Source organism: Melospiza melodia, chromosome 24 (genome assembly GCF_035770615.1).
Source record: "Melospiza melodia melodia isolate bMelMel2 chromosome 24, bMelMel2.pri, whole genome shotgun sequence".
NCBI lineage: Eukaryota > Metazoa > Chordata > Aves > Passeriformes > Passerellidae > Melospiza > Melospiza melodia.
The window spans coordinates 3,738,181-3,873,237 of record NC_086217.1 but is presented as its reverse complement, the minus strand read 5'-3'; the positions used below and the strand labels follow the sequence as shown (position 1 = coordinate 3,873,237).

General features: G+C 54.3%; 7 protein-coding genes and 3 long non-coding RNA genes across 19 annotated transcripts; 6 read left to right on the top strand and 4 right to left on the bottom strand.

The window, feature by feature from the left end:
• The first annotated feature begins 8,153 nt into the window (after positions 1-8,153).
• Positions 8,154-9,166, top strand: LOC134428798 (uncharacterized). The gene is made up of 2 exons (XM_063175782.1): positions 8,154-8,813; positions 8,999-9,166. Exons 1-2 carry the CDS (start codon positions 8,154-8,156, stop codon positions 9,164-9,166), a joined length of 828 nt encoding a protein of 275 aa, XP_063031852.1.
• A 4,268-nt stretch (positions 9,167-13,434) lies between these two features.
• Positions 13,435-18,508, bottom strand: UBALD2 (UBA like domain containing 2). Its single transcript, XM_063175728.1, has 3 exons — positions 18,343-18,508; positions 17,646-17,708; positions 13,435-14,151 (listed from the first exon to the last, which is right to left on the bottom strand). Exons 1-3 carry the CDS (start codon positions 18,460-18,462, stop codon positions 13,831-13,833), a joined length of 504 nt encoding a protein of 167 aa, XP_063031798.1. The 5' UTR covers positions 18,463-18,508; the 3' UTR covers positions 13,435-13,830.
• A 4,363-nt stretch (positions 18,509-22,871) lies between these two features.
• RNF157 (ring finger protein 157) lies at positions 22,872-55,402 on the top strand. Of its 3 annotated transcripts, XM_063176022.1 has the most exons (21): positions 22,872-23,030; positions 28,227-28,345; positions 34,449-34,537; positions 35,721-35,867; positions 37,528-37,645; positions 37,739-37,805; positions 37,942-37,985; positions 38,333-38,380; positions 38,656-38,727; positions 39,964-40,123; positions 42,018-42,130; positions 43,259-43,497; positions 43,593-43,701; positions 44,305-44,416; positions 44,833-45,041; positions 45,173-45,241; positions 46,355-46,403; positions 47,823-47,933; positions 48,514-48,609; positions 52,645-52,685; positions 53,115-53,163. In XM_063176022.1, exons 1-20 carry the CDS (start codon positions 22,943-22,945, stop codon positions 52,683-52,685), a joined length of 2,100 nt encoding a protein of 699 aa, XP_063032092.1. In that variant the 5' UTR covers positions 22,872-22,942; the 3' UTR covers positions 53,115-53,163. The 3 variants fall into 3 exon arrangements, with proteins under 3 accessions (XP_063032092.1, XP_063032091.1, XP_063032090.1); XM_063176021.1 differs by lacking the exon at positions 48,514-48,609 and having other exon boundaries at positions 22,876-23,030; positions 53,115-53,200; XM_063176020.1 differs by lacking the exons at positions 48,514-48,609; positions 52,645-52,685 and having other exon boundaries at positions 22,876-23,030; positions 53,115-55,402.
• A 2,815-nt stretch (positions 55,403-58,217) lies between these two features.
• FOXJ1 (forkhead box J1) lies at positions 58,218-64,717 on the top strand. Its single transcript, XM_063175893.1, has 3 exons — positions 58,218-58,337; positions 59,130-59,685; positions 62,327-64,717. The coding sequence occupies exons 2-3, from the start codon at positions 59,188-59,190 to the stop codon at positions 63,125-63,127; spliced, it is 1,299 nt and encodes a 432-aa protein (XP_063031963.1). The 5' UTR covers positions 58,218-58,337; positions 59,130-59,187; the 3' UTR covers positions 63,128-64,717.
• Positions 64,718-72,662: 7,945 nt separating this feature from the next.
• On the bottom strand, positions 72,663-74,474 carry LOC134428886 (uncharacterized). Its single transcript, XR_010030495.1, has 2 exons — positions 74,357-74,474; positions 72,663-73,119 (listed from the first exon to the last, which is right to left on the bottom strand). It is a non-coding gene; the product is annotated as an uncharacterized LOC134428886 (long non-coding RNA).
• Positions 74,475-77,565: 3,091 nt separating this feature from the next.
• Positions 77,566-98,870, top strand: EXOC7 (exocyst complex component 7). 8 transcript variants are annotated; one of them, XM_063176038.1, is made up of 22 exons: positions 77,566-77,690; positions 78,512-78,577; positions 79,550-79,734; positions 80,407-80,512; positions 80,988-81,210; positions 82,873-83,040; positions 83,987-83,998; positions 88,497-88,589; positions 89,568-89,636; positions 90,781-90,926; positions 91,095-91,247; positions 91,646-91,744; positions 92,330-92,392; positions 92,709-92,775; positions 94,160-94,198; positions 95,184-95,249; positions 96,307-96,427; positions 96,831-96,926; positions 97,337-97,400; positions 97,920-97,961; positions 98,106-98,239; positions 98,615-98,870. In XM_063176038.1, the coding sequence occupies exons 1-22, from the start codon at positions 77,631-77,633 to the stop codon at positions 98,715-98,717; spliced, it is 2,175 nt and encodes a 724-aa protein (XP_063032108.1). In that variant the 5' UTR covers positions 77,566-77,630; the 3' UTR covers positions 98,718-98,870. The 8 variants fall into 8 exon arrangements, with proteins under 8 accessions (XP_063032108.1, XP_063032110.1, XP_063032102.1 ...); XM_063176040.1 differs by lacking the exon at positions 83,987-83,998; XM_063176032.1 differs by lacking the exon at positions 89,568-89,636.
• A 4,894-nt stretch (positions 98,871-103,764) lies between these two features.
• On the bottom strand, positions 103,765-107,116 carry GALR2 (galanin receptor 2). The gene is made up of 2 exons (XM_063175896.1): positions 106,770-107,116; positions 103,765-105,461 (listed from the first exon to the last, which is right to left on the bottom strand). Exons 1-2 carry the CDS (start codon positions 107,108-107,110, stop codon positions 104,681-104,683), a joined length of 1,122 nt encoding a protein of 373 aa, XP_063031966.1. The 5' UTR covers positions 107,111-107,116; the 3' UTR covers positions 103,765-104,680.
• Positions 107,117-108,077: 961 nt separating this feature from the next.
• On the top strand, positions 108,078-109,555 carry LOC134428751 (uncharacterized). The gene is made up of 2 exons (XR_010030450.1): positions 108,078-108,415; positions 108,519-109,555. It is a non-coding gene; the product is annotated as an uncharacterized LOC134428751 (long non-coding RNA).
• Positions 109,556-110,490: 935 nt separating this feature from the next.
• Positions 110,491-111,293, bottom strand: LOC134428853 (uncharacterized). Its single transcript, XR_010030481.1, has 2 exons — positions 110,833-111,293; positions 110,491-110,688 (listed from the first exon to the last, which is right to left on the bottom strand). It is a non-coding gene; the product is annotated as an uncharacterized LOC134428853 (long non-coding RNA).
• An 864-nt stretch (positions 111,294-112,157) lies between these two features.
• Positions 112,158-128,012, top strand: SRP68 (signal recognition particle 68). The gene is made up of 16 exons (XM_063175494.1): positions 112,158-112,323; positions 114,208-114,274; positions 114,786-114,899; positions 115,793-115,988; positions 117,607-117,689; positions 117,917-118,026; positions 118,356-118,438; positions 118,685-118,825; positions 122,124-122,222; positions 122,498-122,562; positions 122,846-123,005; positions 124,391-124,485; positions 124,702-124,831; positions 125,254-125,329; positions 126,155-126,207; positions 126,548-128,012. Exons 1-16 carry the CDS (start codon positions 112,176-112,178, stop codon positions 126,773-126,775), a joined length of 1,848 nt encoding a protein of 615 aa, XP_063031564.1. The 5' UTR covers positions 112,158-112,175; the 3' UTR covers positions 126,776-128,012.
• The last annotated feature ends 7,045 nt before the right edge of the window (positions 128,013-135,057 follow it).

Here is a 135,057-nt window from a genome sequence, read left to right as displayed (position 1 = left end):
TCTGTGTTGTGTTGGAAATAATTCCATGATGATTGAACCCCAGTGCAGTGGTTGGGTGTATGGGGTTTTCCAAGGCACTGTGTTCTGTTAAAGCAAAAGCTGTGGCTTTACTGTTGGTAGGGTTGTGGTGGTGTTAGCAGGGGAGGGAAGAGATGAAATCCTTGACTCCATGTTTCAGAAGGCTGATTTATTATTTTATGATATATATTATATTAAAAGAAAATTGTATGTTAAAACCATACTAAAGAATAGAAGAAAGGATTTCATCAGAAGGCTAGTGAGGAATAGAAAGGAAAAATGATAATAAAATCCTGTGACTGACCAGAGAGTCCAAGCCAGCTGACTGTGATTGGCCATTAATTAGAAACAACCACATGAGACCAATCACAGATGCACCTGTTGCATTCCACAGCTGCAGAAAATCATTGTTTGCATTTCATTTCTGAGGCCTCTCAGCTTCTCTGGAGAAAAGATCCTAGCAAAAGGATTTTTCATAAAATATGTCCATGACATACGGTCAGAAGTGAAGTGAACTAGATGCCACCAAGGTTGAAATTCTCATTAAAATTTGTTTGCATTATCCTTGATCAATTCAGTGATCAATACCTTTTACATTTCAGTGGTCAGGGTACCTCCTTAGCTTTCCCTTACAGTTGCTGCTGCAGTGAAAGGGAGAAGGCAGGCTGCAGGATGAGGAGGAGAGTGAAGAGGAAGGAGCCTGCTGGCTGTGCCCACCTTGCTCTATCTCTTGTCACCACCTCCCTGGTGGGATGCTTTGCTTGGACACCTGGGCCTGTGGAATCTGCCTGCCCAGGAGAGCAGGGAACCACTGAGGGAAGTGTGAGAGGCCCCTGTGGTTCCCAGCCCCTCAGATATGGAGAAGATAAGGAAGAAAGTGGAAGCCAGTGAAGGAGACATCACCAGGGCAGCCCCTCTGGGTGCTCCCCCTGAGCCACCCCCTCCTTTGGGCTCTGCATCCCTCGTGCTTTTGGGGAGCTTCTGCCCCTTCTTGGCTGCTGAGGATGTGCCAAGCCCTGCCCCAGTGCCCTGTGCCAGCCTGGCTGGGCCCTGCACTGCCCCTGGCTCTGTGCACACCATGCTGGGGACAAAGGAGCCAGGCCCAGGGACCCTGCCCTGGGCTCACCCTGCCCTGGGGCTCACCCTGGGGTTTATCCTGCCCTGGGCTCACCCTGCCCTGGGCTCACCCTGGGGTTTATCCTGCCCTGGGGCTCACCCTGGGGCTCATCCTACCCTGGGCTCACTCTGCCTTGAGGCTCTCCCTCCCCTGGGGTTCATCCTACCCTGGGGTTCTCCCTCCCCTGGGGTTCATCCTGCCCTGGGGTTCATCCTACCCTGGGCTCACCCTGCCCTGGGGCTCATCCTGCCCTGGGGTTTATCCTGCCCTGGAGTTCTCCCTGCCCCGGGCTCACCCTGCCATCCCCCTGTCCCAGGTCAGGGCTCTGTGCCAGGAGATGCACAAGCAGATCAAGGGCTGGAAGGCAGAGCACATGGCAGAGAACATCTGGAGCATGCAGGAGTCCCTTCCCTGGGTGAGCTGCCACTCTGGAGCTGCCCCTCACTGCTCTGCTCTGCTGCCCTGCAGCCCCTGGAGGCTCCCAGTGTGAAGGGCACCAGGCAGGAAGGGTGTGGGATTCCAGGAGTGGAATGTGGGAGCTCATCCCAACCCACCTGGAGCTCCCTGCCCTCCTGCCAGCCTCTCTCCAGCCCAGAGGAGGTGGCACATGGTGTGCTGGGACATGCTGCAGGATTTCCTGGTGGGCAGCAAAGCAGAAGGAGGAAGAGGAGGCTGAGATCTGCCCGTGGAGTGGGATTGCAGCCCCCAGTACCTCCTGTGTGCCCCAAGGTCTCTGCTCCTGTTGCCTGCACAGCCTGGCACAGGCAGAGCCAGGGCAGCTCCAGTGAGCTCTGTTTGCTGCTCAGAAAAGGGCTGAGCTCAGGGGGGTGGGAGAAACAGCAGGAGCTGGAGACTGCCTGGGCCAGGCTGCCCTGGATGCCACCCACCACAGCCCCTCCATCACACCCCAGCCCCTCCATCCCACCCCAGCCCCTCCTTGGTGCCCTGGATCCCACCCCAGCCCCTCCATCCCACCCCAGCCCCTCCTTGGTGCTCTGGATCCCACCCCAGCCCCTCCATCCCACCCCAGCCCCTCCTTGGTGCCCTGGATCCCACCCCAGCCCCTCCTTGGTGCCCTGGATCCCACCCCAGCCCCTCCATCCCACCCCAGCCCCTCCTTGGTGCACTGGATCCCACCCACCACAGCCCCTCCATCCCACCCCAGCCCCTCCTTGGTGCACGTGGGCACCCAAACCCCTTGGTTTGGGAAGAACCTTTAGAAATTCAGCAAAGGCAAGTGCAGGGTCCTGCAGTGCCCTGGGGTGTTAATCCAGGATCCCCCGGCACCCACAGCTCCATCCCATGGGTGCCCCAGCACGAGGCCACCCAGCAGCACAGACCCTGTGTCCAACAGTGTGGCTGGGACTCAGCTGAGTGCCATGGGGACAGTGCTGGCTTTGGGGACAGCTCTGGCCCTGTTCCCTCTGGCTGTCACAGCCAGGAGCTCTGTGATGCTCTGGCATCAGAGCCATTTAGGCAGTGATGGAGCTGTGGGGGTGCTGGTGATGTCCTCCCAATGGTTTGTGTCATTCAGGGAGGCACCAGGAGTGACAGTGACAGTGACAGTGACAGTGACAGTGACAGTGACAGTGACAGTGACAGTGACAGTGACAGCTCCAGGATGGAGCCCCTCTGAAGGAGCAGCTGCTTGTCCTGCCCAGGACACACAGGGATGGGAGGTGGGGCTCAGGCTCCCACAGCTGCCATCCCAACCTGCCCTCACACCTCAGTCCTGGCTTGGTCAGCACCCAGGAGCCCCCTGTGCCCTGCCAGGAGCGTGTGCCATGAGATCCTGGACCTTCAGGATGCCCTGGGGCTGTATTTAAGGCAAAACAGCACCAAACAGTCCATTAGAAAGTTGGAGCTTTTTGGCAGGTTGTACAGACTGTGGTAGCAACAATTTAAACACTCCTGAGCAGCCTGTGGATTAAATTTCCCTGGACAACCTGTGGATTAAACCGAGGAACAGCCCACGGATTATTTCAACAGTGTGTGGATTAAAATTCTCTGAACAGCATGTGGCAACTTTTTTGAGCAGCCCACAAATTAAACTTCCCTGATGAAAAGCCCATGGATTACACAACTACCCCAGTGAACAGCTCATGAGTTACATTTCCCTGAACTACAAACAGCAATTTCTTAACAGCCCATGGCAGGCACAATTTAAACTTCTAAGGAGAAGGAGCAAGGAAGAAGGAAAGGAAGGAAAACAGAGTCAGAGGAATAACTTGTGTCCCCAGCCTGGGTTCCAGCACTGTCCCTGGTCTGGTCCCTCAGGATGGTGAGTGCCCCCCCAGCCCTTGTTCATTGTGGAATTTATAGCCTGGCCCTTGCACAGCCTCGTTTTGTTATTCTTGAACTTTTCAGAACAGGATTGGGGGTTTGTGTGGTTTTTCTCTCCCCCATCAGATGGAAGTGAAATGCTGTCTCAAACTTGTTCTTTCAGAGAGTTTCCCAAGACAGGAACTTGGTCCCAGAAAAGCCCTATCCTGCCTCCTTTTCCACCTGAACCTTCTCTCATTACTGTGGTAACATTCCTTTTCCCTTCTGCCCAGTCTTTGAGCATTAGCTCTTCCAGGTTTACACCAACTCTTTCAGGTTTTCAGTCTCTCACGTTTACCCCTTTGCCATACTGGCATTCCATTAGCTTCCCACTGGTTCTGTTTCCAGAAGGGAAGTTGTTCTTGTGACTGACCAGAGAGTCTGAGCCAGCTGACTGTGATTGGCCATAAATTAAAAACAACCCCATGAGACCAATCCCAGATGCACCTGTTGCATTTCACAGCAGCAGATATCAATGTTTACATTTTGTTTCTGAGGCCTCTCAGCTTCTCAGGAGGAAAAACCCTGTCAAAAAGATTTTTCATAAAACATGTCTGTGACACCACCTGCCAGATGTGAGCTGTCCCTGGAGTCATTTTGGGGCTGAAGGGGTAAAGGCTGGAGGTGTTGTGGGACATGGTCCCTGCAGGTCCTGTTGGTTGCTGGAACCAGGACATCAACAGCAGCAGGGGACAATGGGGACATTCCACACAGGGCTGAGCCATTGCTGTGTAACAATGGGCACTCTTTGCCAGGGCAGGGGGACGCTGCAAAGGGGGACTCAAGTGGCACAGGCCCTGGAGCAAGGAGGAGACCGAAGAGGAAAGAACCCATTGGCTGTGCACCTCTTCCTCTTCCTTCTCCTCCTTCTAACACCTGCTACCACCTCCCACCCTGCCTGTTCCTCTCTGGGGCAACAGCACAAGAGGCTCCTCCTGTTCCTGGCAGTTCAGTGCTTTTGGACAGACAGCAGCAATGGAGACCATCACTCTGGGCCAGATGCTGCAGATTGCCCTCGGGTCAGCGAGAGCTGGAGCCGTTGACTTTGAGCAGCTGCACAACCTCCTGAATGCATTGCTTCTGCACCTGGGCCTGCACGATCTGCTGGTCCAGGAGAACGGGGAACCCCTGGAGGGGGCTGAGGAAAGCCCTTTTGCTTTCCTTAAGGAGTTAAAGGAGAGAGTGGAAGCCAATGAAAAAGATATTGCCGAGGTAGAGGCTCTTCCCAGCCCCAAGTGCTCCCCCCAAGCCGGGGTCTGAACCCCTCATGCTGCTGGGCAGCTGCTGCCAAGGATGTGCTGGAGGCCCAGCAGTGCCCAGGGCAGGCCCTGTGCTGCCCCTGGCTCTGTGCAGACCATGGTGGGTGCAAAGGCCCCGGGGACCCTGCCCTGGGCTCACCCCACCATCTCCTGTCCCAGCTCAAGACAATGTGCCTGGAGCTCCGTGAGGAGGTCAGTGCGGTGAAGCTGGAGCAGTCCCAGATGGCAGAGAACATGCAGTACCTGATGCAGAACTTTAACATGGTGAGCTGCTGCTGGTGCCCCTTGAGCTGCCCCTCACAGCCCCTGCAGGCTGCCAGGATGAAGGGCACCAGGAGGGATGAGAGGGAAGGGTGTCCTGAGAGTGGAACGTAGGTGCTCACCCCAACCCACCTGGAGCCCATCCCAACCCACCTGGAGCTCACCCCAACCCACCTGGAGCCCATCCCAACCCACCTGGAGCTCACCCCAACCCACCTGGAGCCCATCCCAGCCCACCTGGAGCCCACCCCAACCTACCTGGAGCTCACCCCAACCTACCTGGAGCCCACCCCAGCCCACCTGGAGCTCATCCCAGCCCACCTGGAGCTCATCCCAGCCCACCTGGAGCCCACCCCAGCCCACCTGGAGCTCATCCCAGCCCACCTGGAGCTCATCCCAGCCCACCTGGAACCCATCCCAACCCCCCCGGAGCTCACCCCGACCCACCTGGAGCTCATCCCAGCCCACCTGGAGCCCACCCCGACCCACCTGGAGCTCACCCCAACCCCCTAGAGCCCATCCCAACCCACCTGGAGCTCATCCCAGCCCACCTGGAGCCCATCCCAGCCCACCTGGAGCCCACCCCAGCCCACCTGGAGCTCACCCCAACCCCCTGGAGCCCATCCCAACCCACCTGGAACTCACCCCAACCCCCTGGAGCCCACCCCAGCCCACCTGGAGCCCACCCCAGCCCACCTGGAGCTCATCCCAGCCCACCTGGAGCTCATCCCAGCCCACCTGGAGCTCATCCCAGCCCACCTGGAGCTCACCCCAACCCACCTGGAGCTCACCCCAACCCACCTGGAGCTCATCCCAGCCCACCTGGAGCCCACCCCAACCCACCTGGAGCTCACCCCAGCCCACCTGGAGCTCACCCCAACCCACCTGGAGCTCACCCCAGCCCACCTGGAGCCCACCCCAACCCACCTGGAGCTCACCCCAACCCCCTGGAGCCCATCCCAACCCACCTGGAGCCCACCCCAGCCCACCTGGAGCTCATCTCAGCCCCCCTGGAGCTCACCCCAACCCACCTGGAGCTCACCCCAACCCACCTGGAGCTCACCCCAGCCCACCTGGAGCTCACCCCAACCCACTTGGAGCTCACCCCAGCCCACCTGGAGCTCACCCCAACCCACCTGGAGCCCACCCCAGCCCACCTGGAGCCCACCCCAGCCCACCTGGAGCTCATCCCAACCCACCTGGAGCTCATCCCAACCCACCTGGAGCTCATCCCAACCCCTGGAGCTCATCCCAACCCCCTGGAGCTCACCCCAACCCACCTAGAGCTCACCCCAACCCACCTGGAGCCCACCCCAACCCACCTGGAGCTCATCCCAGCCCACCTGGAGCCCCCCACTTTCCATCTGCCAGCACAGCTCCAGGGAGGGCAGAAGGGCACCGCTGTCCACAGGTCAGGCTGGTGGTTGAGGTCACTGCCTCCCTCAGACAGGGCTGCTGAGGCATTTGTGAACTAAACAGCCATCAAAAAAAGCAACCTGGGTCTAGGGAGGGTGAGGAGATAAAGGTCCACCTGGGAAATGCAGCCACAGCCACTTGGCATGGCCCTGTCCAGGATCCCTCTATTGGTGTCCAAGTTAATTTGCAAATGTCCCTTTTGGATCCTGCTCCTGTGTTCTGACTCCTGTCCCTGTCCTCGCCCTCCTCCAGGAACAATTCCAGAACATGATGGATGAGTTCCGGAACCAGCTGTGGGAGTCTCTCATGGTATGTCCTTGGGCACACCCAGGCCAGGGTCCCCTCACTTCAGGACATGGTCCCCAGGTGTTCTGGGGGACAGGGAGGGCCAACACTCCTCTGGATCCATCCTGCCCCCAGTTACACAGATGGCTGTGATGCCTTTCTTCCCAAAATACAATCTGGAGAAGAGGCTGATGCTCTCCCCAGCCCCAGAGGAGGTGAGAAACGTGTGCTGGGACATGCTGGAGGACATCCTGGTGGGCAGGAGAGCAGAAGGAGGAGGAAGAGGAGGTCAAGGTCTGGCAGGTGGAGTGGGATCGCAGCCCTCTGCACCTCCAGCCACTCTGCCCCCCAGCACCTCTGCTGAGGGTGCTCTGGGCTCCTCTGCCCTGTGCATCCCACCAGGAGAAGGACCAGGCAGAGGCTGAGCCAGGGCAGCTCCTCAGCCGGCCCCACATGTGCTCCCAGCTTGTTTTCTGCTCAGAAAAGGGCCATGTTCAGGGTGGTGGGAGAAACAGCAGGAGCTGGTACCTCCCTGGCTATGGCCAGGCTGAGTTGGCATCCACCACAGCCCCTCCTTGCCCAGCATCAGGCAGGACCATGGCTCCCAACCTACAGATCTCTCTGCAGTGGTGGCTGTGAGAGGGGGACAGCAGAGGGATGTCACAGGGCAGGGCTGGCATGCTGAGTCCCCTTGCTGGAGGCCAGAATGCCTTTCTGTTGTGTTAGATGGCATCACTCGGGTGTTTGCTGATGCCCCGGGTTGGCTGTGAAATCCACGGTCATGGAGGTGCCCAAAGGGCTGGGCAGAAACATTTTGGAGTTCAGCACAGGCAAGTGCAAGGTCCTTCACCTGCAGAGGAACAGCCCCAGCAGCAGCCCAGGCCGGGACTGAGTGCCTGGAGCAGCAGCTCTGTGGGGAAGGGGCTGGGGCTCCTGGTGGCCAAGGAGCTGTCCATGAGCAGCACTGGGCACGAGCAGGGCACTGGTGTCCCGGGGTGGGTTAGGAGAGCAGTTCCAGCAGGTCAGGGGTGATGCTGCCCCTCTGCCCAGCCCTGGCCAGGCCTCCCCTGGAGCAGTGTCCAGCTCTGGGCTCCTCGGGATGGGACACACAGAGCTCCTGGAGCAGGTCCTGTGGAGGGGCACAAAGATGCTCTGGGGGCTGGGGCAGCTCTGTCCTGGGGAAAGGCTGAAGGTGCTGGGGCTGTTCAGCCTCAAGAGGAGACACTGAAAGGGAACCAAGGCTGGGAGGCTGGTGCTGAACATCCAGGGGGATCTGTGCCTCAGTTTCCCCAGGAAGAGCTGGGTTGGGAGACCGGCTTGGGGATCCTGAATGCAGCCCAGTGTGGCAGCCAGCCCATCCTCTCCTTCCCAGTCTGCCATGAAGGAAATGCTGGCCGGACCCAGCGCCAAAGACAAGAAGGCTGGCCAGCCCCTGGAGGCGGAGGAAGACCTCGGAGGGCTGATTGTCATCGGCAATGAAAGTACCTCTGGGCACAGCTGGGGGGGAGCCCCAGGGCGGGAGGGCACAGGGGGGCTGCAGAGCGCTGGCCTGTCCCCCAGGCAGGCTCCCCCTGCCTCCCCTGAGCCTGGGCAGCTCCCTCTGCTTTCTCCCTGCAGTTCCCCTCGTGGAAAGGCCCAAGACAGCGAAGCGTGGGGAGAGCCGGCCTGACAGCCCCAAGGCAGAGGGCAAAGAGAAGGACGAGGCTGCCAGCAGCGACGTTGGGGACAGTGACACGGCACAGAGTGACACGGCACAGAGCAGGGCACAGGCTGCCACGGCACAGAGGGGCGTGGGACAGAAGGACACGAGGCAGCGGGGTGACACAGGACGGACTGACACGGAGCAGAAGGACGCGGGAAGGGGTCCGCGATCGAGCGGCAGAGGACGGATGGACGTGGGACAGGATGAGACGGGACAGAGTGACATGGGCCAGAAGGATGTGGGGAAGAGTGTGAAATGGAGGGACAGAGGAGGGACTGACATGGGACAGGAGGACATGGAACAGATCAAGAAGGAAGAGATGGAGATGGACATTGCTGAGGTAGAGGCTCTTCCCAGCTCCCTGGACAGTCCCCCTGCGATGACCAGCACGGGACAGATCAAGGAAGAAGAGACCAAGATGGGCATCTCCAAGGTAAAGGCTCTTCCCAGCCCCGTGGGTGCTCCCCCTCCTTTGGGGTCTGCACCCCCATCTTGCTGCCCTTGCACCAAGGGCTGGTTTAACACCAAGCTCACAGTGGCACAGGAGGCTTCCTTGAGGGAAAGGGGCGCAGTTCTGGGAGCAAGAGCTGGGGCTGAAACACTGCTCTGTTTGCTCAGGCTCCTCCCCATGCTCAGACAAAGATTGCAGATGGCACCACCTCAGAAATGCACCCAGGAGCCCCTGGCAGCAGTGCCCCAGTCCAGAGGGTGCAGTCAGTCCGAGGCGTCCCAGGATCCCAGGACCTGTGGGTGCCATCTGAGAGCGTGGCTGGGCCCAGCAGGTGAGTGCCACGGGAACAGCGATGGCTTTGGGGACAGCACTGGCCCTGTTCCCTCTGGCTGGGCCCATGTGGTGCCCTGGTGTGGGACCCATTTATCCACTGGTGGAACCATGGGGATGCTGATGAGGGTTTCCTCCCACTGGCAGCAGGCTCCCAGCACCCAGAGAACCTCGAGAAGGCGGCCTCAGGATGGAGGCGTACCCAGCTGAACCTGGCATGTAGGTGCAAAGGCTTTTGTGACAAGCGTGGGGGACGGTGGCTTGTCCCCTGGCAGGGCTGGGACACGCAGTGCCAGAGCCAGGTTGTGATCTGCCCTCCTGGCAGGGCACAGGGGGGTCCTGGGTGCTGAGCAAGAGAGAACACAGGTGTGAGGGTGGTTGGGATGGTGTGGGAGTCACAGCTGTGGGAGTCTGAGCCCTCCACCTCCCATCCATCCCTGTGGGTCCTGGGCAGCCATGAGCAGCCACCCAAAATTATTTTGGAGGCACCGGTGGGACCGAGGTGAGCGTGTCCCAGGCTGGGAGCATCCCACCCCAACAAGGGGTACAGGAGCCCCCTCCTTGTCCCCTTGCCATGGGACTGGGTTGCCCCTGGGAGCCATTCCCATAGCAGTGGGTTTTGGGAGCTTCAGCATTGTCCAATATGAGCTGGAGCTTTGTCCCAGCTGGGACTCCACAAATTGCCCATTTCCCCCATAACAGCCCCTTTATTTTGTAACCAGCCAGTGGGTTGGACTGTGCTGTGGTGGTGGTGGAGAATTCAGGCTCGGCACCCCACGATTCCCCTGAAAAGGCTGGAACTCCCTGCAGTGCCTGCCCAGCCCTTCTCTCCCTGCCCTAGGATGTTCCTGAGAGTGCCCTCTGCCGAGTACGCACCTTGCGACCCGCTGGTGAAGATGTCTGCACAGTGAGTGCAAGGGGCTGCCACAGGGGCACATGGGTGCTGGCAGTGCCCTGCAGTGTCAGGGCTGCCTCGTGTGGCCCCTGTCACCCACCTGTGTCCCCTGTCACCCTCTCAGACGCCCTGGGATCGTCCCGTCCACGCCGCCGGCAGCCGCCGGGCTCTCCATGCGCCTGCCCCGCCTGCGCAGGCCGGACCAGAGGTAGGGGGACATGGGGACATGGGGACCCTCCCCTGGCCCTGGGGACCCTGGCCCAGCAGGCAGAGCTCTTCCCTGGGCGGGTGGAAGGGGCTGGAGTGCCCAGGCAAGGAGGAGCTGCAGAGGCCCAGCTGGGTTCGGAGGGGTTTCGCAGCCCCCTGTGCTGCCCTGCCAGGCCCTGAAGCCACACGGGATGAGCTGTGCCTGGTGTCAGCCTCAGCTCAGGCTTGGGGGGGACTTGGTGCTTGCTGTCCCCAAATCAGCCCTGCTCCTGCCGGCTGGTGTCCCCTGTCACACCGTGGGGCTGCGGGGAAAGGGCAGACCCTGCAGGGCTGGGGGGGCACGGCTGAACTGCCTGCGGAGGAACATTTCCAAGTTCAACAAAGGCAAGTGCAAGGTCCTTCTGCTGTGGAGGAACAGCCCCGGGCACCAGCTGGAGCAGCGGGATGAGGGGGAGCACCCCCTGCACCCCTCCCTGGCACGGCAGGCTGAAGCACAGGGTGCCAGGGCACCCAGCAGCCTGTGCCCTGTCCCACAGGGACGAGGCAGCCGACGGCTACACCCGGCGCTCCCCGATGTACTCCGGCGGCAAACACACCAGCGTCAGCCCCGTGCAGCGCATGGAGCCCCTGCTGCCGGACCCCAACCTGGTAGGGACGGGTGAGGAGGGGACACACCGAGGCTGGGACAGCGGTGCTGAGCGCCTGGGGGAGCGTCTGTGCCTCAGTGTCCCCAGGAGGAGCTGGGCGGGGGGTGCTGAGCGCAGCCCAGCGCGGCAGAGCCAGCCCATGCCCTCCTTCCCAGCCCGGCACGTACGAACTGATGGGCAAGGACGGAGTCGTGTACCGGGGCCGGATGGTCCCGGAATGAGCGAGCAACGCCGGCCTGCGGAAATAAAGGGTAACCAACCAACCAACACAACAGCCTGTGTGCCTCCTGAGCGGAGCAGATCTGCCCTTCGTGCACAAGGAGGGGCTGGCAGCGTCCCCTGTCCTGCAAACAGCCCCGGTGAAACCCAGGCTCTGTGTCAGCAACCTGGGGTCGAGCAAACCCTGGCCTGACTTGGGCCCCACTTGTGCCCTGCCAGGGGACCCCCAAAAGGGGAACAGGAGGAGGAGGAGGAGGAGGAGGAGGAGGGGCTCATTTGCTGCTGGAAAAGGGGGAAATGGGGACCTCAGCGGGAAGGGCAGCAGCAGAGCACGGTTTGATGCCAAAAGCAAATCCCAGCCCGAGCCGCTGGGATGAGCATGGCTGAGCTGCCTTCCTCCCCTCCGAGTGAAGAAACCCCCTCTGGCACGCCCTCATTCCTCTCACAGCGCTGCCACTGACCGTGGGCACAAACCCCTCTGCTGCCACCTCCAACCAACAGCACAGGGACACCTGAGGTCCCCTCCTTGCCCTGGTGCCACCCCAAGGCTTGGGGCTGCTTCTCCCAGCCCCCTGTGCCACCCTGTCCTGTGTGCTGAAATACCGGGCAGGGACATCCCTGGAGCCCAGGGGGTGTCACAGCTGGGGACACACGGCTGGTGCACAGGGGGCTGGGGATGTCCCCTCCACACACAGGCAGTGACACTTCCTGGGGACACGGAGGCGGTGGCACCTCTGGGGTGAGTGGGAGGGCGAGAAACCCTGAGGGGAACCCCACGGAACACGGGGGGGACCCAGAGCTTGTGGGGGACATCCCCTGGGGCTGCCCTGCCCTCCTGGTGGATGTCCCCAAACCTTCTTCCCACAGGGACACCCTCCATCCCTGTCAGCTCCCTGTTGTCTGTTTGTTCTCCCTGCTGGGTTTGGTTTTTCAGGGAAAAACCAGGTGCTCCAAAGCTGCTCTGGGGGTACTGGGGTGGACACAGCTGGATGTGGGATCTCCCCAGTGCCACCTCCTGCAGGATAACTGGGAACACTCTGAGCAAACCAGAGCAGAGCCAACAAAAACCATCCTGCCCTCCTGGCTAGGGTTGAGGGGCCTAAAAACACCTTTGGGACTGACTGCACTTCCAGGACATGGCCCAGCTGGGGTCTCCTCTGTGGTGCTCACCATCCTCCTGCCCTTTTGCTGCCCCAGCATCCAGGTGCACCCTGTAAACACCCCCTGAACACACCCCCAGCCCTGGGTGATCTTTGGAGCAGGGAAATAACCCCAGATGGATTTTTCTGCCTTTTCCCCTTGGAGTTTGTGCCATGCTGGGCACCTCCCCATCCCTGCAGACAGCTTTGGGCTGTGCCTTGAGCCTCCCTGTCATCCCTGACACTTGCAGAGCTGCTGTGCTCCCACTTTTGAGGTTTTGCCCCAGCTGTTTGGTGTGTGAATGCAGTGACCACAGGCCTGGTGAGCTCCCATGTCCTCAGGCTGGTGACCCTTCTGCAGAGGGGGACACTCAGAGGCCACCATGCCCTCCCAAGCGTCCCCACAGTGCTGAGGCCTGGGGGGGCTCACCCCTGGCTGGGTGATGGGGCTGGGGGGGCTTTTTCAAGCTGTGAGATTTTGTGAGAGGACAGACAGGGGTGCCAGCTGCACATGGGGGCTCCTCACTGTGCTGGCCCTGGGTCTCCCCTTGCCCCTGATGCCTCCTCTTTGGGGACAGCAGTGGTGGCTTGTGCACACACTCAGTCCCCACTGAGGGGTCAGAGGAGTCACCCCCATTCTCAGTGCCCTGCCAGGGACACCCTCCCAGCACAGAGAAAAGGCAGGGACAGCTGGTGTTAAAAAAGTGATTTTTTTTTTTTTTTTTTTTAGTTTTTATTATTTTTTAAATTAATAAAAAACCTTCAACCTGTTTTTGTTTTTGTTTTTTTTTTGGTTTTTTTTTGTTTTTTTTGTTTTTCTGGGTCTTTTTTATCTTTTTTTTTTTTTTTGGTTCGTTTTTCTCTCTGTTTTTTTTTTTTAAGCAACATTGATTTGAAAACTAAAAAAAACCCCAGCTCCCCCCTGCCTGGGGAAGCACCACGTAGGGCGGTCACAGGGACAGGGGAACATCACTCTGATAAACCCCCAGGCCCTGGGGGTGCTGAGGGAGGGAGGACGGGGTTGGGGGCACGTCCAGGGGGGGTCTGTGCAAGAAGCTGAGCTGAATTTGGGGAGCCAGAGAGCTGCTGTTGCTCTGGGCACTGCAACAAGTGCCCAGGGAAGCCAGAGCTGGGGAGGGTGTCCAGTGGCTCCATGTCTGTGTGGCTGATCTGGGGGGCCAACAGCCACCTCCATCCATTTATTTTTGTTATTTCTGTCCTGATGTAGAGATGCTGGGTGGGGACAGAGCCACAGGGAAAAACCCCCAGACACCCAACAGAGCTGCCTCCACACTGCTGCTCCTTCTCTCTGATCTATATACATTAGATATATTTATATATTATAGTTATATATTTTTTTTTTTAAAAAAAGGGGAGGGGAGTAGAGAGCAGCCAGAGGCTCTCCCAGCTCAGCGCCCTCCCTGGCAGCATGTGCTCCCCCCCCCTCTAAAAATAATAATAAAACCTAGAAAACGATTCCAGTGCGTTTCTCGGCCAGCCCCTGCCCCCCAACGCCCCGGCCCGGCCCCCCCTGCCCTCCCAGCCCTTGGGCAGCCCCAGCCTTATCTCTGCCCATCCATGGTGGCCACGGCTTTCTGTGGGGGGGCGGGGGCCGGGGGGGTGGGCGGCCAGGAGGGCTGCCCGTGGTGCAGGTGGTGGTGCAGGCCGTGGGCCGTGGGCGACGACGGGGGCAGCCACGAGGGCTGGTGGCTGGGGGGAGAGGAGGCCCAGAAGGGGCTGAAGCTGCCCGGGGGGGAGCAGGCCATGGAGGTGATGGGGCTGTTGCTGCTCTGCAGGCTCTCCGAGGTGCGCAGCTTGGAGAACATGGCCAGCGCGTCCGGGAAGTTGGGCGGCGTGGCCGGCGTGTTGCTGGGGGTGCACATCTGCAGGGCACACGAGAACGGGGCTGTCAGCTCGCCCACGGGGGGGTTTGGGGGTCCCAACCCACCCAGGGGGGGGGTTTTTGGGGTTCCAACCCACCCATGGATGAGGATCCCACACCTGGCAGCCCCCACATCCACACCCAGGGGTCTGTGTGGCACCCAAAAGATGGGGGAGAGGCTCCTTTGGGCCACCCCAGGTGAGGTGGGTTTGGGGAGCAGCACAAACAGGGCTGGCACAGTATGCAGGGTAGGGAGGGTGCTGGAGTCCCACCCGGCCCCACAGGACCCCCTTTCACACCCAGGGGTCTGTGTGGCACCCAAAAGATGGGGGAGAGGCTCCTTTGGGCCACCCCAGATGAGGGGGGTTTGGGGAGCAGCACAAACAGGGCTGGCACAGTATGCTAGGGTCCCACCTGGCCCCCCTTCCACACCCACACCCAGGGCTCTGTGTTGTGCCTCTCCCAAAGGTGTGGGGTGCCCGGGGAGAGGCTCCAGCCAGTCTGGGAAGCACATTTGGATCCCAGAGGCTCAAAGCCCACAGATGAGGTGGGTTTGGGGAGCAGCACAAACAGGGCTGGCACAAAGGGGTCCAGTACAGAGGGTAGGGAGGGTGCTGGGGTCCTACCCGGATCCCCTTTCCCCCAGGTTCCTCACCCTGCTCCCCTTCACACCCCATGAAGGCAGAGAGAGCAAAAGGCAAGCAGGCCCCCCCCAGTTCCTGGTACAGGCTCTGCTTTCTTGGTATCCAGCTAAATTTAGCACCCCGACAGTGATGGATCCGTCCCTTTTTCCAGCAGAGGAAAAATCCACCAGGGAGGACCCAGCCCTGCTCAGGGGCTGGCACAGGGACCCCAAACCAGCAGAGAGCTGGCTGCACTGAGGATGGGGAGGGGTTAAAGGGGGACAGGGGGGTGTATCCAACTCCCATGGGGCTGCACACACAGGGAAGGGGCTCTGGGCAGGGGGATGCCTGGACATGGGGGGTCCATGCACAGGGAGACTTCATCCCCCTGCTTAAATCCATCCCAAATCCCCGCTGCCCTCCTGCAGCCACAACTCCTGACAGGTGTTTGTGGGGACTTTGAGCAGAGTTAAGGGGCTTGGTCAGTGTCTGCTGCATTAGCAATGGAGGACTGAAATGTTTCTGGTGGGGAATGGCTCCTTCATCTCCCCCTTGCTGGGGTTTATCCCAGGATCTGCCCCTGGCTGGTGCTCACAGTCCCTGCTGCCCCCCAGCACACACCTAAATCCCTCTTAGAGGTTCCTCCTCATCCCCATCCTGGCCACCCTGAGTGATGCTGGGATCAGAGGAGCAAACCCTTGCTGGGGGGCCCAGAGCCCTGAAGTTGGGGTGCACTCCAGCCTGAGGGAAGCAGCAGCTGGCTCTCATCAGCCTGTGGAGCTGGGGCACCCCAAAAATGCAATCAGGCCTGGCTGGCACTGAACAGGTTCATCCTTAACCAGGGATATTCCTCCACAGAATTCATTTCAGAGCTCAGCTTCAAGTGGTGCTACCCCAGCCTTTGCTTTTTAAATTAACCTATACATGTGGCAGTATTTGAAAAGATACTTGTTGGAAAAAAAAAGCCCCAGCAAATCAACAAACCCCCAAAACCTTAAATTTGCTCTGTTTTGGAAAAAACCCACCACCACCACAGCCAGGCCGGGAATGATGCTGGACACAGCTCTGAGCTTCTGGGGTGATGTTTGCCAGATTCATTTGAAATATTAATTAAAAAATAAGAATTTCCATGTAATTATTGCCCTCCTCCTCCAACACATCTTGAGGAGAGCTGTCAGAGGGTCGGTCACTGACACCCCAAACAGCTCTGGCAACTCCTGGCCCCACAGAATCTGTGGGGGCTTGGGGAGTGTGGGGAGCTCCCCTTGGGGTGGGGGTAATGGGGATCACCCATCAAACCACAGCCACACTCACAGCTTTGTTCCCTGACGCTTGAAAGAGAAATAGAAACTGCCAGCACCAAAGTCCTCATCTCACGTGTGGGGCATTTCAAACTGCACCAGTCAGGGTGCTGGGGAGGGGGAGGGAAACACCAAATCAACTCCCCAAAACAGGAGTGTCTGGAGAGAAGGTAAAAGGTATTTTGACACCACGTGGAGCACACGGTGTTATGAAAACACCGCTGGGGAGGGGGAGAACTGAGTGGCTTGGGTCTGGGGGGAAATGGGTGCCTGTTTTTGGGTGGGGGGAATGGGGCTGGAATGGGGCTCCCAGCCCTGGTTTGCATCCTGCCCCAATGGGGCTTTGGGGTGACAGCAGCAGGGCCTGGATGTGCTCCCCTGGGTTTGGGGTGAGAGCAGCAGGGCCTGGATCTGCTCCCCTGGCTTTGGGGTGGGAACAGCAGGGCCTGGATCTGCTCCTCTGGCTTTGGGGTGAGAACAGCAGGGCCTGGATCTGCTCTGATGGGGCTTTGGGGTGGGAGCAGCAGGGCCTGGATCTGCTCCCCGGGTTTGGGGTGGGAACAGCAGGGCCTGGATCTGCTCCCCGGGTTTGGGGTGAGAGCAGCAGGGCCTGGATGTGCTCCCCGGGTTTGGGGTGGGAACAGCAGGGCCTGGATCTGCTCTGATGGGGCTTTGGGGTGGGAGCAGCAGGGCCTGGATCTGCTCCCTGTGTTTGGGGTGAGAGCAGCAGGGCCTGGATCTGCTCCCCGGCTTTGGGGTGAGAACAGCAGGGCCTGGAACTGCTCCCCCAGCCCCTCTCCCGCCGGGACCGCGGCTTTTCCACCGGGAGACCCCGCAAGGTGCCCGGGGCAGCACGGAAACGCGCGGGCTGGGGAGGAACTGCAATAAAAGGGCTTTTACTGCGAGCTGGCTGACAAAGCGACTTTCTCCGAGGGAAACCGAGCGCTGGCTGCCGGCAATGCCGGGCCGGCTGGCATGGAACGAGATGGGGGAATGATGGAACGAGAAAAGGGGGAAAATTCACCCTAACCCCGACCCGCGGCACCGCTCAGTTCCCCAACACTGGAGGATGGCGGCGGGGGGAAGGGGGGGGGGAAGAGGGAAAACAAGAAAGAAAACCCCTGAGAAACACAAAACAAAACACCCGGAGGGGAACAACTTCCTCCCTCCGGCCGAGGGGATGTGCCCTCGGCCAAGGTCAAGCGGCGCGGGGGGAATGGGGGCTCCAGCCGCGGCCCCCCGGCCCGGGGAGCCCAAGTCGCAGCGCGATGCTCGCCGAGACAAACTATTTCCTGGCAGACATTTTAGCTCGTGTTTACATTCCCCGGCTGCGTGTTCCTGCGGGCGCCCGGCAATATGGCTGGCAGGAGCTGACAGCTCCGGGGCTGGGGCTGCACCGCTCGGGGGGCTCGGCACGGGGGGCTCCTCTGGGGGGCGTGGGGAGGGGGCTGCTGTAGGGTGGGGGGGTATGGGGGGCTGGTGGTGCTGGCAAGGGTCTAAAGGTGTTTTTGGGGCTGGGGGAGATGGGGAGGGGATGGGGGGTGCAGGGGTGAGGGAGGGGTCCCACTTACCATCTGGGGGGGGTGGTGGCTGCTGGGAATGTTGGTCTCCTGGAAGAAGGCGCTGAGGGCTGTCTGTGGGGACAAGCTGTCAGCTGCAGCCCACCCGAGACAAAGGGGGAGGGACCACAGGGGCCCCCCAAAGCTCGCCCCGCAGCCCCCCGCCCGCTCCCACCCCCCGGGACCGCCCCGGGGTGCCCAGCCCTGCCAGGCCGAGGGGCTGCCCTTCACCCGCCCCACCGGAGACCGTGTGCCCTGCTCGCTCTGGGGCTCCCCAGGCCAGGGGACACCCCCGAGCCCGTGTTTACACCCCCGAGCCCGTATTTACACCCCGGACCCGGTGTTTACACCCCGGACCCTGTGTTTACACCGCCGCCTCCGTCCCCGCGGCGCCCCCATCCCCAGCCCGGAGCGGGAGGGAGGGGCCGGCCCGCTGGGCCGCAGCTCGGGTTTCGGCCCGGGTATAAATAGACCCGGCGGAGCCCGGGCCCGAGGCGCCCCCCGCCCCGCCGTGGGTGCCGGGGGCCGGGCAGGGCCCCCCAAACCCGGCCACGCGTGTCGGTGAGCCGGGGCCGCACGGGCCTGCCGCCACCCCCATCGCCTTCCGCCCCGCGGCTCTGCGGCCAGGCGGGCGGCGGATCGGGACCTGGGGCGCCCCGGTTCTCGCGCGGCTTATCCCGATCCGTGCCGCCGGCGGCCCGGCCCGTACCTCGAACTGCCAGTGTGCCGCCTGCAGCAGCTGCTTGGCCTGGTCGGCGGCGCAGCCCGCCGCCAGCACGAACTGGTTGATCATCACCTGGTGCCGCAGCTCCTCCATGTTGACGGACATGGCGGGGCGGCCCCGGCCCGGCCCGCACCGCCCGGAGCGCCCCGCGCCCGCCGCGCCCGCCGCGCTCCACCGGGGGGACCGGGGGGCGCCGCCGGCCCCGCCCCCGCGCCCCGATTGGCCGCCGCCGCGCCCCGCGCCCCGCCCACCGCCGGCTTCGAACCTTCCAGCTGCCCCGGCGCCTCCCCATTGGCCAACGCCTGTGTTTTGGCTGAAGGCGGCCCCGCGATTGGCTGGGGGTGGCGGAGGCGGGGCCAGGCGGGAGGGAGAACGGGCGCTGATTGGCTGTGCGGGAGTTTTATCGTGAGGCGTTGGTGACGTCACGTTCATTGAGGAGGTTCATTGAGAGGGGCTCGGTTTGGGGGCGCTCATTGAGGAGAGATGTTGGGGGGTTATTGAGGGGAGGCTCATTGGGAGGAGCTCTAGGGGTTATTGAGAGGGGTCAGTTTGGGGGGCATTCATTTGGGGGGCATTCATTGAGGGGAGCTGTTTAGGGGTTATTGGGGGGGTCAGTTTGGGGGGCATTCATTGGGTGGAGCTGTCTAGGGGTTATTGAGAGGGGTCAGTTTGGGGGGCATTCATTTGGGGGGCATTCATTGAGGGGAGCTGTTTAGGGGGTTCAGTTTGGGGGGTGTTCATTGAGGGGAGCTGTTTAGGGGTTATTGAGGGAGTCAGTTTGGGGGGCATTCATTGGGTGGAGCTGTTTAGGGGGTTCAGTTTGGGGGGTGTTCATTGAGGGGAGCTGTTTAGGGGTTATTGGGGGGTCAGTTTGAGGGGCATTCATTGAGGGGAGCTGTTTAGAGGGTTCAGTTTGGGGGGCATTCATTGAGGGGAGCTGTTTAGGGGTTATTGGGGGGGTCAGTTTGGGGGGCATTCATTGGGTGGAGCTGTTTAGGGGTTATTGAGGGGGGTTCGGTTTGAGAGGTTCTTGGAGATGGGGGTTCACTGTTGGGGGGTCACAGAGAGGGAGGCTCCGCCCATCCCTGGGTACCCCTGTTGGGAGGGCCACTCCTGTGGGGGCTGCACCTTAACCCCCAGTCAGGCTCACCCCTTGTTCCCTTATCAAGGCTCCTCTCTTCCTTCAGCAAAGCTCCCCCAGCACTCATCTCCTCCTTTTTTGGGACCCTGCTGCCCCCTCCGGGGATCCCCCCTTAACCCCCTGCCTGTCTCTCCCATCTGGGAACAGCTTCCCCTGGGGATGGGACCCTGACCAGATGCCAGGGGCAGGAGCAGGGACCCATCCTCTTCATCCCCACACCCCTGCCATGTAAAGGCTGTGGGGTTCAGGGCAGCTCCCAATTTGGGGGAAGGGGTTAAAATGGTTAAAATCCTGATTCCTCGGAGCTCCAGTCTCAGCCTGCAAGGATGTGCTCTCCCCTTGTGTGCTCTCCCCACAGCAGGTTGGTGAATCCAAGTGGGACTTGTGCAATTCGTGCCTGGAAGTGTTTTGATTAAAAAGGGAAAATTAGCATTTAAACGCCAAACAAATAAAGAAGGGACTTTGCCAATGCATGGTGTGAAAATAGGTTGATCTGGGATGAGCCACGGGAGGTTTTGATGTGGTGGTGGTGACCAGGGGGAATGAGGAGGCAGAGCAGTGGAAACTCCAAGCTGCATCTGCAGCTGGTTGCCCCCAGCACTGAGGCCTCTGTGGGGCTTCTGCAGAGCCCTGCTGGTCCCACGAAGGTGCAGTCCAGCAATGCCAGGCTGTGTTTGCCAGGCTGGGATCCTCCTGGGATATTCAGGGGGTTCCCTCCACTGGGGTTCAGTGATGGCTGTGCAGGGTCCTGCTTGCCCAGTAAGATGTTGGTGGCTTTGTCTTCTTGGAGCAAAAACCAGCCTGGAGGCAGGGGAGGTGTGAGAGGAGCAATTGCAGATGCAGGGATCCCAGACCCACCTGGCTCTGCAGGCAGCCCTGGCGAGCTCTCAGAACCTCCTGCTTGCCAAGGCCACCCATGGGCTCAGCACAGCTTCGAGCTGGGAGCAGCTGGCCTGGGAAAGCCAGGGGAGTGCAGCTCATGGGCCCTTGGCACCCAAAGCTGTGACAGAGCAGTGCTGGTGACACTTGGAGAAGCCAGCAGGACTGAGTTCTTCAAAATGATCCCTTTTTGGGGTAGGATTCGCTGTCACCTCTCCATGCTGAGATGTGCTACTCTGGGGGTCACTCCTGCAGGCCAGGGGACCCCCAGCACGTCCCCAGGCAGGAGCTGTGGAGGCCTGGGCAGGCACCAAGGAAGGGTCACCCCCTCCCCACTGCACAGAGCACAGCCAGCCCAGGGGCTGCTCTGCTGCTTCCCCAGTTTGGGCCAGTTCATGCTGGGTGAACTGGGAATGGAGGGGCTGTACAGACAAACCTTTTCTGCAGTGGGTGGGCTGCACGCCCTCCTGTGCTCTACCGTGACTCAGTTTCCCTCTCAGCACAAGGAGGGACCCTCTCTGTGTCACACACACATCCCACATCCCCCAGCCCAGCAGCACGTGCGTTTTGGGCTCAAACATTGCATTTTCTCTGGATTGCCCCTCCAGGTCGGCCCTGCTGGGGTTTCTCCTGGCTGTGTGAGTGCTGGGAGGTGCAGGCGGGCAGAGCAGGGAGGGACCCTGCCCTCGAAGCCGCCGTCTCCAGCGCTCCACTGCGGCACTGCCCTACAAAACCCTCTGCTGCAGCAATCCGGGAAAAAAAACCACGAGCCGTGCGTGCAGGCAGCAGCTCTGCGTGTAATGACTGCCGGGTTATGGATCTGCACGGGGAGAACTTTGAATTATTGTCTGCACCGAGGCCCTGCAGTCTGCTCGGTGCCGCTAATGAAATGTGCTGGCTCCCTCTCCCAGCTTCCCGCTGTATCTGGCTGGAGCAGGGCAGTGGGGCTGGCAGCTCAGCAACGCTGGGCTGTGCTGGAGCTTTAAATTATCCATGTGTACAACGGGATCCCCAAAAATGTTTGGGATCTGTTCCTGCGGTCTTGGGACTCCCAGCTGGGCACCAGCACCCAGAGCTGGATCAGGCTCCCAGTGTGGATGCTGCCCTCAGCTCCTCTGAGAGCCATTGGGGTTGGAAAAGACCTTTGAGATCATGGAGTCTTAAATCCCGCTCTCCAGCGGTGCTCCTGCTGGCAGCCAGCCCAGGTGTGACATCCAGCAGCACGGACAGGGTGTCACTGCTGGCAGTGTGGGTCCCGGTGTGACAGTGCCAGGCTGCAAACAGGGCACAAAAAAGCCTCTGTGATTTGGCCTTTCTCAGCAGCCTCTGGGGCTGTGTGGGTGGGAGGCAATGGGAGGGGGGTCCGTGTGTCCATCTGCAGGGAGGGGACAAAGGGGAGAGCCCCAGGGACGGCCTTTGCTCGTCAGCACTGAGCAGCCGAGGCCATCAGGGCAGCTGATCCGCCTCCCTGCACATCTCCCGCTTGATATTTATAGCGCTCGTGTTATCAACTCAAATCAAAATCATGTGATGCTCCACTAACCGGCGCTGCCGGACTAATTAATCACCGGCGGGGTTAAGTGAGCGCTCAGAGGCTCCTTCCTCCCTCTCCGGCTCCAAGAGGGAAACGAGGAGGTGACCAGCGCTTCCCAGTGATTTAACTCTGGGGCAGCTGGGGGAATCTCTCGGGGTGCTCTGCAGCGGACAGGCGGCTCTGTGCCTCCAGAAGTGCTCCGGGTAGGATGGGGATGATGATGATGATGATGGAGATGTGCACTGGGGGGGCTCTAACCCGGCCCCCCCACCGCTGTGTGCCCCTGAAGCGCTGCTGGAGGAGATCAGTCCTGTGCCAACAGCTGCACTAAATCCTTCCTCTATAACCTGTGGGGAAAAGCGGGGGCTTGTCCTCCTCGCAGGGGACACGCCGGCGGCAGGAGGTGTCCTGAACTAGCAGGGCACTGACGGCCCGTCGGAATTAAACCCCTAAATCCTACACAAGTCCCACTCTCAAACACTGCCATCCCACTGGCCTCAGGGGTTACCTTCACGGGGACAGGGGGCCACGGCCAGCCTGCCGCGGGGGTCCCTGAGCCGGGGGTGCTGCTCGGTGCCCCCCAGCTGCGGGGCTGGGGGCGAGCTGGACACAAGTCACTGCGGGGAGCCCGATGATGGCGAGGAGGCCCCTGAGCGCTGCTGGGTGGCACGGGGGATGGCAGGCGGCTGGCACTGTGGTCACGCGTGGGGCACGGGTAAGCGGCACCTGACGGGGACGCCGCTGGCGGGGCGGTGGGCACCGGGGCACGGTGAGCCGGCGGCACCGCGTCCCCGCCGCTCCGAGCCGGGCCGAGCCGGGGCGGGCCGGGGCGTGCCGGCCGGTGCGGCCCCGCCCCGAGTGTCGCAGCCCCGCGGTGCCGCGGAGGCGGCGCCGGGCGCGGCGCAGAGCGGAGCGCGGCGAGCGGAGGATGCTGCGGGCGGGGGCCGCCGCCAGCCCCGCTCCCGGCCCCCGTCCCGGTCCCGGGCGGGAGGAGTCCCCGCCGCCCCCCGCCCGCTGAGCCCGGCCCGGCCATGGGGGCTCTGACCAGCCGGCAGAACGCAGGCGTGGAGGAAGTGGATATCCCCGCTAATTCCGTCTACAGATACCCCCCGAAATCCGGTGAGCCCCCGGGGTGTCTCGGGTCCCGGTGCCGCCGGTGCGGAGGGACAGAGGGGAGCGAGCAGGGCGGGCACCGGGCACGACCTTGCTGCGGGCGGGGTGACCCTGCGCGCCCCAAAACAAACCCTGACGCACGGGGGGGCACCCTGAAAATCTGGGTCTGCTGCGGGGCTCCCTGCGTGAGTTCGGCACGGGAAGGATGGGGGTCCCCCCTCTCCGGGAGCCCCTCTGCCCGCACACCCCGCTTCCCAAACTTGGCTGAGTTGACGCGACTTTAATGACATTATTGCCATCACGATTTCTGTAGCCGTGGTCTGCGGCACCGAGCTCCGGAGTTGCTTTTTATAGCCGGTGACTCCGGTGCTGGCTGCTCGGGAAAATCCTGGGTTTAAATTCCCGGGAGGATGAGGGAGGCTGGGGTGGGAGGGATCGGAGGGGATCCCTCCTTCGCAGGGCTCTGCCCCATCGCAGCACCCCAGCCCCTGCCCTGGGCATCCCTCCCCTTCCCGGCTCCGGGGCTCGCTGCGATTCATCTCCCGCTCCCCAAGCCGGCCCTGGCTCAAACCTTGTGCGTGACCTTGGAAAATCCGTCCCTCCCCTCCGTGCCTCGCTTTTCCCTGCAAGGGCCGGGCCGAGCGGTGGCCGAGGGGGAGGGAGGGGTGCAGGGGTCCAGCCCTCGCCTTCAGAGCCGCAGAAATCCCGGCCCCGCTGGGTGATGCCCCGCAGCACCGTGTGTGCCGTGCGAGGAGACTGCACAGGATCCTTGCAGCGCTAAGTATTATTAATAGGTAACTATTTTGGTAGTTAATAGGATAAGGTAAACGCTCAGATCGTTAGTGCTGTGGCAAGTTATTCACTAATTACAACTAAAGAGCTCCTTAGCAAAAATTACAGCCCGACACAAACCCTGTGCTTGTCCTGAAAAGCTGTGCTTGCCTTTTTTTTTTTTTTTTTTTTTTTTTTTTAATTTTAATCTAAAATAGGTTGCACAGCTGGCTGGAGATGGCTGATCCTTGACAGCCTGGCCTCCTGCAGGGCTCCCCAGCTCCCTTTTTTACGTGGTTTCAAGGCCTCTGTCACTTTGATGCCAGGTGAGGCTGCACCAGCCCACCCATGGCATTGCTCTTTGTAGGGACAGTGTCTCCGTGCACGACAAGTTTTCCCCTTGGGACCCTGTTTTATTTAGGGGCTCTTGAAATATCTGGGTACAAAGGGGTGGAGGGTGCAAGTGCACCCAGCTGAGCACTTCCAAGCCCATCTCAGCTGCAGAGGTCACCAGGCTGATGCTCAGCTCCAGCTTGCAGGGGGAGCCTGGGGCTCCTGGCTGTGCTCAGCTGGCCTGGCCCCACTGCTGGCTCTGGGCACAGCTGGGGAATGGTCCTGCTGCTGCCCAGGGTGCTCAGGAGAAGGGCAGGAGGTGCCCAGGTGACACAGCCATCTGCACAGGGACAAGGGCAGGCTGGTGGCCTGGGGGGATTATGGCTGGTTTGCCTTTAATCCCATGGGATTTGCCGGCAGCCGAGGGAGGACGTGCTGGGCAGAGGAGCTGATTCTGCTGTGCCAGCAGCACCTCCCTCACCTCAAAAGCCACCTGGAAACAGCCACTGCCTTGGAAATGTGCTTCTGGAGGGGAATCTCATGGGACCTTGGGGCATTCTCCTCTCTCTGGGCTGTGGCTTTGGCTGTGGGCTCTCTCGGGATGGCCAGTGCAGCCTGTGGGAATGGGGCAGCTGTGTCTGGTCCCAGTTTAGCATCTCCCTATCCTGGGGGTCCCATCCCCTACAGACAGTGTCAATGGGATTAGTTAAGCCATAATTTTTAAACAAAGGCTGAGATTTACTTCCATGGCTGGCGCTGGGAGGAAGAGCCAGCGGGGGCTGTAGATGGAGCCTACTGGGATGGCTTTTGGGGCAAATCTCCAGCTTTCAGCCCCTGTCCCCATCTGAGACTGGCACCAAGCTCCCCTGGGGCACATGGGGCTGTGAGCAGGGGCAGGAGCACAGGGATCAATGCAGCAGTGCCCCCCAGGTGTGGGGCACAAGCCCAGGTGGTGGCAGGGCCGAGGGCTGACACAGCAGTGCTGGGGCAGGGTTTGGCCTCAGCTCTGGCTGCCTGCTTTGAGCACAGGATTAAATAATGGGCTGCCCAGGGGCAGAAGCACCCAGAGCCTTTACCCAGCCCATCCCAGCACCCTGTGCTGGCACCCGTGGCCGCAGGGTGTCCCTGTGCCAGCACAGTGCCGTGCCACTGTCTGGGCTGACTGCAGGCTGTGCAAACCTGGGCTTCCCTCACCAGGGATGAGCTGGGAATGAGCTTTTCTGGTTTAGCAGCTTTGGAGAGCCAGAGGCTGCAGTGCCAGAGCCCAGCAGGGCGGTGGTGGCTGGGGCACAGTGCAGGACATGTCACACACGAGGGTCCTCACCCTTCTCTGTCAGCTGGACAAGGTGGCATCGCTGCCACCCATGGGGAAAAGCAGCTGCCAGATGTGAGCCAGCAGATGTGCAGGACACACAGACATTTTTTTTTTTTTTGCCAGGAACCTGAGGCAATTGGGGTTTATTCCTCCTTTCCAGCAGCTGCTCTGTGCAGCCCTTCCTGAGATGTGGCTGTCCTTGACAGGCTCTCCTTCCCTGGGAGGAGGCCTTGGATTTACAGCAGCCCACGATAAGGAGCCTGTGACTGGGAAGGTGCTTCCCTGCCCCCAGCCGTGCCCAGGGGGTCACTGACACGCTCCTGCTGATTCCCCGGGCTTTCCTCTGCTGGTGCTTCCCTGGAAATCCTGGCACGGCTCAACCTCTTGTTTAACAGCAAGGAGGGAGCACGGAGCTGCTTCTGCCTGCTGTCAAGAGGGAGTTGTAACCTCAGGGGGATGTGCCGGGAGCCTGCAGCACCCAGGGATGCTCCCAACCCCTGGCAGGGAGACTGGGTGATGGCAGCGTGGTCCTCACCTGCTCTGCCCATCCTGTGGGAGCCCCCAGCACGCACTGAAGCCTGGCTGGGCAAATCAGAGAGCCTGTGCTCCATTTTCCAGCTTTCCCTCGCTGCTGGGGTGGCATTCTCCATGTTTCAATGTAATTTTTTTGCCATCTCCTGCTCTTGCTCCAATCAGTGTCAGGAAGGGCTCTGGATGGCCCCGTTCTCCCCTGGCTGTGCTGTTGCAGGCAGCTCTGAAGGCACTTTGCTCTGGAGGGTTTTTTTTTTTTCCACCTGGCCGAGTCCTTCCAGGCGAGCTGCCTATAAATTATGTAGATGGAAAATGGGACCTGAAAGCAGCAGGCATCAATAATTGATGGTCGACGTTTGCTCAGGGGCTGGCTGCATGCAGGCATGGCTGTGCCAGGGGCTGGGGCAGAGCTGTGGGACCCCACTCTGTGCCATGGGGCAGAGCTGTGGGACCCCACTGTGTGCCATGGGGCAGAGCTCTGTGACCCCACTGTGTGCCATGGGGCAGAGCTGTGTGACCCCACTGTGTGCCATGGGGCAGAGCTGTGGGACCCCACTGTGTGCCATGGGGCAGAGCTCTGTGACCCCACTGTGTGCCATGGGGCAGAGCTGTGGGACCCCACTGTGTGCCATGGGGCAGAGCTGTGTGACCCCACTGTGTGCCATGGGGCAGAGCTGTGGGACCCCACTGTGTGCCATGGGGCAGAGCTCTGTGACCCCACTGTGTGCCAGGGGTCAGAGCTCTGTGACCCCACTGTGTGCCAGGGGGCAGAGCTGTGGGACCCCACCCTGTGCCATAGGGCAGAGCTGTGTGACCCCACTCCTCCCTCCCGGCCCAGAGTTACATCCCCCCTACTCCTCCCCTTGTGCTTTGGGCTCCCTTTGGGCTCTCAGTGCAGGATTAAAGCCTGATCCAGCCCCAGACAGGCCCTGCCTCTGTTGGAAGCTGATTGCAGAGCTGCAGCCCAGGGTTAAGCTCCTTTATCTGTGGTGCCCCAATGTTTGGTTTTGGGGTATCCCCCAGAGGGGTGCAGATGGATCTGTGCTGATGGGTTTGGGGTTTTTAGAAGCTAAACCCCTGGCCCTGTGGCTGTCAGGATGCAGGACACTGTGTCCATATCTGACATATCCTGGTGCTTCTGCTCACGCCTTGCTGCTCCCCCATCCCTGTCCACCTTTCCCTTTTTTTTGCCACCTCAAGTCCCAGCCCTCCTGCCTGGCCAGGTCCTGTGCCACAACATGCTTCCCCCACACAGCCCAGCTCTCACAGACCAGGAGCAGGCACCAGGACCTGGGGGCTGCTCCCAGCTCAGGGCTGGCACATTCCGGTGTTCTGGCTCTGTGAGGGAAGAAAGAACCCTGGTCATTGCCCAGCATTCATCAGGGCACTGTGGAGTGCTCTGCAGGGCAGGTGCTGACCTTCTGGAGGGTCTACAGGACCCCAAAATCCTGCCTGGCACAGGTGAGCCCTTCCTAGGGAAGGCTGCAGGCTGAGAACTGACAGAACTCGGGGCAGTTGTGCTTTGCTCACCTTCCTGGTGGCAGCTGCAGCCAGCCTGGGCAGTGTCTGGCTGGGTGGCACCCAGGGCTGTGCCATCGGGGCAGGAGCAGCCCTGGGCAGTGTCTGGCTGGGGACACGCTGCCCTGGGTGGCACTTGAGGGCTGTGCCATCAGGGCAGGAGCAGCCCTGGGCAGTGTCTGGCTGGGGACACGCTGCCCTGGGTGGCACTTGAGGGCTGTGCCATCAGGGCAGGAGCAGCCCTGGGCTGGATCTGGCTCTGTGCTGCCCTTCCCAGCAGCATCCCCGGGCTGTGGGAGCCAGCCTGGCTCCTCCAGGGCTCTCTGCCTCTCCTGCCTCCTCTGGGGGCTGTTTATGGCCGGGATTAGCGCTGCTCTGCCGCCCCAGGGGCCGCGATCCATCCGCTCCTGCCAGGGCGGGGGTGGCTGAAGGTCAGGGTGACCTTGGGTGGCTCAGGCCGTGCTGGGGCTCACAGGGCTGGCCCAGACAGGGAAAGGGGAGCGGGGATGGAGCAGCCCCGAGGGCCAGCGCTGCCGTGGGGCTGGAGCCCCGCATCTCTCCCCATCCCGGCTCGGAGCTGGTGCTGGAGGAGGGGAGGGCAGGCAGGGAGCTGGTCCTCGGCAGCCTCAGTGTGTGAGCTCAAGCAGAAAGGCTCCCAGCAAGGTGACCCTGGGGACAGAGTCACCTCCGAGCCATCGATCTGGGCTCAGGCGCTCGCTGTGCTCTCGTTTCAGGGAGTTACTTCGCCAACCACTTCATCATGGGCGGGGAGAAGTTCGACTCCACGCACCCCGAGGGGTACCTGTTCGGCGAGAACAGCGACCTCAACTTCCTGGGCAACCGGCCCGTGGTGGTGGGTACCGGGGGAAGCGGGCACCGGGGGGAAACGGGCACCGGCACCGGGGGGACACGGGCACCGGCACCGGGGGGACACGGGCACCGGCACGGCCCGAACCGGGGAGGCTGAGTGTGACAGAGGGGGCAGGACAGGGACTGTGTGTGACAGTGTGTGTGTGTGACAGTGTGTGTGTGTGACAGTGTGTGTGTGACAGTGTGTGTGTGTGACAGTGTGTGTGTGTTACAGGCTGTGTGGGACAGACTGTGTGTGACAGGGACTGTGTGTGACAGGGACTGTGTGTGACAGGGGGTGTGTGACAGGGGGTGTGTGACAGGCTGTGTGTGTGACAGTGTGTGTGTGTGACAGTGTGTGTGTGTTACAGGCTGTGTGGGACAGACTGTGTGTGACAGGGACTGTGTGTGACAGGGACTGTGTGTGACAGGGGGTGTGTGACAGGCTGAGTGTGACAGGCTGTGTGTGACAGGGACTGAGTGTGACAGGCTGTGTGTGACAGGCTGTGTGTGACAGGCGGTGTGCAGGACAGGCTGAGTGTGCCAGGGGGATGTGTGGGACAGGCTGTGTGTGACAGGGGGTGTGCAGGACAGGCTGAGTGTGATTGGGGGATGTGTGTGACAGGGGGTGTGTGATGGGGTGTGCAGGACTGGCTGAGTGTGACAGGCTGTGTGTGACAGGGGGATGTGTGGGACAGGCTGAGTGTGACAGGGACTGTGTGTGGGACAGGCTGTGTGTGACGGGCTGTGTCTGACAGGGGGATGTGTGTGACAGGCTGTGTGTGACAGGGGGTGTGCAGGACAGGCTGAGTGTGACAGGCTGAGTGTGACAGGGGGATGTGTGACAGGCTGAGTGTGACAGGGGGTGTGTGTGACGGGCTGAGTGTGACAGGCTGTGTCTGACAGGGGGTGTGCAGGACAGGCTGAGTGTGACAGGGGGATGTGTGACAGGCTGTGTGTGACAGAGACTGAGTGTGACAGGCTGTGTGTGGGACAGGCTGTGTGTGACAGGCTGTGTGTGACAGGGGGATGTGTGGGACAGGCTGTGTGTGACGGGCTGAGTGTGACAGGCTGTGTCTGACAGGGGGATGTGTGTGACAGGCTGTGTGTGACAGGGGGTGTGCAGGACAGGCTGAGTGTGACAGGGGGATGTGTGACAGGCTGTGTGTGACAGGGGATGTGTGGGACAGGCTGTGTGTGACAGGGGATGTGTGGGACACGCTGCTGCCTGTCCCCTCCACAGCCTGCTGGCTGTCCCCTCCACGGGCTTCCAAGTGTCCCTTCCCCGGGCAGAGCCTGCCAAGCCCGCCTGGACAGGATTTTCTGATGGCTCGTACGAGGGCTGATTTCCTGCCTGTGAAAAACGCCAATCACTTGTTTTTAAAATTCTAAAAGTTTAATAGTAATAAAATGGCTATTAAAAAATAGTGATACAATTAGAGTAATAATAATTTGGACACTTTGAATTTAGAACAATATGAGATAATAAATACAAACAGTTATGGATGTCTGGGTACCTTTTTCTGGGCAGCACGAGCCTGAAAAAGGACCCACGTTAACAAAGGATTAACCCTTAAAAGCAGCAGCCTGTTGTATATTCATACACCTCATCCATGATGCATAAATTCCATTCAAATACAGGATTCTGTCTGGGCAGTGTCAGCTTCTTCCTCTGAATCCTGACAGCACCTTTGAGGCAGGAAAAAGTTCATTTCTTCTGATAAGAGGGCAATAAATTCTTTTTCTCTGAAAGATTCAGGTGTCCTGTGGCTGCTATCTCAGTGTGAGTCCTTTCTTTAAAAAAAGTATCCTACATAGCATAGTTTCTATTTTAACATTTTTTATAACCTAAAACTATATTTAACACACTACTTAAGAGCATTAATACAGCATTACTTCCTAACACAATGCATATAATATTCATTTTAATATTTGCAAAAAGCCAATCATAAAATACATGCATTTTTCACACTGCTGCAGCCTGTCTCCTATCCAGGACTGGTGGTGAAGGGGAATTGGGCTGATTTAATCCATCTTCTTTCTCATTCCCTCTCCAAGAGCTGAGTTTTCTCTTGCCTTCCCCATCTCATCCAGGAACTATATCCCAGACAGGAGGGCACACAACACAGAGGCCCTGGTGTGGTGTTCAGGGGAGTAGAGCAGCTTGGACAGGAGCAGATGAAATTACTCTCCAAACTCTAGCAAGGGAGGGGAAGAAATAAAATAAAATAAAATAAAATAAAATAAAATAAAATAAAATAAAATAAAATAAAATAAAATAAAATAAAATAAAATAAAATAAAATAAAATAAAATAAAATAAAATAAAATAAAATAAAATATAAAATAAAATAGATGGCCAGGGGTAGGTTGGGGCTGGGTGAGGCATGGATGGATTTTGCAGTGCTGGGTGCTGCCAGCTCCAGCTCTCTCAGGGCACAAGGGAACCCAGCTGGAAGGGGTTCCCTACACTCCAGGCTCCTGCAGATGGTTTTTGTGCTTGCTGCCTTTGGAAAGGGAGGAAATGAGAGCAGGGGTTCAGCCTGGGAATGATGTCCCTCCTCATCCAGGTGCCTCTCAGCAATGGGAAAACTCACCACCACTGGCTGGAGGAGTTTGGGGGGTTAAATATTCAAAAGATTCAGGATGAGACTTAAAAGTCACCAAAGCTTTTCTGTTAAGTTGAGATAAACGTGCCTGGTGCTTTGGCCCAGCCCTCAAGCATTGCCTGCTGCCAGCAAGGTTCCTGTTTCCTCCTTGGGACTGGCTTTGGTAGTGCTTTGGCAGCAGGATGTGGTCCTTCAGCAGGGAAGTGCCCAGCCCTGGGCTGTGCCAGAGCAGGGATCCAGGCAGAGCCGAGGTCAGGAGCACCCACAAAGCCCAGGAACACTGAGGGCCAAAGGCAGAGCCTTCCCTCCCTCCCTGCTCTGAGCTTCCCTGGAAATGAGACGTCAGCACTCAGGGTCTCTTCCAGTAGAGAGTGTTGAGAAATCCTCTTGATTACACTAAAAGCCTCTAAACTGCCCAGTGAGCAGTTCCCATGTCAGCAGAGCAGCAGGGAAGGCAAAGGAACAGCTTGGAAGCAGCAGAGAGAATTAATCCAGCATCACCAGCTGAATTGTGCTGCTCCGTTTGATGAGCGATGGCTCTGGGCTGCAGAGCTGTGGCCAAGATCCAAGATCCCATCTCCCTGGGCAGCAGGGGCAGTGCTGGGGCTGGACTTTGGGTCAGGCCAGTTTTGGGGGCTCAGGGAGGAGTTGGGGGAATCTGTGTTGGTTCTGGTCCCAGCCTGTGTCCAGACAACACTTGGGTCTCTCTGATGCTGCCCCCAGGCCCTGTCCTGATGCTGCTTTGTGATATTTTTGCTTTCTGACCTTCTGGGAGAGCCCTGGTGGGGCTGGAAACATGAAAGATGGCCACTGCTTTTTGGTAGGGATTAATTTTGGGTTCCTTGGGGATCAAGGTGATCTTGGAGGAATTGTGTCCTAAGTCCTCTGTGAGCAGAGCACTTTGAGCTATGAACAGCTCAGGGATGTGCAGGGCAGCCAGAGGCTGTGCAGGCTCTCCCCTCCATGGATACATGATAATCTGGATTTTCCAGCTGGGAACAGGTTCCCAAGGGGCTGGGAAGGGCGTTGCAGGTGAAGTAGCTGCCACCATGCAGGGGCTGAGGAGCAGAGCAGCTGCTGGAGGCACTCAGGGAGCACAGGGGAAGCCAGGAGCTGTTGAAATGTGCCACTGGGTTTCCCTGCCCACGCAAAGCTGCTGGGGTTTGCTTGTAGAAAAACCCCAAGACAGACTTTTGAGGGTGGTTTTTATTTCACTTCAGCAAAAGCTGGTCTGCACCAAATGTTGCTGTAGGCACGTGGATGACATTCTTAACTTCACCACGACCATCACCCATTTTTTTTTCTGTTGTGTTTCAGCTTGATTGAAAGTGAGGAGATGCAAAATCTCCTCTGAAGAGCCCCTTTCTGACATGCAAAACCTGGCTTGTAAAATTCAATTTAAAAAGAAATCCAACCACCCCCAAAAAGTGCTTTTCACACGTGGGAGTGAAAGAGCCCAAAGTGGTTTCTGCAGAGCACAATTTGCCTGTGGCACTTCCCCATCCCTGTCACCCACCCCTGGCTGCTGCAGCAGGAGGGAGGGTGCACCCATGGGTGCTTTCCCTGCCAGGGCTGGTTTGGGTATGGTTGGACTGGTGGAAACAAGCAATTTGGGGTGACTGCATTAGTTTGAATAGCAGGGGATGTATCACGACATGGCACGGCCTGTCATGACAGGCTCAGTTCAGCCTGGAGCTTGTTCTCACTCTCTCCCCTGCAGCTGCACTGGGTGGCTCTGCAGGTGCTCAGTTCTGCAGGTGCACGTTCAGTGGCTCACACAGAAGTTCGTTAGCAGCAGTTTAATGACTCTGCTGCCCTTTACCCCTCCTGAGGAGGGTGAGAGCAGAGGGAGGCAGTTCCACAGTGCTGGCAATTTGTGCCCAAAGCCTCTGATGCCATCAGCCACGCTGTGCCCAGCCTGGGCTGTAATCTGCCTTCAGTGGCAGCAGTGGGATGGTGGAGCAGGGATGGGGCAGAGCTGTGCCTGCACTGGGGGGTTCTGCAGCTGCCTGTCCCAGCCTGGCCCCCAGTGCCACCCCTGCTCTGCCTTGGGGACAGGAAAGGTGGGGATGGCTTTGAGGACAGCTGAGGTGATGATTCTCAGCACTCCTTCTCTCAATAACAAGTGATGGCAAAGAGGAAATGGCCTTAAGCTGCACCAGGAAAGGTTTAAATTGATGTTGGAAAAAATACTTCACTCAAAGGTTTATGCAACCCTTGCACAGGTAACCAGGACAGTGGTGCAGTCACCATCCCTGTTTTTTACCATCTAGAAAACCTGGATTTAAAAGACATGTTAGAAAGGGTTTCGTTTAAAAGGTTTAAACACAAATAAAATGTGTCTTAAAAGGGTTTCAGTTTAAAAGGTTTTAAAAGGTTTAAAAGACATGTTAAAAGGGTTAGATTGGTCTTGGCAGTGGTTGGATTCAATGATCTTAGGTCATTTCCAACCTAAATAATTCTGTGTTTCTGTGATTCTGTGATGATGGTTGTCCCATCTGAGAGCACCAGGGGCACGGGAAATGGGACATGGGATGTGGGCAGGGCATGGATGCCTTGCATGCTCCCTGCAGGGCATCCCCAAGTGCCACCTGCAATTCATTCTTGTCCCCTTGGTGCTGGGGTGCAGTGGGTGCCTTGCTGAGGGACAGTGGGACACTGTTCCCTCTCCAGAGGCAGCAGCTGAGGCTCTTGGACCATCTGCCATCCCTGATGGCACCTGACACCCTCCTGGCTCTGGCTGTCCCTTGGCACATGGTGGCAGCTTGCCAACGAGCTGGGCCTTAGTCAGGGCTGATCCCTCCTGCAGCTAAACCTACCTAGGAGATGGAGATTGAGAGGGGGGAGGTGGGTCCTGTGCCCCTTCCCCAGTGCCCTCAGTGTCCTCTGGGTGGCTGCAGTGCCAAGGAGAGGGTGTCCCCAGGGTGCCACCCCTGTGTCCCCTCTCCCCAGGAGCCCTGTAGCCCATCAAGTGCACAGAAAGGACTGGGAGGGACAATGTCACCTTGGGGGAGGGATGCTGCTGCCTGCCTGCTCCTGCCCAGACACTTTGCTGGCTCTCTGCTCTGGGCACGGGGCTGGCAGGATTCCACCACCCAAATCCCATCCACCACAGGGACACTTGTGCCTGCTTTTTCTTGCCTGGTGAGCAGGGAGGGAGCCTCAGCTCTGCCCAGCCTCATCCAGCAGCATAAAAATCCATCAGCAGCTGCTGCCCTGTGCCCCCCATGCCCCTCAGCCTCCTGCCAAAGGGACAAGGAACATCCCCTCTGTGTCCCCTCCCCAGTGACACTGTCCCTGCTGTCCTGGGCTCTTTGTGGAGGGATGTCACCGTGCTGCCTGGTGCCCAAGTGCCAGCAGGAGCTGCAGGTGCTCAGCACCCATCAGGATGCCCAGGCCACCCCAATTCCCTCTGTAGGGCGTTGGGGTCATTGGGGGGCCCAGAGCCATAGCAGTGCCCCCGTGTGCTCTGCCTTCAGCGGTGTCTCTCTCGTCCTAGTTCCCTTATGCTGCTCCACCTCCTCAGGAACCCGTGAAGACCCTCAGGAGTTTAATCAACATCCGCAAGGACACCCTGCGCCTCGTCAAGTGAGTCCCGGCCCCGCGGGCAGGGAGGGTCGTGCTGGGTGCCCAGGGAGGCTGGGCACGGGGCTGCTCTCATTCCAGCGGGATGGAGGATGAGCCCCGGCCCTTCCCCTCCTGGTTCCTGGGGCTGCTCTCATTCAGGATGGAGGATGAGCCTCTGTCCTTCCCCTCCTGGCTCCCGGGGCCATTCTCATTCCCACATGATGGAGGATAAGCCCCTGTCCTTCCCCTCCTGGTTCCCTGGGGCTGCTCTCATTCAGGATGGAGGATGAGCCCCCTGTCCTTCCCCTGCTCTTATTCCTGCAGGATGGAGAATGAGCCTCTGCCCTTCCTTTCCTGGTTCCTGGGGCTGCTCTCATTCAGGATGGAGGATGAGCCCCTGTCCTTCCCCTGCTCTCATTCAGGGTGGAGGATGAGATCCTGTCCTTCCCCTGCTCTCATTCAGGATGGAGGATGAGCCCCTGTCCTTCTCCTGCTCTCATTCCTGCGGGATGGAGGATGAGCTCTTCCCCTCCTGGTTCCTGGGGCTGCTCTCATTCAGGATGGAGGATGAGCCTTTGCCTTCCCCTGCTCTCATTCAGGATGGAGGATGAGTCTTTGTCTTCCCCTGCTCTCATTCAGGATGGAGGATGAGATCCTGTCCTTCCCCTGCTCTGATTCAGGATGGAGGATGAGTCTTTGCCTTCCCCTGCTCTCATTCAGGATGGAGGATGAGATCCTGTCCTTCCCCTGCTCTGATTCAGGATGGAGAATGAACCTCTGCCTTCCCCTGCTCTCATTCAGGATGGAGGATGAGCCTTTGCCTTCCCCTGCTCTCATTCAGGATGGAGGATGAGCCCCTGTCCTTGCCCTGCTCTCATTCAGGATGGAGGACGAGCTCCTGCCCTTCCCCTCTCATTCCCGCATGCCAGCACAGGCAGTGCCGCAGGATTAAAGGATTTTAGCGCTGCCTTTGAAGTGCTTTGCTTCTTCTTCCTCCCCCACCTTCCGAAGGCTCTGCTGGAGGGAGGCTGGGGATTGCGGCGGGGCCGGGGGATGCGGGATTAGGGCTCAAATCTGCCTGCGGCACTGCCCAGCCCGCAGGCGCGACCTTGCTGTGCCTCAGTGTCCCCCGATGGAGGGCAGCAGCCCCTTTTAGTCCTGGAGCACCCCAAAGCTCATCTCCTGCACCCTCTGTGCTCCCCAGGTGCTCGGAGGAGGTGAAGACCCCGGGGGAAGAAGTGAGCAAAGCCAAGGTGCACTACAACGTGGAGTTCACCTTCGACACGGACGCCCGTGTGGCCATAACCATCTACTACCAGGCAACTGAGGAGTTCCACAACGGGGTGGCGAGGTGAGGGGCCCCAAACAGGCCTGTGTCACCCCCCAGCCAGGCTTGTGTCACCCCCCAGCCTGGCCTGTGTCACCCCCCCCCAAACAGGCCTGTGTCACCCCCCAGCCTGGCCTGTGTCACCCCCAAAACAGGCCTGTGTCACCCCCCAGCCAGGCTTGTGTCACCCCCCGCCTGGCCTGTGTCACCCCCCAGCCAGACCTGTGTCACCCCCCAAACAGGCCTGTGTCACCCCCCAGCCAGACCTGTGTCACCCCCAAAACAGGCCTGTGTCACCCCCCAGCTTGGCCTGTGTCACCCCCCAGCCTGGCCTGTGTCACCCCCCAAACAGGCCTGTGTCACCCCCCAGCCAGACCTGTGTCAGCCCCCGCCTGGCCTGTGTCACCCCCCAGCCAGACCTGTGTCACCCCCAGCCAGACCTGTGTCACCCCCCCCAAACAGGCCTGTGTCACCCCCCCAGCCTGGCCTGTGTCACCCCCCCCAAACAGGCCTGTGTCACCCCCCAGCCTGGCCTGTGTCACCCCCCAAACAGGCCTGTGTCACCCCCCAGCCAGGCCTGTGTCACCCCCCAAACAGGTCTGTGTCACCCACCAGCCAGACCTGTGTCACCCCCCCAAACAGGTCTGTGTCACCTCCCAGCTTGGCCTGTGTCACCCCCCAAACAGGTCTGTGTCACCCACCAGCCAGACCTGTGTCACACCCCCAAACAGGTCTGTGTCACCTCCCAGCTTGGCCTGTGTCACCCCGCAAACAGGCCTGTGTCACCCCCAGCCAGGCCTGTGTCACCCCCAGCCAGGCCTGTGTCACCCCCCAGCCAGACCTGTGTCACCCACCAGCCAGACCTGTGTCACCCCCCAGCCTGGCCTGTGTCACCCCCCAGCCAGGCCTGTGTCACCCCCCAAACAGGCCTGTGTCACCCCCCAAACAGGTCTGTGTCACCCACCAGCCAGACCTGTGTCACCCCCCCAAACAGGCCTGTGTCACCCCCCAGCCAGGCCTGTGTCACCCCCCAGCCTGGCCTGTGTCACCCCCCAGCCAGGCCTGTGTCACCCCCCCGCCAGGCCTGTATCATGCCCCAAACAGGCCTGTGTCACCCCCCAGCCAGACCTGTGTCACCCCCCAGCATGGCCTGTGTCACCCCCAGCATGGCCTGTGTCACCTCCGAGGCTGGCTTGTGTCACCCCGAGCCTGGTGTGTGTCCCTGCCTGATGGACATGGAGCCTCCCCCCTGAGCATCTTTCCTCTTCCGGACAGGAAAGAGCTGAGGGTGGTGCTGAGATTGGAGGGGGCTCCTTGTTTCCCCCAGGTGCCACCACCAGGTCCTTGCCATGCTCTGCCACCTCCCTCCCTGTCACATCCTGTTCCCTTTTTTTTACCTTCAGGTCAGAACAGAGACCAGGGGAAATAATTCTCCCCCCCAGACCCCTCCAGGTTGGCTGTGGAGTTGTCCCTGTCCCCTCCTGTGCTGTGTTTATTTTACCCTGTGCATTATTTTAGCCCTTTTTCGACCTTCTTACCTCAGCCCCAAGAGGCATCTGGGAGGGGACGAGTGGCACACACCCCCCATCCCATTTTCCTGGCATCTCTGTGCTCTGGGGAGAGCAGGAGGGCTGTGGGGACGCCGGTGGTGCCCTGATGACCCTGTCCTGTCTCCCTGGCACAGCTACACCCCCAGGGACAACAGCCTGCAGTCCGAGACGGTGCACTACAAGCGGGGGGTGTGCCAGCAGTTCTGTGTGCCCTCCCACACCATCGACCCCTCCGAGTGGAGCGAGGAGGAGGTGGGTCCTGACTTCATCCCTCCCGTGCAGATGGAGGCGGGAGGAAGGCTCAGCCCTGCTCCATCTCACCAAGCCTCCCCTGTCTCTCTCCAGCTGGGCTTCGACCTGGACCGCGAGGTTTATCCCATGGTGGTGCAGGCAGTGGTGGATGAAGGAGAGGGTGAGGAGGGGGCTCCTTGCTGGGATGGCCTTTCCTGGTTTGCTGGCAGAGCCTCCTGCTTTTCCTCACTGCTCCCGTGGCTCTGCCTGTCCCCCTGCATGTCCCCAAGCCCTGAGTGCTCCTTTGTGTCTTGCAGAGCACAGTGGACACTGCCACGTGCTGCTGGCCACCTTTGAGAAGGTAAGTGCCAAGCTGGGGCCATCCCCCTCCTCCTGCCTCCATCATCCACCAGGTACAAGAGCCTGGAGAATCCCTGGGAATTGGGATGGTGCTGCTGGGCTGGGGATGTTCTGGGCTGCTCCCAAATCCTGGGACTATTCCCTCATTCCTTCTAAGGCATTTGGGCTCAACTCCATCTTCCTTCCTCCAACAAGCTTTGCAGTGTGTGTGACCTCCCACAGCTACTGGTGCTGGGCTGTCAGGAAAAGCCAGAATTCCTGCAAAATGGGCTTGTAGGGAGCAGGGAGGGAGCAGTGACAGCCACAGGGTGGGTGGGTGCCCACCCGTGTGCTCTTTCCTCCCTCCAGCACAGTGATGGCACCTTCTGCGTGAAGCCCCTCAAACAGAAGCAAGTGGTGAGTGTTGAGGTGTCCCTGAGGTGCAGGTGTCCCTGCACACCCTGCAGGGGAGGCACTCAGGGGTCTTGGGGAGCCCCAAAAGCTCCAGGCCTCTCCCAGCCTTTTGCATTGATAACCTTGAAATTGCACTCCCCTGCCTCCCAGAGATTGCAATTTCCAGGTTATCAATGCAAAGAGAGCCCCTGGATGCTGGGGGGAGGAGGACTGGCCCAAGCAGGGGTTTGGGAGCCCCAGGTGTGTGTGCTGCTCACCCCTTGCCCATGGGATTGCAGGTGGATGGTGTGAGCTACCTCCTGCAGGAGATCTACGGCATCGAGAACAAGTACAACACACAGGACTCCAAGGTGTGTGCTGCACCCCTGCCTGCATCCCAGAGCCTTCCCTCATCCCTTCTTCCCTTCCCCTAGCACAGGTCTGGCCACTGAAACACTCTCAGGGCAAGAGTTTGCAGCACAGCATGGAGGTGGTGATGGCTGGGGACATTTTGTGTTGGCATCGAAGCTGCTGGAGGCAGAAAATTGAAGGATTGAGCTTTTCCCCACATCCTTTGTGGGCCCTTGGGGGAAGATGATGGCTTAGATGGGGAGCATGGGGCTCATGGCATGGGATGGATGGGGAGCATGGGGCTCAAGGCATGGGATGGATGGGGAGCATGGGGCTCAAGGCATGGGATGTGCCTTATGCTGTTATAGGACACGAAATAAAATGACACACATGCCGGAACCTCCAAGGTAAAAAGAAGGGAAGTTTATTTTCTGACTTCAACATTTATAGATTTTAAAAGTGGTAGTGGATTAGAGGATGAAAGTGCCACCTCTCCAATGGCACTGGACAAACCAACAGTCCAGGAAATTTCTCCTCTTCTAGAAAAGAATGTCAAACAATAATTGTTTATATAAAAGTGCGTGAGAAAGTTCATTACAGGAATGTAAACACCAGAAGGCTTAGAAGAACTTAAAAGTTCTAAGCCAAAAAGCCAAAACCGAACCCTCCGTGGGGCCTCAGTCAATACATTTGTGGAATGAGCTGAAACTTAGAAGTTCTAAGCTAAAAAGCCAAAACAGAACCCTCCATGGGGCCTCAGTCAATACATTTGTGGACAAGCTAAAACTTAGAAGTTCTAAGCCAAAAAGCCAAAACAGAACCCTCCGTGGGGCCTCAGTCAATACATTTGTGGACAAGCTAAAACTTAGAAGTTCTAAGCCAAAAAGCCAAAACAGAACCCTCCGTGGGGCCTCAGTCAATACATTTGTGGACAAGCTGAAACTTAGTTCTAAGCCAAAAAGCCAAAACAGAACCCTCCATGGGGCCTCAGTCAATACATTTGTGGACAAGCTGAAAGCAAGGGTGACATTATGCTGTGCTGTAATATGTAAAAATCAGGGTGAAAATGGGGGTTTCTGTTTCCTTTGGCCTCATCTCCCAGCCTCCTGGAGGAGAGGAATGAGGTCCCAGGGGGTCATTCCCAGAGCAGGCAGCCCATGGACTCAGGCAGAGCCCTCTCTGAGCACCCAGGCAGTGTTTGAGAGCACGGGCTGGGGACCCCCGAGGCCGAGCAGGTCCCTGTGTGCCCTGGGCAGGTGGCCGAGGACGAGGTGAGCGATAACAGCGCCGAGTGCGTGGTGTGCCTGTCGGACGTGCGGGACACGCTGATCCTGCCCTGCCGCCACCTCTGCCTGTGCAACACCTGCGCCGACACCCTGCGCTACCAGGCCAACAACTGCCCCATCTGCAGGCTGCGTGAGGGGGGAGAGGGCTGGGGGCGGGCTGGGGAATGGGATGGGGTCTGAGAGATGGGGTGGGATATGGGGGAATGGGGCTGGGGTCTGGGGAATGGGATGGGGTCTGGGGAATGGGATGGGGTCTGGGGAATGGGATGGGGTCTGGGGAATGGGGTGGGGTCTGGGGAATGGGGCTGGGATGTGGGGAATGGGGTGGGGTCTGGGGGAATGGGGCTGGGGTCTGGGGAATGGGGTGGGGTCTGGGGAACGGGCTGGGGGCTGGGGAATGGGATGAGGTCTGGGGAATGGACTGGGATCTGGGGAATGGGGTGGGGTCTGGGGAATGGGGTGGGATCTGGGAAAACGGCTGGGATGTGGGGAATGGGCTGGGATCCGGGGGAATGGGGCTGGGATGTGGGGAATGGGCTGGGGTCTGGAGAATGGGCTGGGGTCTAGGGAACAGGGTGGGATCTGGGGAAACGGCTGGGATCTGGGGAATGGGCTGGGATGTGGGGAATGGGCTGGGGTCTGGGGAAACAGGCTGGGATCTGGGGAATGGGCTGGGGTCTGGGGAAACGGGCTGGCAGCACTGGGAATGGGCTGGCAGCGCTGGGAATAATGGGCTGGGATCTATGGAAATGGGCTAGGGTCTCTGAGAATGGGTTGGGATCTAGGGAAACGGGCTGGGATCTCTGGGAATGGGCTGGGGTCTAGGGAAATGGGCTGGGATCTCTGGGAATGGGCTGGGATCTCTAGGAATGGGCTGGGATCTCTGGGAATGGGCTGGCAGCTCTGGGAGCAGACTGAGATCTCTGGGAACGGGGTGGGATCTTTGGGAATGGGCTGGGATCTGGGGAAATGGGCTGGCAGCTCTGGGAATGGGTTGAGATCTCTGGGAATGGGCTGGGATCTCTAGGAATGGGCTGGCATCTTTGGGAACAGGCTGGGATCTCTGGAAATGGGCTGGGATCTAAGGAAACGGGCTGGCAACGCTGGGAATAGGCTGGCAGCACTAGGAATGGGCTGGGATCTTTAGGAATGGCCTGGGATCTCTAGGAATGGGCTGGTGTCTCTGGGAATGGGCTGGGATCTCTGGAAACGGGCTGGGATCTAAGGGAACAGGCTGGCAGCACTGGGAATGGGCTGGCATCATGGGGAATGGGCTGGTGTCTCTAGGAATGGGCTGGCATCTGTGGGATTGGGCTGGCATCTCCCACCCTTGAGCTCTGCAGTCCCTCTAGTCCCACTGGGGATGCCCCTCTTGGGAAACAGGGTGTCATTTTTCACAGAATTCACAGAATCACTAGGCTGGAAGAGGTCTTCAAGATCATTGAGTCCAACCCAGCCCCAGCACCTCACCCAAACCCTGGCACCCAGTGCCACATCCAGGCTTTGTTAAACACACCCAGGGATGGGGACTCCACCACCTCCCTGGGCAGCCATTTCAGAACTTTATCACTCTTTCTGTGGAAGACTCTTTCCCAATATCCAACCTGTATTTCCCTTGGCACAGCTTGAGAATGTGTGCTCTGGTTCTGTCAGGAAAAAGAGCCCAGCCCCAGCTGAGCACAGGCACCTTTCAGGAGCTGTGAGAGTGATGGGGGCACCCCTGAGTCTCCTTTTCTCCAGGCTGAGCATCCCCAGCTCCCTCAGTGGTTCCTCACAGGGTTTGTGTTCCAAGCCCCTCTCCAGCCTCGTTGCCTCCTCTGGACATGCTCAAGCATCTCAATGTCCTTCCCAAACTGCTGGAGCTGCTGCCCAACCAGTGCTCTGGGAATGAGCTGGCATCTCCCACCCTCGAGCTCTGCAGCCCCGCTGGGGATGCCCCTCTTGGGAAACAGGGTGTCATTTTTGGACAGGTCTTCTTCCAACGCTTGGTTTTCACCCCTCCCTTTTTTTCCCTGCTGCCCCAGCTTTCCGAGCCCTGCTTCAAATCCGAGCCATGAGGAAGAAGCTGGGCCCGCTCTCGCCCACCAGCTTCAACCCCATCATCGCCGCGCAGAGCTCGGACTCCGAGGAGCACTCGGTCAGTGCCCGGCTGAAGGTGGGACCCTGGCCTCTCCCACCAGGGTGGGGAGGTTTGGGGATCCGTGTGTCTCTGAAGAATAGGGTTTGTTTATTTATTTATTGCAAATTTGTCTTGCAAGAAAATGTAGAGTTGATCTTACAAAAAAAAAAAAGAAAAGGAAAAAAGGTTTTTGGCTGGGTATCCATTCCCTAGGTTTGAGCTTCTTCCTGGGGCATTTTGATCCCACTGAGAGTGTGGTGATCAGCAAAATGGCCCAGGGAGGATCCTCACATCCTCACCCCATGATCCTCTGTGGGAATGTTCCTCACTCGGGGTCACCAAATGTGCTGGTGTTCACAGGGGTCCCAGGACGAGGGAAGAGATGAGAATCTTGACTCTATGTTTCAGAAGTCTGATTTATTTTTTTATGGTACATATTATATTAAAAGAAAATTATATATTAAAACTATACTAAAAGACTAGAAGAAAGGAATTCATCAGAAGGCTAGCAAGGAATAGAAAGGAATGGAATGAAATTTTGTGACTGACCAGAGAGTCTGAGACAGCTGGGCTGCCGTAGACATCTTTTTGTGAAAATCCTTTCTTAGGATTTTTTTCCCTTCTGAGAAGCTGAAGCCTCAGAAACAAAATGTAAACAATGGTTATCTGCTGCTATGGAATGCATCAGGTAAATTTTTGATTGACCCATCTTTGGATGTTTATAATTAATGGCCAATCAAGGCCAAGCTATCTCAGACAGAGTCTGAGCGAGCTGCCTTTTGTTATCATTCTTCTCTGTTCTATTCTTAGCTAGCCTTCTGAGAGGAAACCTTTCCTTCTATTCTTTAGTATAGTCATAATGTAATATATATATCATAAAATAATAAATCAACCTTCTGAAACATGGAGTCAACATTCTCGTCTCTTCCCTCATGCAAGAACCCCTGTGACCACTGTCACATGGGCTGTGATTGGCCATTAATTAAAAACAACCACACGAGACCAATCACAGATGCACCTGTTGCATTCCACAGCAGCAGATAATCATTGCTTACATCCCGTTTCTGAGGCTTCTCATCTTCTCGGGAGAAAAGATCCCAGCAAAAGGATTTTTCCTAACCCGTGTCCTGACCATGCTGCCCGCAGTCCTCGGAGCACATCCCGCCGGGTTACGAGGTGGTTTCCCTGCTGGAGGCCCTCAATGGGCCCCTGACGCCGTCGCCGGCCGCGCTGCCCCTGCGGGCCCTGGGGGACCCCCCCGGCGTGGGGACCCTGCCCTCCTACGGCAGCGAGGGCCCCCTGCCCGCCCTGAGGGCCCTGGCACCCCTGGAGCGCCTGCCCGACTGCGGCCCCGCGGGGCTCAAGCTCAAGAGGAGCATCTCCAAGTGAGTGTGGGGTGGGTGTGGGAGGCTGGGGGCGCTCAGTGGGGGCCGGGGGATGTGGGCAGGGGTGAAACCCTCTGCTTTGCCCCTCTGGCCAGGTCCATCTCACAGAATTCCTCCATCCTGCCCGAAGAGGAGGATGAGAAGTCGTGCACTGAGTCAGAGCTGAGGGTGGCCAGGAGGAGATCCCCAGCCCGGCATGAGGAGGTGAGCATGTTACAGTGGTGACAAGGGTCTTCAGGGTGAGAGAGAGGCGAGGATGTTGACCTCATGTTCAGAAGGCTTGATTTATTATTTTATTATATATATTACATTATGACTATACTAAAAAGAACAGAGAGAGAAAGGTTCTCAGAAAGCTAGCTAAGCTAAGAATAGAAAAGGAATGAATAACAAAGGGCTGTGTCTCAGCAAAGAGTGAGACCCAGCTCTGCTGTGAGTGGTCAGTAAATCTAAACATCTACTCCAGACCAATCACAGATGCACCTGTTGCATTCCACGGCAGCAGGTAACCATTGTTTGCATTTTGTTGCTGAGGCCACAGCTTCTCAGAAGGGAGAAAAATCCTAAAGAAAGGATTTTTCACAAAAGATGTCTGTAACATGAGCACTGTCCAAAATCAGTACACCTCCTTACTGGTAGTAAGGAGTTGAGGCACTGGAGGGGCAGCAGGTTAGGGGGAGGCTTGGGACCAGAGAAACTGGCTGGGGTTGCCCCTTCTGGCTCTTCCTCCATGAGAATGTGTGCAGGAGATGGGCCATCCATGTTGAATATCCCCCATCCCATCCTTCCCATGGGCTCCTGTTCCAGGAATGTGGTGCAACCCCAGAGAGTGAAAACCTCACCCTGTCGTCATCAGGAGCCATCGACCAGTCCTCGTGCACTGGGACACCCCTGTCCTCCACCATCTCGTCCCCAGAAGGTACAGCATGGAGGGGTGCTGGCAGGGCAGGAGAGTGCCATGGTGATCTCAGGACTGTCACACTGTGGGGGGATGCAAAGAGGGGTGGCATGGCCCTTCTTACCTTGCCATGGACATTGGATGGAGCCCCAGGGTGTCACCTCTGCTTTGTCACCTGTACACCTGGAGATGGGAATCACAGAGGCACTGATCATGCCTGGTTTGTCACCCTGTGGACACAGAAATGGGGGGCTGTGAGCCCTGGGGATCTGCTGCCGGCAGCTTTGCACCCATCACATCTCCGTGGCGTGCAGCCAGTCCTTCCTCTGCACCCCACTCCTCCTCATTAGCCCCTGTTCCATTGTTGGGTGCTGTGCCATGACTCCCACCCATGGGTGGGGGTTCCAGCAGCCCCCTCAGCCCCTGCTCTCCCCCAGAGCCCGTGAGCAGCAGCCTGGCTCAGTCCGTCATGTCCATGGCCTCCTCCCAGAGCCAGCACTCCCAGCTCAGCACCGACACCGTCTCCTCCATGTCTGGCTCCTATATCGCCCCTGGCACGGAGGAGGAAGAGGAGGAGGAGGAGGAAGAGGAGGGGGACATGCTCCCCTCGCCCGCGGCCGCGAGCGCCACAGCCTCTGATGGAGAGGTGGGGACTGGGGGTTGTTGGTGGAGCCCAGCTTGGAGAGCTCCCCCATGGGATGTAACTCCCCCTCCAAAACCACTGGCACCAGATTTTCTTTTTCTTTTCCTTCCATCTTTCCCACCTTCCTCCTACAGTCAACACCTGTGGAGTCCCCGGATGATCTGAACTTTGTCAGCATCTCTGCCGAGGAGCGCGATGCCGAGGTAACCAGAGCCATCCCCCAGGGGACTGGGAGCTGTGGTGTCACCTGGCACTGTGGGGGGATCCCAGCTGTGCCCATACTGGGAGCTGTGGGAGATCCCAGCTGTCCCCATACTGGGAGCTGTGGGTAGATCCCAGCTGTGCCCATACTGGGAGCTGTGGGTAGATCCCAGCTGTGCCCATACTGGGAGCTGTGGGAGATCCCAGCTGTGCCCATACTGGGAGCTGAGGGGAGATGCCAGCTGTGCCCATACTGGGAGCTGTGGGGAGATGCCAGCTGTGCCCATACTGGGAGCTGTGGGAGATCCCAGCTGTGCCCATACTGGGAGCTGTGGGGAGATCCCAGCTGTGCCCATACTGGGAGCTGTGGTGTCACCCTGCACCATGGGGGGATCCCAGCTGTGGTGTCACCTGGCACTATGAATGATCCCAGCTGTGCCCATACTGGGAGCTGTGGGGAGATGCCAGCTGTGCCCATACTGGGAGCTGAGGGGAGATGCCAGCTGTGCCCATACTGGGAGCTGTGGGAGATCCCAGCTGTGCCCATACTGGGAGCTGAGGGGAGATCCCAGCTGTGCCCATACTGGGAACTGTGGGTAGATCCCAGCTGTGCCCATACTGGGAGCTGTGGGGAGATGCCAGCTGTGCCCATACTGGGAGCTGTGGGGAGATGCCAGCTGTGCCCATACTGGGAGCTGAGGGGAGATGCCAGCTGTGCCCATACTGGGAGCTGTGGGAGATCCCAGCTGTGCCCATACTGGGAGCTGTGGGGAGATGCCAGCTGTGCCCATACTGGGAGCTGTGGTGTCACCCTGCACCGTGGGGGGATCCCAGCTGTGGTGTCACCTGGCACTATGAATGATCCCAGCTGTGCCCATGAAGGGGGAAGCTGGGCAGTGGCCCCCTGTTCCCCCAGGGCTGGACTGGGGAATGTGCTGCCCACACATCCATGTCCCTGTGGGCTGCCCTGGGGATGGATGGGGCAGTGGGGCTGTGCCCCACCAGTCCTGGTCCATGGAAGCCCCAGGGCCAGGGATGTTTCCCCAGAGGGACTGGGAACAGCCCCTGGCACAGCCCTGGGCTAACACTCCCTGTTGCCTCTCCCTGTGCCACAGGGCAACGATGTGCTGGAGGACGAGGACGCCTCTCCCACACAGGAAGACGGTAAAAGGCCCTGGGTCGTTGTTGTCCCCTCACTGTCACTGTCAGTGGGAGGTGCTGTGCTGTCCCCAGCTCCCCAGTGCCATCAGGGAGAGCCCTGGGGACCCTGGGCTCAGAGGAACATCTGTCACAGCAGGGACACCCACGGGGGCTGAGCACAGGGGGTGGGGGAGCCAGGCAGCCACGGGGACCAGAGAGCTCAGGGTGGGACATGGAGCAGCCATGGCTGGTTTTTCCAGGACCCAGTGGTTTTTCCAAGGAGACAAATGGGAAAGAGGCTTCTCTCTCTGTGTGTGTTTTTTCCCTTGCCGAGGTCTTTTCTCAGATCTCTCAAACTCTCCCCTGTAGAAATCAGTGTCTGGGCTGATTCCCATAGGAAGGGGCTGCAGAGCTGTTCCCTCTGGGATGCTTTCCTCACTTTGGCCTGTCCTCAATGTGCTTTTGCAAGTCAACACATGCACATTGAGGGCTCCTCTTGCCTCCTCCCTTGAGCTCAGGCAGCCAAGGAAAGAGGGAAAGAGGTGGTCACCTCCATGCCATTGGCCACCAACTGCCCTGGATTGCTTTTGGGCAACAGGGAGGCCCACAGTGTGCCCCCTCCCACATTTCCAAGTCTCCTTTTAGCAAAAATACAACAAAACTATTTCCCAATCCAACCTGGATGCTCAGCCAAGCTGGAAAGCAGGAACACCCATGGATCACCCATCCCCAGATCATGGCCTCTGACTGCAGAGAGGCTCGTGCTGATGGGGAGACTCAAGTATAACACATAGGAGCAACCAGGGGCTGTGGTGGACATCCATGGGCATCCCAGCAGCTCTGGGAGCAGGATGGCCTCTCTCTTTAGGACACAGTCCTGCAGCTGTTCTCAGCAGGGCTGCTGGCACATTTGGGAACATCCCTCCTGAGGTACAGTCACCTGCATCTGATGGATGCAGGTAAGACCCTGGAGGCTGATCTCTTGGAGAAGCGATGCTAAGAGGCAGAGTTCCCTCCCTCATCCCCAAAAGCCTCCATCCCCCCTGCAAAAGCTTGGCTACGGCTTCTTTTGCCCCACGCATCCAGCTACTGCCTGTTGCTGGCATCCCTGCAGCTCTCACGGCACTGCTGGTGCTGGAGAGGCTCCTGCAGGAGGTGATGGGTGCCACCACAGCCTGGCTGTGCCAGAGGGAAGGTCTGCCCGAGCCCTGGGCAGGTTCATGCTCATGCCCACATTGTTGCTGTCCCGCTGCGAGGGGAGGAGCAGCCGGGGCCGTGCCCAGGCCTTATTGTCCACTCTCCACCCGCTGCCACCCCGATGCATCGTTCCTGTGTCATTTCTTTGTTTTGGAAGAGGCTGGGGAGGGGAGAGGAGGAGCCCCAGCAGTCCCAGCCCCAGTGCCAAAGGCGGCCGCGGCGGTAACTGCCTTAACTCCCTTCCAGGCCCGAGGACAGGCGCTTTCCTCGGTCTGAGCTGTGACAATAACAATGACATGGGCATCGCACACGTGAGAGCGCTGGACAATAAACTGTGCTCTGAGGCCTGCTTACCTGGTGAGTGGCCGTCTGCTGAACATGAACTTGGGGTGGGGGGGGACAGTTCCGCTCTTCCCTGCATCCCCCCAGCCCTTTGCATCCATCCCTCCTCTCCCATCACCATCGTTCCCACCATTCCTGCCAGGCTGTCCTCACTGCACCCCTCCAGCCGTCCCTCTGTGGGGCTGAGCACCGGCCATGTCACCACCCAGAGGTCAGGGTGGCCTGTCCAGACTGGGATGTCCCCAGGCAGCTGCAGGCTTGCCTTGCTGGGATTCTTTGTCCCTTGGCCAGGGGGCTGCTGGCACCCCAGGAGGCACCAGTCCTCCTTAGGAAGGTGTTGTGTGGCACAGCTGCAGCCTGCTACAGGCTTGTGGTGGGCACAGCAGTGTTTTGTGCTGGGGTGTGATCCACAGGCAGTCCAGCTGTGCAGCCTCCCAAGTTCAGGGAGATGGGGTGTGTCCACCGGGTCATCTTTCTACAGAGCCCCAACATTCATCTATCTGTCCCATTTCTTCATGCTTTCTCCCCCACCCTCCTTCCACTTTTGTTTCCTGCCAGCCTCTCTCCATCCCTTTCTTTTCTTCCTTCCCCCCAGGCTCCTCCGTCTGTGTGAAAGTTCATGTTCGCTCTGTGCCAACACGGTTTCCTCCACCCACGCTTGTGCCCCTTCCCTGCCCAGAGTTGCCCAAAGGTGACAAATGTATTGAACACCCCTGGCTCCTCTGTGGAGGGGGCAGTGGGCTGGGGACCCTGCCCAGCCCTGCAGGCTCCTCTTCCTCAGCCTGTGTGTGTGGAAACGAGCCAAAAAGCCAAACCAGAACCCTCCATGGGGCCTCAGTCAATACATTTGTGGACAAGCTGAAAGCAACTCTGCCCGTGCCTTGCCCCTTCAGCTGACTTTGTGGCAGGTCCCAGACCTGCAGCAGGTGCTGGAGAGCCAAGAGGGTGGGTGAAACCCACTGGAGGGAGGGGAAAACCTTTCTTTTCCTCTGCTCCTTTGGGAAAGCCTCCTCTCCTGCTGCCTTGCCTGTTCCTGGTGGTTTCTGTGCTGGAGAAACACGGCTGAGGCTCTTGGGGAGGAACACACAAGCCCTGTGTCCTCTCCATCACCCTCTGTCAGCACTGGCTGAGTCCTGCTGGCCTGGGGGGCTGGGGAGGGAGCTGGGGGTGTCCCAGCAGCACCTCTGCTTTGCTGGAGGGCCTGGCAAAGCCACCCCTGACTGCATCCCCCTTGGTTGTGCTGGGGGGAGGATGAGGAAGGGGGAGCTTTGCAGCCCACATGGCTCCAGCACAGGGTCAATTCTTGCTCTGCTGTGAGGTGTGCACGGGGCTGGCATGCAGGAGCTGGTCCCTGGGCTGAGCCCAGCCAAGGATGCCCTCTCCATCCTTTGGCCACCACACCTGCCCATGTGTCCAGCAGCTGCAGCCCTCAGCACCAGCTGTGCTGCATGAGAGGGGTGATCCAGCCTTGGCCTTTGTGGGGAAAAGCAGAGGCTGAGGAGGTGCAGAGTGGGGCTTTGGGGCTCTCCATGGTCCCTGGGAATGGCAGACACGGTGTTCTCCATCCCTTTTCACTCCCTGTGGGATACAAGGCATTTTTTCCACATAATAATGGACAGTGATCATTGTTTTCTGAAATTTCTTTTCGAGCTGTTGTACCAGTTTGTGTAGATCACTGTCCCCAGTTTTTAACAATCCATTCCAGTAGGTGTTGTAGACAAAATGTCCTATTACACGTCTAACATACATTTTGGTGCAGTTTTTGGTAGGAGTAGCTGAAATCACATCCTGCTCTGTAGGTGAAGTTACAAATACATGGATTCAAGTGGTTACAAAGCTGTATCTTTGTGTCACCCACTGTTAAATTGTCACAAGGGGGTCTTAGACACACACCCCCTAATCCTATGGACACTGGGATGGATTCAGGGTCATTATCAGGAGACACTTCCAAATGATAGACGCAGTTCTATGTCCAAACCACAGCTTAGGCTCTCAGAATATTACTTTCACATATAAACCCCTGTTATTCTGTCTCCACACAACAATCTACATGTGTGTGACTGTTTTTAAAAGCCCATGCTCAGTGTTCCAATGGACCTAATCCCATTCCTACCACCAGGATTTAGTGCTTGGTACATACAGAAGCACTCTGTGTTGCTAAGGCAAACACTGTGACCTTACTAGTGATGGGAACATAAGAAAATTTGATTGAACACCACCAGAATTTAAATGCCTTTTCAAATTTCAACGAATAAAAGTCCCTTTTCCCATTCAGTGGTTATCCCAGAACTGCAGGAGTGTTACCACAACTGAGCTGGAATACAGCTGGGTGCTGAGGCCACTGCTTTGAGCAATTTCCAGACCATCAACCAGTTGGTCATTAGCATTTGGATATTTTTGATATTTGAAGCTGATCAGTGTGTATTTCCAAGAGCAGATAGGGAAGACCTTAAGAGTTGATCTATAGTGTTCAAATAATTAATGGTTGCACCCAATTGATCAGTCAGAGTTTCAAGATTGATACTGTTCAACACTCCTATTCCAGTTCCCAATATATCTGTTACATGTGTGAGATAACAGCCTCTGGTTTAGGCAGGAAAACCAGACAGTAGAAGAGGTATCTGTAAAAGATAAACATTTTGGTCTGATAGCAGGAACATTGGTCTGCATCTCTTTAAGGACTAGGATTAAACAATATTTGTTGTTGCTCAACCAATTTGACCTTGAAATGTTCAGAGTTGATTTTATAGGTTTTGGAGAAGTTTTTGGAGCAGTTGTGGAGGTTTTGCTGGGCACCCTTAAACTCTCTAGAGTACAGTCAGCTTCTATATCATAAGGGGTTAGGATCAGTATTGTGTCTTTAAATTTACAGTCCTTTAGGCTCATGGTGAGACAGCCTGGGGCTGTTCCGTATTTTGTGGTTTTGTTTTGGCTGTGTCATTCCTAAAATCTCTCAGGGCTTGTACCCAGTCCATGGGAGCCCCACTCAGTGATTGTAGGGAAGGCAGCTGCATCCTGGCCCTTGAGATCTGTGGGGTTCAGAGTCTACATCTCCAAGTCCATCAAGTCTCTTGGACAATCTCCAAGCTGGTGGCATTTGATAATGATGTTTTTGTCCTCTCTGTAATGGATGGAGGTGCAGGACGTGGTTCCTCAAAGCTTCTTTTGAAATCTCTGCAGATTTCAATCTGGTGGGAAAGAGCTTTGTGAGGAGGCAAAAGTCCCCATCCCAGGGATTTTAGGACATGAGGTTTTTTAACTAAAACCTCCAGAACCATGTCCTTGTGTGGATCCTGCAGAGCAGGAGCTGCAGGGGCTGTCCCCAGGGTTCAGAGCATCCCCTGGCTGCAGCCTCTGCCACAGGCAGGGTGGAAAAACAGCTTTGGGAAGAGAAACTGGGGAAAGACATCTGCTAGAGAGGCTGGCACTGAGGTGGGGGAGCTGCTGTAGAGAACCTGAAATCCCCAGAGGGCTCCTCAGATGCTCTGAGCCACAGATGCTCTGAGTTGTGAGCAGTGGGCTGGGCCAGCCAGTTGGGTTTCACCAGGATGGATTTGGGAGCTGGGTTTCACCAGGATGGATTTGGGTTTTACCAGGATGGATTTGGGAGCTGGTTTTACCAGGATGGATTTGGGTTTCACCAGGATGGATTTGGGAGCTGGGTTTTACCAGGATGGATTTGGATTTCACCAGGATGGATTTGGGTTTCACCAGGATGGATTTGGGAGCTGGTTTTACCAGGATGGATTTGGGTTTCACCAGGATGGATTTGGGTTTCACCAGGATGGATTTGAGAGCTGGTTTTCACCAGGATGGATTTGGGTTTCACCAGGATGGATTTGGATGGATTTTGGTCTGCCCAGGGCAGCTCTGGCAGCAGGGGAGACCCTTCCAGCAGCACAAGGGGCAGGGGGTGGGTGGGCACAGGGCTGGCACCCTGCTCCAGGGCCAGCCCATGTCCTGCTGCCCCAGCCCTGCTCCTGTCAGGGGTGCACAGAGCACAGCTGGGTCTCTGCACTGGAGCACTGCAGTGACTTAGGCCATATCAAGCCCTTAATGGGATTTCCGTGTGCATGTACGTGTGGTCCTGTTTAATTATCCATCCCCTCGGGGATCTGCAGATTTAACGTGCCTCGCTCTCCAGCCTGAGCTCGCCGTGAAAAGCCACTCGAAATGGCAGCTGTCACCTCCCATAAATCAGCAGGCAGCAGGATTCTGTTGCTCCCCCTCTGAGAAAGCCTCAGCCCTCGGCCTTGGCATGGCCTCACACAGTCCCTCAGCTCAGAGCTGCCCTGGGCACAGGGTTTAACCTCGCTGGAGGGTGCAGCCAAGCTGCCTTAGGGGTGCACCCCCTTCCTAAGGGCACCACGCAGCCTCTGATGGGTTTGGTGGTGGGACACAAGCCACGGGCCGAGCTCTGCCATCCCCCTGCCCTGGCAGCCTGCAGCCTGAGAGGAGGCATGGGGGGACCCAGCTGCCCCCGCGCCACAAGCATGTCACCCCTCGGTTCCCTTGGCACCAAACCCCGGGGGGCTCCAGCATGGGGACCCTCACCCCGTGCCTGTTGGCAGCTCCTGCCCCCTCCCGGAGCCGTTCACAGGGGATGAGACGCCCAGGCCCCGCTGCCACCCCGTGTGCTGCTCGTGTGCATGTCCCCGTGTCCCCTCCCCGTGTCCCCGCCGCTCCCGCCTTCACCTTGTGCCTTCTGGTCTCTCCTGCCTCGCAGCCGCCGTGCCGGACTCCTGCCCCATTAACATTGAGGAATAGGTGAGACCGTGAGACCCCAGAGCTGCATCTGCCCCGTGCCCTGTCCCCCGGGGGGTGGCACTGCGTTGTCGCCATTGCTGGTGGCCCCCTCACTGCCCAGGCCAGGGGACATCCCTTGGTGCCTGACCTGCAGCCCCACAGGGCACCTGCATGTGGCCTCTCACTGGGCATGGGTGGCCCCCTTCATTTGGGTTATTTAGACCCAGCGATGGTTGTGCTGTTCTTCCCTTTGGCCCTCAGCATTCCTGAGAAATTGGGGTTTTTAGGGGCTCCCCAGCCTGGACAGGTAAGTGCAGGCACGCCCCAGTCGGAACTCAACGGGGGCTGGGGAGGTGGGCGTCACTTTGGGACAATAAATCACACCCCCCGTGGAAAAACAAGCCCACCAGCGGGCGTTGGGAGCCCCTAACCCCCTGTTTCTCCCCCCAGGCCCAGAGGCAGCCAACAACAACGTGGGGCTGCAGCAGCCCCGGCCCCGCTGCCCCCCTGGCCCCCCGGACCCGGCAGCGCCCGCCCTGCCCGTGTGAGGGCCCAGCCTGGGGGGCACGGAGCCCCCTGCCCGCCCAGAGGGACCCCGGTGTCCGGGCACCCTGGGCACCGCCACCGCCACCCCTCGGCTGTACCAGGACTGATTTGCAAAAGAAAAGATGGTAACCTCGACTTCTCTGCGGGGGCTGAAAGCCATGTTACCTTGGAGCCCCCCGCTGGCACCTTCCCATTCTCCAGCCACAACAGGGATGGGCTGGGGTCCCCTCCTGCCCCCTTCTCCATCATCTTACACCCCCAGGCTCCTCTTCTGCAAGTGTGGAGCAGATGGGACAGGGTCACCTCACCAAGGGGTTCTGGGATGTGGGTGGGTGGGTGGGGACAATGGGAGGACGCTGTTCAGGGCCATGGGCTCTAGGATGAGTGTTGGGATTGGCATCCTTGGTGCATGAGCTGCTGACTTTCATGGGGGGCTGTCTCCCCCCAGGTTTGCTGGCCCATGGCCCTGCCCTGCCATGAGCTGTCCCCATGCCATAGGATGTCCCCATTCATGCACTGGCAGTAAGTCTGCCCCCACAGCTGCCCCTCGCTCTGCTCTCCTCCTGAGCAGCATCTGGGCTCCTGGGCCCGGCCTCAGGGGTGGGCAGGAGGCCTGGTACTGCCCCCAGCCCATCACCAGCCCCTGGGCATTGACAATTTATCCTCTGTCTTCCACCCTGCCGTGAGCTCAGGGCTCTGGGCTGCGCCCTCTCTCTGGAACAAGTGCCAAAAGTGTCACCCCATGCCCCCGTCCTGCCCTCCCCATAACACTTTGTAGCAGGGGGTGGATGAGGCTGTGGGGGCTGCCCCCATCTCCATCCCCATCCCTCTGGCCAGCACTGGGCTGGCAGCATAAGTGGATTTTGCTCCAAGGGCAGACACACAGGGATAGTAAAGCAGGAGGGACAAAGCCACAGACCTTGGGGGCTCCTGGGGCCACTGGCAAGGCCAGGCTCCGCTCCAGAGAGCATCAGGGACAGGCAGGAATCACTTGGAGCAGCATCAGACCCTGCATCCCAATCTAGCAGGCTCTGGAGCTGTTTGGGGCAGCCCAGGGTGGGAGCTGAGCCTCCCTTTCCCCCCTGGTTTTGTCACCGTGGCAGCAAAGGCCACCTCCTCCTCCTCCTGCTCTTTGCAGGACAAGCTGCATTTCAGAGCCCCCTTAGCACAGAGATGTTCCTGCACTGACAGCAGGGTCCCTGCAGGGGTGGAAGCAGGTTCCCAGTGCCATCCCCACGGCAGAGAAATTGTGCTGATGATGACTGTGGCTCCTTGAGAGGGATGAAGCCCTTTTGGGGGCTGGGGGTGTTGTCTCTGCCTTGCTCTGTGTGGGTCCTGCCAGAGGAGGGTTTGGAGCCAACCATCCTGCTGCTTTCTCCTCTGGGCTGGCTGTGTCTCCTCTGAGCTCAACAGCTCCCAGATTCCCCCTGGGAAGGCAGGGCTGGGTGTTTGATCTCCAGAACGCCATCCTGTGGCATGCCAGGTGGGAGCTGCAAACGCAGGGAGGGCTCAAGTGGTGGGGACCAGCCCTGTGCCCCGTTTGGGGACATGCTGGGTGTCCCAGCCCTAAGGAGCAGCACACAGGAGCAGCTTTGGAGGTTCACCATCATGCTGAGCTGAGAAATCCTCGGCAGCCATCTCTCCCTAAGCCTCCAGCATGGGCAGGGGAGGGAAAATCGGGCTGGTGCTCTTCATCTAGCAAAGCCCAACCTTCCCGGTGGCTCCAGAGGGGACAAGGACAGCTGGCCTGGCACCCTGGCACAGGCAGCAGAGCAAGGAGGGCTTGGGAGAGGCCGGGAGGGTTTTCTGGCTCCTCTGAGCGGTGTCCCCAGGGCGACAGCAGCCAGACAGACAAACAGACAGCCAGACAGACAGACAGCACGGGGTGGCTGCGGGAGCGATGCGGAGGAGCCGGGAGGATGCTGCGGCCGGGCTGTGAGCAGGGAATCATCCTCTGGGTGGCACAGGAGAGACGGGATTTGGGCAGGGGCGGCAGCAGCGCCGTCCGCGGCCGCCCGGGCGGGGTTTGGGCAGGCAGGAGCTGCCAGGGGTGGAGGGTGACAGCCCCTCGTTCCGGTGACACACCTGTCAGGGATTTAAGGAAGGAAACCAGACTGCTGCTTATGATTTTGCTTTGAGCATGTTTTGGATTTTAAGAGTATGTTTAATAAAGGGTATCTTATGTCGACAAAGTGTCCAGAGTGATTTTGTGGCGTCAGGGTGAGGGCAGTCGGGGTTTGGGGGATTTGGTGAGTAAAAACCCTCTTTGGCTGGGAGCACCCAGGTAATTCCTCCAAAACAGCCCAGCTGATCCAAACGTCCTAAAACACTTCCCAACTATCCTAAATCCTGCCAGGATGGAGAAAGGGCAAACGCAAACCAAACCTCTGCAGGAAGAGTCTGGCCTGGGCTAGAGGCATCTTCCTGCTGTGTGGTGTGGGTGGCTCTGTCACTGCTGCATGGGTGAGGACACCCAGAGGGAACTTTTCCTGGGGGAGAAGAGGAGCAACAAAGAGCTGGGAGCTCATGCAGGAGAAATCCTCCAGTGGTGGGGAAGAAAATGTGTGCAGGGAGCTGAAGGCTGGAAGGTGAGGAGGGCTGTAAGGGGGTTATAATTTGGGCTTAGTAGAAGGGGCTGATGATGGTGGGGGGAAGCAGCTTGGAGCTGAATCAAAGTCAAAATCAGAATCAATCAGATTGGAAAAGGCCTCTGAGATAATCGAGTCCCACCCATGACTGAAGCTGGGGGGAATGCCTTGCAGATGGTCAGATCCTTCAAAGAGATCCTTCCCTGGCCTCTGTTAAAGCTCTCAGAACAGCAGTTAGGAGGCAAGGATTTCTTAGAGAAGCCTGTGGCTGTAATTTTTAAAATTAAATGAAGGCAGAATCCATCCTTTATTTTTGGAGCCTGCCAGCCCCGCTTCTGCTTTGCCCTCACCACTGTGGGTGCATCAGGAGCAAGAAATAGGATGGGGGCACAGGTAGGAGGAAAAGGGCTGGGGGTGCCCCTGGAGGGGCAGGACACAGCTTTGCAGAGAATCACATAGAAATGGTTTGGGTTGAAACACACACCAAAGATCATCCAGCTCCAACGCCGCCACACCACAGGCAAGGACACCTTCCACCATCCCAGGCTGCTCCAAACCCCATCCAACCCTGAACTATTCCATCCACAGCTTCTCTGAGCAACCTGTTCCACCACCCTCACAAGAATTTCTCCCTACAATCCAGCCTAAACCTACTCTCTTTTGGTTTGAAGCCATTCCCCTTTTTCCTATCACCCTAAGTCCCTCTCCAGCCTCGTCACGGCTCCCTTCAGGTGCAGAAAAGCCTCCATAGGGTCATGCCAGAGCCTCCCCATCTCTCGGGGCTGGGCTCAGCCCTCTCCAGCCTTCTTAGAGCTCCCTTCAGGTGCAGAAAAGTCGAGATAAGGTCACCCCAGAGCCCCCCAGAACCTCCCCATCTCTCTGAGCTCTCTCCAGCCTTGTCACGGCTCCCTTCAGAGGGAAAAGCCGAGATAAGGTCACCCCAGAGTCACCCCAGAGCCTCCCCATCTCTTTGGGCTCTCTCCAGCCTTCTTAGAGCTCCCTTCAGGTGCAGAAAAGCCAAGATAAGGTCACCCCAGAGCCCCCCAGAACCTCCCCATCTCTCTGAGCTCTCTCCAGCCTCCTCACGGCTCCCTTCAGAGGGAGCAGCTGCGATAAGGTCACCCCAGATCCTCCCCAGAGCCTCCCCATCTCCTGGGGCTCTCCCCAAGCTTGTCAGGGCTCCCTTCAGAGGGAAAAGCTGCGATCAGGTCACCCCAGAGCCCCCCTGATCCTCCCCATCTCTTTGGGCTCTCTCCAGCCTGGTCACATCTCCCTTCAGGAGCGGAAAAGCTGCGATAAGGTCACCCCAGAGCCTCCCCACCCCTCTGGCCTGGCTCGGTGCTCTCCAGCCTTGTCACGGCTCCCTTCAGGTGCCAAAAAGCCGCGATAAGGTCACCCCAGAGTCACCCCAGAGCCTCCCCATCCCTTCGGGCTGTCCCCAGCCTTGTCAGATCTCCCTTCAGGAGCGGAAAAGCCGCGATAAGGTCACCTCAGATCCCCCCCAGAGCCTCCCCACCCCCGGGGCTCTCTCCAGCCTCCTCACGGCTCCTTTCAGAGGGAACAGCCGCGATAAGGTCACCCAGAGCCCCCCTGATCCTCCCCATCTCTTGGGGCTCTCTCCAGCTTTATCATTGCTCCTTCAGGAACGGAAAAGCGGTGATAAGGTCACCCCAGAGCCTCCCCATCTCTTGGGGCTCTCCTCAGCCTTGTCACGGCTCCCTTCAGAGGGAACAGCCGCGATAAGGTCACCCCAGAGCCCCCCCAGAGCCTCCCCACCCCTTTGGCTGGGCTCGGTGCTCTCCAGCCTTGTCAGGGCTCCCTTCAGAGCGGAAAAGCGGCGATAAGGTCACCCCAGAACCTCCCCATCTCCCGGGGCTCTCTCCAGCCTTGTCATTGCTCCTTCTGGAGCGGAAAAGCCACGATAAGGTCATCCCAGAGCCCCCCTGATCCTCCCCATCTCTTGGGGCTCTCCCCAGCCTTGTCAGGGCTCCCTTCAGAGCAGAAAGGCCGCGATAAGGTCACTCCAGAACCTCCCCATCCCTTCGGGCTCTCCCCAGCCTTGTCAGGGCTCCCTTCAGAGGGAACAGCCGCGATAAGGTCACCCCAGAGCCCCCCTGATCCTCCCCATCTCCCCGGCCCGGTCCCGCGGCATCCCCGGGCCCCGCCCCCGTCCCCATGGCAACGCGCGGGCCAATGGCGTGCCCGGAGGATGTTTACGGGGCGTGGCGTCGCCATGGCAACGCGCGAAGCCTCCCGGAGCCGCTACTTAACCCCGCACGGGGCGGCCGCGGCTCACGGCGGCTCGGCGGGCACGGCCCGGCCCGGGCACCCCGCAGCGGCCGGCACGGGCAGCCCCGGCACCCACCGGGCCTCTCTTCCCCCTTTTCTTCTCTTACTCCCCCCTCTTTTTTTTTTTTTTTTCGTGTTTTTTTGGTATTTTTTTGGTGTTTTTTTCCCCTCTCGTCTCCCGTTTTTCCAGAAGCTTCTTACAGTGTCGTGAACTTTGCCTGTCGGGAGGCGACACCGGCACCGGGACGGGGTAAGGGGGTGCGGCGGGGGTGGGAAGGGCAGCGCGGCCGCAGCCGCCGTTTGGGGCGGGGGGTGCGAGCGGGGAGGCGGCTCCGGGTGTGCGCCCTCCCGGCGCTCCCTCCTGGCCCAAGCACTCGGGATTTCGGGTTAAAATTCACGTCCCCGACACAGGATTCCCCAGGGTCTGAAGCTGCCGGCTCGCTCTGACTCAGGGTGTGCTCGGGGTGGGACCCCACCAGCTCCCCCAGCCCACCCCTGAGTTGTTCCTGGGTACCACGGGAAGTAAAAGCAGAATTAGCATCAAACCGAGAGAGGTTGGCTGCAAGGGGGGAAACTTTCAAGTATTTTGTCCTGGTGGGGAATGCTGAGAGTCAGTCCTGTGAGTGCCATGTATCTAGAGATGTGTGTTCCCAAGAAACAACCTCACTTTGTGGGATGGCAGGGCTGGATTTTGGTTGTTTGAGGGGCTTTCTGTTGGGTTTTTTTAAATTCTTTTTCAGCCAAGAGCTTGCTGGGCAGCAGGTCAGTGAGTGACACTGAGGTGGAGGAGTTTCCCTGAGGTTCAAGGGTGCTAAAGTCCCTCAGGGTCAGTGGGTGACACTGAGGTGTGGGAGTTTGAGGGAATTTTCCCAAGTTTTAAGGGTGCTAAAGCCCCTCAGGGCAGGCGTTGCAGGTCCCTGCACAGCACACCAAGCATGGGTCTCACCCAGCAGCTCCAGGAGCACCCAGGGGTGGCCCTGCCTGGCTGTCAGAAGAGACTTGCACCTTGGGGAACCTCACCCCCTCCCTCTTGTTGTTGCAGGACCTGCCCCATCCCTTCCCTCCCGCTCCCGTGCAGCCTGGGAAGCACCGAGGGAGGCATGGCGTGGCCAGGCCAGGCACTGAAAGCCAAGGGCAAATTGAAGTGCGTGGAGGAAGACCTGGATGACAGCCTGCCCGACCTCATGTGGCTGAGGGACTTCACGGTGGCGCAGACTGGCCTGCCTCAGCTGTACTCCGGCTCGGACCCGCAGGACTGTTACACCATGAGCGAGAGCCTGTTCAGCCTGGTTGATTTCGAGTCTCCGTGCTCGCCGCTGGCCGCCGACCCGGCCTGCAAGGGCACTCGGCACACCCCCTGCACTCCCGTCTCCTCCTCCACCTCCTCCAGCTCGCAGCACGACCCGGCTGTGCCCCCTCATCTGGCCGGGGACATCGACTACAAGACCAACCCTCACGTCAAGCCCCCCTACTCGTACGCCACCCTCATCTGCATGGCCATGGAAGCCAGCAATAAACCCAAAATCACCCTCTCTGCCATCTACAAGTGGATTACTGATAACTTCTGCTACTTCCGACACGCTGACCCCACCTGGCAGGTAGGGCATGAGGAGCCTCGGCCGCTCTCCCTGCAGGGCTGAGCTGGGCTTTCCACGGCTCCGCCCTGCAAGACAAGATCCTGCTGGGTCCCGCTGGGAAAAGAGTGACAGCAGCCTCCAGTGGGAAGGGCTGGAATGGGAAAGAACTTGGCTGGGCACAAATGCCACGGCCACAGGAGGGGCAGAGGGAAGGAGCCGTGGTGGGGAGAGCCCAGGACTGTTTTGGGAGCAGGGAGGTGCTGGTTGGGCTCCTGGCACCTGAGACTCCTCTTGGCTTCGTGGCAAAGGCCTCTCAGTGCCTCCGTTCCTGGAGTTCTCATGGGGCCCTGGGTCCCTCAGGGCTGAGCACACGTGGAGAAGGTGCCAGGTCCAGTGTCCCTGGGTGCTGAACACCAGGCATGGGGCAGGGATGGAGATGCCACTTGTTGGACAAGGTCCCACTGGGATGTGCTGAAATGCTGCTGCTTTCTAAGCAGGGCAGAGCACGGAGCTCCTGGCCCCAAGGAGGCTCCATCGCTGGGATGAGCTGGTGAGAGCTGCACAGGGAAGCCCAGGAGGGGTTAATTTGGGCTGCTGTCCCCAGTGGGGAGGGGACAGCCCCCAGGCTGGAAAGCTTTGGGGACAGCCTGAAGCCCAGGGGCTTTTCCCAGCCTCCTTGGCTCACTGCCCTCCTCTGTCACACGAGGAGACCTCTGGCACGAGAGGTTTTCTAGGACATGGCAGGGCTGGAGGGCCCTGGGGGGGCTCATCCCTGCTCTGGGGTTATTCCCATCCTAAATCCACAGCGTGTCACTAATCCTGATGGCAGTGCCCATCCAAGCAGAGCTGGAGAACCCCACTGCAAAGCCCAGGCATTGCCCACCTTCTCTCCAGGCAGGTGGGTCTCCAGTGGCTCTTGAAGGCCATCATGGGGAAGGGAATCCTTCCTGGTCTCCCTCCAGGGCCATTTTGGTCCCCCTCTTGCACTCCTGTGAAAGTGATTTGGAAGCAGGAGCTGGGTTGCCAACAAGTTGACTTTCTCCTGCACACTTCATGGCTGGGCATTCACAAGGTTTTTAATTAAATGTGTTCATTAAAAAAAGAAAGAAGGTTTTCAATCCCTCTCTGCAGAGATGCAGGGGGTACCCTGGACTGTTGCAGGCAGGAATGATAAATATGTTGACTGGCTGAGTAATAATTCAGCCTGGGCTGAGCGGAGTTTGGGATGGGGAGGAGAGATGGGCAGCAGAGAATTCAGCTTTCAAGTCTCTGAACCTTATAAAATTTCATTACACAGTAAAATTGGAGTTACCACAGCCTGGATTGTGTGGGGGAATATCTCTGTTCTTGCTTCTTCTTTTTTTTCTTCCCTTTTTTTTTTTAAATCTTTTGTTTCTTTTCACTTTTTTTCTCCCTTCCTTTCTTTTTTTTTTTTTTTTCCTTTTCTTTCTTGTCCAGGCTGTGTTCTCATCCCCTATCCCGATTCCCGTACGTGAAGACAGCCTGGAAAGGTCATGCCACCCATAGTCTGGGGGGGAGATGGATATATTCCTGTGGGAGCTGAGTGCTTTGGAGAGGAGCCAACAAACCCAAGGAGCTCCAGCCCAGAGGAGGGTTTTGTTGTGTGTGTGTGTGTGTGAGTGTGTGTGTGCATGTTTTTCAACAGCTCTAAGCAATTGAGCCTTGTTTTTCCTATTCGGCACTACGGATTATGGATGAATAAGCATAAAGATATCCAGGCAACATTAAAAAAAAAAAAAACACCTCCACCATATCCAATCTCTTAGTACAGTCCTGGCTTTGTGGAGTTATTTGCCCAATAACTGAGTTTCCTTTCTGATTATTCACATCACTCCAGGCACATTCAGGGTTTCAGAACAGCTCGACGGGAGCAGAAACTCCTCCTTTTCTTCCCCCCCACCACCCTTTTTTTTTTTTTTTTTCCCTCAGCTTATTTGAGCAGTGGCTGATGAAGATGCAGTGATTTCACACCGAGCTTCCCTGGGCCAGGAGGCACCTCTGGGGACACGCAGGGTGGAACAGCCCACGTGTCTCTCCGTGTTCTCCCGTCTGATTTGTGCCAGCCTGGCTGGGGGAAGGCATGGTGCCTGTGTTTTGTCCACATATTTTCCTCTCAACACTAACAATAGGCACAGTTGAACTGGGGGATGCCAGCAGGGCCCTGATTGCCATCCCCCCACAGCGCTGCCATGTGTTGTCCCTTGTCAAGGGGCCATGGCCACATGGGTGTGGAGACCCACCTCTTCCTCCGTGGCACAAAGGAGGCTCCAACCTCCTCCAGCCCAGCTCCATGCCTAGAGCAATTCAAGCCAGTTTCTCCCAGTGCTCTGCATGATTCAAGGCCCCATGGCCCCAGTTTCCAGCCAAGGAGAGCTGCCCAAAAGCTTCCCATTGGTGGCAAGTCCTAGCTTGAACCCCCTTGGCTCCTGCTGGATGAGATGGGAGACAGGAAAACTGCTGGAGGCTCAGGGGGGAAAACTCAGGGGTTTGAGGGACTTTATAGCCTTGGAGTTCTGGATGTTGCCAGTTCTCCTTTGTTTTCCCAAAGGTCCTTGCTGACAACCTCCACCAGCCTCCCCACACAGGTAGGTCCCACAGCAGACAAGCATTCAGCCTCGGTTTCTTTCTCTTTTGGCTGCAGAACTCCATCAGGCACAACCTGTCCTTGAACAAGTCTTTCATCAAGGTGCCTCGAGAGAAAGACGAGCCGGGGAAAGGCGGATTTTGGAAGCTGGACCCCTACTACGCCAACCGGCTCAAGTACGGCACCTACAAGAAGCGCAGGATGTCCCCGGTGCAGATCCACCCGGCCTTCTCTGGGAGAGCCCAGGCAGAGGCACGGCACGTTGGCAGCCCAGCCTCCTCCTCCTGCAGCTCCAACAGCCTCCTGGAGGCCAGCGTGGCATCGCAGCAGCTGCTCAAAGAGTTTGAGGAGAGCACCAGCAGCCAGAGCTGGAGCCCCGTGGGGACCAAGGCGGGGCAGAAGCGCAAGCAGCCCTCGCCCCTGCCCACGGCCAAGGCAGCGCGGCTGCCCAGCTCTGCCCTGATGACCCAGGAGGAGCAGACTGAGCTGGGCTCCCTCAAAGGTGTCTTTGACTGGGAGACTGTCTTTAACACCAACCTCAACGGAGACTTCTCCACGCTGGTGGATATGGAGCTCCCGCCTTCCGTCAACCCCGTCACGTGCGACCTGGACTGGACAGGACAAGGGCAGCACGTGGAGTGTCCCCAGGGGCAGGAACAAGTTGTCACTGAATCCAACCAGTACAGCCTGGACTTTAATGAAACCCTCATGGCCACCACTTTCTTGGAGCATCCCTGGGATGAAGGGGCAAATGATTACCTCTCCAATTGTGTCAACATCGACCAGGTGTTCGAAGACATCGATGCCTCTTTGCTGGCAGATGTCATCAACCTGAGCAGCCTGGCACGCCTCTTGTAAGGCTGTGTAGGATGCTCTCCTCAAGCTGGGACTTAAAAGGGACAAGATTTCCTAGAGATGCCCACTTAGAGGTGACTTTTACCAGCTTCATTGTAAGGTTATTCCCAGAAACACCAGGGCAAAGAACCTACCACCCCAGGAACTGCCTGCTGTGTCTCCAAAGGACACCTCAGAAGTCTCTAGTTTTCTCAAGAGAAGAAAATCAACACTACTTATTTTTTTACATTTTACTTTTAAAAAAGAAATGTGAATTACGATGGGTTCTTTTCCATCAGGGCTAAAATTACCTGCGAAATCCCATCTAAGACATGAGATTCCTGGTGGTTTAGGATTAGATAGACTAAAGTGCAATTTCCACACCTCTTTGTTTCTCTCTGTCTTTCCTTTTTCTGTCTCAGTGCAGTTGGTAAGTACAGTGTGATAATTAGCTGGTAAGAAAATACAGGTCCCTTCTGGATTCTCCAAGTTCAACATCCCAGCTGATTTGTGCCTAGGGAAGAAGAAAAGGTTTATAAACTCAGCAAGTGTGCCTCTTTAGATGTTTTTATATAATCTATTATATATTATATATGCAAAGAAATCTATATTTTTTAGCACTAGAATTTCTTAAAGGGGGGAGGGGAAGACTGGAAATGCAGTTTGAGAGTTGTTTTATATTTTCACTGTTTAAAGGTTTTGTGCTCACTGTTCTGTAAAACAAGACCACACAAGGGAGGACTCCTGCACCACCAGGTTTTGTGAAGAATCCAGGAACTGGCCCTGGCAGGAGAGGAGCAGCAGGGACGGGGATGCTCCCAAAACCAGCTTTTGTATTTTTTGTACCCAAACCCCTTGCTGCAGTTGCCAAAGGGTCTGGAGCACCATGGACCCTCTCTCTCACCCACTGACATAGCCCCCCTCTGCTTTTTTGGTCCAAGACTGTTGCTCTTCACTTCTCCAGCTCTTCCATCAGGCTCTAAGTGCAAGGAAAGCCCTATGGCTGGTCCTCAGCTGGTGGTGATGGAGCCACTGAACGCTCCCAGCTGGGGCTGAGGAAGAGAGAAATCCACATCCAGGCTCCATCCAGGAGCTCAGGCCAAAGACTCTGCATGCAACAGGGGACAGCAGTGGGAATGAAGTCCCATCCAGCCAGGACAGACCTTGGGATCCACACAAAGAGGAGCTTTGGTGTGCAGTGAGAGCGTGGTGGGGCCAGTGCAAGGCAACTTGGAAATATTTTGGGAGCAGAGCCAAACTCTGCTGAAACTTGACTTGAAGCTCTCAAGAACCAGATTCTTTGCCTCTGCTTTGCTGTAGGCTGTGAGAGGTAGAGCAGCCTTTAGGTAGGAGCAAGTAGAAGCTGGAATTTTAGTGGTGTGTCTTAGACTTGGCAAAAGAAATTGAAGATTGTATTTAGATTCTGTTTTGGTTGCAAAAGCACTTAGGAGGGGCTTTGGGGTCTGTGTAGTTGTTTGGATTGACAGTGTTTCTTTTTACTTGCTGTTTTTCTTCTGTTTTCCTGCTTTGGGGATTATGTTGGAGAACTACAGAGATACTTGTGCAATTTAACTTTTTTCATGCAAAGTTATTTACAAATTTAAAAAAAATAATAATAAAGAAAAAAAAATGAGAAGAAAAAACCCCTTTTGCCTCCTTGTTTCCTTTCCCCAGCCCAGCCCTGTTTGTAAACCCAGTCCCAGGACACGGGAGCTCTCACTTACTTGCACAATTGTGCAAATCCCCTGTGGGGAAACTGAGGCATGAACCAACCTCAGTGAGACAATGGTTACACGCCACCTGTGTGACACAAGGTTGGCTGTGCCTGGTGTCCTGAGCCCTGGGAGCTGCTCCAACCCTGGGAATAACATTCCCTGGCCCTGCAGGGAGCTCCTGGGGCTGGCAGCTCCTTCTGCTTGTGCTGTGTCTCCACCTGGCCAGGTAGATGCTCCAGGATGCCCAAGTGGCTTCAGAGCCCTTTTGGGTGCAGGGTGGGGAGAGGGAGCTGCACAGAAGCTGCTCCAGCCTTGGGGCACCCACTCCTGCATGTCCCAACCCTCTTGCCCTGAGGACACAGCCCCCTTCTCTTGGGGAGCACATGAGGAGCACCCCAATAGCTCCCCAGGGATCTGCTGGATCTCTCAGCACCAGGCACAGGACACAGCCCCCTTCTCTTGGGAAGCACATGAGGAGCACCCCATCAGCTCCCTTGCTGGATCCCTCAGCACCAGGCACAGGACACAGCCCCCTTCTCACAGGGAGCACATGAGGAGCACACTCTCAGCTCCCCAGGGATCTGCTGGATCCCTCAGCACCAGGCACAGGACACAGCCCCCTTCTCACAGGGAGCACATGAGGAGCACACTCTCAGCTCCCCAGGGATCTGCTGGATCCCTCAGCACCAGGCACAGGACACAGCCCCCTTCTCACAGGGAGCACATGAGGAGCACACTCTCAGCTCCCCAGGGATCTGCTGGATCCCTCAGCACCAGGCACAGGACACAGCCCCCTTCTCCTGGGGAGCACATGAGGAGCACACTCTCAGCTCCCCAAGGATCTGCTGGATCCCCCAGCACCAGGCACCCCAGCAGCCAGTCCCAGAGCTGCCACAGCTGCTCCCAATCCAGCCAATCTCAACCCAAAATAAGTCCTGAGCTCAGGACAGACCCTTGCCTTGGTCTGTGTGTGCTTTGTGCTGGGAAGGCAGGATGCTGACCTTGGGAAAAGGTGGGGGAACAGCTTTGATGTGTCTGAGGAGGGGAATTTAGAGGCAGATCTGGGCTTTCCTTTCAGCTTTGGGGTAGTGGGGGCCGTGAATACCAGAAGGTATTAGGGAATTCCTTGTCCTGGCTTCTCCTCTCAGCTTCTAGTTAGAAGAGCTGCTCCCTTCTTCCCTCCCCAGTACTGGTGGCACTTCAGGGCTGCAAAAAAGCTGGCACTTCCCTGCCCCTCAGACCACTTCTGCACTTTGTTTTGCCAGGCACAAACACGTAGTACTGTTTGTAGTATTGTTTGTAGTACTGTTTTCAAACCCCCTGCAAAAGAGAAGCCTCCAGTATCCCCACCCTGCCACGGGACTTAAAAAAACAACCTTGCCAGGAAAAAATATTCCAGCCTGCCCGAGCCAGCCGAGGGGTTTAAAGTGAGAAAGGGTGAATATAAAGGAGGCACCAGGCGAGGCCTGAAACAACCCCGTTTTGTTCAGCAGCTGAAAGCAACCAAACCGACTTGGACGTGAATTTTCCTTTCTTTGGGTGCGATAGCTCGGAGGGGGAGGTGTTTTTCCAGCAGGAGCCGGGGGTGCTCGGGGCGGTGGCATCGCCTGGCAGGGGCACAGGGCACAAAGCGCGGCTGTGCTCGGTGCCAGCAGCGAGGTCGGGACCCGGCACCGGGACCTGCCCGGGCTTGCCGGGGGCAGCGGGGCTGAGGCGGGGCTGGGGCCGCTCCAGCTCCGAGATTCGCCCAGCACAGGGCAGGGATGGGCTGGGGACTGTGGGGATGGATGGAGATGAGAGATCTCTGCAGCCAGGGCTGGAACTTGGGGTTCATTGCAAAGGGCCTGGGTGCAGGGCCCTGCTGGGAGCTGCCAAACACAGCTCAGGGCAGGCCCAAAGAGGAAGAGAGAGAAGGCAAGAGCATGGTAAAGAGAGAATGAGAGAGTAAAAGAGAGGATCAGAGGGCAAGGTTCCTGTTACAGTACAATAAATCTTCTTCTGGTTGTGGAATTTGGGGTTCATTGCAAAGGGCCTGGGTGCAGGGCCCTGCTGGGAGCTGCCAGCCACAGCTCAGAGCAGGCCTGAGAGGAGAGAGGGGGAGAGAGGAGGAGAGGGTGAGAGAGTAAAAGTGTAAGAGAGTAAAAGGGTAAGAGAGTGAGGTTGTCCTTACAATACAATAAATCTTCTTCTGTGTTGAATATTCTAATTCTTACAAACCAGTCTAGTACAAGATACAAATCCTACAGCATTTACATACAGCCTATAAGAATCATTACATTACCATACTGGGTTACATTTTAAACCCTAAAAACTCCTCTTTGAGCCCCTTCTGCCAAGATGTAGGGTCTGCTCTGACCTTGGACCTGCCTGCAAGAGAGGGCATTGTATCCCCCCCATCAAAAGGGGATTACCTTCAGCTGGCCACACCATTGTTTTCCAGTTGTTCAGTAACTGAGGTATCTCAAAGCTTGCTTTCATTTCAATCTTGCTTATAGTTTCTATATTCTCAAAATCTTTTGCCAAGCAATCATATTTATAAGGCTTTCCTGTTTCATCTTCCCCAACAGGGGACCCCGAGCTGGGAGTGTCCCCCTGCTGCAAGCAATGAACCAGAGCACTCCAGGGCTGGCTGCATTTTGGGGCATCCACCAGCACCCAGCAAAGGGGGTCTGAGAAGAACCCAGCTCCAAAAAGTCTCTGCAAGCTCAGTTCGCTGTCCTAGTGAGGTCCTTCCCCAGCTGGTTATTAGGCACATGGCAATGATTCCTTTATTATTTATCTCTGCTATTTCCCCAGCCGTCCCCTCATCCATCATCCCTCCCTGATGGGCAAACATTGACACCTCAAACCAATCTCCCGTTCACAGAGGGAGAAAAAAATATACACATAAGCCCTTCTTTTCTCTCCCTTTCTTGCCGTGTCTTTCTTTTCCCTCCATTGAGTGTGGGGCTGGCATGGAGCCATTCTGGCAACAGTCGGCTTTCACTTGCTAATCATCCTAAATATTGAAAATCAACCCTAGAATAAACAGCTCAAAGATTGGGGCCATCTCTGCTCTGTTTGGAAATGCTAATCTCGCTGCCTTTTGTTTTCCTTGTGTGGATTTGGTGCCTTGAATTTGGAGGAGGTCACAGCTCATGGGTTCTCTCTTCATCCCCAGATTTCTAAAAATTTTTTCCCCTCTCATCGTAAAAAAATTCAGCCCATTTTAACATCCTGGGCTGGGATGGTTGGAGTGGTGAGGGGGGAGAAGGGGGAACAGGATGGAGGAGGGTAGGGAATGGACTCGCCTTGCATAGCAATGAATGAACCTCCAAAGTTTGGGGAAAAACCAGGTTCCCAAACATGGATGTGAAACCCCTTGGGAACCACACTCGGACAGGGAGATCTGCTTGGGACAGCAGCTCCCTGGTGGGGATGGGGTTGGCATTGGGGCAGTCTGGCACTCACACAAGGCTTGGGGACAGCTCAGGGACTCCCTGCCCTGTGATGCTGATTTTTGTGGTGTTTTACGCCTGATGGGCTGGAGGTGCCCTAGCAAACTGCAGACAGGCTGTGCTGAGCCCACAGCTGGGATGGATCAGGCTGGATGTGAGCACCTCTGTGTGGGCTGCATTGGGTGAGCTGGCTTTGAGAACAGACAGGGGGGCAAAGCCCCTGCCCTGCTCTCCCAGCAGTGACCTTGCACCTGCAGCACTCACACAGCCAGGATCACTCTCAGCACCCTCATGGGGAAACTGAGGCAGGGCTGATGTGGCTCAGAACCTGATTCTCTCGGCAGGTCTGCAGCTATTTCAGCGCTGCCCTTGTGCGGTGTGTGGGGCTCTGCACCCTCCGGCATGGGGAGCACAGCCAGCAGGATCCCCTCGGGTGCCCGTGGCCCTCTGTGCCCCCAGGGAGCCCGGGACGGGTCAGTGCCCGTTGCCAGTGGCTGTTCCCGGCTGGCACAATGTCCCGGCAGGCCGGGGCTTGCCCTGCACAGGGTAGGGGGGAGTGCCCCGGCCACAATGCGTAAGAGCCGCCACATGGATGCGCTCGGCTGCCCCTTCCTCCTCCTCCTCCTCCTCATCCTCAGCCCCACCGCCCTCCTGATGCATGCCCCAGCAGGGCTCCTGCTCCTCCAGCCCAGCTCATGGGGGGCATGGGGGGCACAGCCAGCCCCCGGTGCAGGGGCTGAGCTGCCGGAGCCGTGCCAGCCTCGCCTCCTCCTTTGGGGAGCCACGTCATGCCAAGGGTGAAACTTGGCCGGTTTGCAAACAAGCGCCGGGGCCACGGGGATTTCTTTACAAAGGCTGTTTTTCCAGGTGATTTATTTCATTTATTTCCAGGTTTGGAGTGTTAGGACCGTCCCATGTCTTGAGGTTGTGGGGGTTTTTTTCACTGCCATCATGACAGTGAGAAAATGGCTTTAGAAATCCAAAGCAAACACATTCCTTTGGTGCCTGACTCCTTGGGATGGGTCTTACACCCCTCAAAACGGGTGGAAGAGGAGCAGGCTGCAGGCTGTGGACACCCTGGACACGGCTCTCCTGTGGGTGCTGCTGTGGGCAGAGCCAAGTGTTTGGGGAATGGCCCAGTTCAGAGCAATGAGGGACAAATATTGGGGGGTTACAGATGGGACCAGCCAGGATAAGCAGCAGCCGGAGTGGATCCTTTGGGATGCTCCTGTCCTGTGCACAGGGACCACTGGGCTGGAGGCTGGCACAGGCAGCAGGAGGGCTTAGGGCATTACGAGAGGCGGGTGTTGACCTAGAAATTGCAAAGAATTTGGCCTGGCACCGTGCTGGTGGGCACTGTGCCAGCCTGGCAGCCAAGGGAAGCACGGCTCTGCTCTGAAATGTTGCTCCTTTCCCCCATGCCTGGCTGGGAGAGGTGACTCTGCCTGCCCCAGGAGCTCTGGGAGCATTTGGGGCTCACTGCTGTCTTCACTCCCACCAGAGGCATCAGGTTTTGCTCCTTTGGGGAGCCCATGCTCCCTCCTAGTGTGGGGTCAGTGCCAATTCTCAGCTGGGGAATGGGAGGGAGCAGCCTGGCAAGTGCTGGGGGGAGTAATGCTCCATCCTGGCAGCTTTTGGTTACGAGACACATTAACAGGCAGGAATGTGCAAACATCCAAAGGTCGGAGCTGTGCAGGGCGGCAGTGGTGGCTGCAGTCCCTGGGAGTGCAGCAGATAGAGGCAGGACCCCCTTGTCCTGCTTCAGGCAGGCAGGGATGGCTGAGGAGAGTCCCCTCTGCACGGGGCTCATTGGACCTGCACCCCTCAGCAGACCCCAAGGCTCAGTGGCAGCTCTTTGCCATCCCTGAGTGGATTCCTGCCGAGGGGATGGGGCCAGCTGCAGCCCAGCACAGCCTCTCCATTCCTGTCATATGGGGGATGTGTGCCCAGCACCAACCCACATGGCAAACACCCCCCTTCCTTCCCCAGCAACGTGGCATAGGAAGAAAATGAGCATCATCCCCCAGGCTGGCCCCCAGCTCACAAAACTCGGTGCCCTGGAGATGCCCTGTCCCAGACCAAGGTTTCTGCTACGTGCACACACATCCCACCATCCCAAACTCCGCTGGGAATCTCCAGGGAGGCTCTGCCAGGTGCTGGGTGACACCTTGCTGGCCCCCCGTATGTGGCAGCTCCTTGGTGGCCCGAGGGGCTTGCCCAGAGCAGGGGGTCTCTGTCCTGCTCCCCTCACTCTGGCAGAGCACTGAGTAAACAGTGACGAGGGGAACCTCGTTAATCCTGGGCTTTCATTTACAAAAAGCCATTTAGAGCTGGCTCTGCAGGCAGTTATCAGAGCACAGGGGAGGTTTTCCCAGCAGGACCTTAATTCCCTCTGCAAATAAAGCCAGAGGGAAGGAGAGCACAGCTTGGGTCTGTGATAGTTGAAAGCTTGGAGGGGCTTCTGGGGCCAGCCTTGGAGGGGCTGATTGCCTTGAGCTCCCTCCTGCAAGGAGCAGGGAGGGCTCTTGAGGGATTTCCCTGCTAGGCTCTGTGTCAGGGCAGTTCCAGCCGTGCCACATCCTGCCCTGGAGCAGCAGCACTGGCATGGCCCTGCTCAGGGACACACGGAAATGGCTGGGAAGCTGCTGGAGCCCAAGGGGACGTGGTTTTCCAGGAGCAGTGCACATCCCTGTGGCACAAGGCAGAGCTCTGGACCCTGCAGGTCAGGATCAAAGCGAAGTCAGAAGGGCTCAGGCGTTACCAGGGAGGCAAAATCCTGTGCTGGATTTGGTTCTTGTCTCATCCCTTCAAGTTCATGGGCACGTAACAGCCAAGGGAACGTGCCTAGGTACATCCTGTACCCTGCCTGTGCACTCCCCATACCCTGCCTGTGCCCATGCCATACCTGTGCCCATCCCATACCCTGCCTGTGCACTCCCCATACCCTGCCTGTGCCCACCCCATACCCTGCCTGTGCCCATCCCATACCTGTGCCCACCCCATACCCTGCCTGTGCACTCCCCATACCCTGCCTGTGCCCATCCCATACCCTGCCTGTGCACACCCCACACCCTGCCTGTGCACTCCCCATACCCTGCCTGTGCCCACCCCATACCCTGCCTGTGCCCATCCCATACCCTGCCTGTGCCCATCCCATACCCTGCCTGTGCCCATCCCATACCCTGCCTGTGCCCACCCCATACCCTCCCTGTGCTCATCCCATACCCTCCCTGTGCTCATCCCATACCCTCCCTGTGCCCATCCCATACCCTCCCTGTGCACACCCCATTCCCTCCCTGTGCACACCCCATACCCTGCCTGTGCCCACCCCATACCCTGCCTGTGCCCACCCCATACCCTGCCTGTGCCCACCCCATACCCTGCCTGTGCCCATCCCATACCCTGCCTGTGCCCACCCCATACCCTGCCTGTGCCCACCCCATACCCTGCCTGTGCCCATCCCATACCCTGCCTGTGCCCACCCCATACCCTGCCTGTGCACTCCCCATACCCTGCCTGTGCCCATCCCATACCCTGCCTGTGCCCATCCCATTCCCTCCCTGTGCACACCCCATACCCTGCCTGTGCACTCCCCATACCCTGCCTGTGCCCATCCCATACCCTGCCTGTGCCCACCCCATACCCTGCCTGTGCCCATCCCATACCCTGCCTGTGCCCACCCCATACCCTGCATCCCCAGCATCCTCTCCTCACTGTCCTCTCTTGCAGGAGCAGGATTAACCCTGCCAATGGGAAGCAAGAGCAGGCACAATTCTTTGTGTTTTTTTTTCAATAAAATAGTTTATTATTTATAAAAACAGCACTATATTTTAATGCAGAACTGTTCCTGGCATGAGCAGTACCAAGGCACAAGGCAGGGGACAGAAAGTCCCTGCTTTAAGAGCTACTTTTAATCGAATTTCTGCAAATCTTGTCAAGATCACACTTTTGTGCAATGACCTTTGCCACCATAAATGAAATCAGTGGACATAGGGGAATATCTGGGTCTGTTCAGCAATTCACTGCCAAGCCCTGAGCAGGCAAAGCAAAACCCCTCTGTGCCTCAGTTTCCCCCCGGCTAATCATGCTCCCTTTTCTTTCCAGTGGCATTTTGGGAGGCCAACGCCCTGAACACCTTGTCCTCGGCCAGAGGGACTGTCACGTCCCCGCCAGCAGGTGCCACTTCCTCATGCCTGCGGTGGTGCAAGCTCGCGTTGCTGAACAACGGAGGAGCGGGGCCGTGGCTCGAACCCCGCAGCCTCCACACCCCGCGCCCGCCGGGCTCCCATCCCAGCCGGGTTCCAGGAATTCGGAGCGCTGGAACCAGTTTTGTTCAGCGAATGCACTAAAAGGGACTCATTAACTCCCTCGTTACTGTTATGAGTAAGAAGCTTGACTAGGCCAATATTCAAGCAGCAATCAATTTATTATTTAATGTGGTAAAGTATGAGCAATACAGCGCTGGGTGCAGTGGGGGAAGTTTTCCCTCCAACTGCACACCGATAATTGATGGTTACAGGTATTTATAGGGGCACTCATCAGTTTTTTTTTCAGCAGTTTCTATTTCCAATCTTTTACTCATCAGCAATTTTCATTCCAAATCATTACATCACAATTCTGTACACGATTGTGATTTTAATTTCTCAGGATGTATCTCAAAGGAGTATCCCCAGATGGTGGTGGTCCAGTTTCTGAAAGAAGAAAGACGACTCCCATCTGATGGGGTCCAGCTCCCCAGATGTGTGTCCACCTTTTAATTGCAGAGACTCTAAATCTCATTACAGTGATGTCCAGCTTCCCTTTGGTCGAAACCATAAACCCTTGAGGTGATGTTCATCTTCCTTTCTCAAGCTGTTTTTCTCTGCTTCAATAAGGCGTGAGATAAACATATTTCCTTTATATATATTCCAAAGCTATAGTTTCAAGGATACAAGTAATATTCTAACATTATACTTCAAAAGGTTATTATTGCAGAACTCTTTATGGATTAAATGCAGACAAAAAGCAACCTCTTTAACACCTTAATTCCAATGTTCCTAAATCAACCAGGGTTAATTGCAAACAAAAGATAGGTTCAAAGGCCTTTTTCCATGCTTTATTTTCCTCAGTAATTATTAGAATTCACAGCTCTCCCATTGTTGGGGTCCACACATTTCACACATTTCACATTCACAAATACACACATCACCTGTTTGTACCTGACACGAAACACAGCTTTGCATCTCACATTACCACTGCACTGAGGATGCGACCCTTAGTTAGGCACTGTATTGGTTTTGGTTTGCTAATTTGAGGTTTTCTTAATTTTGAGATTTTTTTTGCGTAATGTAGTATTGAGTGTGATGGGTTTAGTGTTGGTTAAATCACCAATGTACTCGTTTTCTGTTGTGGGATTAGGAGAAAGGTAAAGTAGGTTTAAAACTTTAAAAGGGTATAAAGAAGAATTTATTAATAGTAACTAAAAGAAAGCGTAATAAGAATTAGGACAAAACCTTTAGAATACTTCTCTCTACAATAGATATAGATAATAGATATAGATATATACAATCTATATAGAAGTATATATATATACTTCTATACAATAGAAGTGTATATATATATACTTCTATATAGAGTATATATATATAAACTCTCTATAAATACTTCTATAGTATATATATACTTCTATACTTCTACTCTATATATATATAGAGAGAATATATATACATACTCTCTATATATATACACATATATATACTTCTATAGTGTATATATATATATACTTCTACGCAATAGTATACAATATACTCTATTGTATACTTCTATACAATAGAATATATATATAGATTTAATTTTTTTTACTGATAATGCAAAGGAATAAAACTTAAAATTTTAGTCAGTTTATCACTTAAAACTTAAAATTTTAATCAGTTTATCACTTCTAAAATAGTATTTTTTAGTTCACTTAGGGAGAGATGTCCTTGTTAATGTTATGGAGATTTCTTTACAAGAAAAAAATAGTTTTTTGTTGCTCTCGATTTCTTTATGAATAGCTGTTCTTTGGGGAAATCTGTAATTGTGAAGTCTTTCGTGTTTCCTACAAAGCTGGCTGTATTTCCCACCTTGTGTGCCCGTGCTGATAATGCAAATCCCAAATCCCTTCTGCGGCGGGTAAAGCGCGGCTTTGCGGGGGAAGCCGGAGGTGACTCAGCATTCCAGCCCGGCCGGGGCCGCGTCCCGGGCACGCAGCGCTGAACCGCGGGGAGGAACCGCCGGCGGGAACCGGAGCGGGAACGGAGCGGGAGCGGGGCGGGAACCGAGCGGGATTGTCCCGGCATTGTCCCGGCATTGTCCCGGCATGGTCCCGGGATGGTCCCGGAGCCGCCGCTCCGCGCCCCGCTGGGGAACAGCCCGCCCGACCTGCGCCCACACCCCCGTGAGCTTTGCCTTCTTTAGAACACGCTCTGATGCCTTGTGAAACTGGCCTAGAGCAGAGGCTGGACAGAGCTGAAGAATAGATAGGGATTTATTAAGATCCACCTTGGTCAGCACCAGAGCCCAGCCAGGGCTGCACCCAAGATGAGCCAAAATGGTCCCAAAATGCACGACCGGGCACGGGGTCTCTCACTGTGATCAATTCTGCTCCATTTGCATCTTGGAGTTAATCTTGGGTCCTCCATACTCTGGTCTCTCTCCTCTCCCACATCAAATGCAAATCCTCCTCTGAGGCTTCTGGCTGCATTAATTTTGGTTTTTGTCCAATTCCAGCTTTAGCCCATGCAGTCCCATCCTTCTTGTTTTCCTCTCTTCAGCCCACGGTGTTTGTGCTCCTGGGCCTGAGATTTGGATCATTTGTCCTTGGTGCCCAGCTGGAGCAGGAATTGTTTTGTCTCCCTACTCTGTGAAGAGAGCTCACCATCCCCTGATATGAAACTTAGACCTACACACTAAAGCAGAATAGAATCTGGAAAATATAAAACCTAAAACCTGAGGCATCAGCTCAAACTGCTGCATTTCTACCCTTTCTTTTTCCTTTTACCTAAAATAACCCCTGTGACTCTTTCCGTTTGACCAGCCATTCTTTTGGGTTTTGTTTCTTTTTTTTCTTTTTCTGCTGCTTCCTCTTGCATGTGGTGCTGCACAGGGTCCAGCGGTTTTTACACAATGCTGTGCATTTATTTCTGTACATTCATTCTCTCCTTATCACCCCACACAGCTGGCATGTGAGGTGGGTGCATCTATCCCACTTTGCTCTGAGGGTCTGTTGCTCCACAAAGGGTGAGGGAGCCTTTTTGGTGGTTTTTCAGGAAATAACAGCATTACTGGGCAAAACACACACAACTGCTCCCCAAGGGAGGTTCCTTCTGGCTCTGGCTGCCCTTTGAATGAAGGGGTGAGTGCTGGCAGAAAGAGCATGGAATGCTGTAAAGAAAAGTGTGGATCTGCTGTTCTTGGAGAAAGATCTTTGCCAATCACACCAGCCCAGTGTGGGAAAGCACAGAAGGTGCTGGGTGCTGAGCCTGGACAGGGATTTTCTCTCTTATACCCTCAAATCCCCTTTATCAGGTATCCCCACAAAACACAGGGAAAAATCAGAGCCAGAGCTTGGGCACATCCAGGGGCAGCAGGACAGGGTGGGTTGTGAAATCCATTGTTGAATAAAAAAAGAGCTTTTCTCTGGAGCCCAGGGAGGTTTGACAAGGGGAAGATGGATGGGCACACCTCAGTCCCTGGGCATGGCAGGAGTCTTGGAGAAGAGCAGGACTGCAGGAGCTGGGGCTGGAGAACCTTCAGGGGCTGGAGAACCTTCAGGGGCTGCAGAACCACTCCCTGCTCTGGGCTTGGGGTGATTTAGGGGACACAGGGTGTGTGACACCCCTGGCCATCCCCCTGTGCTGTGGGAGGGAGCAGCTCCCCCATGGGATAACCCTTCTCCCTAGAAAGGATGCAGGACAGGGGTGGGCTGACATAATTCACGCTCACTTTTCATAATTTCACTTCCCTGGGCTCAAACTCCTGGACTCTCCCTCCACATCTGTTGTGCACAAATTCAGATTTGTTACCCCCAGTGCAGTAAGCCAATTATGACACACTCAAGAGAGACATTGATTATTTATTCCAGAGCTGCACAAGCCTGGATGCTCGCTGGGATTCCACAAATCAAGCCATGACAACTATCCAAACCTTTTACTATTTATACATTTTAGCAAACGAAGGAATTTGTGTTGATTTGCTACAAGTCACATAGTTTTCTTATTAATTATTATTCTATCTTCTATTGGGAAATTATTCTCTCACTAGCCATGCTAATTAGTCCACGTTTTTATACATTTATAAATTTTACTATTTATACATTTTAGCAAACGAAGGAATTTGTGTTGATTTGCTACAAGTCACATAGTTTTCTTATTAATTATTATTCTATCTTCTATTGGGAAATTATTCTCTCACTAGCCATGCTAATTAGTCCACGTGCTCAGTCTTTCTCTTCTTTTGGGTTGGTGGGCTTTTTAGATCTGCCCCTGCTGGAATTACAGAGCTGATTCAGCCCAGTTGCTGAGTTGATTTTATAAGTTCCTTCCTTATCTGGAGGGTTCTGCCAAATGTCCTCATGGCCTGTAAATTCTGCATTTTATGTGCCCATTATCAATGGCACATCCTTCTTCCCAAGTTTTGTTAACCTCCCCCTGAGATAATTTAAAAATGTCAAACCCTAAACCTTAACAAGGCAATTCTACCGATATGCAAGTTGTTTTTCTAACAGCTGCACATCACTCAGAACTTGTTGGCTGCTATGTCTTTCACGGATTAAATCTCCTTTATTGTTAATTAGACTTGAAAGTACACAAAGATGAAACATCAAAGAACATCCTCTCTTAAGAAAATTTTACACAACAGTGCCACGCTCAGGACGAGAGGACATAGTTTCAAGCTGTGCCAGAGGAGCTTTAGGTTGAAGGGGAATATCTTCACAAAAATTGTGATTAGTCAATGGAACAGGCTGCCCAGGGAGGTGGTGGAGTCACTACCCCTGGAGATGTTTAAGACAGGACGTGGCACTCGGTGCCATGGTCTGCTTGCCAAGGGGGTGTTGGGGCACGGGCTGGACTCGATAATTTCGGAATCCAAAATAATTGATCCTGTGGTTCTGTCACCCATCGCGCCACTCCCAAGATGGCGGCGCAGCCCTCCCGCCACTCCCAACATGGCTGCTGGCAGCGTAGTGCGCATGCGCTGTAACCCCTGCCACCCCCGGGCCCTTCTTGAACGGCGCCACTCTCAAGATGGCGGCGGCGCTCTCTGCGCATGCTCGGTGCGCCCCGCCGCGCCCATCATGGCGGCGCGGCAGTGACGGGCCGGGCGCGGTGGGAGCGAGCGGCGGAGCGGCTCGGCGCGATGATCCCGGGCGAGGAGGTGTCGGCCCGCAGGAGGGAGATCGAGGACAAGCTCAAGCAGGTGCGCTTGGGCCTGGGACGCTGTGCGGGTGCTGCCGGGGCCTGGGGCTGAGCCCGGGCCCGCAGCCCCCCGGCGTTGCCGGGCAGACGGGGCTGGGTCTGGAGCTCCTCACCGGGCCGGGGGCGTCCCGGGACCCCTCAAGGCTCTCGGCATCCCCCTCCTGGCTTGGGAACACCCCCAGATCCCCCTTCAAGGCCTGGTTTGCAGGGTCGGGGCATCTTTGCTCCCCGCTTTGGGCCTGGGTTTCCCCTCTCGGCTCTTGGGAGGGTCCGGGGGCTCTCCCGGCAGGTGCAGCCTGTGAGGGCAGCCCTGACCGGCTGCAGCTCCCCCTCTGCTGGGGCCTTTGGGGACTCAATCCAGCCCTTGCAGGCTGCTGTTCCCCCCATCTGTGGCCTTGAATGCCCTAATACCAGCCCTCGGTGTCTGCTTTGCATCGGACACTTGAGTTCCCGGTGGATTTGGGAGGTGCCAGTGTAACACTTGTGTTGTGCTGTGGCAGCGAAATGTGTGCTCTGAGTCCTTGTGCCTCAGTGGGAAAACTGTTAATTTTATTTAGTGCTGATACTCATGGCATTGAAGGGAAACAATGGATTCATAAACCCCCTGACTCATTACAGGATGTGTCCCCACCTTGGGTTACTTGCCCGGATTTCTGTTAAGAGGTGGCAATATTAAAATGTGGCCACAGAATCAGCATCAGACCCAACATGGCTTGCAGCAGAGTTTACAAGATTGGTCAAAACCTGTGTGTACTGTTTCATGACTTACACCTTAGTGTTCAGAATTTAAGAGGTTTTTTTTTTTTTTCATCTTACTCACAGGAGGAAGAAACTCTGTCCTTTATCAAAGAGAGCCTTGAGAAGAGTGACCAGCTCACCAAGAACATGGTAGGGATGTCCTAATGTTTGGCCTGGCTTTACTTTTTCTTAGGTTTTTAGGTTTATTGGTTTTCAAGGCTGTTGTTGTGCCCATCTGAGGGATGTGGAGCCATGAACCACTTTGGTTTCAGTGACTGGGCAAAGGGAAAGCCTGAGAAATGCTTCAATACTGAGCTTCTCTCTTGCTCTGCTGAGGGCTCAGCTGAGCTGTTGGCCTCGTCTCTGCTACAGTCAGTCCTCTCTCTTGGGGAAAAGGTATTAAGAGATCTCAGAACTAGTTTGTGCAACAGCATCGTGTTGTTGCTTCATAATTCAGGTTTTGTTTGGAGTTTTATTTTGTGAGTGTTCTGTGTAAAGGTAAAAAAGTAATTACTGTGTTGTAATGGCTCATAAGCCCTCAGCTTATGTACTCTGTCCAGTCTTGGTCTCAGTGATTTAAAAAAGTCATAGAGGCACCACCAGAGACGTGTGGAAAACAAGACTATCAGAAGCACTATCATGATCCTCTTTAAAACCAAAACCTCCTTAAAAACCAAATGTCTGGTAGAAAAGAAGATTCTCACTAGACTGGTCCTTGTGCAGCTCCTGTTTGGGTCTCAGTGAGGAGCAAAGGGGCTGCTGGTTGTGCTTTTGCTGCTCTTTTAACATGGGGCACCTCCAGGCAGTTCCTGTGGATATATTTTCTGTTGGTGAATAGAATTTTGCTTGTCTTTTTTACTGTCTTGGAACATTATCTTCACTCTTTGTAAGCATTTCATGTGGGATTGGCCCATGCCTCTATGACAGGTGATCTGTTTTGTGATTGCTAATAAAAACCAGGACACAGAGGGATGGAAAACAGCTGCTGAGGAGCCATGGCAAATTAGTAGCAGAGCCCAAAACCAAAAGCTAGGCCCTGAAGATCCCTGACTTCACTGCTCTAAGTCCTGCCCTCTCCATAGGAAGGAAGTCCTCAGCTGTTGGTCTCTCTCTGGTGTGTAGGTTTCAATCCTCTCCTCCTTTGAGAGCCGTTTGATGAAGCTGGAGAACTCCATCATCCCTGTCCACAAGCAGACAGAGAACCTGCAGCGCCTGCAGGAGAACGTGGAGAAGACCCTGTCCTGCTTGGATCATGTCATCAGTTACTACCACGTGGCCAAGGACACAGAGAAGATCATCAAGGAAGGGTGAGTTGAGCAGATAAATCCTGCTGGGAGCTTCATCCTGTTGGATTTTTGAGATAGAGGTGGGGGAGCTGACTCCACACACCCTTGGGATGCTTGGTACCCTTCCCACAATCTTCCCTCATCCCCAGTCCACCCTCACTTGACATTCAGCCATTTCCACAGGCAAAGACAACTCAGACTCTGCATTGGGATCTCTTCCAGATCTTGCAGAGGTGCTCTCTTTGCAATCTCCATGAGCACTGGTGGCTTCTCTGTTTTCCTCTGCCCTTTTCCCAAAGGTTTTCCCTGCTCATTGAGGTTGTCACTGCATCCAGGATGTACCAGAGCTGTTCTGGAGCCTCCTGCTCTGGGAGGGTGTTGGATGGCTCTAGTCTGAGATGGGATGTGCAGTTCCCTCTGCCTTCCCATCAGTGCCTGTCTGGGAGAGCAAAGCAAGGCTGAGAGTTGTGTGCTGCTCCATCATCAGTACTTCTGCACTTGCTGTGTGGGTTGGGTATCCTGCTGTGGCACTGAGTGCAGGCAGAAAGGAATTCTGTGATCTCCTCCTAGCTGAAGAAAAGGGAATTGAGATTTCCCTTGTTATTTTTATCCTGAGTCTGGTTTGGTGCTTTCTTGTTGTTTTGTTTGTTTGCTTCTTGGGGCACTACTTTTTATTTCTGCTTTTATTTTTAGCCCCACGGGGAGGTTGGAGGAATACTTGAATTGCATGGACAAAATCCAGAAGGCAGTGGAGTACTTCCAGGACAACAACCCTGACAGCCCAGAGCTGAACCGTGTGGTGGGTGACCTGGAAGCTGTGGGTGATGAGAGGGGACAGCCACAGCCCTGCTGCCTGTCCCCTGCTGGGAGGGGCTGTGGCTTTGCTGCCTGGGGAAGGTGGTGTTTGGCCACAGCTGAAGGAATGATTGCTTTGGCTTCTGGGCACAATTTCTGCTCCTGGCATTTTGCTCTCTCTCTCTGTTGTGCCAGCAGGACTCTGAAAGCAGCTCTTGCACCTGTGGAGGAGGAGTAGATTGAAACTCTTCCTTCAGCTGCTTGAGCAGAATGGGTGATCTCCTTAAATCCTACTTGAACAACTCCCAAGCATTTCTTAAATTTAATTCAGTTTAAAAGTCTCTCAGATGCAGGTGTGGTTGGAGTTTGAAGCCTGCAGTACATGGCAGTGGTTAGGAAGGATGTTCTTATGCAAAAATATTCTTGAGTGACTGATTACAGAATTCCTGTTCTGCTTCTGCCCTGCTGTTTTGTGCCAGAAATCCCTCTTTGAGCGGGGCAAGGAATCCCTGGAGTCGGAGTTCCGCAGCTTGATGACACGACACACCAAGCCAGTGCCACCCATCCTGATCCTGGACCTGATCAGTGGGGATGAGGAGATGGACACACAGGAGGAGATGTCCCTGGAGCACCTCCCGGAGAGCGTCCTGCACGACATCATCCGCATCTCGGGCTGGCTGGTGGAGAACGGCAGGAACCAAGGTGGGTCTGCTGCCCCTCTGTCCCTGTGGGCAGCACTGGCAGCATGAGTGGCACCTTAGTTATTGGAAGAAGGCTCCCAATATTACCAGTTAGATTGTGCCTGGGCCAGTCTGACCCTCGCTGCTGGGCCAAAGGCAGCAACTGCGGTGTGTCACCCCAGAGATACCTTGGCTTGCTGGTGGTTGCAGCTGGGCACTGAACAAGTCCAGGCTTGTTAGGAACCCCGTTTACCTCAGGAGGAATGGCTTCAAGCGATGGTGAAGAGAAAAAGGAGAGGATTCTGCTGGAGGGTTTAATGTCCAGAGGTTTATTCCATGGTTACAGAGGTCTGAACGTGAGCAACTGCTCCAACAGAATCTCGGCTGCATGGTCTGATCACCTTTTAAGCTCAGGGACAGGGGAGGGGAGGTACAGGTGAGCCACCAACCAGGTGAGAGGGGCAGGGTCTCAGGGGAAGATGACACCCAGTCAGGCCAGTGACCTCTGGGCATAGGGGCATCCTTTGAACTTGACCAACCACACGAGGCCTTGCTGGAATGTTCAGCCTGATTGACAGGACTCACTCAGCAAGGGGGCAAGGGGGAAGGGAGAGAGGTATAGGCACACCTGGGAAAGTGACCTGGAAGGCCAAAATGGGACATTACAACACACCACAACACTTAGTGGCACCTTTCAGCTGAGTATTTCAGTCTTTCCAGCACCTGCTTTTTTTTTTTTTTTTTTTTTTTTTTTGTAGTGAGACTGAAGTGATGGGTTGTAGGTTGAACAGAATGAGCTGTGTAAACAAAGCACGAATTATGTTAATGCAAAGTCTGTCCTGTAGCAAAAATCCACAGCACTTGCACCTGTAATGCCTTGAGATGAAGCTGCAGCTATCCAGTGCTCAGGTTTTATAAATGTGCAAGACACTGGGCACTTATTCCCATCTGGGAAATATTTATGACCAGAACTCTCTGTACAGAATGTGACCAAGGGCAAGGGGGAAAGCAGCACAGACTTTCTTCAGTCTGTACATGTCTCCTTTCCTGTTCTGCAGCATCAAGAACTGCCTAGAGCTTTATAGTCCTTTTATTAACTTTTCCTTCAGGATTGAGTGACTTTGTAGACTTGTACAGGAAATGTGAACTTTCACATTCGTGCTGCTCCAAGAATCACCCCCACCTCACTGATTCACTCCTGAGGGGGGGATTACTGTGCCTACCAAGTATGATGAACATCCTTAAAAGCTTCTTAGGGATTTTTCCATGATCAAAGGCAACTCATGCATACAGAGCATATTTTATTAGTCAGTTTGCATTCTGCTTTCAAATGACAATCACCTCATTAAATTCCCGAGTGCCCTGAATCCTGAAAAGTGTGTGAAGTCTCTCATGCTGGAAACAGAGCACTTGAATTGACAATGCCTTGTACAAATATCTCCTATCAGTTCCACCACTTGGTAGTGGTGGAATTAATGTTGTGTGTGGTGGGAGGGCTGGAATGAGGATTGCAGGGGAAGGGAAAGAAGTTTTTGAAGAAAATAGGAGATGCTCTGGGAGGGAAGGATGCTAACTTGGGGTCCCACACCAATGCTTTTAAGTCCCTACAGTGGTATAAAGTGTCTGCTTTACCATATAATGTTCCCTGTGTGCTTATAATCTCATTTTTGCCTTGTCTCCTCAGATTTCATGACAGTTTACTTCCAGATCCGCTCCGTGCAGCTGGACCGCTCCATCAAGGGGCTGAAGGACCATTTCCGTAAGAACAGCTCCTCCTCAGGGGTGCCCTATTCCCCTGCCATTCAGAACAAAAGGAAGGACACCCCCACCAAAAAGCCCATCAAGAGACCAGGTGAGTCCCCCAGGAGGGGTCACTGCACTGGGTGTTAACACATCCTCAGGCCTTCTCATTGCTGAGGTATCTCTGTGTTTAAAATGTGGTTTTAGGACATTTAGGTGAGATTTTTGGAGGTAAGCACTTCTCTGCTCTGGATTCAGCATTGGAGTTACAGACTCTGTCTGTCAAGCCATCAGGTCTGTTCTCTGGGTGCTGTAAAGAGAGGCCCTGTGTATATCTCCTTAACAAAGGAGATGAGTGAAAAGACACCTGGGTGGGCTGTGAAAGGATTTGATCTAGAAGAACACAAGGTAAAATCCTGAGCCTTGGCATGTGGAATATAGCCTGTGCCACAGCAAATAGAAAGCTCATATCTGATAAAACACCTCACTTCAGTCATTAGCTGTGAATAAATTATTATTGTGCCTGAAAGCAAGAAGCCCCCAGGAGCTGAGATGGGGATTAGGTAGGTGCCTACAGAAATGAGATACAGCATTGTCTGAAGCCTTTAGAAAGGCTCTTAAAACTTTGCCCTCAGCCTGTCTCTGGAAGAGCTATGAATGTGGCTGATGGGTTATTCCTTCTCTCCTCACAATGCAGTTTTGCTGCATTTGGTGCAGCTGGTGAGTTGGTCATTCTGAAGTTCCCATCTCTGGAATGTGCCATCTGGTGGGAGCACAGCCAGGAGGAACAGCAAAAGCCAGCATAGGGATATTGATCCTCTGTGTCCCAGCACTCTGTTGCCTCTGTAACTGTGATCACATCAGAAAAGTTCATATTTCTGTAGGTTTACCTGGCCAGTACTCCCCTTCCCTTTTTTGTCCTGTGTTGTCCAAATACTCTTAAAATAGTAGGAAATGTGGGTAGGGACTGGGAATGGATGGGATGGGGAAAGGGAGGAAGAAGAAATACCCATTTTAATTGTGTTGTGTTTATTTTTATAATCCTGATGTGAATGCAGTCCTCATCCCAGGTAATGTGTCTATGTGTGTGTGTGCTGGCCCTGGTGCTCACTCTCTTCACTTCTGTGTGTGGAGAGGCTTTGCTGGGCCTCTTCTTGCTACAGCAGAGGGTGTGCCTGGGATATTTGGAGGGGGAAGGCTGTGGCATCCAGACATCACCCCTGTGGTCTTTTAAAATCAATCTGTGCCATTGCTGCTGTGCCCTGGAGCTGTCCCTGAAAGCTGATGGAATTGGTCTGTGAATTTCAGTGAATTTTCCCTGGCAGCAGAGAATCACTTGGTAAGGCTCAGAGGCACTGAAAGGTGCCAGTGAGATTCTGTAGTTGAGCCATAGGAAGCTCAGGTTGCAGATGCTTCAGATTTGGTCAACACTTCTCAGTTATCACCTGATTCTGAAAAGGTTCCTATGTTTTTATTGTTGTGAATTCAGCATGGTCAGCAAACATTTCTGAGCAGCCTGACAAGTGATTGTATCTCCCCTGTGCTCTTAGATAAAGAGTCAGGGATGAGGGAGATGCTTTGTTTTTATGGGCAGATTATTGAAAAATCCTAGGGATTTTTTAAAGAGTTTCAGATCTTGGATGCTCCATAGAGAGGAGCCCACACGTTGGAGAGCACAAGTTCCTACAAACAGGACTCCTCCAAAGTGGATGCATTTGGGCATCCAGAATTACTTGTCATGAGGAAAGCCTCAGCTGTAGATGTGCCAGAAGATTTTCATGTCTTTATGCCCAGCTCAATTGGATTTTGTGAGATGGAGCAGGTAGAGCATGGTCTGAATGCACTAGGGGAGCTGATGGTGCATGAAGGAAAGTGTCTCAAGTGATCCATTGGGTTGTTGTAATGTCAGGAAAAAATAGTGGCTCATTTGTCTCCAGTCTTCATGAAGCAGACAGAGAACCAGACTGCAGCTCTTGAAGGACAGTGGATGTTGAACCTCATACAGCAGCCATCTCTTATGACTGCTGAATTGTACTTCAGTGAAATTAAAAATGGAGAAGAAGAGTCTTTGGGCACAGATTCACTGTTTTTTCTGCAGTTCCATTAGCTTTCAAGTACAGCTCTTGAGGTGGAGGTCTCACACCACCTTCACCCTGGCACAGTGGCTCTCTGCAGAGCAACATTCTCTGGTGGTGTTTGAGTCCCCTGGGTTTAGCCTTTGTTCAATTTGGACAAAGGTTTTTTTCTGTTCTGTTACTTTATTTCAGTAAGTAAAGCCAAGTTCTGCCATTCTGGGTTTCAGAGAAGGGGATTTTCTGACAGTTCCAACAAGAGACTTGATTTCCTTGGTCCTTGAGGAAGAATATCCCAGTGCACACCCCAATGCACACTTTAACCTGTTGCAAGGGGTAAATAACAAACTAAATCTGATGTGCTATAGCTTTTTGTTTACCACAAAACAAAGCACAAGAGAAGCTAAAGGGAAGGTGAGGAGCAGGGTTAACAAGGCAGAGATGGCCCCAGAGACTGTGTTGAATTCTAGAGAACATGCTCCATATCCATGTGTTGTTTCAGAGGGTCTTCATCTCTCTGTTTCTGTTTTGTCTGTTGATGTACCCTGTGCTGTCTCCTGTTACTGCATCATGGAGGTAAAAATCTGACTGCTGGAAATGCTTCTAAAGCAGAGTTGTCTCCTTTTAAGTGACACTTGGTAGGTCAAGTTGAACTGATGATTTGTGGGCTTTTTCTGGTTTTAGTTTGGTGTTTGGAATGACAGCACTCCTTCTCAGAGAGCAGGTGTGTTCAGGTTCCCAAGTCATCCTGCTGCAAACATATGTACATAAAATAAAGTTTCTTTGTGATGCCTGTAGGCCCTGTGCTCTCTTTTGGCTTGAGAGCAGCAGGCAGCTCAGCAGCTCTGCACTTTTGGGGAGGGATGGGGCCACCTGGCCTGGCTGCCTGCAAAAGCCAGAGGGCATTGTCTGGTTTCATGCAGATTCCTGCAGTGAAGAAAAGAGGATGTGTTGCCCTGTTGCCTAATGGAAGAGAGAAACAAGAGAATGAGTTACATTTGTAAAAAATGTCTCATGGATGCTCAGACCCCACTCCATGGAGCAACTGGGCTGCAGAAGCAAAGGTTTCAGGTGTTTATTAACCTTTGGAGGCTCTTTTCAGACTACAGGGGAGCTCTTTTCCAGTTTCCTTAGTGCTCCAGTGAGGTGGCACCTACAGGCAGGTTGAGTGGCAGAGTAAAGAGCCCATTCCTGTTTCCCAGCCTGATCACTGCCTGGCTTGAATGTGATGTTTTCATTAGTAGCTGAAACACAGTTCCATTTGGTTAAGGAGCTGCTTAATAGAGAAAAACAATCCTGGAACAAAAACATTTGGCTTCCACCAGAATCCATTAAAGCCTAATTATGATGCCAAGTCAGAGGGATCCAGCAGCACTGAAGTGATGCCCCTGGACACTGAACACTCAGTGTGTGTCAGTAAACACAGGTAATTGTGCTTATGTAAATAAAATGCAGCATAATCAGCTCCTGAAATTGAGAAAAAGAGGGAAAAAAATGAAAAAGAGAATAAACCATCAAGGGTAGGCTGTGAAAGCATCCACTGCATACCTGTGGAGTGAGAGCCTGCTCACAGCAGCAGCAGTTGTACTGTCTGCTTGGTTTTCACACCAATTCACCCTCTATTTTTATTCCTTTGTATTTTCCCTCTCCCCCTAAATGCTTGAAAATGGGAAAGGTGGAAGAGCAGTGCCTGAATTGAGCTCTCTGCAGCTGCTGGGCCGTGGGAGCAGCAGTAAGGAAGGGCCCTCCTTGCTCAGAGGAGCTTGCTGGTGTGCCCAAGCTCTTGAGGTTTGTGGAAGTAGCTAAGAATAAAGTGGAGATGCAGGGTGTGAAAAGCATCAGGAAGCTTGGAAGAAGAGGCATAGCCCTCATTTGATCATGTGGCAGAAACTTGGGAGCCAAATGCATCAGCCAGCAAGGGTGTGAGACTTCCCATTTTTCCATTTCCCAGGTGTGGGTCAGGAGGGGAGAAGTTTCCTGCTAGAAGAAAGTGTTTCATGGATATGATTTTTTCTTTTTTTACAAAATGATTGAGAACACTCTGAGGTGGTAGAAAGACAATATTACCAGTGAAATATTACATTTTGGGAACCATGTTCTGTCATTTAGTAAGTGCACCAGGTTAAGGCAGTTTGGTAATTCAAGGGGAGCTTCTCTCTCCTGTTCTCCCCCACTGTCTGGGGGACCTGAAGTCTCCTTTCCCTTGCCATAAATCCCTTTATGGGATGGAGCTGTCCTGCACCCTGGAATGTTGTTCCAGGGGTGTGCAGCAGTGTGTACCTGGGCTCCCTTCAGCATTTGGGCAGCCAGCACTCATTTCCAGGCTGCACTGGGGCTCACAGTTAGTGGTGGAAGTAGAGATCTTCTGCATGTTTGAAGTATTTATTACTTTATAGCAGAAGAACAATTCTTAATTTTGGCAGCAGCAGCATTTTTATGTTTTTTGGCTTCTTCATTTACTCAGCTCAGTTCTGTTTCATTTGGGTCTCCTATAGAAACCCCTTCCACCTTCCCAAAACTTCCAGTTCCCTGTTGTGCAGGCAACAGCAAAGGTCTGCTCTGGGAGGGTGTCAGTGTGCTTGTGATAATTGTAGCTTGTTGCATGACAACTAACCTTTTAATGTGGAAACACTGCCTAGGCTTCAGTTGTCTCATTAATGCTTTGTTTTGTGCTTTCCAGCTGTATATCCAGCACTGCCTTTTGTTCAGTTCTGTCTGGTTTTTGTTTGTTTCAAGTATAAATCTTTTAACCCAGTGTTATTTTTTTTTCCATGGTTTTAATTGATTTGCAGTTCTTTAGAGGAGAAGTGTCTTGGGGATTAGGGTGGCCTAGTGCAAGTTACACATGGGTGGGCAGCATCCATTATTCTGGGATTCCTGTGATGGGAATTGCTGCTTCAAAAAAAAAAAGCCCAGAGGTTGTCACCCTTTTCCTGCTTCCTGTACCATTCCTTGTCTTGGCTCTGGGGCTCCTGATGGCTCTTTATTGATTATGCTCAGAAAATACCCTTCAAAAAGGCACCTTGTACTAAGTGACTGCAGTTGTGGCTCTGAGGAGCAGGCATCATGTTGCCAGACAGGAATTGTCCATATGCAGAGCCCTGCTTCCACAGCTGAGGAAAAGCAGGAAACCTTCTGTCTGCAGAGCACCAACTTCAATAAACCCTTTACACAGAAGGGAGCTTCATGCCTTCCCTTCTCTGGTTGTGTTTATCACCCAGCCATACTGTGCTGTGTCTCCAAACTGATTCTGGATCCCTGGCTGGAATTTATGCCCCCAGCCTCAAAGCAGGGAAGCATTCTGGAAATGCCACTGTATCTGCACAATTGGACATGAGTTTGGGGTTCACATTCCTGTGCTGAGCATCCTCATTGCTGCCCAGCATCCTCTTGCTGGGCCCAGGTGACTTGCTGGTGGAGGGCTGGTGTTCTGGGTTTGTTTTCTTTCACTCATTTTCTAGGTCTTCTTGTCTCTTCTCTCTGGTTCTGGTGACAGGCACGATCCGTAAGGCTCAGAACCTTCTGAAACAGTACTCTCAGCATGGTCTAGATGGGAAAAAGGGGGCCTCTAACCTCATTCCTGTGGAAGGTAATCACAGCTCCAGCTACTTCACCCTTGACTTTCTCTGTGTATCAGCCTTGCTTTCCTAGGTGGGGCTTCCATTAGTTCAGTGCTTGGTGGACAGCATTGGATTGGGGAACCAAAGAGATGCTGGAACCAAAGAGATGCTGGAACCAAATTATTTTTGTTTTATTTGTTCAGAATTTACTATCTGAATTTCAAATTCTCCATAAGCATGAGAAGAGCTGGAGAGGAATGTTACCTTAACATTGACCCATCACAGCCACCTGGGTAATGGAAGCTCTGCTAACATCTGCTTGTGGTGTTCCTGTTCTCTTTTCTTTTTGCCTGGACTTTGAAATGTTCAGTTTCCTCGTGACCCTTCCAAACCTGGTGCTGAAGTGTTGGACCACAGGTAGCTCAGTGCATTGTGCCTGTATATCTTTTCTGTGCAGACCTGCCTGAATGGGTGACTTCTGTTTTCTGACCTCCTCTGCTCCTAGAGGTGGTGCTAGATAAGGGAGAAGATGCTTCAAAGCATCTCTAAGACATTCCTGCCTCCTGCTATGATTCCATCCTAAGCAGGTCTCCTCAGCACCTGTGCTGTAGCCTGCTAAACCCCAGATGGTGACTAACATCACTCACATGGGGGAAAATCCTCATGCTGAGCAGGAGAGGGCCTTTGAGTTTGGATTTTTAATGGTTGTGGCTAAGAACTGGACTCTGATGCCTGCAATCCCATTCAGAAGACACGGCAGGAGGTTCAAGGGACTCTTGTGGTCCAAGAAACAAATCACACTTCTCATCAGGTTTCAAAGGGTTGCTACTGCTATATAGCCCAACAAAAGGATTTGGTCAGGAAGCATTCCTGGGACTGTAGGGAAATAAATGTCCACCAGATCAAATAAGCCAGGCTTGAAGCAGCTTCCAGGCAGAGTGAGCATCCTTGCTGTGACCACCCTGGATAAATTGTGCCTTCTGTTTGTGCCGGCTGCCACCTCCTAGGCCATGAGCATGACTTACGCGTTAAGCACCTGTGCGATGCCCTGGGCGACAAGCACGGGCCACCTGTGGGTAAGTACTGGGGTGGCACTGGGAGCCAGCTGTCCCCTGCTCCCCTGTGCTGTGTGTTCCACTGTCATGGTGCAGCCAGGGCTGCTCCTGAAGCATGAGCCTCCTGTGGCTAAGAAGCTCTGGCTCTTCTCAGTAGAATTCACTGCTACTAATCACACCCCCTCCCAAGCCCTCAGACAAGGAGCCCAACTTGGTCCAAGCAAAGGTCACCATGCTGAGGGACATTTTCCTGTAGGTGGCAAAGGGAGCAGTGCCCACATGCTGCAGTGCACCACTGCACAGCAGGCAGTCTGTGTCTCCTCTGCTGTCCAAAATTTCTGAAATATCAACCTGAGGGACCTGTCAGCATGGGGAAGAATTGGTCCTTTTTCCAGCAGAAGTCTCTGGGAGGAGAGAAGCAGCAGCCTATAGCTTAGAGAAGGCCTCTCTGTGTCACCTTGCTGTCTTGCAGGATGGGGTCTGTCTGTGTCTGTCCTGCAGACACATCCAGCAGTGGCTGGCACGAGTTGGTGCTGGCCTTTGTATCACTTCTCATGCCTACCACGTAGGATCTTTGATGGATCTTTGAGATATTCATATTCTAGGACTAAGATATTTGCATTTGTATGCAGCATTGTGTGGCAGATAACTCACCTAGCTGTGCTGATACTCCTGCTTCATAAGATGTAAATGTTCATCAGCCTGGTTTCATATCTTGTTTCTGCAAGCAGGAAGAAGCTGCCTTCCAGGACAGCCTTTATTTCCCAGAAATGTTGATGCCAAATGGCACTTCTTCATCTGCATGACGGATGGAGATAAGGAATTCTAAAAATACAAGCAGAGATGTTGAATAATTCACCTCAGACCTTCCTGAGTTTAGTACTCTGTGTTCAAGCCCTTGATTAAATTTAGTCTGCATCCCAGAAGAGCTCCAGACTTCACTCCTGTCACGAGGCTGGAAAGAGGTGGTGCCCTGATGTGCGTTTCCTGAGCTGCAGCTGGCTTTTCCTGCCTGCTGCAGGCTACTCAGAGATTCCCACACACAAACCCAGGGCAGGAGTGGTGAGAAGATGACTCTTGTTCTCACACACAATGGATACAAAGCCAGCTTTCCCAGAAGAGCCTCGTGCTCCTTGTGTAAACCAAAGGCATCTTGCCCTTGCAGGGAGGGACGACGTCTTCGACATCGAGATCGACGCGTACATCCACTGCGTCAGTGCCTTCGTCAAACTGGCCCAGAGCGAATACCAGCTCCTGACAGAAATTGTCCCAGAGCACCACCAGAAGAAGACCTTTGATTCTCTCATCCAGGTCAGTTGAGGCTCTGTTGAGGGAGCCAGGGCCTGCAGAGAGGCTGGAGAACATGTGCTCACTGGTACCCCAGATGATGCATCAGGAATGGGTGTCCTGCACTGAGCCCTTTGTGCTGCCTGGGTACAAATCCTGTTCCTTCCTCATGAGTCTCTGGCTTTGTTGCAGGAGTCATTGGATAATCTGATCATGGAGGGTGATAACATTGTCTCAGCTGCCCGGAAAGCCATCATCAGACATGACTACTCAGCTGTGCTCACAATCTTCCCCATCCTGAAGCATCTCAAGCAGATGAAGCCAGAATTTGACCAGGTTTTGCAGGTAAATGTGATTTGATTGGAGAGGGTCCTGTGGCTTGTGTTATCTGGACTGTCACAGTGGCTTTGAGCAAAGCCATGCTGCTTCTGTCCCCCTGTATGGACTGCAGTTACACAAATGCACCTTGCTCCTTTCTGAGCTGGTGAAGCAGCAACTCAGCATCTCTCAGCAGCAGCTCTTTTCAGTTCAAGTCCTGACCCTGATGGACCACCACAATATCTTCTCTTTCTGCTTGCAAAATGTGGGATTTCATGTGTTGTTGATGATGCTGTAAATATTCTTCTGGCATATGGGGAGATGAGAATGAGGTGCTGGGGTGGGAGGTGAGGTAGGGTAGATGCTGGGTGGAAGTTCAGATATTATTTGTTTTCCTTTTCTGATCTGTTGTGAATTTATTCCAGGGAACTGCAGCGGGCACTAAGAACAAACTGCCAGGGCTGATCACTTCCATGGAGACCACTGGTGCAAAGGCACTGGAAGAGTTTGCAGACAACATTAAGGTAGGATTCTCCTCAGTGGTCTCTGATCAGGCTTGGAAGAGGGTTTTTTGGAGCAAAACCCCTAGTTTAGCTTTCAGCTTTCCATGATACCAGGTAATTTCTGACTGAAGCAGGAACTTGCTGGAATGCTTGGGACAGTCAAATACCAAATGCTTGGTGCTGGTTTCAAACACAGAAGGCCTTTGCCTAAGATCCTTAGCAGGGATCCTACAAATAATTTGATACGAGCATCCAGGCCTCTGCAGATACCAAGTCTCTCTCAGAATTAATCCTATTTAAACAGAAAGGAAAATTGCTGCCTTGAAACATTTTGGAGGACTCATGGTAAGCTGTTCCTGTGTAAGATGGGCTTGGTGAGTGGTAGGTGAGCTGAAGGTGTGATGGTCACATGCTGAACAGAGCCCTGAGGTTCTGAGCTGCTGGCAGCTCTGGTTTCTGAGCACCAGGAGATGGCACTGCAGGAGCTGGGCCTGAGGGTGTTGGGAGTGGCTGCATGAAGGAGCCTTCAGCTCACTGGTAGCAGCAGTTGTATTGTAGGTGTCTCCCCTTCCATGCTCACCTTATGTCTCTCTGTTCCCTTTTTAGAATGATCCAGACAAGGAGTACAACATGCCAAAAGATGGAACAGTTCATGAACTCACCAGCAATGTACGTGGTGATGGTTTGAACTATGCTTTGTGGAAAACAGCTTCTGAAGGAAATTTTAAAAGAGCAGTAGGGAGGCTTCCTAAATTAAGGTGTCTTGGCATTAACAATTATACAATTTTCATGGCAGGATGAGCTGGTGACCCTTGCTCAGCCATGGTGGGACTGTGTGGGGAAAACTAAGCAGTTCAGAGGAGTGTAGTGATTTGTTCTTGAATGCTTCTGAGTGTGGGGGGACAAGTGGTTCTTTATGATCTTTAATAGCAGAGCACAGGAGATGTAATGTTGGTTGCTCTTAAATTCCCTCCTTTGCCTCCAGGCCATCCTTTTCCTACAACAATTACTGGATTTCCAGGAGACAGCGGGTGCCATGCTGGCATCACAAGGTACACACATGCATGGGGCTTGCTTGGGCATGCACTTCCTTCCTCAGATTCCCTGGACATCTTCCCTGAAGTGACCAAACCTCATCATGCACTGTGAGCTTGTTCTCCTCCTGTCCTTCCCCCTGTGATTTGTCTTGTCCTCTGCTCTGCCTTGACCACACAGTTGATTGTCTGGAGAACTCCAAGGGATGCAGAGTTCCTGGCAGGTACAATGGGGAGGGTGTTTGCTGCTGGTGTGCTCTGAGAGGGGATGCCTGGATCTTTTAGCTCCAAGTCTGGCCCTGGCCTGGTGCTGTGTGACTGTGCTGGAGTGAGGGTGGCTGCTCCAGCTGGACTCTCTGTGTGAGCAGCACCATCCTCTGCTCAGAGTACAACAGCAGCAGCAAGAATCTCCTCAGCCTTGAGACATGGGCAGTCTGGAGCCATTAGTGCATCCTGTCAGAGAGACAAGTTTGAGTTCTGCTCTCCAGGCTGCTGAAGAGACCCACTGGAAATCAATGCACAGATCAGAAGCTGAGAGTTGCTCATGTAGCAGGGTGGTGCTGCTTATCAGCTGGAGTGGGATTTTTGGTTCTGAGCAGAGCAGCAACTCCAGGCTCTCCAGTGAGCTCTTGGCAGAGCTTGTGCTTTCAAGGAGGTTGGAATAGAGCAGACTGGAGATTCAGGGGCACAGGGCCCTGAGGAGGCACAGACTGGAGAGGGTTAAAGAGCCCATTAGAAGCAGGGGTAGGAGGAAGCTCAGAGCTGCCTCCAGACTGTTACTTGCAAAGTTCTATTTGGAAATTTTTGCTAATTCTAAATCAACTCAAACGAGGATGTCTCTGCTTTTGCCCCATTTCTTTTAGCACTGCCTTGTGCCTTTTCCACTTGCAGACTCACTCTGCTCAGGCCCTTCTGGGCTTTGGCTCTCTCTCCTTGGCCAAAGAATTGGTCTGAAATTTTTTCTTGCAACAACCAACTGTTTCCCATGTCCCCTGAATGGTGATGTCAGCACTGTTTGGAAGTCTTGACATGTTGTCTTGCAGTGAGATCTCTCTGAGCTGATTGAAAAGTCAGGATAGATTTGAGGTAGCTTTGCCTTCAAAGTGGGTTTGGACTGGTTTGGAATGAGGTGTTGTGTTAAATACAACCAATGACAATGCAAACAATGTCTCCAGCAGGGGAAGGAGGTTGGACTCTGCCTTTCCTCTGTGATCTCCATTCCATTTGTGGCCTTAGAGGGACTCCTGCCTGCTCTCCTGTGCCCCTGCCTGTGGCTGCTCTGTGTTAATATCTGCTTTGTTCTCAAAGGAATGGTGGTCTCTAACCTGTCTTTTTGCACTTTTGCATTTCTTTTTCTCTCTCATCCCTCCCCTTTTTTCTCTGCTCTGCCTAATCTCTGTAGTTCTTGGGGACACATACAATATTCCTTTAGATCCCAGAGGTAAGCAAAGCTACCCACACCTACCTGTTCACATTGCCTCGGGCTCTGGTGATGTGTGTTAATTCTTTATCCTCCAGCAGTTGTAAATAAATTAACACATAATTAAAAAGGGGGAAAAGGGGAGGGTAAATAATCCTTCCCAGGAGAGAATAGGGAGGGCTTGTCAGCAGCAGACAATGAGGAATGCCACAGGAGCTGAAACAGGCTCAAGACACTGTGATGGCACTGGCTCTCTTTGGCACAGGTGGCAGATTGGCCCAGCTGGTGCCATGCTTTATCCCACGTGCACTCAGCTCCTTATTGTGCAGCTCCCAGCAACAGGAGCTCGAGCCCTTTCCCAGGGGTGCTGCTGAACCCAGACCACCCGAGCTGGCTCTGGCTGCCAGACTCCCTGGAGGGGGCAGGGGGAGGTGGCCACCCCACGTGTCCTGTGGGCCCCATGCCCACAAGCCCTCGAGGGCAGAAAGGCATCTCCAGACAGGAGCATGTGCCAGCCTGGAGTCTCTGCTGCCTGCAGGGGCAGCCTCCCGTGCTGGCACAGTCCCTGTCAGCAACCATGGGGATGGCTGAAGCTTTCCAGAGCCCTTCTGCTTGTTTCAATTACTGCTGTGTGCTTGCTGTTAACAGCTCCAGCTCATTGTTCTCTGATTGCCAGTTTCTAGTGCTTACCAACACTTTTCAGGCTGGGGGAATGGATGGGGAGGAGGAGTTTTATGAGTCTTTCAGATCAAAAGGATGTTCCCTGAGCACCTGGAAGGAAAGGAGATATTTCTGCCAGGGTGCTCTGTATTTGATGCAGACACAAGGACTGAGAGCTTGCCCCCTCAGCCTGGATGAGCTGCTGACAGTGGGCTCTGGAGCAGGAGCTGTTTCACTGTCAGTGGGAGCTGATTCCTTAGCAGCAGGGATGAGGAATGGGGGCAGGCTGACCACACACCCCCCCTCTCCCCAGGGCATGTTAACTGGCCTAAGACTTTCCTTTCAGAGACCAGCTCCTCAGCCAGCAGCTACAGCTCAGAGTTCAGCAGGAGGCTGCTGAGCACCTACATCTGTGAGTACCCTGCACACCTTGGATGCCTCAGGATTTTAGCTTTTGTATTTTTCATATATTTGTAATCCTGCAATTCTTTAGTGTGTAACTCTAAACTCCATATAGAGTGTTAGCTACTGCTTTCCCTGTTTGGTCAGACAGAACAATTCCTCTCTAGGCCTGGCAGTCAAGGACACCTCAGTGTCTCAGGCCCCAGGAGATGTAAACAAAAGTGAATTGGGGGGGGGGGGGGGCAAACTTGGGGTAAATGACTTCATTACCTAAAGCTGTTATTGGAAAATGAACCCCCAATGTGCAAATAGACCAAGCTTATAAAAGTATGAACACCCATGACCCTGTCCATTTTTGGGTGTAGCCCCAGGGAAGGGGCTGAAATGTACCTGAAGGCCCTTCAATAAATAGAACTGCTTTTTACTCTTTTAATTTTGTTGAGCCTCTGTTTTTAGGTAGCCCCTACAAGGCATCAGCTTCCTGCACGTGCCCCATGGAAATGCCTTCACTGGGCTCCTTCCTGGGTGAAGAGCACAGGCTGTGTCTCTTCTCCATGGCATCTTTCCATGTGATTTGAGCTGGAGTCTGATGGGAGGGATGAAAAAAGGGTCAGACTGGGAGTTGGGCTGTTCAGTAGGACAGGACAGAGCACAGTGCAGCAGCTCACTGTGCTACAGAGCTCTTCCCTTAAACCATTGTCACCTTCAGCCCCATGAAGGCTCCCAGCTGCCAAAGGGAGAGTGACATCAGTGACATTAAGAAAGTGACATCAGTGTTTTCTCTTTCTGTTACAATGGAGAGCAGGTCCTTCAGCTTCTGAGACCTGAGCTTGCATTGTAGCAGCTTCTGGGGGTTCCTCTGAACCCAAAGTGCCCCTCCATTGTCGAGGCATGGAAGGCAGCAGAAAATCTGTGTAAGGACTGTTAAGTACATGTGATTGTAGCCTTTGTGCAGGCAGTCAGGCATGTGCTGTTCACTGTGCTGTGGGCCCACAGCTTGGTTTGCTTTGTCAATAATAAGTTGTTTCAGTGCAAAACTTCTTGTTCTGTGTTTTTCCCTCTTTAAGGCAAAGTTCTGGGCAACCTGCAGCTTAACCTGCTTAGCAAATCCAAGGTTTATGAAGACCCAGCTTTGAGTGCCATTTTTCTGCATAACAACTACAATTACATTCTGAAATCTCTGGAGAAGTAAGTGTGTGTCCTGAGTGAATGTCCCTCAAGTCCAAGGCTGATTGGATGGTTTTGGAGCTCTGCATTGAGAGCATTTACTTGCCAGCCTCATATCTGCTTTTACTTCTGTCCTTGAAACTGCCTCTTTGAAGGTTTTGCAGTATTATAAACATCACATTACCTGAGAGTGGAAGATAAAAGCATTAGGTTTTAGAGAATCCTTTGATCTTGGGAGGATTGAGTATGTGGCTGTGGAAAGTAACTCAGAGTTGCTTCTGTCTCCCAGTTTGCACATTTCAAGGAACATTTTATTGTGAAGGGCTGAAAGGAACTTGTTGATGGGGGCTGAAATGCTGCCATCCTGAGAGCAGCCTGGAGAGCAGCTGGCTCAGGTGCTTCCTCAGGTTTCCTGCTCTTCCAGGTCTGAGCTGATCCAGCTGGTGGCAGTGACACAGAAAACAGCTGAGAGGTCCTACAGGGAGCTCATTGAGCAGCAGATCCAGACCTACCAGCGCAGGTCAGTGACATCCTCTGCCTCTGCCTTGCTTCTGGCACTCTGGGAGCTGCTGGAGCAGTGGGAGAGCCTCACCTAAACCAGAAACTTGGCTAAAACCAAAGCAGAGTATGTTTGGTTTCCAAGCAATTAATCCATCCTGGGAAGGGGTCACTGTGGGAAGGTTTGGGGTGTGCATTGTCTGAGTTGGAAGGGGTCACTGTGGGAAGTTTTGGGGTTTGTGTTATCTGAGTTAGAAGGGGTCACTGTGGGACGTTTTGGGGTGTGCATTGTCTGAGTTGGAAGGGGTCACTGTGGGAAGTTTTGGGGTGTGCATTGTCTGAGTTGGCCTTTGGGTCACAGGTGAAGACAGAGGTGCTCTGGTAGAGCTGTGAGTAACTCTCTGCTTCTCTCCCATCTCATTGCACGTGCAGCTGGTTGAAGGTGACAGATTACATCTCTGAGAGAAACCTGCCTGTCTTTCAACCAGGAGTGAAGGTGAGAGGACAGGCAAGGATGGGCTTGACACAACAGAAGTTTTCAGAAACACCATCTCCTTTGTCATAAAAAAGTCTCAGAAACCTCCTTTATATCTCATGCCAGTATCACTCTACAGAGTGACCACTGTGGCTGGCACAAGTGGACAGCAGCCGTGCCTTCTGATCTGCCCTGCCCTAGATTCATCAAGTCTTTTAATCTCTGCCTCCATTCTTACATCTCCACCTGAGCAGATGCCTCTATTTTAGATTTTCAGAACCTGAGACCTTCCCTTGGAAAGGGTTGGAAGCATGAAGAAGTCCATTTCATGTCTGTTCTGGCTAAAAATTATCCTTGTTAACCCTGCTTCAGCTGGGTAGTGTGTGCTGCTCTCTGCACCTCTCTCCTGACTGCTCTAGGAGAGGGAATCCAAACCAAGTACTGGGGATTGCTTAGGTTGGATGGGGAGCTGTGGGCAAACATTGGTGTTGGATATTTATTTCTGGAGGTGAAATCAGATCCTTTTCCTCCTTGTTGCAGCTCAAGGACAAGGAGAGGCAGATGATAAAGGAGCGCTTCAAGGTAAGGAGGTGTTGGGTGGTGTCAGAACATCCCTGCTTGATTGGGACCCAGATCTGCCTGAGGAGGAGACCTCTGGTGATCCCCAGGGGAGGGAAGGAGCATCTGAGTGCAGATGGGATGCTCACTGAGTTTGTCTTTGGACAGGGTTTTAATGATGGGCTGGAGGAGCTGTGTAAGATCCAGAAGGCCTGGGCCATCCCAGACATGGAGCAGCGGGACAAAATCCGCCGGGCACAGAAAACCATTGTGAAAGAGACCTATGGTGCCTTTTTGAGCAGGTGAGACCTCCTGCAGCACTGTCCTCTCCCCTTTGGGTCTACTGAGGTCTTTGGGGCCTTGCATAGCCTGAGCAAGCCACATTTCTGTTGTCCTATCTGAGCTTCTCTGCTTTGCACACTCAGATTTCCCCAAGCTGACCTTGAGTATTTGCAGACATCTGCTGTCAGCCTGATCCTTGGTCAGTGAGCACAAAGCCCTGAGCCAGCCTGGGCTGTTCATGTAAAACTTGTGAGGCCAGCTGTAACCAGGTCATTGCTCTGCACAGGATACTCTGTCACTCGAGTGGGGTGTGCTGCAGCTGATTGGTGACAGAGGAGGGACCAGTGGGTCTCTTTGCTGTGTTCCAGTTGTTTGTCCCCTGTTTTCTTTTGTAGATTTGGCAACGTGCCCTTCACCAAGAACCCTGAGAAATACATCAAATACCAGGTTGACCAGGTGGGGGAGATGATTGAGAAGCTGTTTGACACGTCAGCATAAATTTCCAGCTGTTGTGAACTCTCCAGCTGCCAAGTACAAGCCAGTGCTCTCTCAAAAACCCTTGGGACTCCCTTCTCTTCTCCCCTGCCCCATTGTGGTGGGCAGGGTGTTATACTTGTATTTATCAGATTTATAAACCTGTGGAAACACTAACTCCTGGCTGTCTTTGCTCTGGATCCATGGGATAAGGCAAAGTCTGCCCTGTGGGCTCCTACCTTGGCACATCCACCTCACCTGGGTTTGTGTTAATGCCTTGATGTGCAGCAGACATGGGGAGTGTGTTTAAAAACAAAAAGAAAGAAAAATACACTACCAAAAAAAAAAAACCTGTATGGGTAGAGCCCTTTTGTTAGGTGCAGGAAGCTGTGAGCTCCAAATGGTGCCACCTGGTTCCCTGATGGGTTTTGGGAATCTCAGTTCTGTAGGATCCCAAATTATTTTCACATTGTTAATCTCAGCTGTTACTTAGTTCAGTCATGGGGCTCAGTGATGAATCTGGGGTTAGGGGATGCTGGCAGGGCTGCAGTTCAGTCATTTACAGGGATGTTTTACCCCAAAAGCAGACCTGTATCAGTGTTCCACGTGAGGCAGTGGCAGTGGGGTGATGGCAGGGCCTGCAGCTGTGACAGCAGTGGAAGCAGAGGGAGCTCCATGGTGCCCTGGCTGGGTGCTGCTCCTTACTGACCTGAGGCAGAGCAGGTGTTCCCACAGTGATTTCCACTCAGCACCTTCCTCCCATCCCTGTTCTCCTTTGTCTCCTGTGTTCCCAAATCCAAGTCATCTCCTCCCTGCAAGCAGCTGAGCCCATTCCCTTTGTTTAACTGTGGGGATCACGTGCAGAGCAGGTGCTGCTCTCCCACCCTGGGGCATTCCTGGCAGGCTGTGGGAGGGCAGCTGCACTCTGACACTGCACCAAGGCTCTTCAGGGCATTGGGGCACCTGTGCTGTACCTGTGCTCTCTGGCCAGGCATTCCCTGCTCCCCTCTCCCTCTCCTGCTGCCTGCTCCATTGTTTGTCTGTAACAATTGAAAGCCAGGGTTTCCATAGAGTCAGGAGCACTCACAATAGCTGCTGCTTTGCAGCTTGGAGCAAATCCATTATTCACCTGAGCAGTGTTTAGAGCAGAGTGTGCTGGGGTCTGATCAGCCCAGCAGTGGAGGAGCTGTTGGCTGTTAGAGCCTGGGTGAGAGCACAGGTTGTGCTGTGGCAGACCCAGCTGCCTGCCTCCTCAGACAGATGTTTTTCAGGTAGCTCCTGCCCTTCCTGAACCCCTGGCCTCCTCTTCCTCAGCCTGGTGTAGCAAATGCCTGAAAGCAGCAGTTGTGACAGGCTCATCCAGCCCAGAGCTGGACACAGTGTGAGTTCAAGTGCTGACCAGCACCTGACTGTTTTTGTCTGTCTGACCATGCAGGCTCACAGTGCCAACACAAGAGCTCTCCCTGCAGAAACCTTCCTCCTGCTGTCACATCCCAGTGTCTGTGCAAAGCTGAGATCCTGCACTTGCTGTTTTTAACCCAGAGCCTCTGGAGGCTGGCAGGCGCCGGGCAGGGGTTTTATACACAAGCAAAGCTCTGCTGACTTGTGTTTCATGCAGTGTTGAGTCTGCTGGATACACACCCTGACATTCACCAGAAGGAGCTGGATTCCATCTTTCTGGCTCTGTTTCTGACACTGCAGCAGCCTGATATGAATTTCTTTCTTGAGGAGAGTGCGTGGAATTCATGCTGAGCTGTAAAACATGTTTTATTGCAGCTGTTCCCAGGGTGAGTCGATTCACCTGGAACAGTCACAGGGAAAGCCAGGAGAGGGGAGGGGGAGCTTTGCCTGCAGCTTTCCTGAGCACCTGAGCTTTAGTGTGCAGGAGCTGAAATCCTTCCTGAGCTGATGCTTTTGTGCCAACCAGAGCTCAGAGAAAAGGTGTGAGATTGTCCAAGGGTCTGGGATAGGGCCACATCCTGTTCTCCAGAGGCTCTGGGAATGCCTCTGCATGGCCCCCACCAAAAGAGGCCTTTCTGGGCTTTGCTGTCAGCCTGTTGCCCCAGGAGATCTGTACCAGACCAGGGCTGGGGGGCAGATGCAGCCACAGATGGATGTAAAACATCCTGGTCCCTCCATCAGCAGCACCAGTGGCTGACTGCATTGTTTCCACCCCAGGGATGTCCTGGCTGATCTGGAGGAGGGAATGGGGGTAGGAGGCTGCTGGGGGCTGATATGTGCAGTAAGGAGGAGCTGGAAGTGATGATTCCCTGGGGGAACAGGTAAATTCTGCTGCTCCCGGGTAGGAATCCAGACCCTCATTTCCCTGAGTTAAAGGCAAACCTGAGCCACCTGCTCCCTAAATCCAGCCTGGCTGTAAGCACTCCCTCACTCTGCCTCTCCCTGCTCAGGGTATGAGCGTGGGGAGCAGCAGCAGTTGTGTCCTGAGCCAGCCCTGCCCCAGGGTGGCAGCTCCAGGCTGAGCTGTGTCCAAGCCCGGCAGCGCCAGGGGAGGGCTCCGTGAGCTCCCTGCCTTTTTATGGTCAGGAATGTGTCTGCAACACGTTAATTAGGAGCGACCACGGCGGCCAGCACAGCCCGACCCTGTCAGGGCTGAGCCCTTCCTGCCCCTCTGAGGGCTGAGAGTGGAGCCTGGGGTCGTGCTGAGACCATGGCAAGGGGCCACAGCTGGGGCTGGACCCCCTCTGCCTCCCCTTTTGCTCCCCCCAAGGCTCCCGTGGGGTCTGACCCCCTTCCCTCACCTCCTGTTCTGCCCTGACACAGGCAATGTGTCTCTATATCCTAGGTTTTGGGGCCAGAGCCCCATTTCTGCCTTGTTTACTTTTTAGCTGCCCATTGCCCATGCTGGGGGCTGTGCCAGGGTCTGGGGGTGCTCCCTGCTGCCTCCTCAGACTGGGGAGCAAATTTGACAGAGTAAATATTTGAAAACAAACCCACAAACCAAAATAACTTCTCTAACCCTAGTGATAAATCTGTGTGGAAAGCTCACTGGAAAGTTCACACTGAGCTTTCACCCTCACCTCCCTGCCCACTCCTGGGCCTGATGGGAGCTCAGTTCAGCCTATTCATTTTTCACTTCCAGTTAAATATGCTTTTATTAAATTTTAACTGGAACATAAGGACTTGCAGTGCTCTTAATTTAAGATAAAACCTCCCAGGGGAATGGACCAGGAGCCCATTTCTCTCAGCTGGGAGCATGGTGAGTGTCAGCAGATCCTGATGCTCTTGTCTTTTCCATCTGGGCCTGATATGCTCTGTTATTTGAGGGGGAAAGTAGCTTCTAAATATGATTTTGTGTTGGCAACACAATATGTGTTTGCCCTTGGAGGGCTCATCAAGGCATGGGCTGGGTGTGAGGGTGATGCTTTCCTCCTCAGAGCAGGGACAATGTCAGATAAGCTGGAGGGGTTTTTTTTTCTCTAATTCTGAATTTGCTGTGAAGAGAGTAATGATCTGGCTTCACTCTTACACCTGCAGCCAGGTGAGAGTCAGTGGATGGGTGAGGATCCATAAAATGAGGAGAGGGGTGTTGGATGTGTCACAACAGAGCCCTGACCTTGCTGTGACCATCACCAAGCCCCTGCCTGCCCCTGGAGAGGGTGAGAGCAGCCATGTGAGCCATGCCAGAGGGGATTTGGGGGTGCTGGAGGCAGCAGGGAGGTGCAGCCCCCCAGGCTGGGAGCTGTGCAGAGCCTCCCCCCAGCCTGCTGGCACCCTTGGGGACCTCACTGCTGAGCAGTGACCAGAAATAAGCAGGTGCCAGTGGTGCCCAGAGGGGCCCCAGTGATGCTTTGGGCTGGCAGCTGAGGAAGGGCTGTCCTGGGCAGTGGCTGGGCAGCTCTGGAGCAGCAGCAGGGCAGGGCAGGGTCAGCCATGGGCTTGGGAGGCTGCTGGAAAGGCTGGGGTGGGATGGATGGGGAGCAGAATCAGTCTCTGACAGGGACATGGGGATATTGCACCCCCTGCCATGCCAGCACAGGCACCTGTGCCCTTGGGCACTGCAGAGGGGGTGGGCCAACACCTCCATCCCCAGGGTGAGCTGACAACTGCCCAGGAGAGTGCACAGAACCCCTCAGTGTGTGTGGGATCCATTGGAGGCACATCTGTGGTAAATGAGGGCCCAAGGAAAGTGAGGCTTTGAGCTGTGTTTGTGCAGCTGCTTCAATGTTTTCCCTGGCTGTGAAGGGTTGAGCAGGGAGATAAAAGCAGATGTAATTAATGGAGCTGCTTATATGCTGCTCTCTGTGACTTATGCTGGGAACAGGACTAGACTAAATATCACCATCACTGATAGGAGGAGGTGGCCAATTTATGGCCCTCTCTGTGGGGAGAGGAAGATCTGGTTATAATAACACTCAGCAGGGGAAAAGAAATGTTTTACAGTCAGAAGCTTCTCAAGACAAAAAGGCCAAGCACTGGGGCTGGGTGGAGGAGGGCTGTGTCAGGAGCAGACCCCCAGGGAGAGCCAGGGTCCAGGACAGAAATACCCATCCCAGCCTGGGGAGCTCTGCTGTGGGGATTCACAACAGCGAAATCTGTACAGACAGACTGAGAGCCTCTGTAATGCACTTTTATAGAGACCTGACCTTCATGGGGGCTGTTGGGGGAATTGTAGGGATGCAGAGCTCATCCCAGCTCCCTGCATTTGGCCACCAACCCTGGCTGTGCTCTGCCACGGGGTTTTCAGAAGGGTGACTTGATCCTGGTCCCGTGATGCTCTTGTGGTAAACAAGAGGAAGGATTTCACTGACAGCTGGTGGCAGTCACAGGGCTCAGGCACCGCGGAGCCTCTGCAGGGTTCAGAGGTGGGAGTGAATCACAGCAGCCACTCAGCCTGCAGTGACATCCATGACATTCCTGTGACATCCATGACATTCCTGTGACATTCATGACATTCCTGTGCCGCAGTGCCCCCCTCCAGGGATGTGCTCAGGCATCACCCACATCCTCCATCCCCCCTCAGCCTCCCTGCCTCCAGCAGGTCCCACCACCCTCCAGCCTCTCCTCCACTGCAGCTGGGGGGCTTCCCAAAGGAGCTGGACACGGCAGGTGGGGTGGAGGGGCTTTATTTATTCCCAGGTTTGCTGGGCACCCCCAGCTCTCACACAGCCCTGGCTGTCCCACCTCAGTGTCAGTGCCCTGCTTGTCTCCTGCTTGAGATGCTGAGCTGTCCCCAGGCTGTACAAAGGCATTAAAATCCTTCCCCTACCATGGCTCCATGGCTGTGCTTCCCTGGCAAACAGCCTCCCTCCCCTTGGTCCTTCTGTGCTTCGCTCCTGGATTTTCCTACCTGAGCTGGGCTTGTGCCCAGCACTGCCCTGGGATGCAGCTCCTAAACCAGGATACAAACAAACCAATATTTTCCAAATGTCTCTAAAAGTGCACCCACAAGCTCCAGAGCTCAGTCCCTGTGCAGAAGAGCCGGAGCTGCACAGGGACTGAGCTTTGCTTCTTTCTTATTTTTCATCCCCACGTCACTGCTGGGGCCTGTGGATAAATCCCAGTCCAACAGTCCTACAGTTTTGGGGTCTGAAAGCTTCCTCCAGCTGGGCACTGGGGCCAGGGATCCCCATCTGCAGCCCCCCACATTGAGGGGTTGCACTTCCTTGCACACATCAACTGGGAAATGCTGGTTGGAGGGGCCAGAGCTTTTCACAGGCGCTGGGTGTAGATGCAACAGGGAGTAAGTCCATCCATGATAGAGGAGCAGGTGTTTACACATGGCAGTGGATTTTGGGGTTTGATCTCTCTGCTCTCAGCAAGAAGAAAATCCTGTGCTTGGTTGGTTCTTGGCTTGGTGGACGAAAATCCTGTCCTTGGTTGGTTCTTGGCTGAGTCTGTGTCAGCAGCATCACGGTTGTGATTTCTGGGTGCATTTGAATGAAAAGGATTCAACTGAACCCAAAACATCGCCCGGCCCCAAGCCTGGAGGAGACTGCGAAGCCCTGGGGTGGGAGGGAGCTCTGCTAGCTGACGTTGAAGGCGACAGAGGAGCCATCTGCTCTGTGCTCCTGCCCCTGCAGCCCTTCCTCCCCGCAGGGCTGCGCGGGGACCCTGCAGCGCGCGGCCGAGCGCCCGGGCAGGGCTTCGCTCAGCTGGGTCAGCTCGCTGAGCTCTGCCTCCAGCGTGCTGAGCGTGTGGGCAGCCTGGGCCACGTGCACCCTGTGCGCCGCCCTCTTGTGCAGGAGGCAGCTGAAGATCTTCTTGAAGCCCTTGCGGAAGTGCTTGGAGACCAGGGCGTAGACGATGGGGTTGACGCAGGAGTTGGCGTAGGAGATGACGTGCGAGAGGACGCGCAGCACGTACGTGGAGTGGTTCAGGGGGAAGTGGCCGAACCACACGCACAGGATCACCAGGTGGTGGGGCAGCCAGCAGAGGCAGAACAGCACGGCCACGATGATGATCATCCTGGTGACCTTCCTCTTGGCCTTCTTGGACTCTGACATGTCTTGGAGGGGATCCACGGAGCGCCACAGGTAGCGAATGGTCCGCACGTACGTGAGGCTGAGGATGAGCACGGGGATGATGTAGCTGAAGATGAAGGTGCAGGTGTCCATGATCTTGCGCTGGGAGATCTCCCAGATGGGGTGGCAGACAGTCAGGTTGGCCAGCTGGAACTCCTGGTAGTAGCTGAGGTAAGGGCCCGAGAAGATGAAGGAGAGCCCCCAGATGAGACAAATGGCCAGGAGGGCGTTCCTGGGTGTCCTCAGCTCCCTGGAGTGCAGGGGGTATCGTATGGCCAAGTACCTGCAAAGGGAGAGGGACATAGCTGCAGTCCTGGGGAGGGCACACAGAGAGCATCGCCAGGAGCAGGTTGGAGAGAGGGCAGAAACAATGGATTTGGGATTTCCAGGGCTGTGAATCACACAACTGATTCCCTGGTGCTTCTTAGGGACCCTGAGCAGCACAAAGGACTGAGGAAGGTTCTCTCCCTGACCCTGTCCCGTCACACTCTGCTCTTGGCAGTGGTTGTGGGGACAGTGGGGATGTTCCCATTGTGTCCCTCCCCTAATCCAGCAGACCCTCACTTGACCATCACTGTCTGGCACAAGTGATTGCAGCAGTGAGGATACAAAGGCAGGAGCAGGCGCCCAGGAATCCCAGACACAGCATTCCTTGTACTGGCACACATGAGAGCACATCACCCCTTTTCAGCTCTGTAATTAGCCGGTCCCTTAATTGCACCCAGCTCTGAGGCTTGTGCAAGCCCTCCCTTGCTCAACACAACTGTTCCCTCTGTGGGACACGGGGGGAGAGGCAGCCCCTGGGGGTGCTGTCAGCAGCCAGGGCAGGGCTGTGCTGGGATGGCAGGACACATCCAGCCGGGCTCCAGGCCCTCCCAGGGCTGGCACAGGGACTCTCCACATCCCACCTGGCAGGGTTTGGGCACCCAGTGGAGCAGCACCAGGAGCTCCCAGCCTCTCGCTTGCTGCAGGGTCATAACTCAGCGGCCCTTGCAGAGGCAGGGACTGAGGTAAAGCACAGGCAGGAGCACCAGGCTTCCCAGCAAAACCCACCCTGGAACAGGCTGGGATAACCACTGGGACAAGGGACAGCACGGGGACAGAAAGGGGCTTTTTGTGAATAGAAGGGGAGGGTGGGAAATTCAGTGTGTCAGCTCAAACATCCCAGTGGTTTTTTCTCCTCAAGTTCTGCCTGCTTTGCCAGGGGCTGTTAGGAGGGAAGGGGCTCTCTCTGTGCATCCCAGGAAGAGCCAGAGCTGCACAGGGACTGAGCTTTGCTTCTTTCTCATTCTTCATCCCCACTTCACTGCTGGGGCCTGTGGATAAATCCCAGTCCAACAGTCCTACAGTTTTGGGGTCTGAAAGCTTCCTCCAGCTGGGCACTGGGGCCAGGGATCCCCATCTACAGTCCCCCACATTGGGGGGCTGCACTTCCTCGCACACATCAACTGGGAAATGCTCCTGGATTCCCCCAGGAGCCCAGGGAGATCCCAGCACTCAGGATTTAGCCCCAGGGGAATTGGCCCCGGTGGGATCCAGAGAAAGGAGAGCCTCAGGATGCAGGCAGCCCCTCCCCTGCTCCCTCTCCTACCTGTCCAGGGACACGGTGGCCAGGGTGAAGCTGCTGGCGTACATGGTGAGGTAGATGAAGAAGTGCACGGCCTTGCACATGAAGGGCCCGAACACCCATCCCTCCAGGGTGTAGATGGTGGCTTGGAAGGGCACGCAGAAGAGGATGAAGCAGAGGTCGGCCACCCCCAGGTTGAGGATGAAGAGGTTGGTGGTGTTCTTCACCTGCCCGTTGCGCAGCAGCACGGCCAGCACCAGGCTGTTGCCCACGGTGCCCACGAGGAAGATGATGAAGTACACGAGGGGGATGATCACGGACTCGGGCTGCCAGCCCCCCCCGGAGCCCGCCAGCGAGCCGTTCATGGCCGGGAGCGCCCGGCCCGGGGCTGGAGGGGGCAGCGAGCGTGGAGAAAGCACCGGGGGCACACGGGGTGAGGGGGAGCGCAGGGAGATCCGTGTGGGGCGCGGGGAGAGCACGGTGGGGAGGAAAAGGGAAAGGGGGCGCAGGGAGAGGTCAGTGAGGAGCGCACAGGGATGCACAGGGAAGGGGTGGGTAGGAAAGGACGTGCAGTGGGGAGTGCAGCAGGGATGCAGAGGAAAAGGGGGTGCACGGAGAGGTCAGCGGGGATCGCACGGGAAAGGGGGTGCAGGGAGAGCCCGCTGGGGAGCACAGCGGGGATCGCACGGGAAAGGGGGTGCAGGGAGACTGCAGCAGGGATGCACGGCAAGGGGGAGAAGGGTGCAAGGGGAGCACACGGGAGCCGCACGGGGAAGGAGGGGATGCATGGGGAGCGAGCGGGGCTCCCGCCGGGGCGCACGGGGAGCCGGGGGGAGCCGGGGGCCCTTCACCTCCTCCGGGCGTGCGGGAGCTCGGGGCGGCTCCGGCGGGGCGGCTCCGCCGCTCTCCGTGCGCCGGCGGAGCGGGGGGGCCCGGGGGCTCCGGGCGCGGCTCCCGCCCGGCCCCGCGCACCGAGCCCCGGGGAGGGACCCGCACCCCGGGAACGGACCCGCACCCCGGGAACGGACCCGCGCCCCGGGAACGGACCCGCGCCCCGGGAACGGACCCGCGCCCCGGGAACGGATCCACACCCCGGGAACGGACCCGCACCCCGGGAAAGGACCCGCACCCCGGGAAAGGACCCGCACCCCGGGAACGGATCCGCGCCCCGGGAAAGGACCCGCGCCCCGGGAAAGGACCCGCGCCCCGGGAACGGACCCGCACCCCGGGAACGGACCGGCACCCCGGGAAAGGACCCGCGCCCCGGGAACGGACCCGCACCCCGGGAACGGACCGGCACCCCGGGAAAGGACCCGCGCCCCGGGGAGGGACCCGCACCCCGGGAACGGACCCGCACCCCGCTCCCCTCGGGGGGCTCGGACCGGGCCGGGTGTGCCCTGGGATGGGGAGAAATGTCACTCAGGGCTGTCACCCCCGGGAGGGGCTGGGGCAGCCGGGTTGGGCGCCCCAAAGGGAGCTGGGCACCCCAAAAGGAGCTGGGCACCCAAAGTGAGGCGTCTGCGGGGTTTTCTTATTGCCTCCCCCTTCAGTATTCACTGAAAGAGGGTTGGTTTGTTCACCCCCATGGCTGCAGCGCCGGTATTTAGGAATGGGGATCCTCTGCCTGCGCATGTGTCCGCATTTTCCATCCTCGTACCACAACACCCGAGGTGAGGTTTTCAGAGGAACTGCATTTCTCCCCACGGCTGGGAGGGCAGTGTGATCCATTGCAGCCAGAACACATCTATTTCGTGCCATGTCTTCCTCCTGCAGAATTGCCTTTTTGGTCCGGCACGGGTGGCAGCCTTGGGAGCTGCAATCGGCCCTCCAAGGACTCTCCGTCTGAGCCCACCCCAGCCTGCCTTGTTTTGCTTCTGTGGAGAGGGAAATCTTGAGTGCGTCGATTCCTTCTGTATCTAACTCCCTCCGCAGCTTCTCCGCTCTCTCAGCGCGCGTTCAGCGCCCAGCCCGCCGTGCTGGGGGCTCTGGGGACCCTCCTGTGAGATGCAAAGCTGTGTTTCGTGTCAGGTACAAACAGGCGATGTGTGTATTTGTGAATGTGAAATGTGTGGACCCCGACAATGGGAGAGCTGTGAATTCTAATAATAACTGAGGAAAATAAAGCATGGAAAAAGGCCTTTGAACCTATCTTTTGTTTGTAAATTAACCCTAGTTGATTTAGGAGCATTGGAATTAAGGTGTTAAAGACGTTGCTTTTTGCTTGCATTTAATCCATAAAAAAGCTCTGCAATAATAACCTTTTGAAGTATAATGTTAGAATATTACTTGTATCCTTGAAACTATAGCTTTGGAATATATATAAAGGAAATATGCTTATCTCACGCCTTATTGAAGCAGAGAAAAACAGCTTGAGAAAGGAAGATGAACATCACCTCAAGGGTTTATGGTTTCAACCAAAGGGAAGCTGGACATCACTGTTATGAGATTTAGAGTCTCTGCAATTAAAAGGTGGACACACATCTGGGGAGCTGGACCCCATCAGATGGGATTTGTCTTTCTTCTTTCAGAAACTGGACCGTCACCATCTGGGGATACTCCTTTGAGATACATCCTGAGAAATTAAAATCACAATAGTGTATAGAATTGTGATGTAATAATTTGGAATGAAAATTGCTGTTGAGTAAAAGATTGGAAATAGAAACTGCTGAAAAAAACTGATGAGTGCCCCTATAAATACCTGTAACCATCAATTATCAGTGTGCAGTTGGAGGGAAAACTTCCCCCACTGCACCCAGCGCTGTATTGCTCATACTTTACCACATTAAATAATAAATTGATTGCTGCTTGAATATTGGCCTAGTCAAGCTTCTTATTCACAACACTCCCAGCCCTGGTCACAGCCCCCAGAGCACACCGGGGGATTGGGATGGTGGTATTGGTGGTGTCTTTGGTCAGCCTGCACAGAGGCTGCGTCCATCCTTAGGCTGCAGAGTGAGATTATTAAAAATAAAAACGAGGGGAAACGCTCAGTTTCTTCCCAATAGCAGTAAAACCTGGGAGTAGCAGGATAAAAATAAATAGCAGCAAAATATATTCTTGTTCTGAGACCTAGATGGGTTACTTGGGCAGGAGTGCAGGAGGATGAACCGGGTCCCCAAAAGCAAGATCCTCTGGCCAAAACCAAGAGCAAAAGGCAAAAACCAATAGGAAAAGGAGAAAATCAATAGGAAAAGACCAAAACCAATAGGAAAAGGCACGCTGTGGGGCTGGCAGAGGGATGTGAGTGCCTGTAGCTCTGTGGATTTATTCTCTGCAGCTGTCCCCGTGACACCAAAGGCAGCTCAGCCTCGCTGCAAGGATCCCCTCAGAGCTCTGCAGGTGGAATTCACACGCCCAGGTGCTTTTGTCCTCCCATTTCCAGGTTCCAGAGGAATCCAGAGGAGCAGCAAAGCTTCCTGCCAGTGTGCAAAAATGGTGGTGTGGCAGAAATGTTCCTGTGCCACACCTGGTGGCTGTCCTGACGCTGAATTAGGTCCTTTTGGGTGCTTTTTGGGGCACCTGAAGGTGGGTGCTGCTGTGCCAGCCCAAGCCAAGCCTGTGTGAACTGCCCCAGCTGCAAGAGAGGAGCTGCTGTTTGTAAAATGGGCTTTAATTGCTGTGCCTGCTTAGTTCAGCATCATCCTGGAGCACAGTTTGGTTCAGATAGGGAATGAAATGAATCCCTGGGAGATGCATTGGGAGCCTGGAGCAAAGAGTTTAAAACATGTGCACAGAAAGCTGCCACTTGAGGACATGGTTGATTTTTATTTATTCCTTTTTTTCCCCTTTGAGCTTTGCTGTCTATGAGAGGAAAGGAGAAGTTTGAAATCAGGAATAACAGGTCACAGCTGAGCCCTCGGAGGGGGAGAGGAGCCAAATTGCTTCTGGGAGTGTGACAGCAAAGTGAGCCAGGCAGGCAGAGCCCAGGGTGGCAAAGATGGGTCTGGGGGCACAAACAGCTCTTGGAGCAGTTTGTACACATAGGGGTTTATGTAAATGTCACCATTAGGTGCTCAAATAAATGTGGTGTTTGTCCCAAATGAGGTATTCAGCCCCATGTGCAAAGGACCTGGTCTTTGGTGCTTACAGCATGAAATAGCTCCGGGATGAGGTGAGATAAGGGCAGTCTCTCCTTTCGCAGCTGCACTGCCCGAGGGGTTCAGGCTGCTGGAGGTGGAGGATTTGTTTTCAGCGCTCAGCCCGGGGGAGGTTAAAGCCCCTCTCCCCAAGGGCTGCCCGGAGCAGCAACAGCGCCGCCAGGAGCGGGGGCACCCTGGGGGCTGATTTGGGGTCGGTTTTGGGGTGGGTGAGCGGGGCAGGGTTGCTGGGGCTGATTTTGGGGTCAGTTTTGGGGTGGTTGGGTGGGGCAGGGCTGGGTGGCGCTGATTTTGGGGTGGATGAGCAGGACAGGGTTGGTGGCGCTGATTTTGGGGTGGGTGAGCGGGGCAGGGTTGGTGGGGCTGATTTTGGGGTGGGTGAGCGGGGCAGGGCTGCTGGGGCTGATTTTGGGGTCAGTTTTGGGGTGGTTGGGTGGGGCTGATTTTGGGGTCAGCATTGCGGATCCCTGGGGCAGAGCACAGTGACGGAGCCGGGGGCTCAGCCCGGGATGGAGGAGCGGCACACGGGCAGGAGGGGCCGGGCGGGGATGGACCCGCACCTTGCGTGGGGCCGGGCCCCGGGAGGCCGCCGGGATCCCCCGATCCCTGTCCCGGATTCTCCTGATCCTCATCCTGGATCCTCCCATCCCTGTCCCGGATTCCCCCGTTCTCAGATCCCCCGTTCCCAAGCCCTATCCCGGAGTCCCCCGATCCCGTTCCCCCGTTCCCTGTCCCGAATCCCCCAATCCCTGTTCCCGTTCCATGTCCCGGATTCCCCCGATCCCAATCCCGATCCTAATCCCAATCCCGTTCCCTGTCCCGGATTCCCCCTGTTCCCCCGTTCCCAGTCCCGTTCCCTGTCCCGAATCCCCCCGATCCCGTTCCCTGTCCCGGTTCCCCCGATCCCAATCCCGGTCCCAATGCCGTTCCCTGTTCTGAATCCCCAATCCCTGTTCCCGTTCCCTGTCCCGGTTCCCCCGATCCCAATGCCGTTCCCTGTCCCGAATCCCCCCGATCCCGTTCCCGTTCCCTGTCCCGGTTCCCCCAATCCCAATCCCGGTGTCAATGCCGTTCTCTGTCCCGAATCCCCAACCCCCGTTCCCGTTCCTTGTCCCGGTTCCCCCGTTCCCATTCCCTGCCCCGGATGATCCCGTTCCCTGTCCCGGTTCCCCCAATCCCGTTCCCCCAATCCCTGTTCCCGTTCCCTGTTCCGGTTCCCCCAATCCCGTTCCCGCTCCCCGCCCGGGCTCCCCCCGGGTCCTCCCCGTTCCCGGCGGCCCCCGCGCGGCCGCTCCCGGCCCGTGATGCTCTGCGCCCGCGGCCCCGCTGCAAGATGGCGGCGGAGCGTCAGGGAGGCGGCGGCGGCCGCGGGGCCGGGGCGGAGGAGAGCAAGGAGCACAAGGACGGCAAGGACAACAAGGAGAACGAGCGGCCGGCGGGGCCGCAGCCCGGCGGCCTCGGCGATAGCCTGGGCCTGGAGAGCATCCTGCGCGGCGGCGGCGGCGGCGGGGGGGGGACGTGGCAGGCCCGGCCCCGTGGGCGGCGGGGGGACGTGGCGGCAGCGCGGGGCTCGCAGGGCCGGGGCGGGCAGGGACGACGGGGATGGGGACAGGGACACCCCGGAGCTGCGGGCGGTGCTGGCCTGGGGCTGTGAGGGTTTGGTGGGGATAAAAGGCCGGCTGGCTTTCCTGATTTATGGAATCGCGCTCTGCCTGGGCTGCGTCTCCTCCCGAACCCGGGACAGCTGGCGTCGGTCTCCACAGCGGGGCCGGGTACGAGCAGGGCACCCGTGAGCTGCTCCTGGTGATACTGCGGCTTGAAGTGAGCAATAATACCTAAAAAACCCTTAGCAGGGCACCCATAAGCTGCTCGTGGTGATACTGCAGCTTGAAGTGAGGATTAATACTTAAAAAACCTTAACAGGTGCGCCGAGGTGGCAGACTGGTTCCTGCAGGTTTAATGCTCTGAAATCTCAGTGTGTAAAACTCATGGAGGTTTTGTAGGTGAAACTTCCACGTGAAACCCAGTCCAGCTGCACAGCTGCGATCGAGCTGTTTTATCTTCTGGGTCAGAGGGAAGCCCGGGGGAAATCAGGTTGCAGTTTTCCACGTGGCACATGGCAGGTGTTGTGTAGTCAGTAAGTGTGGAGTAAGGTGCAGACATGGCAATTGCCCTGGGAATGTGTTAGTGAAAAAAATGAAAAAGTTCAGGGGGTGTGAATTCAGCAAGTAAATGTGCAGGGTAAAAGAGAGTCTGGAAAAAATCTTGGGTAGGCAGCAGGGATGAGGAGATCTGTGTTGAGACATTGCAGTTGGACTGGGTTGTTCTGCAAATGTAAAATAATTCAGTGTAATCACTATTGGTGCAGGGTTTTAATGCTTCAGAGAGTTTCTTTTAGGTGTAGTCCCAAGAAAACATTTTGCTAGACATCTGGCATTTTAAACTTTAAATGTTTGGTGGTTTCTTTAGGTGTAGTTGTAGTTTTTCTTTTGTTGAGGTTGTTTTACAGTCTGGTTTTCTTTTGTGGGTTTTCTTTAGAGGCTTCTTGGTCAAGCTTAAAAAGGAAATTTTAGGATATGAATATATACAACACAGAGGTTTTTTCTGTGTGGTGGAGATTTAATTTCACAAAATAACCTGCCTTGTAAACTGAATGAAAACCATCAGATTTACTAGAATGTGGCATGGTTTTATTGGCAGGAATATCTGAGGGAATGAAGGAAGTGCAGGAGCTGTGCCAATCCACTGCAGGATGGGGAGGCTGGATGGAACTGATGGAGTGATGGTGCCCCAGGTCACAGGGCAGTGCTTTTTGTCACTGATATTTGTTGCAGCAACACTAGAAACGTGCTGAAAATTGAGAAAATCAGTTTTTTCCTAAAACTCTTTTTATGAGGTTCTGTGCTCAGAAGGCACTTTTGTTTGTTTGTTTGTTTGTTTGTGCTGGGCAGGCAGCAGTGATTCTCTTCTTTTCCTGAGCGAGGGGACATTCCTGGGCAGGAAAGCTTCTCTACCTCAGTTTTTCCAACACATCTGTGTCACAGTTGTGGCTGGGGAGTTCCTGTAGCCAGGTGTGTTATCCTGGAGGGGTCTTTATCCCAGAGGGAGCTCTGGTGACAGCAGCACTCCCGTGGGTGTCTGCAGGACGTGCTTGAGGTTTGTCTCGGTCTCTGCTGCCAGGCAGGAGCTCTGGGCTCATGAGGTGCTTTAGAGCCATCAGCTCTCGGCTGTTGGGAGGTTTTGGGGTGCCCCAGTGTTCCAAGTGTGTTTGTCTGATGGGGTTCTGTGGGTTCCCTGCTGTTATTTTGGGGTGGAGGGAGGAGCTGGTGCCCTGCACTGTGAGCGTCCCTTAACGGCAGCCGCAGTCCTGCAGATCGTGAAGGAGTCGCAGCAGCAGCACGGCCTGAGGCATGGTGACTTCCAGAGGTACAGGTGAGTGCTGGGGGCTGCTCCTGGGCTTGGCTACACTCCATTTAAATTGTAACCCCCTGTAGCAGGCAGCAAAACCCAGCTGCCAGGTGGAAACCCCTGACAGGCTGTTCCACATGGGGCCCCGTATGCTCATTGCCCTTGGCTGCGCTGTGCTGGGGCTCTGCTGGCTCTTGCATCAACACTGCCCACAGGAGCTTGTGCTCACAGCTCCCTGCTAGGCACTGTACTCCTCCAGAGCTCAGTGTTCAATAAACACACATAAAGCAGCTAGTAATGAACACATCACCCTGATTTTTCAAGATTATCAATAACTACATGTCCTCTAACCTTATTTTCTGTTAATTGCTGCTTTACAGGAAGTTTTTGAGCTACCATATGTCACACATGGAGTTTAAATTGCTAAAACATTGCCTGGTACAGCCTTAATTTTTTTTTTCCTATTTGGATAGAGCAGTAAACAGAAACAGAGTTGTCCTTTGGCCAAACTATGACTGTGGTTGTCTCTTTTTAGGGGTTATTGCTCCCGCAGGCTGAGGCGGCTCCGCAAAACTCTCAACTTCAAGATGGGCAACAGACACAAGTTCACTGGGAAGAAAGTAACTGAAGAGATTCTCTCAGACAACAGGTACAGGGACTGGATGCAATTGAGAATTCAGTATGGTACTGAAGAGTTTGCTTTCAGTAATTTCTGTTTCAGGTGGAAAACTATTTTGTGCAATATCGTCCAAAGCATTTCTTTTCAGAGATGTGTGTGCTTGCTATTAATAAAAGTTCAGGCTGTAGTGCAGATGCAGGAGACACTGCTCAGATCCAGTGGGACAAGAAGGAGCAGTAACAACCTGTTCCTTCTCTTCCCTCATAGTTGCTAAAATGGATTCTTTTCATGATCAGTAAATTCCTGTGACTTTGAAGAGGAAATGCTTATTCAGGTCTGTTGCAAGGTAGCCATGGGAATGCTGGTAATGTGAATGTAGCCAGCAGGTTGGGGTTAGAGATGCAATCCCTTCTGTTTGAACAGAAATATTGCACTGCCAGTTTTACTTGAATCTTCTAAATTTGAGAGAATGCTTGTCTGACAGAATATGTGGAGAGTAGCCAGGATTTTGGGTTCACTTCCCATCTTTTAGGAATACTTGAAATGTGTCCTGTCTTGTCTTTTCTTGTGATAAAACAACACACGATGCTGCATTCACCTGTGTTGTTAAGAACATTTTGAACCAGTTTGAAGTGTGGCCTAAAATGACAATCTCTTGTCTTTGTAGTGTCTGTGGTGCTACAGAATGATACATAATGCTCTTCTTCAGTGAGGTGATTACACTTCTGAGTGACAAACACAGCAGAAACTAGTCAGGAATAACAAGACTTTGTGTGCTTAGAACTTTAAGAAGTAAAAGCATCTGCCTCTTACTAACCAACTACTGGTACTGAACTTGGCGGACCAAATGGCAAAGAGCTGGTGCTGATACAACTCTTGCCTGAGTGTCATTCTTGTCCCTTGCACCCTCCTGTTGCCTGCAGGTATTTGCTGCTGATCCTGATGGACGCAGAGAGGGCCTGGAGCTATGCCATGCAGCTGAAGCAGGAGGCCAACACGGAGCCCCGCAAGCGCTTCCATTTGCTGTCGCGGCTGCGCAAGGCTGTGAAACACGCCGAGGAGCTGGAGAGGCTCTGTGAGAGCAACAGGGTGGATGCCAAGACTAAGCTGGAAGCTCAGGTAACCACTGATACTTCCCTCTTGTTGTACAGTAAGGGCTGAACAAGAAACCTTTGGAATTTGGGGTGAAGAAATAATTGCTGTCTCTCAATAGATAATAAAAGTACAAAGAATTGAGGGCAGCTGAGGTGGTTCAACACAGCCTAAGAAACTGCTTATCTATTGAGTTACCTTTTTGTTAAATGTGCTGAAGTAGCCACTTAGAATGTAAGATTTGGGGGTTCAGTTCCTGGAAAACAGGAAACAGCTCTTGTGAAATCTTTGAACAGCAGTGCTGTACTCATTTAATTAAACTGCCATTGTATAGCATATTGCTGGGGAAAAAAGTTGTGTGACATTAGTGGGCCATTGCATAACAAACAAGAAATATCTTTAATTTCTGGGTGACCTTGTCTAGTGAAAAGTGTCCCTGTCATGTCAGGAGGATTGGAACTAGATGATCTTTAAGCTCCCTTCCAATCCATTCTGTGATCCCATTTTATGATTCTGTGCTTCCTTAGAAATGCAGTAGAGTCAGTTAAAGGAGAAGATGTAGGTAGCTGTAACCTGTCATCCAAATCACTTGTCTTCTGTGGGAAGCCCTAATGAAAAGGGCAAGGATTGGTCACCCCCTGCAGGAGTCACAGCAGCCTTGCTGCTGAAGGTGGCCCCAGTTGTGCTGGTGGTGGGGCACGTGACCTTGTGTCAGGATCTGTCATAGTGAACAGATGACCTGGTGGTTCGTAGGAGTGATCTCAGAGTGCAAAAACCAACACGGTACAAGGGGGGTTTGCAGTGATAATCAAATCAAATGCAGTTTTATTGAAATAACCACAGCAAAAATGCGATAGAGGGATTAAGGGAGAGAAAAAGATAGAGACAGAGAAAGAGAGAGGAGAGAGAAAGGGAGGGGATATAGCTACCAACACAGAGACAAAGTCCATTGGTCCAGTTGAGGATCAACAGTCCAGCCTGTTATGCTGGGGAGATCTCAAAGGCTCTAGCTAACTCAGAGGTTTTTATTACTGAAAATTGTGAGTGGGGGGGAACAGATACAATAGTGAACAGATGTAACAGGTAGTCTATGTTCTCAGCAGTAAATGAGAGCCGTTGTTTTCTTGGTTCAGTGGTCACAACCTGCAAGCAAACATCTCGCTTTGGTCAGCTTGCCTCCCCCACACACCTCCCCCGGGCTGGGGGTTTCAGTCCCAGTCCTTGGAAGGAGCAGAGGGGCCTTTGCACATGGAGGTTTCATGTCTCAGTCCTTGATGGAGAGGTTCCTTACATCTCAGTCTGTCTGTCACAGTGGTTGTAAAACAGGTGAGGGTCTTCTGTGGGAGACCACCTGAGACTCAGGAGAAGTCCAGCCAGGCCGAGAGGTGGGACAGCTTCCAGAGCTGCTGTTGTTGCAAACGGGGCACGGTGCCCCCTTAGCATACAGCAAACACTCCTGTGAAAACAACAGCTTAACACTGAGCTTTCAGGTCTCAGGGCCTTTGGCATGTGACTTTTCTCCTTCAGAGCCAGATATTCTAGACAGGGAGGGGGCTTCTCTTCAGTGTTCTCCCAAGGACGATCGTGAGGCAGATGAGGGAAAATTCGGACAGACTCTCACTCCTTGCCCTCGCTCTGTGTGCAGGCATACATGGCTTACCTCACGGGCATGCTGCGCTTCGAGCACCAGGAGTGGAAGGCAGCAATGGAGGCTTTCAACAAATGCAAGTGAGTCCCTCCCTTCACCAGCTTCCTTCAGGAAATAGTGCTGGATCACTTTAGTTATGTACATAACTAAACTAACATAACTAACTCTGTGCATTGTTAACTGTGCTTAACTGGGAGGTGCTGCTGAAGAAACAGCATCCTCCAGAGCACAGACACAAACTGTTCCCTTAGGATGGCACCTCACAAGTGACACACACTGCAGTGCTAATATTTGTCCTTTGCTGTAGGACCATCTATGAAAAGCTGGCCAATGCTTTCACAGAAGAGCAAGCTGTGCTGTACAACCAGCGTGTGGAGGAGATCTCGCCCAACATTCGCTACTGTGCCTACAACATTGGTAAGGGAAGGGGGGCTTAATCTGTTCCCAGGAAATCAATATTCATTTAGTTAAACCCTGGTCTAAGTCCCACTGAGGCCATAATATTCTGGGCAAATTCTGCTTGTGTATTGGGACAGTTTAGCAATGCAGAAAGGGCCTCATTTTGCAACAGCACCTGTGGTTATGTGTAGAAAGACAGAATAACAGTTTGTGGTAGCTTGCCTATGAAGTCAGAATGAAATTGCAAGCTTGTCCTTAAACTGCCAGTATCTAATGTTTAGTTTTTGTACACAAATGTGATTTTGAAGTCAAATGGAAATGTGATATCAATTTGTTGATTCTCTCAGGTGACCAGTCTGCCATGAATGAGTTGATGCAGATGAGACTGAGGTCTGGTGGCACTGAAGGTCTTCTTGCAGAAAAACTGGAGGTAATTTATTTGCATGCCTCAGCTTGAAATACTCATTATTACTGTGCTGAGCATGAATATTGCTGCAGCAAATCATTCAGGAGCCAGAATGGAACAGAAGTGAGCAAGCAAGCCTAGGCTCTGTGGGAAACAACACTTTCCCAAAAAGCCCTTTGATTTCAAAGTAGTCAATCAAACATGAATTCAGGAGGTTCAGTTTTGCACCCCTGTAAATTGAAGCTCCTAAGCTCAGTGTGTTCTGTGCAGGCACTGATTACCCAGACTCGGGCAAAGCAGGCAGCCACCATGAGTGAGGTGGAGTGGAGAGGGAGAACTGTCCCAGTGAAGATTGACAAAGTGAGGATCTTCCTGCTGGGGCTGGCTGACAACGAGGCAGCAATTGCTCAGGTAACCCAGCAGCCCTCTCCATCCTGCCCTTCCAACCATCCTCTTTTCCTTCTGTGCAATACCTGGCACCTGAACTAAAAGTTTGTGAGTAATCTCATTTTTTTCAAACTTGGGGCTGGAAAGCTGAAGGTAAAAGTGGGGGAATACTGATTATAACCTAGAGCTGAAGTGTTGGCTGGGGATAGCTCTCACAGAGGGGAGTAGTCTGGGAGATCTGTTCTGAGTATTCTTGCTCCTTGGAACATTCTGGGCTGCCTTCCAGCAGCAGGGTGATAACCACTATTATTAGTGCATCACTTGGCAATGAAGGTTGCATTTTTAAGAGTAACTGGTTTTGAAATACTCTTCTAATTTCTTTAACTTGCTCAAATGCTCCAACTTCAGAGTAGCCAAAATAAAAATACATATTGATCATGTTTTTTTCAGCAACAAAATAGCCATTTGCCAGGTGTAGCAGGTACTATGACATCTATTCCATTCTCTTACTGACTTCTGGAAATCTTCAAAAGCAGGAAGTGTATTAATAAATGTCAGGATGTAAATCAATTTCACATGTAATAGTTCTGAAACACTTTATAGACTCATGGAATATCCTGAGTTGGAAAGGACAGACAAGGATTATTGAAATCCAGCTCACTGGAACTTGCAGTGGCACATACAATTAATATATTTTGTATTGTAGTCAAGTTTTCCACTTGTACTTTTTTCCTTGGAAGTGGTGACTAGAGGAGGTATCCTGCTTTTTAGTGGCTGCATACACACTCAGACTTTTCAAAGACAGTGATAGGATCTTCAGTAATAACTCTTGCCACTGAAAATGGGGATTTTGCAGCATTAAAAGCGTTATATCTCCAGGAGAATAATAATGATAAATAAAAACCAGAAATTATAAAACAAAAGCTCTACAGAGGGTTAAGACCAGAGCAGGGGGATAGTGGTGAGAGGAGTGTGATTAGGAGTGGGAAACCTGAGTGTTACCCATAGTGTTAGGAATTGGATGTTGCTGAATAGATTTGGTTTCAGGAAGCACATAAGTGTGGCCAGCAGGTGGAAGTACAGCTCAAGAGTTCCCTCATTTAACTTAATCCTGGCAGCTGACAGTTGGATTTTCTCAGTTTAGTTGCTCTCTAAAGCAGTGGCAGAACAGCCTGAATTTGTTCTCCTCTTGCTTTGCATTCCTGGGGAGCTGTGACTGAACAGAGTTGAGTGGACTGGTGAGAGCTGAGCATTGCAGCAGCACTGTTTACATTCCCAGAGGGCCAAAACTTGCCTTTTTGGCAGCAGTTCTGCACTTGTGTCAGCTGTGGTGGGCACTCCAGCTTCAGGTGAATGAATGGTGCTTCCTGGGATCTTTGGCACCTCTCTGCTCATCTTCACTGAGCTGAAACCCTGGCATACCAGCAGTGCTCTGCAGGGTTTAATTAGAAGTAAAACCAGTCTGTTTTGTGTAAAAATGGAGTCTCCCAATGCAATTATACTGTTGCCTTTGGTGCCTTATTGGTGATGGGAGGAGCAGAACAAATAAGCCAAACTGAAACAGGAATCCAGGTTTAAAATTGCTTGTGTCAGTCCTTCTGTGGATTTGAAGGTGTGACTGAGGGCCCAGTGGCTCTCCCCAGGTAGAAGTGACAGAGCTGCAGGGCAGCATGACACAGGTGTGCTCCTAGCTGCTATTGCCTCAAGGATTCTGTGCTCATCTCTAGATTGCAGCAAAAATGGGTGGTAATAGCTGTCAGAGATGTTACACAGTGGTTTAGACCAAAGAAAATCTGACAGCTGAGCACTCCACATTTTTGGGATTGGATTCAGTGGGATTGGTTTCCATGAACCCTCTAAAATGAAACTGCCATTCTGTCAGGACAGTTGTATCACCAGCTGTAGCACTTGTGTCTCACTCCTGTGATCTGATATCTATCTCCCAAATCAGAACATGTGTATTTATGCATAGAATCAGCTCAAGAAGTTTTTGCTTGGAAAGGAAAGCCTTTGTTTCATTGCAGGGCCCAGCCCTTGCCCTGTTTGTGCCTGAATGATGATCTGGCCGTGTCTGTTTTCATTTTTGTGCTTACAGTGAAATTGCTGTGCTGCTCTGGGTGAGGTTGAGAATGCAGTCAGACTCGTCTCTGGTTATTCTCAGGAGCCAGTCCCACCTTAAAAATTCTCACAGCAAATCTTAAATTAAAAACAAAAAAAGTCCCAAACCCAAAAAACCGCCTCCATCACAGGATACCTGAGGCTTTGTGAGGGAGTAAAAATAACATTCCTGATTGGGTATGTGAATGTGGGAAGTGGAGAGGCAGAGTCTGCAGAGCTGTGCAGTAGATTAACAAGTAAGCAAGGTTTTAGCCATTTTTTTATTCACTTTGACAATTGCAAATTTATTGCAGCAAAGCTCATCTTACGCTGTTGCATGAGATGAGAGTGGCAGAACATGGTGCTGGTGCTCTTGAATTTTCCTTCAATCACTGAGGCTGAGGTTTGCTGCTGAGCAGTTTTTTCTTACTGAATCATTGCAAGTCTTGCAATCTCCACCTGGTTTCCTTCTCAGCATCTGAATAAAGGCTGAGTTTCGGTTTGGGAGCTTGTTTAATTGGGTACACGATATGCCAATAAATTAGGCAGAGATCAGGCTTCAACTTGTTTTTTAAAATTGTTTTCAAGTTCTGGTTTTGGGGCAGAAGGCCAAAAGCTGCTTCACTTTTTTTTTTTTTTTTTTTTAACAAAACTTATAGTGACAGCAGAAAAGCACTCGGTCACTCCTGCTGCTGAAATGTAGGGTTACTGTGAAAGATGCTTCAAACAAGCAAGTTATTGCCACTGTGAGCATTGCTGGAGTGGGAGTGGAGAAAAGATAATCATCTGCATTTTCTTACCACATGGGAACATTAAATCAGCATAACAAGAGCTGTCTGCATTGGTAGTTTGCCAGTTCAGGACTGCTCAGCTCTTGTGTTGCTGGGCCTTTCCCACAGTGCAGTCCAGCCTCAGCTCAGGGGGCAGTGCAGGTGCCATCCAGGAGGGAATGGAGTTACTGGGAAGGAGGGTAACTGGTGCAGGAATGAGGCCTTGAGCTGTGTCTGCTGGGCCTTCACTGCTGTTCAGTTCTCAGCACCAACTCCATTCTCCAAGATTTCTGGCAGATTTTCCCCAAGAATATGTTGCAGACAGGCACAGATTGGAGTTCTAACTACCCATGGACCTTAAAGACATAAGTGGGGAGAAACTTCATTTAATCTCCTTAGTTAATTTATGCATTGTACAAAAAAAATCTGATTTCTTGAATCTCCTTTGCTCTTAGGCAGAAAATGAGGAGACAAAGGAACGTTTGTTTGAGTCTTTACTCAGTGAGTGCAGAGATGCCATTCAGGCAGTTCGGGAAGAATTGAAACCTGACCAGGTGAGCAGCAAACACCAGTTTCTACTTCCATTGACACCATGTTTCCTTGGGAGTGGTTTAGTGTTCAGCTTGCTGGGATTTCCTTAATAAAGTGCTGCAAAATTTGCATTTACTCTCTCTGGAGTGAGGGAATAGCAATGGAGAAACCCTCCCTCTTTTGCCTAGAAGTCTGTTTCTTCCATGGCTTACCCAAATCCTGAGTTGTTCTGTGTTTTTCATCCCTTGGCTGCCAGTTTTAAGTAAATAATGCAGTGTTTTATCTCCATTGCCCACAGAAGCAGCGAGAACACTCTCTGGAAAATGATTCTGGGAAGGTGTCCAACATCCAGTACTTACACAGGTAACAGGCAAACATTGCTGCCAGTGCTAGTGTGAAGAAGCCATGTTCTTATGTCAGGATTTTATTTTGTTTAATTTTGTTTTATGGGGTTTTTGTTCTGAGCCTTTGGGATCCCAAAGGATGACTGTACAGATAAGGATCTGATTCAGGGAGCTTTGTAAACATTTCCCTCCAGACTCTCACATTGACCTCCCAGCTGTTTTTCCGCCACCAGCTCAGAACACAGAGTAATATCTGAGTAGCTGTGACAGTGCTGATGGGATTTCTCTTTTTCTTCTGGCAGTTATTTGACCTACATCAAGCTGTCCACGGCCATCAGGCGCAACGAGAGCATGGCCAAGTCCCTGCAGAAGGCCCTGCTGCAGCAGCAGCGCTCCGACGAGGACGGCAAGCGCTCGCCGCGGCCGCAGGACCTCATCCGCCTCTACGACATCATCCTGCAGGTACTGCTGGGAAAACACAGCCAGCTCTGCAGCTGCTCATTTGTTTAGAGCAAATTTGGGGAAGAATCCCCCAAAGGAGCTCCGGTGGGAAAAGCAGATCCAATCAGCCCCTCCCCACAACTGGTCCCGAAGGAAAAAATACCTCCTTGGAGAAAGGTGGAAAAAAAGTGTTTATTAAATAATAAAACCAAAACGATATCAAACAATGAGAGCCCTTGCCACTCTAAAAGAGATGACAAACTGAGAAAACCCCGGGTTGAAGCTCAGCTCACTCAGTCTCTGGTCAGTCCCTCTGGTGCTGGAATTGTCACAGGCCAGGCCCAGCCCAGTGGGCCACAGGTGCAGCTGCCGGTGCTCTCCTGGGTGTTCAGTCCACAGCAGTTTCAAGAGGTCCAAAGAAAAAGGGAAAAAAAAAAAAAACAGTCTAGGGGACTTCTTTGCCTCAGCTAGCTAACACTAACTAAAAAGCAAAAGAAGAGCTCTGTCCCACTGTCTGTCCACACACAACACAGTCCAGGAGCAGGAATGTGGGGGAGGAGTGCAGTGTCTGAAAACAAACTGCTGCTTCTTCTCCCCCCACCTTCACTCTCTGGAACACTCTTAAAGGTACAAAACTTATTATTCAACATAAACAGAATGAGATGATTGGGGATTAAAGCATCATATAGTCAACCCAGGACAGCAGCCTAGCCAGAGAACACACTAGCTGTGTGCTTAGGATAAACAGGATGTGCATGGGTAGGAAACCTGAGTGTTACAAAAGGTTATTGCAGAAATACAGCACTGTAAGTGAGCTACTGTGAAGTCTGAAGAGTAGCTGAGTACCTTCAAGTGCCTCAAAGATGTTCAACATCTGCATGAAACACAAAAAACCTCTTTTAGTTATGAGCAGAACCTGCTGCTTGAATGGGTGTCCTTTGTTGTGCACTCTAATAAAGTTTTAAAATAGTCTTTCTGATTCTTGTGCAGCACCCTTAGAGCTGCTGCAGTTTCTGCTGGCCAGGGAAAGTAGCAGCTAAAAATACTTGTTCTTCATAAGCAGGTTCTCCATTTCTCCCATAATTCTGCAGTTAACTGAGGCAGCCTGTGGCTGAAGCAGTTGTGAATGGGAGAGGGAAATGCCTTTTGAAAGAATTAGTTCATATGAAATTTAAGGAGTCTTTGTCCTAATTCTTGTTTGTGTCAGGAAGTCTGTCCTGAGGGCAACTTGCACAAGTTTCAATGAGAGTCCTTCACGAGGTTGGAAAACTGATGATTAGAAAACTGGAAACTATTTCCCTGGGAGTGTTCTGTTGACTTGTCAAAAGGGTCAGCTTTCTCTTAGACCAGCAGATTCCAGAGGAAGGCAATGCCTGCATTTATTATTTTGACTCTCTTTTGCACAGAACCTTGTGGAACTCACACAACTTCCTGGCCTAGAAGAGGACAAGAACTTCCAAAAGGAGATTGGATTGAAGACACTTGTGTACAAAGCTTACAGGTGACTGAGAAACATCCAGGTTTTCTTTAGCACATGTGACACTTTCAGAAGTTCCATTGCACAGCTCTGTGTGCTGTGCAGGCCTTTGATGCAGTTTCCTCTGTCCTTTGAGACAGTTCCTAAAGGGAAAATAAGATATCTCCTATTGCCAATCATTTCAGTTGGCAAAAGGTGTGGACAACAAACACATCAGGAACGCTCTCTTGGCTGTTGCAGGTGTTTCTTCATTGCCCAGTCCTACGTCCTGGTGAAGAAGTGGAGTGAAGCCCTCGTGCTGTACGAGAGGGTGCTGAAATACGCACGCGAGGTTCAGTCGGGAGCTGGAGCTCACAGGAACAGCCTGAAGGTACGAGCCCAGTCCTGAAGCTGAAGTTTTATGAAGCAGCTCTGTCCCAATATTTATTGTTAATATTATTAATTAGGTGCCAGGCCATTATAATTCAAGACTGATCTCTAACTAGGGAGAAGGGTAATGTTCACTGTAGCAGAGACCTTCTAGTGACATGGGAACACTACAGCTCCCCACTTGGAGGAGGAACAGACTTGCACCGACTCCAAAGCAATTTACCACTTTTTCTCACATGTGCATTTTCTCTTATACAACTTCTGTGGTGCCTGAAGCACAATACTGTAGCTTTTCTCCTTCTGGGAAAGGTTATCAACACTAGGAGTTAATTTCTTAGTTCTTACTTTGTCTGGTTTTACCTTTGCTTTGATTCTTAGACTGGCACATTTCAGGCTCTGAAATAATTTTCTTTAATGCTTTAGGAGCTGCCTGATGTTCAGGATCTCATCACTCAAGTCAATGCAGAGAAGTATTCCTTGCAAGCAGCAGCTATTTTAGGTGAGTAACACAACTATACTAGAGCTCTGCTCTAATGTATCTTGACTAAAACCCCTGCAGCTGTTTCATTCCTTTTATTTCATTTCTGAAGTTCCAAAGGTTTCTCCATCACCATTCACTCAGGTTTTGGAAAAGTACTTTTCCCCCAGTTCTGGTTGCTTCTATCTGTGTGTAGTACAGTAGGCACGCAGTGGCTGGACATTGGCATCTTGCTCCCTGCCCAGAGATATTAAAACCCTTCCTGGGGATGTGCACCCACTTTGGGAGCCTGCACAGAACAGTTCAGTGTTTCATTTTTTGCTGCAGTCACTTTGGCTTTACTCATCCCAGTTTTGCCTGGTTGGGTGAACTAAGAGGAGAGCAGTGATGTTCTCTCTGTCAGTGTCAGCCTGGCCAACAGAACTCTGGGGGATGGATGAACTTTGTGATTTCTTGGGCTGCTGTTTTTGCTGTGCCTGCTGCTGGGAATCCAGGACAAGGAGTGTGTTGCCTCCTTTATTGCCTTGATGTTGCTTTAACAGACCCCTCCCAGGGTGTTCTCATCATCTTTTGCTGTGTGCTTCACTCAAAGCCTGTGCTGCTTTCCAGACCTTCTCATGGCAGGGTGAAGGAGAAGCTCCACCACTGCAGGGCTGTGTTGGCTCTAGATGAGTGTGTGTGGTGCTTACTCTAGAAATCAAGTTGATTCTGCTGGAAATATTGTCCTGTGTATCCCAGAGAGCAAGGATCATGGCTAAGCTTGTGGCACAGCTGCTTCCTGAGACAATCTTACTCTACACCAAGGTCAAGCCTGTTATTCTTACCCCCTTTTGTTCAATTTTGCAGATGCAAATGATCCTCATGAGACTGAGTCTCCATCTCAGGTCAAGGATGGCAAGGTAAGAGCCAAGAGCTCAGGCAAATTCCAGCTGTGCTCTTAATGACCATCACCTTTATCTTGTTACCTAAGTGTCTCTCACAACACAAGAAATGTCACATTGATCAAGATTTGGTTGTGACTGGTGTATTTAGGAGATTTTATTTGGCTTTCTCTCTGCACATGGGAGGGTTTGCCAGAGATCCTGCAGCTGTGCTTTGACAGAAGGTTAAAACATTTTCAGAGGCCTCACAAAGGAGCTTGAACTTCTCTTGTCTCAGTTGCTGCTCAGTTCTGTTTGATGTTTGACCCTTTTGACGTGCCTGGGGTTTAATTTGTGTCCCTGCCTTGGTCTCTTGCAGCCTCTCTCAGAACGGTTTGAGACTTTCTGCCTGGATCCTTCCCTGGTCAGCAAGCAAGTCAGCCTCGTGCACTTCCCACCAGGATTCCAGCCCATTCCATGCAAACCCTTGTTCTTTGACCTGGCCCTTAACCATGTTGCTTTCCCACCTCTGGAGGACAAGGTGGAGCAGAAGGCCAAGAGTGGCCTCACAGGATATATAAAGGGCATTTTTGGATTCAAAAGTTAACCAGCACCCCCAGAGGAACAGAGGTTTTATTCTGTATTGAAGGAGAAGCTCCAAGAGGTTCTAGGACACAAATACCTGCACCTGAAACCAAGAGAGGGCAGTTTTACCATCTTCTCCCCTGTGTCCTGTGTTCATGTCTGTGCACACACATTCTCTCCCAGTGTATTAAAGACAAACAATTACTCAGAAACAAACATACACTATAAATAGCTGAAAATAACCTGGAGCACAGAGAAATTCCTTTCTGCTTGGAGAAGTTTGTGATCAGTGACCTGTCCAGGGTTGGTACACATCTACTCACCATGGACCAGGGCATGGATACAATTTGATTCCTGCCCCTGTCCAATAATTTGACACTATTATTTGGTTTTTTGATCTAGAAATTGGGGTGTAATTGGGAAATAGAGGCAGAAGTAGATGCAGAGCTAAACCAGCAAGGTGAGGCTTCCACACAATGACTGTGGAACAGTAGCCAAGCCAGCAACTTCTCCTTCCCTTTCAACCCAGAAGTCTCTATATTTTTAAAGAATGTAACATTCTGAAATGACAAAATAGAGCCTCTTTCCTTATGAATAAGGATGGCAAACATCAAATATTGATGGTTACTCCTGCTGTGGTGGTGAATTTGTATTCTGGGCCAACAGCACCATTCTTTATTCGTACACACACTTCATTAAATACCTACATACAGTATAGAACCTATTCCTGAAAGTATTTTCCTGGGAAAATAGCTTCATGGGTGGCTTTAGCAATAGCTACTTGCTCTTCTTGGGAAGTTGGGTCTCTTGGTGTTTGTTTTGTCTCTGATCTAAACCTTGCCTGAAAACAAGATGATCTTTTTCTGGAGTTCATCTATTGCTTTGTTTCTTGTCCCTGGTCAGTAGCTACATGTGAAATGAGGGATAAGGAACAGCAGACCAGTAGGTTTGTGAGTGATAATTCATCTCTGTCGTGCCAGACAGCGTTTTTTATAAAGCACCCAGGTGCCACGGGGATGGGCACTTTGAAAGTGCAGATAATTTCATAATTGTGATCAATTCAGTAGGGAAAAAACCCACAGCACATGGGCAGAACTGTTCCTAAATAAAGCATTTGGAAGATTCCACCAGCACTGTGTGGGTTTTCACTCAGCCTGTCCTGACAGGTGAAGCAAGAGTTTGTTCTGGTTGTCTGGACTTTGTGTTTTTTCTCCTTTTGTAGGCATTGGAGTAAAGGTTGGAAACAGGACCATTTTGAATTATTGGGCTTTTGTTGTAATGGGAATTTTCCTTGCAAGGTGCATGTCAGATGAATGGGGGAATTAACAATTCCCATTATTTTAATATAAATGTTCACTTTGTTCAGTTTGATCTGATTTGTGAGTTCTCAAAGTACAGAACTCTGTGCTCAGAAAGAGGTGGGAGTGGGAGGAGGAACTCCTTGTTTGTGTTTAATTTTTGCAACATGGAAACAAAATGGGAATTTCTGGTGTTGTAGCCAGTTCCCTTTGCCTCTGGATTCCAGGGGCATTTTATAGAAGAAAGGGAGGTGTACAGGTGAAAGAAATGTGGAAGATTATTCATCAGATGGCAATTTCTAGAAAACTTGACTGGCAGCTTTCTCTTCCCCTTAAAGCCCATTTCCTTTTAGGCCCACAGTGACCAGGCTCACCTGGTCCCTGTGTCCAGCTGAGCTGCTCTTCTCAGCTTTTGGATCAAATCACAACAGTGTTCTCCTTTGGTTTGCACCAAACTCTTTCCTTCCACAGCTCTGTGTTGTGCCTGGATTGATTCCAGGGAAACTCCTGTGGCCACTTTCTAGCTACAGTTACAAAAACCTAAGAGCCATTGGCCTCTCTCTGCCAAATGTCTTTTGACAGGGAACTGATGAGTTGAACGCAGATAAGGAATTTGAAAACAATAAACAATAAACTTTTATGCCTAACCTCTGAGGCGTGTAGTTTGTATTAGGAACACTGAGCACTCTTTGCCTCCCCAGCACTCAGAAGATTGAGGCCACACCATCTCCTGGGGCTGCTGAACCCCTGGGGAATGGCCACTTAGCTCTGGAGGAGGCTCTTCTGCTCCGAGGCTCAGATAACACCACTCCGAGGTGCTTGGCTTGTTTGTTTTGGTGTAATGTTAGTGGAAAGTGAATGGAGTGGGGTTTGTGAGCAGTGGTGTGGCTTAAATCATGGAAGGTGCTGATGAGGCTCAGGAAAAGAAACCTAAAAATGTAAATAAGGGGGGGAAATTGCTATTGAAGGCACCTGCATGATGCAGACCAAACCAGACTGACAAAACCGAGGCTTTTAGCCCTGCAGTGGAGCCTGGGCTGGCTCAGGTGGGGCTCACAGAGCTGCAGGGGCACAGGGCAGGCAGGTTAAGTGTCTGATGTGCAGAACAAACCAATTCCCTTGGGCCTGCCCAGGTGTTGGGCCTGGAACAGCCAGGGCAAGGTTCAGAGCACGTTGTGGGGCTTGGAAGCTTCCTCATTGCCCTGCTCTTTCATTGCTGCTCCTTTAAAGTGCTTGTGCTCTTTCCATGAATTAATTGGCGAGGAGGCCATGTGATTGCCCTCAAAACAGGAAACTCCAGCAGAATGGTCAAGAGGATTGCTTTCAATCAACTTTTCCTATGGAGTATCTTTGGGATTAGCACTGGAATTTTAATTACAGGCTGAGCTAGCCGTGTCTGGTACCATTGCATTTATTAAAATAAGAATGAGATGTTCATCACGGCCCTCACACCACCACCAGTGATAGACCTGTGTCTGAGCAATGTTTATTTCTGGTTGTGCACTCTGAGGGGTCTGAGGACACTGGATGGGTCTCGAGGGACTCGTGGGGGACAGAGCATGAGGCAAACTGGGCAGTGAAAGAACTGAAAGGTGGCACGTGGGATTGCAACAGTCTGGCCTGGGAGCTCCTAAACAACAGTGTCTGCCTCCTTTGAAAAATGGGTTGGGGTGTTTTAAACAAGGGATTGTGTTGCTAGAAAATTGTTGCCTAATCCAAGCTATGGGTCACCCCAGGTGGGCACTGTCAGGAGTTCTCTGTGGCCTTTGTGGCTGTCTCTGGAGCAGCAGGTTGTAGGTTTGGCTGGCAGCTGCTGAGCTGAGGAGTGGGAAGTCCCTGTCCAACTGCAGTGGGACAGAATTCATCCTTGGGAGAAGATGCATCTGCTGAGGGGTTCCTGTGCTCCCTCACAGCTTTTGTGAACTGCCCTGAGAGCACAGGTACCCTGTGGGCTGCAGCCAGGTGCGATTGAGGTGTTTGCTCACTTAAGGAGTGATTCAATGTGATACTCTCTGTGGCTGCTACTCTTCCTTCAGGATGGGATTGCTGTTTTCAAACAGGAGCAGCTGGAAGTCGGTTTTCCTGCCAAGGAAAAGAGCCGGGTGGGAGGGAGGGAGGGATGCGTGGTAGGACCCCGGCAGAGCGGGGCTGGGAGCAGCCTGGGGCAGCGTTAGGAGCTGCCCGGCTGCTCTGCCCTCTCCTCCTCCCTCCCTGCTCCGGGCTGAGGAGGTGCTGAACTGCAGCTGCCCGCCCGGCCCAGCTGAGCTCCCGGGGTCTCTGCCCGATGCCTGTCCCCCTGGGAGCGGCCCCTCAGCGCCGGCACTCTCAGGGCCCGGTGCGCGGGAACCCCCCCGGAGCTGCTCCCGCAGGCCCCACCAGGCCCCACCGGCAGCCGAGCTTCGTGCTGGGCTCACCCCAACCACACTGAGGGTGAGCAGCTGTGGGAATGCAGCCTCTCCCTGCCCCTGTCCTGTGGGTGAGCGCTCCGGGCCTGGCCGCGCTGCTTTGGGTCTGAGCAGGGCCCGCTCCTGCCGAGCCACGGCGGCAGAGCCACAGCCCCGGGGAACCCACGGCGGCCGAGCCACGGTGATCCTGCCGAGCCACGGCGGCTGCCCCTCGGCCCACGGGGAGGGGATCACTGCGGGGTTCGGGTTGGGCCAAAGCAGGGAATTCCTCCTGCTGTTCAGGAGCATCCACCCCGCAGTGAGTGTGCTCACCCTCTGTGTGCTTTGGGGATTTACTTTGTGACAATGCTGGGGCTCGGTGCCAGCGGCAGAGCCCAAGTGCAGACTCCGCCTGCGAAGGAGGAGGCTGTGTCCATCCCCTGCCCTTCCGTGGGCTGCTGCGAGGGACCTGTGGTGAAAACCTTCCCACCTCTGGCCTAAAAGGCAGTAATGGCTCAGAGGGGAGGTTTAGAACCACTTTCAAAGGGTGTTATTTACATGTCTGTTGTGCGCGGGCGGCCCTGGGCGCAGCTTTCATGTTCCCAGTGCCGTCCATTCACATGGACGGCATCGCTCCCGCTCCGAGCGTGCACTGGGCATTTCCAGGCTGGGATCTTCGTCAAACCCCTCCACTGCTGAGCACCCGAGGTGCTGCCGATATTAATCAGAATTCTTGCTGTGGGAACCATCGTGTCCCTGCCTCGCTGGGCTGCAGTGCATTGTGTCTGTGCCCAGCGCAGACTCGGCGCTTTGCCCCAGGCTCACACGCTGTGCATGAGGATTAGTGACTCCCGTCCCTGCCCGTGGTCAGTCCAGGGAGCCGTGCCGGGGCTGTGGTGCCCGAATGACTAAAGAGCAGCATCAAAGCCTCTGAATTACCTTCAGTGCTTGCCTTTTTCCACAGAAGCAGGAGAGCGTCTAATTTTCTCAGAGCACCAAATTAAGTCGGGGAAGGTGAGGTCTGGCCACGGAGAATTAGCTGTGGCAGACACATTCATCCTGCTCTGGTCCCTGCCTGTGACACAGAAGCACTTACTGCTGAATCAGGCAACAGCAGCTCACAGTTGGAGCATTGCAGGAGGTTTATGTGTGGTTGTAATTTGGGCTGGAAGCTGCAGTTTGGGGTATGAGCCTCCTTGGCTCAAATGTTCTTGGCTGCTGCACTTCTGTCCTCACAGAGGGGTTGGGAGGTGTTTTGCAGGGGCTGTCACCATTCTGTGCCCTGCCTTAGTCACCCTGGAAGGGTTTGTCTTCTCTCCCTGATAGCCCTGTGGTGCAAGCAGAGCCCTTCCAGGAGCTTGGTTTGGTTTGGAGGGTGTCTGATCCTTCCTAGCTGGTGTGAGCACCCTCCTCCCTAAGGGCCTCCAGGTCTTGCTGGATGGGCTGCTCCAGCCTGGGCCCCTCTGAACACCTGCTGCTTCAGCCAGCTCCTTGTTGAAGTTGTTCTCCCCAGCAGGAACATCTGTGAGGACATGTTTCAGTTGGCCACCACCTGCAATCCACCATCCTGCAGGTATTCTGCACCTTGCAGGGCCTTTGCCTTGCACCTGGGGGTGGGGAGCAAACCTGCCCTCATATTTGACTTTCCATCGCCCATCACAGGCTGCCTGCCTGGTGCTTCATCCCAGCATTTGCAGGGCATGGTCCCTTCTCCAGGGCCCTCCTGTTTGGGCAGAGCAGCTTTGAAACACTCCAAAAGCTCTGCTCTCCCACTCTGGTTCCATGGGTTCCTTCTCCAGCTGTGCCATGAGAGTGAAGGCTGCCTCTCAGGCAGGTGTTTAATTACCTCATTGCCTCGTTAATGATCTAGGACACATCTTGTTCAGATCCAATCACTCTGCCAGGGAGCAGCTCCTCAGCTGTGTCACTGGATAATAAAGCCAAATTTGCAGGCTGCATCCTGTAAGTTACAAGCAAGTTTTCCAGACAAAGTGTCCTGAGAATCTGCCATTAGTGAATTTATTTCGTGCTATTACAGCCTTGCTAATCCTCTGGGGAGAGGAAAATGAGGCTAAGGCGTTAACTGCTGCAGGGAATTGTCCTGATGTCCTGCTCCTTAGCTCTGGGGCTTGAACTCAAGGAGCTGCAGGATGCTGGAATGAGGCTGGAGAGGCCGTGGGGTGGGAAGCAGGCAGCTCCTTTTGATGTCTGAAGGGGCTGAGGATGAGTAGTCTACAACAGCCCTGGGACTGGGCTGTTAAGGAGATGATGGCGTGGTGGGAACGTCCCCTGTACTTAGAGAGATCCAAAGGAGCAGGACAAGGGCTGCCCATCTGTGCTGTGCTGGCCTGGGCCACCTCTGGCTCCTGGGGAAAGATCCCTGGAGCTGAGCTGGCTCTGCATCCAGAGCCCCCTGACCCCTGGCAGGGTGCTGAGCCTGCCCCAGTCTGGGGAGCTTTGAAAGGGGCTTAACTCCACCTGGAGGGAGGATCCCGGGGCCTTTGCACTTCCCCTCTGCTTATCAGTTGGCAAAGATAAGGCAAAGCAAAACAAGGTTTGAGGACCCAGTAATTTTAGACTCCAGAGGATCAAGTGTCCCATTATCCCAGTGGTGAGGCAGTTTTTTTCAGCTGAGGCAGTTTTATTCAGCTAGGCTGTTCTGAGGCTCTGGAGATTCACTTTGGCTTGTGGAGTATGAAAACTGGGATGGGAATTGTATGAAACTGTGGTGGCCTTGGTGTCTGCAGGGCAACCAGAGGCTGAGGGGTGTGGGCAGCCAGGCTCTGATCCCTCCCAGGGTGGTGTGGGGGCTGTGATTTCATCCCCCACTGCTCCCCATGGCTTTGGGGACCCTCAGAAGGGTTTCCCTGTGGCTGAGGTCAGCTCAAGTGTTGCAGGCTCAGTCTCCAGCTGCAAAGATCAGGTGTCCTTTGTAAGCCTTGGTCTGGGCTACCTGGACCTGTGGGATCTCAGCACCTCAGGATGAAGGTGCAGAATGACTGAGACCACCCTTGGGGGGCTCGGGAGTCCTGGAATGTTGCCAGCAGTGTCTGGTGGCTGGACTTTGATCCTGCACGGGAGACGACACCTGTATGAGGATGGGAGGATTTCACTGGGTGAATGGTGAAGGGATAAGTTAGTTAGAGTATAAAACACAGGGTTTAGGACTTCTGTACAGGGGGGTCTAGAGAAGTAAGATGGAGGAATTGGGGCGTGTCCTGTCCTTCTTCTTCTTCTTCTTGACCTCCATCTTCTGTGGTGATGGTGGCACTTTGGGATTGGTCTTTACTAGAAGTGCACCGGTTAATAAGAGTAGAAGGTATTGGGGAAAAATTATAAATATTGTACACGTAACTTCGGGTATAAAGATAAGTGACCGCCCCAGGGGCTGGGGAGCGTGCCCATGGCTGACTTGCTGTGCAGACCCCAGTCGGGCTGAAAGAAAATCTTTTAGATAAACAATTAATAAACACCGAGACCGAGAAAAGATCAGAAGTCTCTACTCGTCCTTTGAAGTGCCGGGCTGTCCAAGGCCACTCTGGGCCTTTCCAGAACACCTAAAACAGCCAAGAAACCGAGCAAGTGGCATCCCTGAGCTATCTCCGGTCATAAATCAGCCTAAATCAGCCAGCAGGAGAAACAGAAAATCTACAAGCATAAATCAGCAAAGAGAAACATTGGAAACCGACATGGACCTGCTGGTCCTGTTGCCAAACAAGGAGCATCTCCAGGGAGCAGAGCATCCAGAGCAGAGCAGTGCAGGGGCTCCCTGGGGATGGGGATGGGCTGGTGGGAGCTGCTGGTGAGATGGGTTGGTTTTATTGGGTGTAAATAGTGGTCAGATACTGGAATCATCTACCCAGTGAGGTGGTGGAGTCATCATCCCTCGAGGAGTTCAAAAAAAAGACTGGATGTGGCACTTGCTGCCATGATCTAGTTGAATTGTTAGAACATGGGTTGGACTTGATGATCTTATAGGTCTCTTCCAGCCTTGAATTTCTGTGTGTGTGTGAAATATGGGTCATTGTGAGCAGGGGCTTTACAGGGTGAGGAGATGCACAAACTGCCTTTCCATAGGTATTTTATAAACAGCTCTAGGCTGTTTCCAGCTTCCAAACAATTGGAGACCAAACCCCAACCCCCCCACTGCCTCTATGCTCAGTGGCTCTTCCTGTGCTTCTCCTCCTACTTCCCAATGGTTAAATTTGTTGTAAAGGTCTTTCCCTTGCTCTGCTGTGGCACCCACTACTCTACAGAGTCATTTAGGACCTCAAAAGTGGAATTTCCCCTGGCCAGAAGCAGCTCTGGGTGTGTGATGATGACACGGGAGGTTTGGGCAGTGCTTTGATTTTGTTGCATCACGTCCCAGGGAGAAGAGTTCAAGAATGAAGGAGTTCAAAAGCAAGGAGGTGAAATGGGAGGAAAACTGATCCCAAGGAATGGTGTGCAGAGGTGTTCAGGAGGGAGAGGCACAGGGGAGACAAGTTCATTGTCATCCAAGAATGCAAATGGTCTTCACAGGTAACAGGAACTCATTTATGGGCCATGTTCACCTGCCATCCCCTCTGTAAAACCCAGCAGAGAGCTGATAAGGACAGCACCCATCCTGCAGCCTCTTCCAG

What these genes read in the sequence shown, in the direction of transcription:
- FOXJ1 (XM_063175893.1), top strand. Translation starts at nt 59,188, where the DNA reads ATGGCGTGGCCAGGCCAGGCACTGAAAGCCAAGGGCAAATTGAAGTGC. An exon ending in ACGCTGACCCCACCTGGCAG is followed by an intron (nt 59,686 to 62,326) that starts GTAGGGCATGAG and finishes TTTTGGCTGCAG; the next exon opens with AACTCCATCAGGCACAACCT.
- UBALD2 (XM_063175728.1), bottom strand. Translation starts at nt 18,462, where the DNA reads ATGTCCGTCAACATGGAGGAGCTGCGGCACCAGGTGATGATCAACCAG. An exon ending in CGGCACACTGGCAGTTCGAG is followed by an intron (nt 17,709 to 18,342) that starts GTACGGGCCGGG and finishes TTGTCCCCACAG; the next exon opens with ACAGCCCTCAGCGCCTTCTT. An exon ending in GCCACCACCCCCCCCAGATG is followed by an intron (nt 14,152 to 17,645) that starts GTAAGTGGGACC and finishes TGTGCCCTGCAG; the next exon opens with ATGTGCACCCCCAGCAACAC.
- GALR2 (XM_063175896.1), bottom strand. Translation starts at nt 107,110, where the DNA reads ATGAACGGCTCGCTGGCGGGCTCCGGGGGGGGCTGGCAGCCCGAGTCC. An exon ending in GCCACCGTGTCCCTGGACAG is followed by an intron (nt 105,462 to 106,769) that starts GTAGGAGAGGGA and finishes CTCCCTTTGCAG; the next exon opens with GTACTTGGCCATACGATACC.
- SRP68 (XM_063175494.1), top strand. Translation starts at nt 112,176, where the DNA reads ATGGCGGCGGAGCGTCAGGGAGGCGGCGGCGGCCGCGGGGCCGGGGCG. An exon ending in GAGGCTTTCAACAAATGCAA is followed by an intron (nt 117,690 to 117,916) that starts GTGAGTCCCTCC and finishes CCTTTGCTGTAG; the next exon opens with GACCATCTATGAAAAGCTGG. An exon ending in CTTGTGTACAAAGCTTACAG is followed by an intron (nt 124,486 to 124,701) that starts GTGACTGAGAAA and finishes TGGCTGTTGCAG; the next exon opens with GTGTTTCTTCATTGCCCAGT.
- EXOC7 (XM_063176038.1), top strand. Translation starts at nt 77,631, where the DNA reads ATGATCCCGGGCGAGGAGGTGTCGGCCCGCAGGAGGGAGATCGAGGAC. An exon ending in CCTTTGATTCTCTCATCCAG is followed by an intron (nt 90,927 to 91,094) that starts GTCAGTTGAGGC and finishes GCTTTGTTGCAG; the next exon opens with GAGTCATTGGATAATCTGAT. An exon ending in TTCATGAACTCACCAGCAAT is followed by an intron (nt 92,393 to 92,708) that starts GTACGTGGTGAT and finishes CTTTGCCTCCAG; the next exon opens with GCCATCCTTTTCCTACAACA.
- RNF157 (XM_063176022.1), top strand. Translation starts at nt 22,943, where the DNA reads ATGGGGGCTCTGACCAGCCGGCAGAACGCAGGCGTGGAGGAAGTGGAT. An exon ending in CAGATACCCCCCGAAATCCG is followed by an intron (nt 23,031 to 28,226) that starts GTGAGCCCCCGG and finishes CTCTCGTTTCAG; the next exon opens with GGAGTTACTTCGCCAACCAC. An exon ending in AGTGGTGGATGAAGGAGAGG is followed by an intron (nt 37,806 to 37,941) that starts GTGAGGAGGGGG and finishes TGTGTCTTGCAG; the next exon opens with AGCACAGTGGACACTGCCAC.
- LOC134428798 (XM_063175782.1), top strand. Translation starts at nt 8,154, where the DNA reads ATGAAAGTACCTCTGGGCACAGCTGGGGGGGAGCCCCAGGGCGGGAGG. An exon ending in CCAAGATGGGCATCTCCAAG is followed by an intron (nt 8,814 to 8,998) that starts GTAAAGGCTCTT and finishes CTGTTTGCTCAG; the next exon opens with GCTCCTCCCCATGCTCAGAC.